General features: G+C 43.4%; 1 protein-coding gene across 1 annotated transcript; it reads left to right on the plus strand.

The window, feature by feature from the left end:
- Positions 1–35,575: 35,575 nt before the first annotated feature.
- adgrd2 (adhesion G protein-coupled receptor D2) lies at positions 35,576–104,325 on the plus strand. The gene is given in 26 exon segments (XM_061671081.1): positions 35,576–35,620; positions 35,816–35,873; positions 35,969–36,208; positions 36,303–36,926; positions 47,030–47,152; positions 48,472–48,518; positions 48,520–48,567; positions 49,174–49,461; positions 50,797–50,908; positions 54,559–54,693; positions 55,065–55,173; positions 57,113–57,218; positions 57,301–57,356; positions 57,534–57,660; positions 57,800–57,903; positions 58,257–58,359; positions 69,038–69,191; positions 80,052–80,185; positions 80,691–80,806; positions 83,530–83,650; positions 99,322–99,363; positions 99,485–99,538; positions 100,213–100,360; positions 100,845–100,903; positions 101,346–101,376; positions 104,255–104,325. Coding segments are annotated over 26 exon segments (3,192 nt in total). The 3' UTR covers positions 104,263–104,325.
- The last annotated feature ends 6,782 nt before the right edge of the window (positions 104,326–111,107 follow it).

Here is a 111,107-nt window from a genome sequence, read left to right on the forward strand (position 1 = left end):
ATTACATTAGTGATCCCGTTTGATTGGCGTACCGGTGCCCGATGCGGAACTCGAAGATGGAGTCTAAAAATAGATGCGCACACACAAAATGCATAAATAAAAGTAGTGAACGGTCCGATCATTGTAATGGAGTAAAAGTATCGATCCTTCTTCACATAAATACTCAAGTAAAAGTAAAAAGTACGGTGTATTTAAAATACCCTGACAAGTACAGGTTAGCGAAAATGTTACTTGAATAAATGTAATGGAATAAATGTCACGCGTTACTACCCACCTCTGCTCCTTAATGAGGGCGATGCCCCTCCTTACCTCGCATTCTTTGAAAAGGTGCTGAACAGGTTCACCCAAGTCATTCAACAGAGAGTTGCTTATGTATTCTCTTTAACTTTAATGTCCACCGTCGAAGTGAGAAAAGTGACTATTAATTAAAATCATACAAACACTAACCTTTCAACTATGGAGCCCACTGACAGCCAACTAAATAGATAACTCATCTAAAACGTATGAGGTCCTGGTGATCTGCTCTTACAAACATCCTCCCTTGCGTCGTATGACCTCCAACAGTTTGGTGGAATGTTTTTCCAGTTGAGCAAAGAATTTTGTCTCCAGGGGAATTGCTGTAACATGTAGGAACTCCACACTGATCTGGAAAATAAAAACATGACGAAAGGACAAAAAGAACTTTCAATAGCAATGTGACAAATGGCAACCATCTTTGTGGAATTTGTTTATATCAGATTGACTATACTGTACCCATTGAAAGCACACGTTGCTTCATATCACCCACACAACCCAACCACCTACCCACGCACACACAATAACTGGAAAGGCTCATTATTGATGACACATGACAAATGTTAACTGATTTATTGTATGTATGTTTTTTAGTTAACACACATGCACACACTTCATGCTGAGGACTTTGGTCACTGGTTCCATATCCTTTTTTATATTTCATGTGCATTTTCAAATACATTTGCAGTGCCTAAATATATATATTTTTTTTATGTGTTAACGACTTCTCTGACACAGTTATTATCCATCCATCCATCCATTTTCCTACACTTATCGGAAGTCGGGTCGTGGGGGCAGCAGCTTAAGCAGGGAAGCCCAGACTTCCCTCTTTGTCCAGGTCTTCCGGGGGATCCCGAGGTGTTCCCAGGCCAGCCGAGAGATTTAGTCTCTACAGCGTGTCTTGGGTCATCCTCGGAAGGATGTGCCCGGAACACCTCACCACGGAGGCGTCCGGGAGGCATCCTAACCAGATGCCCGAGCCGCCTCATCTGGATTCTCTCAATGCGGAGGAGCTGCGGCTAGCCAGCTGTGGCTGAGCCATTCCCGGATGAACAAGCCGATTAATACCTCTAAAAGAGAGCCCATACACCCTCTGTAAGAAACTCATTTAGGCTGCTTTTGTCCACAATCTTGTTCTTTCGGTCACGACCCACAGCCTGCGACAATAGGTGAGGTTACGAACGTAAATCGAAGGGTAAATCAAGAGCTTTGCCTTTCGGCGCAGCTCCTCTTCACCACGACCGATACAGAGGCCCCATCACTGCAGACACTGCACCGATCCGCCTGTCGATCTCCCGCTCCATTCTTCCCTCACTCGTGAACAAGACCCCGAGATACGTGAAGCCGTGCTTTGTCTGGTCCCCCACCTAGGACCTGTTAGCCATGGGTGACCGTACTAGGAGTGTAAAGCCCCAGACAACTTAGCTCCTAGGATCATTGGGACACACAAACCCATCCACCACAATAAGGTGACAGCTCAGGGAGGGGACATAGTTATTAGTTCACAGCTAAATACAGTGTTAAATAAAACTTTGGTTGTGATTAATGGTTTATGTGTTAATTTAAAAGTAAATAAACAGCGAGGTGAACAAGGGTCATTGCTATGTTACCAGTGTTAGCCAAAACGTTAGCTCTTGCTAACTTAGCCTAGTTTAGTTAGAAACACGGCAGTGAGTTTTAGTGGTCATACACATGTTTTATGCCGTCTTTTTGGTTTATCTGAGAGAAATGTTTACTGTAGTTTTAAGCGGCAGTTCCTGCTGTCCCCGATGTGAATCAGCTACCTGGCTTGCACTCTCTGGACACAGTCGGATTTGAAGGGTGGAAATTACGCCCAGTCAATGACAAATACATGTTTATAAATGTAAATGACTTAACTAACAGTAACTTTGCCAAATAACAAAGTGTATTAATTTTTCTTCCCATTGTTAATGTCTGTCAAATCCTTCCATCAAAATCCTCAATGGCTGTGAAGTGAGCGGGAATACAATCGTCGCCAGACTTGACAGAAGTTTGAACCACTGTTCATGCGCAAATCTCAATCAGGGGCCGTTAGGTACATTATTCAGGATTTTGAGGAATTTGGGTTTTTTATTTGCTATAATTATCAGAATTATATGTTTTAAATATGAAATATTTAACTCTGAATGTGTGCAGTGCATCTATGAGTTTCACTTTTTGAATAGAACTACCTAACTAAATTAAGATTTACACCATTCGTGTGTGAGCATAATCGACGTGCGAGTGAGCCTGATTGAAATGAGTATGAATGTTAATGACGTGTGCGTGTAAGTGACATGAACGTGTGAGCGCCAATGACATGTTCGTGAGCACCAGTGACATCTGTGCATTATTGTGATTGACATGCATGCGTGAGCGTTAGTGACTAGTGTTTATAAGAGCATTTGACAAGTGTTCATGAGCACATTTGAGCAGTGTTTATGAGAGCAAGACTTTCAGTCGTGCACCTGAGTGTTTGATTCATGTTTATAAGAGCATTTGACAAGTGTTCATTAGCACGTTTGACCAGTGTTTATGAGAGGTTTTCAGTAGTTTGAGTGTGTGAGAGCATTTGAATAGTCAGTGTGAGATCTAATCCTGAATAATGTCTCTAATGGCCCCTCATAAATCACACTCACTCTAAGAAAATGTCACGATACAAGTTGGATTGGACCCAAGAGCAGACTGAGGCGGAGGGAGTAGATTTTTTTTTTTAGTTTATTGTAGGATGACACAGGGTAAGGATAGCCGAGGTAGGTGGACAAGGACAAGGAGCTAGCAGGAAGCAGGAATGTGAGCAAGTGGAGTGTCTTGGTGGCACGGCTGGAGCAGGCAGCGAGTCAAAGCAGGCATGGGAGGAACACTGGAGACGGGAAAGGGTACTGGTGGACAACGGTTTAAGCAGAGACACGTGGAATGTTGGATGGGTTTTGAAGGATTGGGGGAGTTTTAACTGAACCGAGGTGGCATTAATGATTTTGGTGATAGGGAATGGACCAATGTAGCGAGCTTACGGGATTCTGTTTGGAATGGAAGGTCACGGGAGGAGAGCTAAACCATCTGACCCACTTGTATTCCGGAGTAGGAGATCGATGACGATCCATCAGCTACTTATTTTTCTCCATTGACCGAGTTAAAGCAGCCCTGATGTCCTTCCACACAGGTGAAGATGCTCCCTCACGGCGGGAACCGCCACTGTATGCTCCTTATCTTTGAACAATGTAGGTTGGAAACTATAACATCCCATAAAGGGAGTCATACGTGTGGCGGAGCTGGTGAGGGAGTTGTGGGGATATTCCACCCACGGGAGGAAGGTGCACCAGGAGGCAGGATGCCGAGCACGAATCCGCTCTCTCTCAACAAAGAGCGGATTCCAGGTTTTGATTTCCCCGCTCCGTCTGGCTGTTGGTTTGTGGATGGTAGCCGGAAGACAAACTGGCTGCTGCGCCCACCGCCTTGCAGAACTCTTTCCAGACCTGGGATGAGAACTGAGGAGCCTGGTCCGATACTATGTCAACAGGAATACCATGAAGTCTGAACACGTGGAAGACAAGAAGGTTAGCAGTCGCAAAGGCAGAGGGCAATTTGGGAAGAAGTACACAGTGAATATATTTGGAGAACCGGTCAATAATGGTGAGGATGACGGTGTTACCTTCAGATGGAGGTAGGCCGGTGACGAAGTCCAGGGAGATGTGGGACCAAGGGCTGCTCGGAATGGGTAAGGGGTGCAGCAGACCAGCTGGGGGTTGATGTGAGGCCTTACCTCGGGCACAGACGGAGCAGGCTAGGATTGGTTGGTCGACTGCTTGGATCTTTGCTGGGTCGGGCTGTAACTGTCCTTTTGCGATGCTGTATCCCAAGACGTGAACGGAGGAGAGGTGGAATTCACATTTTTCAGGTTTCACGAAAAGACGGTTCTCAAGAAGGCGTTGGAGGACTTGATGGACATACTAGCGATGTTCTTCGCGGGAGTGGGAGAAGATGAGTATATCGTCAAGATAGACGAAAATAAATCGGTTGAGCATGTCACTGAGGACGTCATTGATGAAGGTTTGAAAAACGGCAGGGGCGTTGGTTAATCAAAACGGCATGACCAGGTACTCGAAGTGTCCAAGGGGCTCTTCCATTCGTCCCTTTCTCTGATGCGGATGAGATGCTATGCGTTGCGTAAATCCAATTTTGCGAAAATCTGGGCGTCGCAGAGGGGTTCAAAAGAGGGGTTAATAAGGAGCAGTGGTGCTTTGTTTTTAACCGTGATGTCATTGAGGCCTCTGAAATCAATGCCGGGGCGGAGAGTGGTATCTTTCTTTTCCACGAAAAAGAAGGCCACCCCCAAGGGGGAAGAAGAGGGCCGGATGAGTCCAGAAGCAAGGGAGTCACGGATATAACTTTCCATCGCCTCTTTTTTGGGATGCGAGAGATTAAATAGGTGGCTGGAGGGAAGAGGGGCTCCCGGCAAGAGATCAATGGCGCAATCATAGGGGCGGTGGGGGGGAAGAGAGATGGCGAGGTCCTTCCTGAACACAGGGGATAGATCGTGGTACCCGGGAGAGATCGTGGTAGGTGCTACTGGTGGCTGAGGTGTGGTGAAGGACGGGACGTCCGAAAGGAGACAGTGGGAATGACAGAAGTGACTCCAACCACTGATAGACAGCTGGGTCAAATCTATGGCAGGGTTGTGTTCTTTGAGCCATGGGAAGCCAAAGACAAGTGGAGTCTCAGGGGAAGGGATGACAAATAATTGAATTGTTTTGCGGTGATTACCCAGAAATTAGCATGTTAAATGGTACAGTTTGGTGGGTGACAGGGGACATGAGTCGACCATCCAGGACCATACCTTCTTAGGAGAAGGGAGGGGCTCAAGGGGAAGCTGGAGCTGACACGCCAAGCCCTCATGGATGAAATTGTCATCTGTGCTGGAGTCAATTAGGGCAGAGACTGGTGTGTTGTGAACGGGACCAAGAATGCATGCAGGAACAGTCATACGGGAGGGAGAGCTTTGGGAGGTGTTGATTTGGCTCACCACGACGCTCTCAGGTCGTTGTGAGCCCCGTCTTTTGGCTTGAGAGTGCAGGTGGCAATAAAGTGACCAGGCTGTCCACAATAGATACATAATTTCTGAGTGACGCGGTGCTGTCGTTCCTGTGGGGGGTGAAGAGGAGGCGGCCTGAGGTTCGGTGTCCGGCGGAGTGGTAGGAGGCGCAGCCTCCGTGAGTGGAGCGAAACTATGTGTCCTTATTCCTCGTCCACAAGCTCTCTCTCGGAGGCAGTTGTCGAGTTGAATGGCTAGGGAACTCAAGTTCTCGAGGGAGGTGGGTTCGTCCCTGGTTGCGTTGTTCCGATAACCCTTTGAAAAAGATTTCCCCTTAGCGCAGCGTCGTCCCACCCGCATTCACTTGCAAGTATCTGGAAATTAATAGAGTAGGATGCCATGGAACTCGAACCTTGCGAGACAGCTAAGAGGCGCTGAGTGGCTTGCCGACCCTTAACAGGATGATCAAATACTTTTTGAGTTCGGCCATAAAGGAGTCTAGTGACATGAGTACAGGGGACGAATTATGCCAAAGAGCAGTGGCCCATATGGCAGCTCTTCTGCGCAGGAGGTTGACGATATATGCAACTTTGGATCTGTCGGTCGGAAAGCTCAGCGGTTGTAGGTGGCATACTAGAGTGCAGTTTAGTAGGAATTGAATACATGAGCCGAGGTTCCCCGAGTAAGGTTCGGGAGGGGGACGTAAGGCTCTTTGTACGGGAGGCGGGGTTGATCGGAGGCTGCAGGCTCAGGAAGAATACTCACAGGTGGATTGCTGGCGTGGCTCTGGGAAGGCAGGAGGGATACTTGTTGTGTGAGAGTTTTTAATGAGTCCATGATTTCGCCGAGGGCCTTGTCTTGTCTGCCGATATGGGCGCCCTGTTGGGCGATCGCTTCCCTCAGGGCTAGGGTAGTTGCTGGGTCCGTCAAGGCCTGAGTCTTCTGTCACTCTGTGAGTTGTATTGCACCCAAGAGCAGACTGAGATGGAGGGAGTATATTTTTGGTGAGTCACAGACAAGTGCTAATACTCAGGGGAAGGCTGTAGAGCTTGACAGGCTCCCAATGCAGGCAGTAATCAGTGCTGGTTGAAGAGGAGTGCGCTGCACAGGTGACGATGATTGCTCTGGAGACAGAGGGGGAGAGGCACACGGTGCCACCCAAGCTCCAAAAGAGGAACTGCAGGGCATGGATCATGATAGAAAATCCATTGGCCTATATGAAACATTTCAGTTTGATACATTTAATCATAAATCTTTGTAAATGTTTTTTTTTTCTTTAGAAAAAAACTGTTAAGTCACTCTCTCAATCGTTCAGCCCCAACAGATTTTTATCAGTTTATCTGTTCAGCATTTCACCCCTGGTTGAGCATAACTTTGACTGATCCTTGGACTTTTGGGACTCTTTGGGACTTCTGCTCTCTTTGCATTTCATTCTCCTGTTAAATTTTTTTTCTGCCTGAGTGATGACACCATCTGGCCTGGTGTTTTTAAAGCTGGACATGCTGCACTATGTCTGTCTGACTGGTACTTGAAAACAAGTTGTTGTCTTATTCCAGACACTCTACTGTCCAACATTGTTCAAGGAATACAACATATTTACAATTTTGTGGACAACCACCACAGTAGATGTGGGGTAGCGCCAGAACAAATATTTTCATATTAAAATATCATTCTGCATATGATTTGGATTTTTTTTCCCCTGTTTGTCATCTGCTTCAGAGAAGGAAAAAAAAGGAGAAAGTGGAGATGCCTGGAATTGGAGACCAACTGTGAAATAAGATGTTTCTGAATGTTTTTTTCCCTCCAAGCTCAAATGCACAATATACAGTTTTCAAACTGATAGCAATATTTGAATGTAGTCTTAATGTTGTATTTTTTGGAATGTTCAGTCAATTAAAAATATCAAATATCAACTTGGCAACTCGGTAAAGACGGTGATGATACGTACGCACTGGTTTTCCAAGCTTAGCCATGCAGCTGTCCACGTATAGGACACAGACCACCATTATATATCTTGACCATTGATTTGAAGTAGAGAGTCAATTCCTTCTTTTTAACTTTTGTTGCTAATCGGAATTAAATAAGAAACAATAAACTATAATAGTCGTCATTTACGAGAGGCTGCATATGTCCACGTAATCCTCCTTTTGCACCGTGGGTGTTTGCAAATGATTGACAGACTATTCAGTCATGCCACCTGTCATTACAGTCTTGGTTATTCTTGTCCTGCCATGCCAAGTTATAAAATAATAATTAAAATTAAATAAGAGGAATTAGATGGGGCAAGAGAAGGAGGTTTTTTTTAAAGATTATTTGAATAATATTCTACTGTCAGGTCATAGAGACAGTTTTAGATGTACTGTATAACAAGTGTTTTTTGTTGTTGTTCGTTTGTTTGTTTGTTTTTTAAATCTGCAAATTGTACTTTAAAGTAATCTCCAGTCCTGTTGACCAGGGTGATTGACCCATTAGTGCCAGGACCTCACACACAAAAAGGGTACAATGTATGCTTTGAAGAGAACCCCTAAATTCCCAGTTTTTCCAGGGCTAGACTTGACTGCCTATTGCCGCTGACTCGCTACTATGGCTCTCTGTAGAGGATTGTGCTGGTCCACCCCTCATCTATCAGTGACACGATCGGCTGACAGAGCACTTATTCACACTCACTCATGAATATTCAATTTACCCCTACTTCAAGGGTACATAAGACATACAGTATCTAAACACAGTTGATAAGAACACCATCTCTCCCACTGTGTTATACCATTTCTCTACCTCCCTCTTCTTCTTTGAAGGTTTTCATACATGAGTAACATCAACATTAGCCACAATATGCAGGCCTTAATTTCAAGCATATGTTCCAGTAGCGGTGTCGACCAGGAGACATTTTTCCCTGACATTGTGCAAGCCAACACAATCCTGCACCGTTTGCGCAAAGGAAAAATCCCATTTGTCCTTTGTCAGCGAAAACACTTTAATTTGAGGCATTTCACTCCTGAGTAAGCAGTGGATCTCCTCAGGAGCCTAGTGAGACACAGGAAATACATGCACACCTCTCCCTCATCAAAAGGGACATTTTTTTCTGCACTCTGCATCCTTATCTTTCTGGTCATAAAGGTTACAAAAAAAGTCGTTGTAGTTATATTGGTAAATTGGATATACAAGGCACACTTTAATGATTGTCAACAAATTCACAGTTAGAGCACATGAGGAGCTCAGAACAACTTTCAAAAGTGTCCTAAACCTACAACCCCAATTCCAATGAAGTTGGGACATTGTCTTAAACATAAATAAAAACAGAATACAATGATTTGCAAATCATGTTCAACCTATACTTAATTGAAAACACTACAAAGACAAGATATTTAATGTTCAAACTGATAAACTTTCTTGTTTTTAGAAAATAATCATTAATTTAGAATTTTATGGCTGGAACATGTTCCAAAAAAGCTGGGACAGGTGGCAAAAAAGACTGAGAAAGTTGAGGAATTCTCATCAAACACCTGTTTGGAACATCCCACAGGTGAACAGGCTAATTGGGAACAGGTAGGTGCCATGATTTGTTATAAAAGGAGCTTCCCTGAATAGCTCAGCCATTCACAAGCAAAGATGGGTCGAGGTTCACCTCTTTGTAAACAACTGGGTGAGAAAATTGTCCACAGTTTAAGGACAATGTTCCTCAACGTAATTTAGTGATTTCATCATCTACGGTCCATAATATCACCAAAAGGTTCAGAGAATCTGGAGAAATCCCTGCATGTAAGCGGCAAGGCCGAGAACCAACATTGAATGCCTGATACCTTCGATCCCTCAGGCGGCACATCAATGTGTAAAGGATATCACCACATGGGCTCAGGAACATTTCAGAAAACCAATGTCAGTAAATACAGTTCGGCGCTACAGCCGTAAGTGCAACTTGAAACTCTACGATGCAAACCAAAAGCCATTTATCAACAACACCCAGAAATGTCGCAGGCTTCTCTGGGCCCGAGCTCATCTAAGATGGACTGATGCAAAGTGGAAAAGTGTTCTGTGGTCCGACGACTCCACATTTCAAATTGTTTTTGGAAATTGTGGACGTCGTGTCCTCCGGGCCAAAGAGGAAAAGAACCATCCAGACTGTTATGGACACAAAGTTCAAAAGCCAGCATCTGTGATGGTATGAGGCTGTGTTAGTGCCAATGGCATGGGTAACTTACACATCTGTGAAGGCACCATTAATGCTGAAAGGTAGGTTTTGGAGAAACATATGCTCCCACGCACCTACTTATTTCGCTGTTACAACAGCGTGGCTTCATAGTAAAAGAGTGCGGGTACTAGACTGGCCTGCCTGCAGTCGAGACCTGTCTCCCATTGAAAAGGTGTGGCGCATTATGAAGCGTAAAATACGACAATGAACACCCCGGACTGTTGAACAGCTGAATCACCAAGCAAGAATGGCAAAGAATTCCACCTACAAAGCTTCAACAATTAGTGTCCTCAGTTCCCAAACGTTTATTGAATTTTGTTAAAAGAAAAGGTGATGTAACCCAGTGGTAAACATGACCCTGTCCCAGCTTTTTTGGAACGTGTTGCAGCCATAAATTTCCAAGTTAATGATTATTTGCTAAAAACAATCAAGTTCATCAGTTTGAACATTAAATATCTTGTCTTTGTAGTGTATGCAATTAAATAGATATGACTACAAAAAAAAAAACAAGATGGCTGCCGGGGTGCAGCCACACAGTTTGGCAGGTCCTGTGCGTTTGCTTAAAAAGTCATCCAAAGATCAAATAGGACCATGGATTATGCTATCAACGTATTCCTTTGCTGTTTGGATAACCCTCTATCTTCTGCTAAGTTCAACATGTCCAAGAAAAAGGGGCATTCTATCCTTGTATCCAGCCAGATGGAGTCAGCACATGCTATTCACAAGGGTACTGGACTATGGCCATGCTAGGCCACCCCCAGGTGAGCAGAAACAGGCTGTCACAGGCAAACCACTCCTGGGTGTTTTTAATCTCTTGCTGATACTTCTTTTGGCTGGTGATGTTGAACTAAACCCTGGGCCACTGCTAGCTGGGCCTCCACCTCTGCTACCTGGGCCAACATCACTGCCAACTGGGCCTTTACCTCGAGCAGCCGGGCTAACACCAATGCTAGATCAGCTAACATCATTGCTAGCTAGGCCTCCACCTCTACCGGCTGGGCCTCCACCTCTGCTTGCTGGGCCTCTACCACTGCCACCTGGGCCAACACCACTGCTAGTTGGGCCAACACCACTGCGAGTTGGGCCTCCACCACTGCGAGCTGGGCCTCCACCACTGCTAGTTGGGCCTCCACCACTGCTGGCCGGGCCTCCACCACTGCTAGCTTGGCCTCCACCACTGCTAGCTGGGCCTCCACCACTGATAGCTGGGCCTCCACCTCTGCTAGCTGGGCCTCCACTACTGCTAGCTGGGCTTCCGCCTCTGCTGGTTGGGCCTCTGCCTCTGCTAGCTGGGCCTCTACCACTGCCACCTGGGCCAACACCACTGCCAGTTGGGCCTCCATCACTGCTAGCTGGGCCTCCACCACTTCTGGCCGGGCCTCCACCACTGCTAGCTTGGCTTCCACCACTGCTAGCTGTACCTCCACCACTGCCGGCTGGGCCTCCACCACTGCCGGCTGGGCCTCCACCACTGCCGGCTGGGCCCCCACCACTGCCGGCTGATGCGGAAGCTGGCAGTGTAAAGCTATATGCAAACATTGCCAATAAAAGAAACAGGGGGCTTCCAAACCCCGCAATACTAAAGCACCGGAAATGCAGGGTGTTCCAAAAAGTTAATAACTCTAAATTAATATGGGACTCAACACGTAAACCAAAAGGCATTATTTGTGCACACTTAAATATACGAAGCATTTTAACAAAAAGTGATCAGGTCAAACACCTTCTCACTGGCTCAAATATTGACTTCCTCTGCCTATCTGAGACATGGCTCCATGAATCTTCGCCCTCAGCAATACTATCTGTACCTGGTTATAAAATGTTTAGAAACGACAGACAGGGTTCTAAGGGAGGAGGTGTTATGATTTATGCCAAGGACACTTTTAATGGTAATGAAATACATGTTACATATGAGAATGGATTCGAATTTCTTGGACTAACTGTTTCTTTGTCACAGCAAATGTCTTTTATTCTTGTAGTTATTTATAGGCCTCCCTCATCAAATGCCGCTTTTTATGAAAAGCTGGAAATTTTACTGAAACAACTCAATCTTGCAAAAGAGGTGATAATAATGGGTGACCTAAATGTTAATTGGGAAGTTAACAAAGTCAGGAAACAATTGAAAAGGGTCATGGATGATATGGATATGACTCAGGTAATTAATGGCCCTACGAGAATTACAAACTCCACCCGAACTCAGATTGATCTAGCTTTTACTAATAAGCCAGAAAGGATCTTGAAGCCATACAATATGCTCACAGGATTGTCTGATCACAATCTTATAATGGTCACAAGAAAATTAAATAAAAAGCGCTTCAAACCCTTGGCCACCACTGAATCCAATAGGATACCAAAACATGAACAACAAAATTTCCAAGATTCTATCCAAGAAGTAAACTGGGATGTATTACTTGCTGGTAAAAATTTAGATGAGGATTGTTCTAAATTTGCCAACAAAATACAAAAAAATATTATACAATTTACACGGATAATTAAACTAAAAGCTAGAAAGAATGGCCTTCCTTGGTTAAACACATTTATTCTGAAACTGATGAAAGAACGCGATCATTCCTTGAAATTGTCGGTCAAATCAGGATACAATAGACACCACTTTATTTCACTGAGAAATAGGGTAGTGAAAGAAATAAGAAAATCTAAAGCTGACTTTTTCATTACTGCTTTGAATAGTGCGAAGGGAAATTCAAAAATAACCTGGAATTATATTAAAAAACTATTGGGTAATACACAAACTAACAAAACAAAACTAATGCAAATTAAATTAAATGGAAACATCCTTACGGAACCTCAAGTGATGGCTGATGTTTTTAACAACTACTTCATTGAATCTGTGTCAAAAATCTCTTCTAAGTTTGCAGTAAAACAAAGGAAGGAATACCCTGCATTGTCTGCAACACAGTTCTTTACTATTACAAATATTACTGAGACCAAAGTTATCGATTTAATTCATTCACTCAAACCATCTAAGGCAAAGGATGTTTTTGGAATGGACACGAACATGCTCAAAGATCTAGGTTCAACTCTTGCTACTCCTATTGCCTCAATCATTAATCTTTCAATTTCATCTGGTCACTTTCCAAAGGCCTGGAAATCTGCTATTGTTACCCCTGTCTTTAAATCCGGTGACTCAAATTGTCTGAATAACTACCGACCTATAAGCATTCTTCCGGCCATTTCCAAAGTTGCAGAAAAATGGGTGTCAGAGCAGATTGTCCATTATTTAAACAGCAGCTCCCCCTCTCTCCACGCCATGCAGTTTGGTTTCAGATCCAAGCATTCCACTGAAATGGCTACATGCCTCTTCATTGAGAAAATAAAATCTTCTCTCGACAAGGGTGGAGTTGTAGGGGCGGTGTTCTTGGACCTCAGGAAAGCTTTCGATACAGTAAATCACTCTGTTCTTCTTACCAAGCTCTCAAAATGTAACTTCTCTCACAAAGCTGTGAGCTGGATTGAATCATATCTGCATGACCGAACACAATCTGTATCAGTTAACAACTACAGATCAGAGTCTCTTAGGCTAACCTCTGGAGTCCCTCAGGGATCAATATTAGGCCCCCTTTTATTTAGTCTTTATATCAACGATTTGCCCACTGTTTGTTCTGAAGCAGAGTGCGTAATGTATGCAGACGACACGGTTTTCTTTGTTCATGGTCGCTCCAAAGATACTGTTGCTGCTAAACTCACTAATACAATGTCCTGTGTCACAACTTGGTTGCATGAGTGCTGTCTACAGCTAAACGTTTCTAAAACTGTAGGCATGTATTTCACTAAAAAAATAGAGTATCACCTGACCCTGACATACTTGTTAATGGAGAAAAAATGCAAATTGTCAGCCAATACAAATATCTTGGGTTAATAATAGATTCACAGCTTTCCTTTAAAGCCCATATTGACAAATTGTGTAAAAATATCAAATTAAACCTCGCAAATTTTTGTGCAATTCGAAATGAAATGTCAACTGAAGCCGCACAAATTTACTTATATTCAATGATTCTTAGTCACTTTAACTATTGCATAACCAGTTGGTCCCAGGCTGGTCAGAATGCAAAAAAAACATTGGAAGTTTTGTACAAACAAGTAATTAAAGTGATGGATAAAAAACCAAGGCACTATCATCACTGTGCAATTTTTAAAAAATACAGTCTTTTAAACTGGGACAGTCTTCACACATTTGCCGATTTAAATTTGATTTATAAAGTACTGCATGATTTGGCTCCAGCTCCTCTGGCTGAGTTCATCAGCCAAAGAAACAGCTCTGAGCGTATCACTCGAGGCTCTGTCAGAGGTGACTGTCTCATTCCTCTGCGCAGGAGCACTTTCAGTAAGTCAGCCTGGTCAGTGAGGAGCGCTGGTGAGTGGAACTCAGTACCTGAGGAGGTTAAACTGCTTACAACATACAAGGCCTTCACAAAAAAACTTAAAATGTGGTTAGTTAACACCTATAGCTGCCAACACTAAAAGACAAGTATGTTATGATGTTTTTCTTTTTTTTTTTTTTTTTTTGTTATGATCAAATGATTTGTGGTTTTATTCTCTCTTAATATTAAGTCTTTATGTATCCTGTTTTATATTATATTGTCTTGTAGATGTATTTTACTGCTTTTTTACATCATGGCCAGGGGACTACAGATGAAAACTAGCCTTCTGGCTAATTCTGGCTTTTTTAACCATGTGTATTTCATGTGTTTTATGAAATTGCATTGTCCCCTTTCAAATAAACTGATTAACAAATATAGGTTGGACATGATTTGCAAATCATTGTATTCTGTTTTTATTTATGTTTAACACAATGTCCCAACTTCATTGGAATTGGGGTTGTTATTTTCTTAACCCAATTTAAGCAAATAAGAATCATGATGTCAAAGGAACTCCTTGAAGAGCTCAGAGACAGAATTGTGGCAAGGTACAGATCTGGCCAAGGTTACAAAAATATTTGTACTGCACTTAAGGTTCCTAAGAGCACAGCGGTCTCCATAATCCTTAAATGGAAGACGTTTGGGATGACCAGAGCCCTTCCAAGTGCTGGCCTTCCAGCCAAACTGAGCAATTGGGAGAGAAGAGCCTTGGTGAGAGAGGTAAAGAAGAACCCAAAGAGGCTGTGGCTGAGCTCCAGAGATGCAGTCGCGAGATGGGAGAAAGTTCTAGAAAGTCAATCATCACTGCAGCCCTCCACCAGTCGGGGCTTTATGGCAGAGTGGCCCGACGGAAGCCTCTCCTCAGTGCAAGACGCATGAAAGCCTGCATGGAGTTTGATAAAAAACACCTGAAGGACTACAAGATGGTGAGAAATAAGATTCTCTGGTCTGATGAGACCAAGACAGAATTTGTTGGCCTTAATTCTAAGTGGCATGTGTGGAGAAAACCAGGCACTGCTCATCACCTGTCCAATACAGTCCCAATAGTGAAGCAAGGTGGTGGCAGCATCATGCTGTGGGTATGTTTTACAGCTGCAGGGACAGGGAGACTGGTTGCAATCGAAGAAAAGATGAATGCGGCCAAGTACAGGGATATCATGAACGAAAACATTCTTCAGACTGCTCAGAACTTCTGACTGGGCCGAAGGTTCACCTTAAAAAAAGACAATGACCCGAAGCACACAGCTAAAATACTGAAGGAGTGGCTTCAGAACAACTCCATGATTGATTATGAATGGATGAGCCAGAGCCCTGACTTAAACCCAATTGAGCATCTCTGAAAAGACCTGAAAATGGCTGCCCACCAACGTTCACCACCCAACCTGACAGAACTGCAGAGGATCTGAGAGGAGGAATGGCAGAGGATCCCCAAATCCAGGTGTGAAAATTTTGTTGCATTATTCCCAAAAAGACCCATGGCTGTATTAGCTCAAAAGCGTCTTTCTACTAAATACTGAGCAAAGGGTCTGAATACTTAGGGCTGTGTGATATTTCAGTTTTCTTTTTTAATAAATCTGCAAAAATTTCAAGAATTCCGATTTATTTATGTGAATATGGGGTGCTGTGTGTACATTATCCATCCATCCATCCATCCATCCATCCATTTTCTGAGCCGCTTATCTTCACAAGGGTCGCGGAAGTGCTGGAGCCTATCCCAGCTATCAACGGGCAGGAGGCGGGGTACAACCCTGAACTGGTCGCCAGCCAATCGCAGGGCACATTTAAACAAACAACCATTCACACTCACATTCACACCTACGGGCAATTTAGAGTCTTCAATCAATCAATCATGTTTTTGGGATGTGGGAGGAAACCGGAGTGCCCGCAGAAAACCCACGCAGGCACGGGGAGAACATGCAAACTCCACACAGGCGGGGCCGGGGATTGAACCCCGGTCCTCAGAACTGCGAGGCAGACACTTTAACCAGTCTCCAGCCGTGCCACGTGTGTACATTAATGTGGGGAAAAAAATACTTAAATGATTTTAGCAAATGGCTGCAATATAAAAAGAGTGAACATTTGAAGGTGGTCTGAATATTAATACCCATATCTAGAACAATGCAACATTAGATATGAGTGTTGTATGGGGTAGTAGTGCTACACCCTGTGAGGGAAGGACAGGACAAGATAGGACAGGAGTAGCATGCAGGAGAAGGGTCATGAACCCGGCTGTACAACTGAAGTGTGGTGAGAGTGACTACGTAAATTATAAAAGTCTATAGGACGAGAATATGAGTGAGGGGATACCCAAGCAATTCGCATATTCATGAGTTTTTTGTCGCAATAAGTGAATGGCCTCACACCCAGCGAAAAAGTCCCAGGGGTGTGTGCCTGCGGACACATGGAAGTGAATTGACACCGTTTTGCATGCAAAAAGACTGACAGAAGTGTCCTGTAATTGCATATTCTTCTGTGAGGTGTTTAATTTTTTCCTCAATTTTATTTTCAAATTTTTTTTCTTGTTTTTTCTTGTACGAAGAGTATGATATGATTCGATCTCTCAATACAGCTTTCCCGGTTTCCCACAGCAGAGATGGGGATATGGTTGGGGAGTCGTTGAATTTCAAAAACTCGTCCCATTCCTTCCTCACGAAAGAATCAAAATCCGGGTCCTTCAATAAAGACAAAAACATTTCAACACATAATGTGTTGAAATGTAGTATTATAATAATCATCATCATCATCATAATCATCATCATAATAATCATAATGTCTGTATTATTTATTTATTTATTTGGGCCCTGGTGATCAGTTAAGGGTGTACGCCGCCTCTGGCCCAGTCAGCTTGTGACACTGGTGAGGAAGTGGTACGGAAAATGAATGGATGCTGGATTGATGGATGCTGATGCTAACTAACATGCACAAACACACATGGCTGAAGACAAGCGTCACTTGGGTAAAAAAGTCAAAAAAGTTAGACAAGTATTGGTGAAATGTTACATGACAAACTGTTGTTTTTTTTTTTTTTTTAAAGCATGCATGCTTAACACATGGTTATGTCAACTAATATACTTGTATTTGCGTTGTTGTTTTTTTGTCTGTATGTTGATGGTTATTACGGAAGGCAGCAGCATTGAGTGTACTAAGTACAAATCCGTGTTTCCGTAATTTCACATCTGTTACCCATTTCCTGCGCCTGTAATTTCCTCCACTTCAGGTGACTGCAGGTGAATCAAGACGGAGAAACCCGTCTGCTGTCTGATCAGTGCTGACATGCAGGGACAACTGGGGCAGATGTTTTGCAATTTCAAGCGTGTAATCACACAATAAAGTGCTGAGGGTGGTGAGCTCGCATAAGACTTGATCACCACCCAGTGGTCAGAATGAGAGTAGCAGCCAATATTGCTGAAGAGTTGATGCGAGTCAGTCATGTTTTACACCACATTTTAATTGTTTGACAGCACAAGCACAGTGACCCACTGATGAGCGCCTGACAGGTTCTGAATTTGAATCGATGCTGGACTGGGCCTTTCTGAATGGAGTTTGTATTTTCTTCTGTTCTTGTGTAGGTTGTCTCTGGGTAGTCTTTCACACATAATCCATCCATCCATTTTCCGTACCGCTTGTCCTCACTAGGGTCACGGCCGTACTGGAGCCTATCCCAGCTGACTCAGGGCGAGAGGCGGGGTACACCCTGAACTAGTCGCCAATTGCAGGGCGCATATAAGCAAACAACCATTCACACTCACACCTACGGGCAATTTAGAGTCTTCAATTAACCTACCATGCATGTCTTTGGAATGTGGGAGGAAACCAGAGCACCTGGAGACAACCCAAGCAGGTACGGGGAGAACATGAAAACTCCACACAGGTGAGGCCCAATTTGAAACCCGGGTACTCAGAACTGTCAGAACTATATATATATATATATGTGTGTGTGTGTGTGTGTGTGTGTGTGTGTGTGTGTGTGTGTGTGTGTGTGTGTGTGTGTGTGTGTGTGTGTGTGCACGGAAAGTTGACCCCGTTAAATTTGAGATGAAAGATGGTGAGAAATATGATTCTCTGATTTGATGAGACCAAGATAGAACTTTTGGGCCTAAAGTCTAAGTGGTATGTGTGGAGAAAACCAGGCACTGCTCATCACCTGTCCAATACAGTCCCAACAGTGAAGCATGGTGGTGGCAGCATCATGCTGTGGGGGTGTTTTTCAGCTGCATGGACAAGACGACTGCTTGCAATTGAAGGAAAGATGAATGTGGCCAAGCACAGGGATATCCTGAACAAAAACCTTCAGGATTCATCATTCCCAAAAAGAATCATGGCTGTGATTCAATCAATGGCAATCAAGTGTGCTTCTACAAAATACTGAGCAAAGGGTCTGAATACTTACTGCTGTGTGTTATTTCAGTTTGTCTTTTGTTAGAAATCTGCAAAAAATTTAACAATTTTGTTTTTGTCTGTCTATATGGGGTGCTGTGTGTACATTAATGAGGGGGGGGAAAAAGAACCTTCGTGATTTTAGCAAATGGCTGCAACATAACAAAGACTGAAAAAAATTAAAGGGGTCTATATATATGAATCACTATATACTATATACTATGAATGTTAATATATATATATATATATATATATATATATATATATACATTCATCCATCCATTTTCTGTACCGCTTATCCTCACTAGGGTCACGGGCGTGCTGGAGCCTATCCAGGCTACCTTCGAGCGAGAGGCAGGGTACACCCTGAACTGTGTTGCCAGCCAGTCGGAGAGCACATCTAAGAAAACAACCATGCGCACTCACATTCACACCTACGGGCAATTTAGAATCTTCAATCAACCTACCACGCATGTTTTTGGAATGTGGGAGGAAACCGGAAATACCTGGAGAAAACCCACCCAGGCACGGGGTGAACATGCAACCTCCACAAAGGCGGAGCAGGGATTTGAATCCTGGTCCTCAGTACTGTGAGGACCGGGATTCAGTACTGTACAAACAGTCGGCTACCGTGCCGCATATATAAATAGATATACACACACACACACACACACACACACTAATGGATACAAATAGTATATAGTATATAGTGATTCTGGAAAGAAGATATGCAGCAAATTAGTTACTAATCAGACTTAATGTCTTTTTATTTCATAAAAATAGCACAAAAAGTAAAGATATTTGTGTTTGGTTGTCGATTATTTATTTGTTGTAACATTGCTTCTTTACAATTTTATTGTGGTGTTTAGGGAAATACTCGTTTTGTTTTGGTGGGTTCATTTCCTGCACCATACTGCTTATCAACTGATTTCTTGCGTCAGGCTGGGCTGACCAACTTCTGGAGGGGCACTCATTCTTGCGGACCTGCAACTAATCTGTCATCAACTGAGTTGAAAGATTCTGCCTGATCTACAAGCAGGCAGAATCTTCAAGCAGGCAAGCAGGCCCCAGATTTTTCCCGCTTCCACTAGTGGTACTTTGTCCTACACGCATGTCTTCAACCACACCTGCGAGCTTCTTGGACTCCACCCGGAGTGGAATATGTTTCGTCGAGAGCCAAACTCGCTCACCCACTTTGTAGTTCGGGGCCGGAGTCCTCCGACGGTCACCAATGTCATAATTTCTCTCAGCTGGGGTCAGGTTTTTGGAGAGAGAAAGCACAAGGATGTAATTTATCATCCTTGAGAGATTTCTGGGAGAGCACTGCTCCTATTCCGGCATCAGACGCATCGACTTCTACCACAAACTGCTGTTTGAGATCTGGCAAAGTAAGGATGGGAGCGGAGGTAAAGCTCGATTAAGTTTCTGAAAAACTGCCTGACAAAGTGGGTTCCATACAAAAGGTCTGTGTGGCGAGGTAAGATCATGCAAAGGAGAGGCTATGAAACTGAAATTTCTGATGAATTTTCTGTAGAAGTTTGCGAACCCTAAGAACCTTTGTACATCTTTGCGTGACGTGGGAGTAGGCCAATTAATAATGGCATCGACTTTGCAAGGGTCCATTTTGACTTCACCTTGAGCCAGGATGAAACCCAGAAAAAAAACGGACGCCTTGTGGAACTCACATTTCTCAGCCTTGACATATAGGTGATTCTGCAGTAACCGCTGTAATACAGAGCGGAGATTAATAATGTGAGTCTCCTCATCCGTGGAGAATATCAAAATGTCGTCCAAATATACAAAAACATACACATTCAACATGTCACGCAGGAGATCATTGACAAGGTTTTGGAAAACAGCTGCAGCGTTAGTAAGTCCAAAAGGCATTACCAAATACTCATAATGTCCCTTTGGTGTGTTGAATGCTGTTTTCCATTCACCCCCCTCCCTTATCCTGACTTGATGATATGCATTTCTTAAGTCTTGTTTGGTGAAAATCTTGGCTCCCTCCAGGAACTCAAAGGCGGTGGAGATGAGAGGAAGAGGGTACCTGTTCGTTACAGTTATCTTGTTGAGACCCCGGTAATTGATACAGGGTCGCAGGGTCTTGTCCTTTTTGTCCACAAAGTAAAATCCTGCTCCCGCAGGGGATGAAGATGGGTGAATGATCCCAGCTGCCAGGGATTCTTCCACGTACTCCTTCATGGCCTTGTGTTCCGGCCCTGAAAGAGAGAACAACCTCCCTTGTGGGGGTGTGGTTCCAGGCAGCAAGTCAACAGCACAGTCATAAGGTCTGTGGGGCGGAAGGGATTGGACTTGGAAAAAACGTCTTTAATATCCTGGTAACAGGTGGGCACTTGAGATAAATCAGGATCCCCAGATGGGGTCTGTGGATTGTCATTAGAAACATAGCCTGAACATCACATGGCGGCTTAAAACAGTTCCGGGCGCAATTGCTGCCCCATGACATAACCTGCCCGGAGGACCAGTCAATGTGGGGGTTATGTAATTTCAACCATGGGTTCCCTAAAATAAGGTCATGATTCATGGCGTCAAAAACATGAAAACTAATGCGTCAATGTGAGTGTTTGGGTGCGATGAGTGATCTTGCCCATAAAACTGCCGTCTGCAGCATAGGTGTTGCGATGGTGTTTTATTTGAAAGGTTCTAAGGTGCATACGTCTAACGAGGAAGGAGTTAAGTAAGTTTGCGTCAGAACCAGAGTCCATTAATACAGGTGTATGAATTTCTTGATCAGGAGAGCATTGTGTCACTTTAGGAAGAACCTGTGTAGGGTCTTCCTTGATGAAATTCAGACTCACCTCTCCCGTGCCCTTGCTCCTGGCACCGGCAACTTTGACGTGACAGTTGCCCACAGGAATGACCCAACTGACCGCAGTAGAAGCACCGCCCTTCCCTCAGCCGGCGTTGACATTCTTCAGGGGAGAGACGGAAGGAAACAGGGGATCTGCCTTGGTTTGGCTGGTCACCGAGGCTTGTCCTCCAAGTGCGCAGTGACGCAGCCTTCCGCCGATCTCCATCCAGCTCGCGATCCAAAAGCCTCTTGTCGATTTTTACGGCGAGAGCGATGAGAGTGTCTAAGTCGGTCGGTAGGTCTAGCGGGACTAAATGATCCTTGACGGCGGGGGATAGTCCTTGAAAAAAGGCGCCCGATTATTCCACTGACTCTCAGCAGCTAGAATGCGAAACTCAATCGCGTTATCTGACACCCTGCGCTGGCCATGTTGTAAGTTGACAAGGGAGCGAGCTGCCTCACGATCTGGTGTGGAAAATTGAAACATTTGTAGTCATTACGTAGTCATAACATTTGTAGTCATTACGTAGTCATAACATTTGTAGGCTTTACGAAAAAAGCCCACGAATGACACGTGACGGAATTGCGGCTCCATTCAGCAGTAGCCCACGCATCCGCACGACCAGTCAGGTGGGAAATGACGAAAGCAATTTTTGCCTGCTCGGTGGGGAAGGCGGCTGCCTGCAGCTCAAAGTGGAGTTCGCACTGAGTGATGAACGGCTTAATGTTCCCAGAATCTCCAGAGAACCTCTCCGGTCGAGAGAGCTGTGGGCAGACAGCAGCGGAGGTGGCTGCATGGTGAATGCTTCACATGGAAATGTTGGTACCATGGCGGTATCGGATGTTGTGCCAACTGGTTCCTTCTCTTGAATCATTTTCATAAGAAGTTCAAACTGCGAGGCCACCTGTCTCATCATATTGTCCTGATGCCTTGACAGTCCCTCTAGGTGAAGTTGGAGGGCAGCAAGCTGCTCATCCAGCTTCGAGAGGCGTCGACCCTGCAGTTGAAGGGCTTTGCGCACCGGGTCTGAGTCTGCTGGGTCCATGTTATGGCCAGTTCGTTCTGTCATGAACGGAACAGTGGACAGCTCGGCGGAAAGGAACAAGCGGCTGGCTGACTGTCACCAATCCCCTGCCCCCGAGTATCAGGTCAGATGGTGTGGCTATGGTCCAAGGACCTTCCCTTGCAACCACCTCAAGAGCGTCACAGGTTCCCTCCTGGACCCCTGCAGTTTGCCTAAAGAACAAAGAGGTCTGCGGATGACGCAGTCAACATGGGACTGCACTTCATCCTAGAACACCTCGACGGTACGGGGACGTACGCGAGGATCCTGTTCATGGTCTTCAGCTCTGTGTTCAACCCATCATCCCCGAACACCTCTCTTCTCCAGCTCAGCGTCTCGCCTGCCATCTGCCAGTGGATTTACGGCTTCCTGATGGACAGGACACAACAGGTGAAGCTGGGGGACACCAGCTCATCTACATGCATACCAGCACCGGCTGCACACCAAGGCTGTGTCCTCTCGCCGCTGCTCTTCTCTCTCTACACGAACGACTGCACCTCAACGCACCCGGCTGTCAAACTCCTGAAGTTTGCAGATGACACCAGTGACATTGGCCTCATCAAAGACAGTGACGAGTTTGCGTATCGACAGGAAGTGGAGCAGCTGGAGCTGTGGTGCGGCCGATACAACCTGGAGCTGAACCCACTAACGATTTTAGAGATGATCGTGAACTTCAGGAGGCATCCTTCGCCACAGCTGCCCCTCACGCTGTCCAACTGCCCTGTGTCAACCGTCGAGACCTTCAAGTTCATGGGAATTACAGTCTCTCAGGACCTGAAGTGGGAGATCAACATCAACTCCATCCTCAAAAAGGCCCAGCAGAGGATGTGCTTCCTGCGGCTTCTGAGGACACACGGTCTGCCACAGGAGCTGTTGAGGCAGTTTGACACAGCAGTCATCGAATCAGTCCTGTGTTCTTCCATCACAATCTGGTTTTGTGGTGCTACAAAACAGGACAAAGTGCGACTGTAACGGACAATCAAAACTCCTGAAAAGATTGCCGGTACAACCCCCCGTACCCACTCTTGAGGACTTGCACGCTGCCAGAACTAAGACAAGAGCATGCAAAATACAAAAAGACCCTCCACATCCTGGTCACCGCCTCTTCCAGTGTGTGTGTGTGTGTGTGTGTGTCATGAGTGCTTTGCATGGTTGATGTATTGGAGTCTAGCAGCTGCACCTTGTCATCCTAATTATGCCTGACTGCTCAAGACGCTGTGGGACTCCAACTCGTCGCCAAACTATCAACGCTCTACGTCGAGTTTGTAGCCTCGCCACCTTGCCTATCTTTTGCTTCCCGAAGACCTTGTGAGTTTATCTCTACCTCATTCTTGTTCTTTGTCCCCAGTCTACCATCTGCCCTTGCTCCCTGCAAACCAGTGCTCACCTCTTGCGGCCCACTGACAACCCGGACTCCTACCCTGCCATACCGGCCCTCGTTGGAACCCTGCCAATCCCGGATTTAGTTCTCATAGTTCCTTTGTTCGCTTTCCAAGCTGCAATAAACCTTTGTTCACAAACTACACCTCCCTGTCCTCTCTGCATCTGGGTCCAGCTTGCAACCTGAATCCTGACAACTCTGCACTATTGGCATATCTGTTGTTGACCAATACTGGCCACACATGTGCTTGAATAGCATCTGCACCATTTGCACAATTGACATTGTCCCAGATTATTGCACTACTAGTCACTTTAAACTGCATCAGTTTCTTGAAGTCTCTGCGCCCTTTTCACAGTGGTAATTGCACCGGACTATTTTTCTATTAGTCATTTCAAACTGCTCTAATTGCTCGAGGACTGCATCATTTTGCACAATTGTAAAAAATAAATAAATAAATAAATTGTACTGGCATTACATTACTGGTAGCCTTTTATTGCTCAATGACTGTCTTTGTTATGTCTTTATGTCTCAAAAGTATTCTCTGTCAATTGGTTGTCGCACAAGAGCGGCTCCAACTTCCGGAGACACATTCCTTGTGTGTTTTTGACATACTTGGAAAATAAAGATGATTCTGATTCTGTAAACAGAGTCATGTAAACTTGCAACCCCCCCCCCCCCCCCCTCCAATCATCGACCCTTCTTCTGATTGTTTGAACCCACCGGCTTCCATGAATGTCCACCCCACCTTCCATTTTTCCCCGCTCATGCCAGTTTCCTCCAGTGTCGGGGTGGATGGTAGGAGGTGTAAGGTGTCTGTTGAGGAGGGGGTACTGTGGTGTTTAGACACGGAGTTGTTTCATTTTGGTGGATTCATTTCCTGCACCACACCGATTGTCGACAGCTTTCTTGTTTCAGACTTGGCAGGGCAGCTTCTGGAGGGACTCTAATTCTCACGCACCTACAACTAATTTGTGACTGAGTTTAAAGATCCTGCGTGATTGACAAGCAGGCGCCAGATGTTTCCCACTTCCATGAGTGGTACTTTGGCCTCCATGCCTGTGTCCAGTGTCACCACTTTTCTGAGAATTCCCTGTTTGATTCCGTGTTTCCCCACCAGTGCCTCTCAACTTCTCACCGCAGTGTCCTTCACCCAGCCTGCCTCCACGTTGTCTTCTCAATTCCCTCCTCTCCTCAACTGATCCAAGGACCCCCTCCGTACTCGCCATCAGCTTTTCTGCCTTGCCCAGCAACTGACCCACTCGCTGCTCACCCTGGGATGCTCTTGGACTCTTGGTTCACATGACCTCTTATGATACATTAAAAAAAACATCCACTCTAATCATAAGTCTCCTCTTCGCTTTTGGGTCTACATCTACAGCAATAAAGAAAGGTGAAAGCCTTTTTCTTTCCCTTTTTTTTTTTTCGTGCCACATTTGTAAGGAACATACATTTGTGGGGTGAACAGTAGAACTGAGGATGTGTATTGCGCCCATGAAAAATTTGCCAAATCTTCTCTGCCAATGCTAATATCTTGACTTTTGGCAGTGACTCTTGTTTGGTATTTGGCATATTGGATGATTGAAGTTTGAAGAAAAAAGGTATTTTAATCATTTCAAAATTAATTCATTCAACGATGAGGAGCCTCAGTAGCTTGTGGAAGACCCATCCTACTTAATTTATCAAGTACAAGATGTCCTAGTGTGGACAAATCTAACAGTACGAATCCCCCCTTGCTAAGGTGCCCTTAAGCAACTCGCACTAGGATCAAACATCTCCCCCCCCCCTAACCCCCATAAGACACACACACCCAAATGCATGTTAGGAACACAACATGACTTTGTCTCTCCTTGCTTGCAGTACTGCATTTGTATTTGGTGTAATGCATGCAACAAAGCTCACTTTTGTGGATTAAAATTGGCTATATAAATAAAACAGTAAAACAATTGTATTAAGAATACAAATTTTATTCATGGCAAGTTTGTTGAAGCTTGCAATGTTACACGGGATGGAAATGTTAGTTGACATTTGCTTAGAAGTCAGAATGTATTACTGTATGTTGCAAATGTAATAGCCTATATTACAATGGTACAGAAATGTATTTTTTATAATCTAAAAAATACCCCAAGAGAAGCAATAATGATATTTAAAGCATCTAAAAACCAAGTAGCCAGAATAACAATGATTCCAAGGTGTATCTTTCCACAGACAGAAGGGTTGACTCATTGTCTTATTCAAACTGAAGCCTAATTCTGTCTAAAGACAGCTCACACAGGACCAGTCGAATCCCATCTCCCTCTGTCACTTTTTCTTTGTGTCATGCCAAAAGCCTATATCATTTATATGGCTGCTTTTAAATACGGTTTCTGTGGTGACAACGTGACCCCTACTGCTGTCGACAGGGCCCTGAGTAGCTGGGCTGATTGATGATGCAGAGGTAGCTATAAAGACTATCTGCTGCTGCCAGATTAGGACAGGCAAACATGGCCCCTGATTGCTGACCAGCCAAGAATGTTGCTTTACAAGGCAGCATTCCGCCATTTTCTACCCATTTACAAGCATACTGTATATCCCGTGTGGATGGAAGAAACTACATATTATTTGACGTGCTGTTGGAGAAAGAATGGACAGTATTAACTGTATACAGATAAGTGTTTAGGGCACTTATACAGCCATGATTATTTACAAAAAGTATTAATACAATTCCTACATAATAAATCATAAGTGAAAAATGTCCTTGTAAATGTGTGGTATTGATGAACCCTAGTTCTGCTGGGCTGTTTGCAACGATGCAAAAAATAAAGTTGTGCATGTGTGTGTGTGTGTGTGTGTGTGTGTGTGTGCGTGTGTGAGTATGATTGTATTCTTTTTCTGGTCTCTGCTTGGCCATTCTGGGAAAAGCCTCCATTTTTGCTCCACATGTAGGTCACTGGTCTTTTGTGTGCAACAATCCAAGCCCACTAAATGTTTGACGTTTCCATACCATCCTTACAATCGCTAGGTTGCCATGGAAATACACTGGGTGGCAGCGGCAGCAGAGTTATAGTGGAGGAAAGAGAGAAGCAAGGGGAGGGAGGTCAATTAGTCTGCTTTCCTTTGTCAGCGCTGGCTCAATGCAGCTAAGTCTGTTGATTAAAAGAGCTCTGACCAAAGTTTGTTGACTTCAGGCTAAAAGCAGGACAGATTACTCAAATGACCGTGAAAAAACACACAGGAGCCTTGTTAAAAACTATTAGTCTTGCATGTGGTAAAATACATGGATTTAAAGTTGTTAGATTTATGTGACTTTACTAAGTGTTGTGAACAGTCCCCAAATGCCCAGTGAAGCCAGTTGATCTACTGGACTTAAGTGTGCCGAACGAAGTGTTAAAAATTAAGGCCTTTGAAAATGCTCCAAACTTTTGAAAACACTCCAAACTCACAGCTCATGAGCAAATAGCACAAGAACATGTGTTGATATTATATCTGGACATACAGGTATGATGGAGCACAATTATTTTATCTACATACCTGCATTAGTGGCAGACCCAGGCTACATTCTGTAATTTAGACATTTGCAACAATCTTCAGATATCTTCCAAATGCCATAAATAGTAAAGTAGGTCTGTACTGTTTCATCAAGCTGTGCTCCATGTTGCTCCTGGTTGCACAGAAAAATGCACTTCTTGCTCTACATTACTGTTTTTATAATCTGATTCACTAGACTGGTTGACTGACTCATGCACCTCCTTGGTCTCACCAGCTGTGAGGTTTGACAGTAACTTACTTGCTACCGCTCAACTACTTTGAATGTCAAAAGTCTGTTCTTTAAATCCCTACACTTTTGAGTCATGCCCATATCATGGGTGTTGTTGGAACAACACAAAAAGGCAATCACAAGTGACATCAACATCAAGAAGAAGGAACACGAGTAACTGGCAAATTAGGTTGGAACATGCTCTAGAAAAGGTGTGGAAAGTAAAGGCAATGGCGAAGTCTGTGGTAATCAGGGTTGAGTTAAGGGCTCCAGCCTATTCCATGAAAGTAAATGATAATTTCGTGATTTTTGTTTTTTTCAGTTGGTTAGTTAAGGTGTCATAAAAAAGAATGTCCCCTTCTCAAAGTCTTATTTTTTTGCATAGTTTCTCCACACTGTTTAAGATCATTAAACAAATGTAAATATCAAACAAAGATAACCCAAGTAAACAAAAAATTGAGTTTTGAATGTTTATTTTATTTATTATGGAAAAAAAAACTTAACCCACTTAAATAGAACCTGTCTGACAAAATGAAGTCAGCCAAAAGATAAAAGAAAACTGCAACAAAATGCCACAATCCAAAGAAATTCAAGAACAGATGATGGATAAAGTAATGGAAATTTCTCAGTCTGGAAAGGGTTACAAAAGCCATTTCTAAAGTTTGAGGACTTAAACAAACCACGGTGAAAGCCATTATCCGCAAATGGAAAAAAACATGGAATAATGGTGAACCTTCCCAAGAGTGGCTGGCCTACAAAAATTACCCCAAGAGCAGAGCAACAACTCAACATCCAGCAGGTCACAAAGGAACCCAGGACAACATCTAAAGAACTACAGGCCTGGCTTGGCTCACTTCAGGTAAGTGTTCATGACTCAACAATAAGGAAGAGACTGGGCAAAAATGGTATCCATGGCGAAAACCACTGCTGACCAAAAAGAACATAAAGTCTTGTCTTACTTTTGCAAAGTAAACATCTGAATGATTGGCAATACTTTTGGAAGAATATTCTATGGACTGATGAGACAAAATGTAACTTTCTGGAAGGTGTGTGTCTTGTTACATCTGGCGTAAACTGAACACAGCGTTTCAGAAAAAGATTACACAGACAAACATGGCCCTGCAAGTTTGATGGTCTGGGGTTGTTTTCTACTTCAGAACCTGGATGTTGCTGTGATTGATGGAACCGTGAATTCTGGTCTTTTCCAGAAAATCCTGAGGGAGAATATTAGGACAATGATCCAAAACACACAGGAAACACAAATTCCAAATGGCTTAAAAAAAACTAAACTAAATGAAGGTTTTGGAGTGGCCTAGTCAAAGTCTGGACTTCAATCTGATTGAAATGCTGTGGCATGACCTTTAAATGGCTGTTCATGCTCAAAAACCCTCCAGTGTTACTGAATTAAAACAATTCTGCAAGGAAGAGTAAGCACAAATACTGTATCTGTGGAAGACCCTCGCCACTCCCACTATTTGCATATCTGTTGTTGACCAATACTGGCCACTCATGAGTGGCATCTGCACCATTTGCACAATTGACATTGTCCCAGATTATCGCACCACTAGTCACTTTAAACTGCAGCAATTCCTTGACGTCTCTGCACCCTTTGCACAATGGGCACTGCACCAGACTATTGTTCTATTAGTCATTAGTCATATTAGCCCACTGCTTTCTTGTTTCAGATTGGGCAGGGCAGCTGCTTCAGAACCTGGATGTTGCTGTGATTGATGGAACCGTGAATTCTGCTCTTTTCCAGAATATCCTGAGGGAGACTATTAGGACAATGATCCCAAACACACTAGAAACTCAACTTCCAAATGGCTTTAAAAAAAAAAAGAAATAAAAATAAAAATAAAGATAAATCTGATTGATTGATTTAAAAGGCTGTTCATGCTCGAAAACCCTCCAGTGTTATTGAATTAAACAATTCTGCAAGGAAGAGTAAGCCAAACTCTGTATCTCCACAGGGATGTTAAAGACTCATTGCCAGTTATGGAAAACACTTGATTTCAGTCTGCTGAGTGTAGCCCAACCAGTTGTTAGGTTTAAAGGCATTTACTTTTTCAAACAAGGCCATGTAGCTTTGCTTTATCCTTAATAAAATCCATCCATCCATCCATTTTCTGAGAAGCTTCTCCTCACTAGGGTCGCGGGCGTGCTGGAGCCTATCCTAGCTGTCATCAGGCAGGAGGCGGGGTACACCCTGAACTGGTTGCCAGCCAATCGCAGGGCACATACAAACAAACAACCATTCGCACTCACATTCACACGTACGGGCAATTTAGAGTCTCGAATTAATGCATGTTTTTGGGATGTGGGAGGAAACCGTAGTGCCTGGAGAAAACCCACGCAGGCACGGGGAGAACATGCAAACTCCACACAGGCGGGACTGGGGATTGAGCCCGGTTCCTGAGAAATGTGAGGTTGACGCTCTAACCAGTCGGCCACCGTGCCGCCTTAATAAAATCATCATTTAAAAACTGCCTTGTATGTTTAGTTGAGTTATTCTTATCTGACATTGGCTTTTTTTTTAATGAAAATAAATTAATAAATTGAGAAGGGGACAAATACTTATTCATGGCACTGTAAATTTAAGTTGCATTAATTAATTTAAATTTGATTTTTTTATCATTGTTGAATGTAATGCTTGATTAAGCCCAGAGAGCCATCTTAAATTTTGGTTTAAAATGATGAATTCAGTTTGAAACTCCTCCCTTAAAAATAACTTTATGATGCTGGTTGCTCTCTTTAAGACAGCTGGTTGAATAAATATAATCATAAGAAATGAGCAATAAAACTGTACCATGATGACTAAGCAAATCTAAAGATCAAGCAGGCATATTTAATTTTGGGGGGATTTTATTACTCCATAAATATCACAAAAGGTAAACAAACATGATCTAATAGTTTTGAACTGTGCTTCTCGTTACCCTGATGAAATGAAAATCACCCCAAAAATAGTAAATATTTTGAGGTAGTGCAAAGACCATCCACAAGAAGTAATGTAGTGTATCAGTTTAGTTAAATTTTATTTAGTTAATAAAGGTTGTGCAGTCCCCTCCTAGAGCCGTCACCTTATCGTGGTGGAGGGGTTTGTGTGTCCTAATGATCCTCGGAGCTAAGTTGTCTGGGGCTTTATGTGTCACCCATGGCAAACAAGTCCGAGGTGAGGGACCAGACAAAGTACGGCTCAAAGACCCCTGATGATGATGAAAAATATTGGACCTCGTTTTCCCGAGCCCGGGCCTACACCCGTGGGTAACGTGGGTCCCTCTTCCCATTGGCTCACCACTTCTGGACGGGGCCATAGGGGTCGGTGCAATGTGAGCGAGGCAGTGGCCGAAGGCAGTAGCCGAAGGCAGGGACCTTGGCGATTCGATCCCCAGCTACAGAAGCTTGCTCTAGGCACGTGGAATGTCACCTCTCTGGCGGGGAAGGAGCCCGAGCTGGTGTGTGAGGTTGAGAAGTTCCGACTAGATATAGTAAGGCTTGACTCCACACATGGCTTGGGCTCTGGTACCAGTTCTCTCGAGAGGGGTTGGACTCTTCCACTCTGGAGTTGCCCATGGTGCAAGGCCCCGAGGAAGTGTGGGAATACTTATTACCCCCTGGCTCAGTGCTTGTACATTGGAGTTCACCCCGGTGGACAAGAGGGTAGCTTCCCTCCTTTGGGTGGGGGGACGGCCCCTGACTGTTGCTTGTGCGTATGCACCAAACAGCAGTTCAGAGTACCCACCCTTTTTGGAGTCATGACAGTGAGATCTGAAAGGGCGTGATTGGGAAGAACAGCTCCACCGATCAGAACCAGGGTGGTGTTCAGTTATTGGACTTCTGTGCTTATCACAGATTATCCATAACGAACACCATGTTCAAACATAAGGGTGTCCACATGTGCACTTGGCACCAGGACACCCTCGGTCGCAGTTCGATGATCGACTTTGTGGTTGTGTCATCGGACTTGCATGTATTGGACACTCGGGTGAAGAAATGGGTGGAGCTGAGAACTGATCACCACCTGGTGGTGTGTTGGCTTTGATGGTGGGCAAAGATGCCGGTCCGACCTAGCATACCCAAACATATTGTGAGGGTCTGCTGGGAACGTCTGGCAGAATACCCTGTCAAAAGGAGTTTCAACTCCCACCTGCGGCAGAACTTCACTCACGTTCCAGTGGAGGCAGGGGCCACATTGAGTCCGAGTGGACCATCTTCAGTGCCTCCATAGCCGAGTCGCCGACCGTAGCTGTGGCCGTAAGATGGTCGTTGCCTATTGTGGCGGCAACCCCCGTACCCATTGGTGGACACCGACGGTGAGGCCGTCAAGCTAACGAAAGAGTCCTCGCGGGCCTTTTTGGCCTGTGGGACTACTGAGGAAGCTGATGGGTACCCGCTGGCCAAGTGGAATGCAGCTTTTGTGGTTGCTGAGGCAAAAACACGAGCGTGGGAGGAGTTCAGTGAGGCCATGGAGAAAGACTTCCAGATGGTTTCGAGGAAATTCTGGTCTACCATCCTCCATCTCAGGAGAGGGAATCAGTGCACCCTCAACACCGTGTATAGTGGGGATGGGGTGCTGCTTGCCCAAAATCAGAAGGATTAGACTTCAACTCACCAGTGACTTAGGACAAGCGTTATAGAAAATAAATGGATGGATGGATGGGATGGGGGAATATACAGTATAAACCTTATATAAAGCTTTATTGTTATGGAATTGCCCCGTGAGATGAGTCATCTCATTTTAGAGGGGGTCCAACACACAAATACAATAAACACGTTTAACAACACAGAATGCGCATGCAAGATAGACAACATTATGAACATAATCGAGCACAGCTATATTTAATCTATTCTTACCCTACCAGACTTTGCTTTTGATCAACATACAATAATTAATGTATGTAATTGCCTTAATAGTGTAGTTAAATTGGTAGTATTGTAATTATTTTGTTGAAACACTTTTTTTCTCTGCCTTTGAGTGCAACGATAACCGCAAGAGTCAAAGCAAATCTCCTTGTCAGCAATTGAAGCCTTACTGCACATACGAGTTGTCCAAACCTCTAAAGTTATTCCTTTGTAGCACTGCACGTGCATCAGTAAGTAGCAAACAGCAACAAGCCACAACCCTTGGAAAGGAGCATCATTGCCACCCAGTGTAGTGGAGGCAGAAATATTTCAACCTAGCACATGTAAAAATGGAACTCACAGACATCGTAAAAGGCAAATTACACACTGTGCTGTATCATAATGTTATGCATTTAATACATAACAGTTTATGTGAAGTAAAAGGACATTTACTGTAGTGTAATTTGTAGTAGAATATTGCCAAACATTCTACTTTGACGGCGAAAAGAAGACAATTGTCAATGCAATTGAGAAGCATGATGTACAGGACAGTATATAATTATGTAACTTGCATCTGTCAAAAATCCTTCCTGTGGTGTGGGGTGTGTTAAGAGACATTAGTCTTACCAAGGAGCAATTGTAAATGTTAAATGTTATGTGTGTGGTCAACAGAGACGTCGGCCAATCCATGGACTGAGTGATTGTGACATGAGACGGAATGATGCAAATTAAGAAGGAACCAAACACAGGAGAAGCTTGTTGGGTTGAATGTCTGTTTTAACATGTCCCCCAAAGCTTTCACTAGGGTTGGGCATCGTTTGACTTTCAACGATTCCGGTTTAGTTTCCGGCTCCTCAACTCGATTATGGTTCCAAACGATTCCCATCCATCCATCCATCCATTTTCTACAGAAGCACATCATCTGCAAAAACCAGAGCTGCAATACTGAGGCCACCAAACCGGACCCCCTCTACGCCTTGGCTGCACCTAGAAATTCTGTCCATACAAGTTATGAACAGAATCGGTGACAAAGGGCAGCCTTGGCGGAGTCCAACCCTCACCGGAAACGAGTCCGACTTACTGCCGGATATGCGGACCAAACTCTGACTCCGGTTGTACATGGACCAAACATCCCATATCAGGGGGTTCGGTACCCCATACTCACGAAGCAGCCCCCGCAGGACCTCCCGAGGGACACGGTCGAACGCCTTCACCAAGTCCACCGGAAACAAGTCCGACTTACTGCCGGATATGCGGACAAAACTCTGACTCCGGTCGTACATGGACCAAACATCCCGTATCAGGGGGTTCGGTACCCCATACTCGCGAAGCAGCCCCCACAGGACCTCCCGAGGGACACGGTCGAACGCCTTCTCCAAGTCCACCATACACATGTAGACTGGTTGGGCGAACTCCAATGCACCCTCGAGGAACCTGCCAAGGGTGTCGAGCTGGTCCACTGTTCCACCGCCAGGACGAAAAACCACACTGCTCCTCCTGAATCTGAGATTCAACTTCCAGACGGACCCTCCTCTCCAGCACCCCTGAATAGACCTTACCATGGGGGCTGAGGAGTGTGATCCCCCTGTAGTTGGAACACACCCTCCGGTCCCCTTTCTTAAAAAGGGGGACCACCACCCCAGTCTGCCAACCCAGAGGCACTGTCCCCGATGTCCACTCGATGTTGCAGAGGCATGTCAAACAGGACAGCCCTACAACATCCAGAGCCTTGAGGAACTCCGGGCGAATCTCATCCACCCCCGGGGCCTTGCCACCGAGTTCCTGGCATTTACTTTTGTGTGTGCAAGAGACCTACTTCATCTTACGTTCCGCTTATCCTCCCGAGGGTCACGGGCGTGCTGGAGCCCATCCCAGCTATCTCCAGGCGAGAGACGGGGTACACCCTGAACTGATCGCCAGCCAATCGCAGGGCACATATAAACAAAACAAAAACAAAAAAACATTTGCACTCACATTCATACCTACGGGCAATTTAGAGTCTTCAATTAACCTATCCTGCATGTTTTTGGGATGTGGGAGGAAACCGGAGTACCCGGAGAAAACCCACGCAGGCACGGGGAGAACATGCAAACTCCACACAGGCGGGGCCGGGATTTGAACCGCGGTCCTCAGAACTGTGAGGCAGATGTACTAACCGGTCTTTCACTGTGACGCCAGAGACCTACTTAATACTGTATATACCACATAAATTGAGATCACTGCAGTCATATTGGTGGATATTTTTTGTCTATGAACTTGCTGTAAATTTTAACTAGTTCCACTCACGTTGAATCACTCTGAGTCCAAAGAAAGCAATAGAGTAAAGCGTGTGTCTGTATTGTGTGAAATTCTTGGCACCAAAGGAGAACATCTTTAATTCCAAGTGTGAGGCAGAGGGATGTGCCAGTGTTTGAATGAGCCAGAAAAGGGTTTTCGAAACCAAGGCCCTCTCTAATTTCTTGAACTTCAAGTGGATACTAGATGGAATACTAATGATTAGCTTTATTTCAATCAGTTCTTGCCTCAGTTCAAGCTATAACAATATTATAAAGATTTACTTCGGCAGTGTCACGACAGTCACTTTAAATAAAATCACTTTTTAAAAATGTTATATATTTTTGCTCTCCTTCTACATTAAAATGACATCAAAATCATACAAGTTGTACAGAAATATCCAGGGATACTGTCAAATTGAAAATACTGTTTTCTTGGGCCCTCTCATTCATGAAGTTACATTATTTTCTGAAGTAAATGTTAACCAGTCAATCACTGAAAGGTTGTTTTTCTTCTTCAAATTTCATAGTTAAGTACTAATCTTCTACCAACTATAAAGGACAGCAATAAACCAGATGTTTTGATTAACTTCGAGTCCTGTAGAAGTAATAAATAAGAGCTATGCGGTAAAAATGTCCGCTCCCCTGCTGCTCTTGATGAACTCTCTTTGCCAAATGCTTGACACTGCTTGCGTAAGAAAGGTTCTTTGAAGGAAAAAAAAAAGACTTAATTTGCATGACAAAGCTGGATGGTTTCAGGGTGCTAGAGAAGGAGGGCACTGGTGTCTGGAGGGAGGAGGAAGAAGAGAAGAGAGAAGCGGTAGAATAGATGTCTCTCTCACACAGACGCTGGGATTGCTGATTGTCTACCAGTCTGCAGACCTCTGCTGGATATGTTGGACGTAGAGGCAGTGGCACTTGATGACGAGTCTGGATGGATTTACCTTCGGCTGTCCTCCACATGTGGATTTTGTTTCCAAATTACTTAGGGAGTGACATTCAGCTTTCTTTGCTGAAAAACCTGGATTCAAATCTTACTTATACTATACCCTGATTTTTTAAAGCAACCTGTTGCTCTGTGGTTTGCTTCTGTCTTGTTAGGAAATGAACATTTCGTATAGTTGTTTCTTTTTCCATCAAGATTGGTGAACCAGGGCCAAGTTGGACAAGGTTTTGTTTTAACTGGACATTAGACTGATATAGAGATGACTGGAGCCTTGCATGCTGGATTAATACTGTTTTCTGTTGTGGTAATAGGCTTCTCATTGTACTCTACATCATATTCATGAGTTATCCAAATATTATGCTTCTCCTATAGCATTGTATAACAATGTAATCATAGTTAATTATTTTGAAGAAGTGAAAAATGTCAGTATTTTAACAATGATTAGTAATTGCAAACCATAAAGTAGAAGTATAACAGTCAACTTGACTTTTTCCTGTAGGCTATGTGTGAGAGTGAGCCAACACATGTTGGGATTGACAGAGTGGGCAATTCACATGGTAAGTCACTATTTATCAATTATTCAATCCAAACTGCAGTCTTCTAAATTATCTCGATAAAGGTGCATGTGTAAACCAGAAATCTGACCCCCCAGGACAGTCCAGATTGGTTCACTTATCCTCTCACTGGGCCTTAGTACTGGTCAATGACTCACTAGACCTTTCCAGGGCTGAGAGCTTCTGCAGAAGTCAGTTCAGCTCACTTGCCTCCTTGGACCAATTGGAGGTCCGCGAGGGGGCCTTGGAGGTACTACGTCAGGCCGGATACCAGTCACATGTCTGGATCAACAATCCCTCCAAACTGGCATCTAAGCCCTTGCCCCTGTCTGAGCAGTGTGAGTGATCTTAGTGGCACAGTACCGTCGGTGTACCTGCTGAGAATTTACAAAACCTGTAAAATTGAATATATGTTCCTGTGCCTTTTTGTAGATTTGCAGTTCTCATCTCTAAACTTCCCCAAAACATCCAGAGAAGGCTTTGCTCGCATCAAAAGGCCCTTCCCTGCTCTGTCATCAATCACCGTGTGTGTTCGTATTCAATGGGACCCAGAATGGAATGAAGTGTCCACTCTCTTCTCCTATGCTGCTCGTGTCTTTACCAATGAATTCCTCCTACGAGGTCAGGGTGACATGCAGGGACGGATCCTCCTGGCACTCATTGTCCATGGGAAACACCTTCCATATAAAGCATATTTCCCGAATGATGGTGGATGGCATCATATCTGTGTCACTTGGAGCAGCAGTCTCTGGGCTATCTATGTGGATGGGGAAAGGAAAGACATGGGATCAGGTTCAGACACTTCGAGAGATATCCATGCTGATGGGATTCTGATTCTGGGTCAGGACCAGGACTCATTTGGAGGGAATTTCACAGAGCCGTTTTTTGGAAATATCACTGACTTAAATGTTTGGAATATTTCCCTGGAAAGTCGCCACGTCCGTGCTTTGAATGGATGTTCGGCCATGAATCAGGTCAAGCTTTTCAGCTGGAACCTTGACCATCTTATCAATCACCCAGCCATTAAGGAGGTCCAGGCCCTTCTTTTTTGCCCAGGTATGGCCACATTTAGCAGTACAAGTATGGCATGGCTTAATGTGTCTATTCATGAATTAACTTTTTCCCCCCCAAAATTGTCACATATCGTGGTGTATTAGCTGTTTGAAGGCTCTGAGTTGACATCTTTGTGGGCTCAGAATTACATTTCCCATTGATGTGAAAATAAGAGGACCTGTAAATGGGTCTGTTTCTTTGTCGGTACTGTGATTGCCTGGTGGAAAGCTACCCTGACCAGTGTTATTCGGAATATGCTGATTAACACTCTGACTGCAATCGCTAAGAAGTTTTGATGATGATTGTATAAATGAATTACAATAACAACAACAAATATCATTATATGAAAAAAGATTTTTGGGGCCTTTTAACAGAACTATTTGCAAACATGTTTAAACATTTATTTATTTGTTTATTTGAAAGCACAGTGTTCAGTCTGGGTATGCATGAGTATATTACAACCAAAACAATAATGGCTGCGTTACTGAACAAAGTAAATTTAAAAATCCACACAGATACTAACGAAGGGTAATTAAAACGCACTTTTAAATTAGACTCAGGAAGTCAAGCAGTTGGTGAATATGCATCTATTCAGTTTCAGTATCCTATTTTGGTGTTCTGAGTAAATGACAATAATTTTAATATTGTTGTTGTCAGTACTGTATATGAAACGTAAAAACATGCATTGCCACAAACCTCCGGGGGGTAACGAGACAGAAAAATATGCCACAAGAGGGTTTCTTTTGGAATTACTTGAGGATTATCAAAATATGACAAATTAAGATAAACAGTCAAATGGATGTGAAAGTGAATGTTTATTGTCCCTCACTAAATGTGCCTCGAGCGAGGTCTACAGTGACCTTCCAAATATCCAAATACAGTGGATGTACTGTTAATAAATGACAAAACACTTCATTAGGCTATACATGATCAAGATTTTTGGGGCGATCACCTATCACTGAGTTTAAATAAACCGATCACCAATCAGATCACAAGATGTAGCAATACATCTATTTAAATAACTTGTTTATTTACTATCAAGACTTATGTAACGTTTAATGACTATCAACAAAAGTATTCTCAAGTGTTTTTGTAACTGTTTCACAATCTTTGTACTGCCCCAAACTAACAGAGGATGCAGTGAAATGCTAATGACCCCGAGAGGGCATTCAAACACTGGCCTGACATAAATTCAAAGTTCAGCGAGGTCACACCAAAACGAAGTGAGATAGAAATAATGCGTGCCACAGTTTACTCTAATAAAATTAATTAATTGTAATTAAATTGATTTTCAAAAACTGGCAATTGCTGCAAATGTGGGGCAGCGATACTGCCTCAAACATTCATATAACCCCATAAAATTAACATCACACTAGTGTAAATTAAAGGGTGAGGCTTACGCCTGATGACCAAATGTCTGTGAAGAAACTTATCGAACGACTGCATTCTCTGAGGTGGCTATCAAATGTGAATGCAGTGTCGCTCATATAAACTGGTATTGCACAGTTACTGTATGTATGCCCTGGGATGAGGTAGCATTGATGAAAGTATGCAAGCAAACATTGAAATGTGGGGTTCCCCACAATATTAAATGAAAAGTCAGCCAGCATGATGAACTCCGTAAGATTCCGCGTGCCAACTCTCACTTTGTCGCAATCTTAGCTATACAGACGGGTTCTGTCGTTTGTGTTGGCCTACGTTTTGTTGTTCACTTGTCTTTTTCCACGCTGCATTTCTTCAACGCGTCATACTCCTCCTTGCGAGATTTGTCATCTTGAAGCATTTTCTAGAGGCTACTCCTTAGGTACTGCAGTGTTGCGCAGATTGCAAAGACTGTAGCTTGAGTTTTATGTCTCAGACACCACAAAGAAGTCCTACATCACTGGCATTTTTTTCCCTGACAAGAAAAAAGTTAAAAATAGGGTGAGAAGCTCGGTCATCCAGGAGGATCGCAGAGTAGAGTCGCTGCTCCTCCACATCGAGAGGAGCCAGATGAGGTGGCTGGGGCATCTGATTCGAATGCCTCCCGGACTCCTCCCTGGTGAGGTGTTCCAGGCATGTCCCACCGGGAGGAGACCCCGGGGACAATTCAGGACACGCTGGAGAGACTATGTCTTTCGGCTGGCCTGGGAATGCCTTGGGATCCCCCCGGAAGAGCTGGATGAAGTGGCTGAGGGAGAGGGAAGTCTGGGCGTCCCTGCTAAAGCTACTGCCCCCGCGACCCAACCTCGGATAAGCGGTAGAAAATGGCTAGATGGATGGATGAAGGTTAAAAAAAAACAACTGAATTGGACATCACGTCGGTACTACTACTACAAAACATGCAACAGGGCTAAAAAGAAAACTAGCCTTTGGATTAAAACATACATAACGGTGGTGCGGAATGTCCCCATAGTAAATGAGATTGTGTCTGCTGTAATGTCTTAATTTGCTGATCATTGATCAGGTGACTGATCGGTGAATTACGACCTTTCAGCCGATCACAAAATTTGCATAACATTTTAAATATCTGATATAGTCGATCAGATCGATGGAAAGTCTACACGACAAAGGCAAAGTTATTAGGCTGTAATAAGTGACCTGTCTGTAACAGAATGTGTGAATTGTCCACAGAGTCAGTTGTGTGTAATATGTTGTAAGGCATTACAAATGTGTCATGTACTCGCTAATGCAATTAATGTAATGGACTAGTAATACATTCTCAGTCATCTTTAGCATCATGAATTTAACACTTTGTGCATTTTCATGTATACGAAAACACACAGGTTTAGCCAGTGCTGTTCTTCTATGCAGATACCTAGCGAGCTCACCTCATAAACATACTGCATAACCATAAATGTCTATGGCTGGGCTAAGATTTCAGCTATTTGGCCGACAAAGATTTGACAAAGTTACTGCACTTGGTGTTCTCTGTGCCAACAAAGGGATCTGTGGAAAAATCACCTAATTAGGTTTCCCACCTAGTTTCCAGGCATGACATGCCCTGCTCCAGTATTACTGGCTCCAGGACATGCGCTGCTGCACTCTGATTGGCTGCTGTATCCCAGCAGAACACGCAATATGCTCCACCGCATTGATCGCTTATGCCATGTGCTGTCCCTGGGTGTATGCATGAATTTACATCTACAAGTAAAGATAACACAATAAAACTTTAGAATTTGACTTGAAATAAATTCAGACAATGAAAAAAATCATCCAAAATTCTAATTAAAAGATAGATTGTGAACTTAGAGGCATCCTTTGAAAGAAATTGCAATCACTATGTGGGGACTTTGAATGTTGAGACTATGACAGGAAAATCTCGGGAGTTGGTTGACATGATGATTAGGAGAAAGGTTGATATATTGTGTGTCCAGGAGACCAGGTGGAAAGCCAGTATGGCTAGAAGTTTAGGTTCAGGGTTTAAATTATTTTACCATGGTGAAGATGGGAAGAGAAATGGAGTCGGGTTTATTTTAAAAGAAGAGTGGGCTAAGAATGTCTTGAAGGTGAAAAGAGTATCAGATGATGAGGCTGAAACTTGAAATTGATGGTGTTATGTATCATGCGATTAGTGGCTCTGCCCCACAGGTAGGATGTGACATAGAAGTGAAAGAGAAATTCTGGAATGAGCTAGACGAAGTAGTTCTGAGCATCCCAGACAGAGAGAGAGAGTCGTTATTGGTGCAGATTGTAATGGACATGTTAGGTGAAGGAAATAGGGGTGATGAAGAAGTGACGGGTAAGTACGGCATCCAGGAAAGGAACTTGGAGGGACAGATGGTGATAGACTTTACAAAAAGGATGCAAGTGGCTGGAGTGAACACTTTTTCCAGAAGAGGGAGGATCATATGGTGATCTACAAGAACGGAGGTAGAAGCACGCAGGTGGATTACATCTTGTGCAGACGATGTAAACTGAAGGAGGTTACCGACTGTAACGTAGTGGTAGGGGAGAGTGTGGCTAGACAGCATAGGATGGTGGTGTGCAACATGATTCTGGTGGTGGGGAGGAAGATTAGGAAGACAAAGGCAGAGCAGAGAACCATGTGGTGGAAGCTGAGACAGGACAAGTGTTGTGCAGCTTTTCGGGAAGAGCTGAAACAGGCTCTGAGACAGGAGGAGCTTCCAGAAGACTGGACCACTGCAGCCAAGGTGATCAGAGAGGCAGGCAGGAGAGTACTTGGTGTATCTTCTGGCACTAAAGGAGAGAAAGAGACTTAGTGCTGGAACCTCACAGGTCAGGAAATCATATCATATGATGGTGTTGAACGCTGAGCTGAAGTCCACGAACAGGATCCTCGCGTAGGTCCCTGCACTGTCGAGGTTTTCTAGGATGAAGTGCAGTCCCATGTTGACTGCATCATCCGCAGACCTGTTCGCTTGGTAGGCAAACTGCAGGGGTCCAGCAGGGGACCTGCACAGGTCCACCTGTGTGGACCTGTGACACTCTTGAGGTGGTCCAGCACGAGACGTTCAAAGGACTTCATGACCACATATGTCAAAGCGACAGGCCTGTAGTCATTCAGACCAGAGATTGCAGGTTTCTTGGGGACTGGAATACTGGAATAATGGTGGAGCGTTTGAAACAGTATGAAAACTTCGCACATTTCCAAATTTCCAAAGATCTGTTGAAGATCTGAGTGAAGACTGGAGCGAGCTGGTCCGCGCAGACTTTGAGGCAGGATGGGGATACATGGTCCGGTCCTGCCGCTTTGTTAATCTTCTGTTGTTTGAAGATGCGTCTCACATCCTGTTCATGGATGGTTAACGCAGAAGTCAGAGGTGCGGTTGTGGTCGCGGGTGCGGCCGGGTGGGTGTGTGGAGTGAAACTGTCCTATTCAAATCTGCAATAGAAGGTATTCAAGTCGTTGGCTAGTGTGCTATTGTTCTCAGCTTGGGGGGATCGTCCCTTGTAATTAGTCAGCGATTGGAATGCACGCCAGACTGATTTTGAGTCGTTCGCGCTAAACTGTTTTTCCAACTTTGCTGCATAGATCCACTTTGCAATGTTAATTTCTTTAGTAAGCTGGTTTCTAGCTCGATTATACAGGGCCCTGTCCCTGCTCTGATATGCATCTTCCTTAGCTTGGCGAAGCTGCTTAAGTTTAGCAGTGAACCACGGCTTGTGGTTGTTGAATGTCCGAAATGATTTTGTTGGTACACAAACCTCTTCACAGAAACTGATATAGGATGTGACAGTGTCCGTATATTCATCCAGGCTGCCAGCTGAATTTTCAAAGACACTCCAGTCTGTGCAGTCTAAACAGCTTTGAAGTTCCATCTTGGCTTCATTGGTCCACTTTTTCACTGTTTTCACTGTAGCCTTCGCACATTTAAGTTCTTGCTTGTACGTCGGTATTAAGTGAATTAAGCAGTGATCAGACGAGCCCAGGGCGGCACGAGGTATAGCACGGTATGCGTTTTTTACCGTAGTGTAGCAGTGGTCTAAAGTATTATTTTCCCTGGTAGGACAGTCGATGTGCTACTTGTATTTAGGGAGTTCGTGGTTGAGTTTAGCTTTGTTAAAGTCCCCGAGAATAATGAGGGGTGAGTCCGGGTGTTTTTTTTCAATTTCATTGACTTGTTCGGCGAGCGTTAGCAATGCGGCGTTCGTGTTAGCTTGTGGTGTAATATAGACTCCAGCCAGTATAAACGATGCAAACTCACGTGGGGAGTAGAATGGTTTACAGTTCAAAAACAGCCACTCCAAATGCGGGCTGCAGTGTGTGCTGAGCACCGTGACGTCCGTACACCATTTTTCGTTGATATGGAGGCATATCCCGCCGCCCTTCGTTTTCCCCGATGATTCCATGTCGCGGTCCGCTCGATGAATGTTGAAGCCGGGAAGCATAACGGCGCCATCGGGTACAGCGTCGCAAAGCCAGGTCTCCGTGAAGCACATGGCCGAGGAACGTCCGAAGTCTTTACTGGGCTTTAACAGAAGATGAAGCTCGTCCATTTTGTTGGGTAGGTTGCGTACATTCGCGAGGTGGATCGACGGGAACGCCAATCTGTGTCCTCTCTTGCGGCGTTTCACCTGAATGCCGGCTCGTTTTCCTCTGTGGCGCCGCTTCCGCATCCATGCGCCGAAAACCGCGAACGCCGCTCCGGTGAGTAACTCGGGGAAAAAACTGAGCGGATTTTCGAAAGTTGGTGACAGAAAGTCCGGAGTAGCCTCCTTGATGGTTAGCAGGTCTCCCCTTGTGTAAGTGAGTCGTGTAAGGTCTCCAAAGACGGATGAAAAACAAAAACAAAGACAATACTAGAGAGCGCGTTACCGAGGCGACCACACTGGTCGGCGCCATCTTGGTTTTGATCTGTACATCAACCGCCCTTTCCTGGGTGAACAGGCCACGGGCGTGAGTATATTGGTCGAAGGATGATGAGGATGGAGCTGCCAGGCAAGAAAGCTAGCGGAAGACCAAAGAGAAGGTTGATGGATGTTGTGAGGGAAGACATGAGGGCAGTTGGTGTTCAAGAGGAGGATGCAGGAGATAGGCTTACACGGAAAAGGATGACGCGCTGTGGCGACCCCTAAAGGGACAAGCCGAGAGGAAAAGAAGAAGAAAGAAGAAGTTCAGCTGTATGGCTTTGCAGAATGGTGGATCTGTATGCTTTTTGTGCTGGAACAGTTTTGCTCTGCAACATGGGAGTTTGAAATACTCCCTCTGCTTATTATTTAAGTTCTGAATTATTTCGGCGGCATGGTGGACGACTGGTTTGCACATCCGCCTCACAGTTTAGAGTACCGCCTGTGTTAAGTTTGCATGTTCTCCTCGTGCCTGTGTGGGTTTTCTCCGGATACTCTGGTTTCCTCCCACATCCCAAAAACATGCAAGGTAGGTTAATTTAAGACTCTAAATTGTCCGTAAATATGAATGTGAGTGCGAATGGTTGTTTGTTTATATGTGCCCTGCGATTGGCTGGCGACCAGTTTAGGTTGTACCCCACCTCTCGCCCAAAGATAGCTGGGATAGGCTCAAGCACGCCTGCGACCCTCTTGAGGATAAGCAGAACGGAAGATGAATGAATGAATGAATTATTCTGATGTTTATTGAAAATGCAGCCACACAGAAAAGGGTTTTAGGGGACGGACAGAGGGACAGAGTGGTCAAGGGGAATTGGGGTGCAAACCACAGCAGAACAATAGTTAGTCTAAATATATAACCTGTGTTTTTATTAGTGGTCCCAGCACAAGCAATTAAATCCTACAGCGTGTCTATCGAACTTATTAGTGAATGAACACCATTTCACATGTTAGTCAACTGGTGTACGGAGTTGCTGAGCCGGCGCATTGTGGAAGGGTGGGCGTGTCCCCCTCCATCCGCAAGGGGGGGCCAAGCCAGCGAGCCCATCCTGCAGTGGACCCAGCCAGGGGGACGCCACCCACGCTGCAGGACCCATGACGGTTCCCAGCCCAAACCGAAGCGTCCTGACAAGTCCCAAAGGAATGGGGACAGGAACCGGACCACCGCACCCCACGGCCAATCTCCCCCCATCATCCACCCAGCGTGCCCCACCGCCGGAGAGCATGGGGGCCCCAGCCACCAACAGGGTCAGGCCAGTCACCACCCAAAAACGGTCATAGCCCGACAAAAGCGAGCCCGTGTACAGCACTCGTCGTGAGCAAGGACAGGCGAGGGCACCAAGAGAGGGGAGAGGAAGGTGGGGCCCCAAGGGGGGGAGAGGAGGGCAGAGACCCCCATCTCACCGCGGCCCGACAAGGGGGCGTAGGCCACAGGAGTCAAGCCAAGAGAAATATGAATACCCACCACCCACCCTATTACTATGGTTACCAGGTCCCTGACTGGCAACCATTCACCCTTACTGTGATCGTGTCTGGTGGGGTGTCGTGCCTCGATATCGCACCTTCTTTCATTTTTATTCATAAAGAATGCGGCGCTGCTGGCCCCATCTGGATTGGCTAATGTGCATCGGCAGAACTTCGGCCGAGCAAATGCATGCTTGGAGAACTATTGTGATGTGATTATGCCAACATTACCCGTTTGTTGTCTTAATTACGGAGACGCTACAATTCAATAAATAACATACATACTGTAAATAGTATATTTTGATGAAAATGAAATGATTTCCAGACTTTTTTACCACACCAATCACAAACACTATTAGATTTGTGACTGGATGATCGAGGATGCAGTGTAACAGATTTCGGCCTATGCTGTGGTGCAGAAAACTTCCAGCTTACAGCATTGTACTATGCACGCTGTCTGTAAATGATTGCCACGCACCGCGAATAGAAGAACAACAGATCCTTCCATTTGTCCATACCAAGACCGTTCACAAACTGAAAATAATACATAATTAGAGGTCATTATTCTACAGAAACTCTGTACGTAACCCGATTTGTTCGTAAACAGTCGTACGCAACCCGAGGTTCCACTGTATTTGAATGAAAACCTGTAAATATAAAACAATCAAATGAAAAAAATTAAGTCGTACAGTATATCAGTACCATCATGAACTAAGGACACACTGTAAATATTTTACCACTGTCTGTGTCCCACCCATAATGAAATCACGACCCACTTTTGGTCCCGACCCACCAGTTGAGAATTTCTGATTTAGAGCGTGTCTGGCTGATAAATTAATGACAAATACACAAAATGTCATATCAATATGTCACCAAATCATGAATATATATCTATATAATATAATATAATATAATATAATATAATATATATATATATATTATATATATATATATTATAATATATATATATATATATATATATATTATGTATTATATAGATATATTATATATATTATATATATTATATATATAATATATATATATATATATATATATATTATATAATATATATATATATATATATATATATATATATATATATATATATATATATATATATATATATATATATAAAATTGTCAGCTGCAGATTGTTTAAATTTAGAACTATATAAGTCTTTATAGTGGCACGGTGGGCGACTGGTTAGAGCGTCAGCCTCACAGTTCTGAGGACCCGGGTTCAATCCCCGGCCCCGACTGTGTGGAGTTTGCATCTTCTCCCCGTGCCTGCGTGGGTTTTCTCCGGGCACTCCGGTTTCCTCCCACATCCCAAAAAACATGCATAAATTGGAGAAACCAATTTCTAAATTGGCTGTAGGTGTGCATGTGAGTGCGAATGGTTGTCTGTTTGTATGTGCCCTGCGATTGGCTGGCAACCAGTTAAGGGTGTACCCCGCATCCTGCCCGATGACAGCTGGGATAGGCTACAGCACGCCCGCGACCCTAGTGAGGAGAAGCGGCTCAGAGGATGGATGGATATATATATATATATATGCACACACACACACGTCGAGACACACATGCACACACACCTACGATTGAATTGAGTTTTTCAGACGAGAAAATTATTAAGAATGATTGCATGTGGCGGGAGGATGGCCGACTGGTTAGCATATCAGACTCATAGTTCTAAGAACCAGGGTTCAAATCCCGGCCTCGCCTGTGTGGAGTTTGCATGTTCTCCCCGTGACTGCGTCGGTGTTCTCCGGTTTCCTACCACATCCCAAAAACATGCATGGTAGGTTAATTGAAGACTCTAAATTGCCCGTAGGTGTGAATGTGAGTGTGAATGGTTGTTTGTTTATATGTCCCCTGCGATTGGCTGGCAACCAGTCCAGGGTGTACCCTGCCTCACACCCGAAGATAGGCTCCAGCACGCCCGCGACCCTTGTGAGGAAAAGCGGTACGGAAAATGTATGGATGTATAGATGATTGCATGTAGAATATTACACTATTCCTTAATAAATGTAAAAACCAAAATTATTGATTTATTAAGGATTGTTGTTTTGTTAACAGACTAATTGCAAGGTACTCTAATGCTTGACATTCGTACAGTCCTTAATAAGTCCTGCTCATGAGTAGTCCACTGGTTTTCAAGCTGCTGCATTATTGCAATGTAAAATTAATGTTTGGTTTTATGTTTGTTGCTGTGTGGAGATTAATTTATTTCTTCTGAACACTGACAATGTTTTTTTCCTTAGATTTGAACACATTTGTTTGGAAACGCTTTTCTTTTTTCTTTTTTTCCTTTTCTGCCTGACTGCGCTAATTGACACTTGTGTGATGTGTGAGCAGCAAAGCACCAGCAGATGGTGATGCAAGGCTGCAGAACACTGCAGATCCAGTCAGCTCAACACCCAGTAATGAATCTGTTTGACTGCTCTGAGCCACTGCCATTTATCTGCATGAGCAGCAGGGGTATGTCTTATTTTAACATGTTATTGCAATTTCAGAAGTTAATATGGATGGTAAACCATAAACCATTTTATCAACAGATAGTCCCAAATGTTTCTTTGGATTACAATGCAACCTTGGTCTCCTAGCCAAGAAGAGTGATGGTTTTGAGCGTTTAACCTTTAAGGGTTAATTTTTCACATGCCTTTTTGTGTCCTTGAGCATTCCTAATGAAACTTAAATCTAACTTTACAACCTATTGTGAATATTTATGAGCGATTAGAACTATCCATTTGCCAAAAGTAGGTAAAATGCCTACAATTAGGCTTGATCACTGAAGACTTAAATAAATAAAGATGGCAAAAAAATGTTTTAATATACATTATCCATTCAAACTCAGGCATCCACAGGCCCAAATAAATAATCGAAGACAATGGGATAATGTTTTTTTTTTTTTTTTAATAAATAAAAGAAACACAGCTTAGGTTAGCTAAGCCTTAGGTTAGCTAAGGCTACTGTACATTAACACTATGTTCCCGACACCTTGGGATTATGGCGATATTTTTCTCTGTATTCAAGTCTTGCTAAAATTGCTAAGATTTATCTATGTCTATCACAGGATACATGACGGGCCATGGGAGGACAGGTGCTGTCCCAAAGGCTCAAAGCCTTGCTACATTTTGGCCCAAGTTAACCACAGATCCCAGTAAATTAAATTTGATTGGGTGCTCTTGTTTCTAATGTTCTGTCAAGGCTCTCTGTGGATAAAACATGGACACTGGGTAGCTTTGGACGCGTTTTTTTTTTTTTTGCCCTAGGAGAGATAAATGAACCTCCCCTATCTGGCCTGGCTCCAGAGTTGGCATCAGTATGGGGAAGCGCATCCGGTTTCTAAGCCATATCGTGACTGCCATGGCAAATATTTTGAGAGTTCAAACATCATACCGGGCATCCCGTCATGTTTACCCATCTCATTCTCCCACGTTGTGCTCGACCATCCCGTTTTGACCACGGTGGTCTGCAATGGGGTTACCGTGGCGACCAGGAACAGAGTGTAAACATAACTTAAGGTTGTTGAAACACACTACTTCCACATAAAAACAAACATTTTATTTTGAAATGGGTAAAAGAATAAATTACGGCATAGCAAGCTACTGAAATACGTATTTTACGGTATTTGTATGTTATTCCTACTTTATGCTATTTAATTTTTTATTATTATTATTTTTTATTTTATTTTCTCCACTTATGTCGAAATACAAAATAAAATGCATCCTTTACACCACACACCACTGCATTGACACCATGTTGTTTTCATTGCCTTTTTTTTTTTTTTTACCCAGAACGTTACCTGAAGATGAAACAAATGAGTGAATCCCAAAGCTCTCAACCCTACTGCCTTCATGAATCATCTGATGAAACTTTCCAATAATAGCCAGGTAGACCTCATACATCATAAATTTTTACATATGCATTTCATCCTTCTCTTTTTCCTTTCCATGAGCTGATGTTTACTTACTGTTCTTAAGAGTTCCACACGAGACTACTTCAGCCTGCTGAAAAATGGCCTTTGGTTGCTGTGATATTGCTGTCACCATGATAAGGTTGAAAATTTTTAGAGTTGTGTGAACCATTATGTACCTTAAACACATAAACGCTGACATCAAACCAGTGTTGCGTAGTCAGATTATCACAAAATTATATCATTCTTGCCACTAGCAAAGTTTAGTATGTTTGCATCTATTCTATTCTAATCTTATTACATGTACAGCAATAGCACATACTAAATCCTGTACATTTGCTTCTCTTGATCTATATGCTATACCTACACTAATTACTACTCATCATAAACAAAAAATTGCTTGTGAATATTAACATCCTGCGTCAACAGAATTTGAAACTTACTTTTAGAAGTTAGTGTAAAACGAGCATACCTGGCTGATTGCAGCCTATCATGTTATCAGACAATTACCGCAGATCTTACTTTAATGTGCTGTTATTGAAATTGTTATGGAAGAATATAGCAGGCCTGTCTCTCCTCTCAGGCAGTACTAGGGCAGCAGTCATTATGGCTGAGCAGCCTGGCCGAAGCTTCCGCCCTGCTGGACATGTCTGTCCAGGCTCTGCAGGACACAAGGCAGGAGGGACTGCAGCCAACAGATATGGTTTCCCTCATCCAGTTGCTGGCTCTGGCTGCTGATGTTCCCCCACAGCTTTCTGATTCCACCAACCACACCAAGAAGCGCGTCGAGGAGCTAAGCAAGCACTTCATCAGTGTGGCCGACAGCGTCATCAGCCAGGACAATGCCTTCAAGTGGCAGGCCATCAAAGAGGTAGCATACACTGCTTTGCACCTTCTTATCTCCTCTTTGCCTTGCTGCACTTTTGGCTCTGCTTTGTCCGATTTTATGTGGTAATTCATTTCGAGCTGCTGCCACTGTCACCATGCATTGACGTGGCAAACAAAAAAAACATTAGTCGGGGGGGAAACTACACAGCCTTACAATTGGAGAATAAATAAATAAAACACCTTTTTAGTGGGCTTGGTCCAAAGAGATATTATCATGAAATAACTGCATTTGCCAAGTCATCATTTCCATATTACTATACTGTACACTCAAATATTCAAAAATTCATGAATTCAAACATTAATCATCAGCCTCATGGTCATACAAAGGTTTGGATGATGCTGTCAGAAATAAACTAAATCAATAATTAATATAAGTATTTTATTTCATGTGGAAGGTCGTACTAGCTATACAAAGTTATGGGACTTAATATTAGAAACAAGTTTGACGTACAGTATTTCAGACATTTTTTTCTCAATGCCTAATAATAGTTTGCATGCAAACTCCACACAGGCGAGGTTGGATTTGAACCTGGGTCCGAGTCGTACACCATGCTGCCCTATTATTATTATTATTATTTTATTATTATTATTATTTATTTATTGATTGATTGATTCATGTTCACAGAAGGCTGAATGACATCTTTTTTTACTCCCCTGTTCCACTCTTGCTAGTGATGTGCTTGTGGATCCATATTGAGGCAACTCATGGCAAGTGTTGTGTTTGTATTACACTCGCCTCCTTTCCCGCGGCCTCTCAACACTCCAAGGCCATCTCAGCTCAGATTCAATGGATGAGCATCTGACAAACTGTCGCCATGCTCTTCATCTAACCGCCTGCTTGCCACAGTGCCCCTGCTTGTACCCAAGGCTCACCTCTCAGGAACATTGTGTTTAGAATGAGAGGTTTCAAAACTGACAATGGAAAAGTCCACGATTACCGATGCATTATAGGTTTATCCATTGGACTCTGTAAGTGTTATTCAGCCATATTGTATTTACGCTCTGGAAACAGTAAACAGTGCTCAAAACCTTTTGGTTTGGGATGAAGTACTAGGTTAAAAATATTGCGAAACATCTTTTAATCATTGCATTAATAAATAATGGGCTCAGTCAATCAGTTCACTTTGATTATTAATTATTAAGCTTGTAGGATGTCATTCTTAGAATACTAGAAGCTTTTATAAACTGAGCCAAAACTTCACATACTGTTCCATAACAGTATGTGAAGACAATTATCTGCATGCTTTAGTGAAGCACGGTAGAGCTCAGTATAGCAGGGAGGATGGTTGGTAATGTACCACTGTTGCATGTGTTACAGGTGGTGAATGGTCCCATGGATGTGGTGAAGAGTATTGATCGGATGGTGACTAACTTGAGCCCCGGCTTGATGGCAGAGAGAGATCACCTGACATTTCATAGCCCCAACATCAGTGAGTGTCACACACTAACTTTGATTGAGTCGCCATTTTAGGACAGTGGACTTGCTTGGCTAAAATTCTCTCTCGCTCTTAATTTGGTATTCATGAGACTCGACTTGACTTAAACTTAAAACATTTGTCTTGTCAAGTCTTTTTGTTGTTTACGGTTGAAAATGGGCATTTTCAACAGTGTGTGCTATTAGGTTTTTTTTAAAAAGAAAATTATATTTTGCGCAAGCTAAAAACAACAACACAATTTCATTTTCTTTTCCAACCATCTGCCCTGTCCCACACATACAGGCTCTCCACTCTCGCTCACTCCTTCTACCTGCAGCTTTCTTATTTATTCACAGATCAGGACTCAGACTATACCATTTGACGGCTTTACAGGCCATCAGAATTTAAGGAACTCTTAACACCATTTTACATAACACATAACTATATTTAGAGTCATTAACGGTTTTAAAGATCTATTCCTAGCGTCAACAACGTAAAATGTAAAAGCTACTTGTCATAAAAAAAAGCTCATTAGCTTACACGTTCATCCATCCATCCATTTTCCGTACCGCCTTACCCTCACAAGGGTCGCGGGCATGCTGGAGCCTATCCCAGCCTATCTTCGGGCAAGAAGCGTCCACCGTGCCGCAAGCTTACACTTAATTTTTGTTATGTAATATTATGTAGCCGGCACGGTGGACGACTGGTTAGCACATCTACCTCACAGTTCTGGGGACCGGGGTTCAAATCCCGGCCCCAGCTGTGTGGAGTTTGCATGTTCTCCCCGTGCCTGGGTAGATTTTCTCCGGGTACTCCAGTTTCCTCTCACATCCCAAAAACATGCGTGGTAGGTTGATTGACGACTCTAAATTGGCCGTAGGTGTGAATGTGTGTGCAAATGGTTGTTTGTTTATGTGTCCTGCGATTGGGTGGCAACCAGTTCAGGGTGTACCCTGCCTCTCGCCCGAAGATAGCTGGATAAACACTGCATAAACATATGGCAATTATTCCAGGCTCCTTGGACATGGTGGCATGATGTTAAATATTGGTGCCCCAATAATAGCTTCCCCGCATGGTACCCTGGGAGTGCCCGATCTCGTCCGCTCTCGGAAGCTAAGCAGGGTCGGTCCTGGTTAGTACTTGGATGGGAATGGGAAACACCCTAGGAATACCAAGTGCTGGGGTTGGGCAGTGGGTACCTGCTCCTGTAAAAACCTACAGATTACAGAAACTGCAATTGCAGCCTATGTCTGCCTCATGGCACTGAGAGCTCTAACTAACTAATAATAGCTTAGTATGTTCTTTAGTTCAGAATCATAGACAAAACATTTCAGGTGTTTTTACTTTCGGTGAAGGTCAGGAGAGTTTTTGGCTTCTCAGGCAGATTGCTATCAGCAATGATTCTTCCATCCATCCATTTTCTGAGCCGCTTATCCTCACAAGGGTCGCGGGATTGCTGGAGCCTATCCCAGCTATCTTCGGGCAGGAGGCGGGGTACACCCTGAACTGGTTGCCAGCAAATCGCAGGGCACACATAAACAAACAACCATTTGCACTCACATTCACACCTACGGGCAATTTAGAGTCTTCAATCAACTTCTCATGCATGTTTTTGGGATGTGGGAGGAAACCAGAGTGCCCGGAGAAAACCCATGCAGGCACGGGGAGAACATGCAAACTCCACCAGGGCGGGGCCGGTCCTCAGAACTGTGAGGCAGACGCTCTAACCAGTCGTCCACCATGCCGCTGCAATGATTCTTGTCTTGTAAATATAGAATATTTACTTATCTTAACCCTATGAAATGAAGACAAAAATATTACATTTAGTGATGAATCAAAGCATTTTTAGCAGAGCATGTTCTCCATCTTTGTGTGTTCAGGCACGACTGCATTGTTCTGGAGTGGGTTACTCCTCGGGTTTGCATGCGGATGCATTGACATTCATGTCACATGAACATCCACAAAATTCTAACCCAATTATATGCAACTACAAATGTTTGCTGTGAGCTTTTGTTTCTGCTTAATTGCATTCTTTAACCCTTGATTTTCTTTTTTATGGAATGGCATTTACCTAGATTTCTACAAGGAAAATATCTTGTTGCATTTTTGCACCCCCACAGAAATATGCATGTTGTCATCGTAACATAATTCCTACAAAGGTTAATCAGTCTCGATTTTTACTTTCAGTGAAATCAAGTTGAATTATATTCATTTCAGATAATACTGATACCTTGATATATTATTTTTAAGATACAGTATAAATCAAGAGTTTGGACACCCTTGTCCTTGTGCAATTTAAGAGACGGTGTGTCCAAACCTTTGATGGGTACTGTTTTATTTCATTATATAACATGCTCTACATTAGTGAGGATTATCATTATCAGTACTTTTTTCCTAATGGCTAGATAAATCACATGGATCTATAGCCTTATCATGAGGTGTGCTAGACTTATTTGAGTTGGACTAAAAGGAGACATGTATTTTTTCAGAGGTGGCAAAACCACCTGTAATTTTGTATGTATAATACGCTCTCGAGCATAATAGACACCCCCAAAATCGACCCCAAAAATAAAGAAAACCCTTCTACCTATGTATAATACGCAGCAATACTGCTATCCTGGCTCAAAACATGAAATATTATCCGTATTTTATACGGTTTTAAAATTAATATTCTGCTCTATGTGCATGAACTGTGTGTTGCTTTCTCACCATGCATTTCTACTCAAGTTCTTATATTAGCAAAGAACAAAAACAGTGATCGACTGGAATGTATAACATTTCAATAGTACTGTAGCGTCTTCTAAAGATCACAGGAGAGGTTAGTCCATTAATCTCTGTCTGTTAATTATAAAACAACAAAACACGACTATTGTAGGCCGTAGCTGATGCCAGAGCAACCAAGACACGAACAGAACACGACCGGTACGGAAAATGATTGAATGAATGCTTGATAGCTTGGCACAATGAAGAAAAAAAAACTGCGCACAAAATAGTTTCCCTCTTTTATTAACTTACATAGTGCTTGTACTCATGATCACCATGTTGTTGTTTAAATGCTAAATCAGACAATGATAATTGGAAAAAAAATAAACCTTACTTGTAGATGCTTTTTTTAGATGAGGCAAACAATTTGGGAATGCCATAAGATGGTGTTTTTTAGGCTGGCACAAGACAACACGCCATAATTCATTGGTGTAGCCGACGACATTAAACAGTTCTTTTAAATAAGACCAATGATGGAGAATATCTTGTTTCTCCAAATCTGTTGCCATCGTCATCATTGCCCTCTGGTTCATGTTCCTCATGTCGCTGCTGCCCCTGTTTTTTTCACCTCATAAGATCCCAAGATCTCTATCAATCAAGATCTCCACCGTAGTTAACTTAACCTCTCTCTATTTTCATCTTTTTTTAAATTGTGTCATCTGTCTCACAGGTTGAAAAATGTAACACACCTATTTTGACAACATAAGGAGTAGAAAGTACAGATATCTGTTTTCAAATGTATGGTGTAAAAGTAAAAAGTCTTCAGAAAAAATAACACTCAACTAAAGTAGAGGTACCTGAGAAATCTACTTATGTACAAGTTTAACAAAGTATTTTTCCAAATATATCCTTTTTAAGAAATGACCCACCTTAAATGTGCTTTACTCTCTTCTTATTTACAGAAGTAGCAGTGCAGCAGCAAATGCTTCAAGAATCATCAAAGGGAACAACTTTCTGTGGGCCTGAAAATGAGAAACATTCCAACTCAGACTGTATTTCAGTCCCACATCAAAAGATCCAGGATCTCCTTAACAAAGGTAGACTGAACACTCCTAGTGCCAATAATTTTCTTACTTACTTGCTTACATTCTTAAATCAATTGCATATTCAAACTTAAAGTATTTGTCATAAACGCAGTCACGTCATTTTGTTTACGGAGGAGACACATTCAGTCATACAGGTGTATACATCGACTATGAACAGACTTGAGAATGCATAGTATGCATTTTTTTTCCTTCCAAGGTCTTGCAATAAAGGGCAGATGGAGGCACGTTGTTGGATTTTGCAACAACTATTCATCTTAAACAATAAACGATCCTGAATTAACACTTGCTCAGTATTGTTTAATTTATTGATCTGGTGAAAGCTGGGGATACCTTTTTAAACTGTTATTGTGTTTAATGTACAGGATTCTGTAAGATGACCCTGGTCAACACGTGGTATGGTTCTCTGCGGCCTCTTTTCAATCCTGAAGGAAACATCAGCATGGTCCCTACTGTCACAGATGGCAGCCAAAGGTATTGTACATGAAAACAATTGTTTTCTCTTCTTAGGCCTGGTGCACACATAAGGATTTTTATAATCTCAGAAGGTTATTTATTTGTGGCAGACTCCACACATGAAAATAAAAAATCTGCCATTTAACAATTTTGGTCGTATTGTGTGTGGTGTGCTCTGATAAGCTCCACACAAGAATATCACACACAGAAAGATTATGTTCCACCGCTGATTTTTGGTGAGTCAGGATTCTTCTTCATTGGCTACATTCCATTCCATGTCACAATTCACGGCGTCGGGACTCGGAAGAAGTGGGCTTTTCCCCACACACATGAAGACTTTTGGTCATAAATATTAGAGGCTTTCATCATGTAAGATTGTCGGCCCTGATCTGTTTCAGACCCTAAAATCATGACGAATCCACTTTTAACACATATTAGACCTAAGGACAATCTTATAGAATAACCTCAAGGATTTAAGATTGTCTGGCATTTGACGTGCTTGGTCGGGAACGGGCAAAATTGGCACAAAAGAGACCGATTGTCTTTATGTGTGTACCGGGCCTTAGTTAATCCTCTTTTGAGCCCTCAACATTGCAGTTTGACTTGCAATTTTAAGATATACTGTGTTTAAATCTGAAATCTTTTATCTCCAAATCTAGACATCACATAAAATTATGATTTACTTTTTGTTTCATATCAGGTCCAGTAACATTGCAACAGAGTTTTATGCAGAATCCTCAACACCTTTTATCGATATACTTTGTAAAGTGAAACATCTTCTTTTTTAGGGCTTACTAACAAGAGTTTAGGACCACACTACAAGGCCCATTAGATGTCCACGTGAGCAAATACTCTGACGACAGGGACTAGAAATTGCTATATGGGTCATTTTCATACAATTTGATCAATAACAGTAAAGACACTTGTAAACAATAATGAATAATCTAATTTAACAATTTGTTCATGCCGTCTTGTTTTTTTGGGGTAAATGTCTCCCATGCTGAAACAGCCACGCTCAAAGTCCTATTTTCAAAAAGTTATTAATCATTAAAAAATTTGAGGCATTCATAATAAAGGTAATCCTTAGTTACAGAGCAAAATGTGGTAGCCCATTGAAAAACCCTCCTTTTTATACAGTAACCCAAACGTGCATAACGCTAAGGATAAACAGCTTCATAAAAATCTGGTGAGCTGCACAATTTACATGTGTGGCCCTTCAAACAAGTGTGTAAATGATCCTAGCTAAGCCCATTACACTTTTATCTTTATGAAATTGTAATTACGGTAAAGACAAGCAATAGAGCCGACACTTTCATAAATTCATCCATATTCATTCAGATCTCAGAAATAACAATTCTAATTATTTTGCTGTCTGCTATTGTGTGAATGCGAAATGGCCGTTCATCCTGCCACTTCATTTCAAAGAACCCTCTGGTTTATTGCAACAACATAAAGAGGCTCTTTTGTTTGAGTGACAAAGAAGAACTGTTTGTAAAAGAAAGAAAGGAACTCTGAAGACACGAAGATGCATTTGTGTTAGTTTTCATGGAAACATTTGAAAAATCTTATACTGTATATTCAAAAATGTAATTAGCATCTTCAGAAAAGATGTTGCAAATCATGAAGCTTCATTTCGGACACCTACCGGTAAGAACATTTTGGCATTAAAACTTTTTTTTTTTATTCTTAGAAACAATTACGACCTTTTGATGTATAACAACTGCCAAGAACTCAGTAAAATGAATACACTTTCAAAAGGAAATTCAGTGGGCCATGTCTTTACCGTTATTGGTCAAATTATATGAAAAGGACGCATATCCTATATTCATTTGTATGAGTATACACAGTATATATTTTCAATGTAAATATAGTATTCGTCAGTGATTTAATTTCTTTATTTGAAGGTGTAAGCCTCGCCACCGTGTTGATTGTTGTAAAATCAATGTGTGCAATTTAGGTACCTGGGTACTATCCTGGGGTCCTCTGTCATATCCACCACAGTGCTGGGAGACAACCAGCCCGTCAGTACAGCGGTCCACTTTCAGCTCCGTCACAAAGTGCAGGTGAGAAACACAATATAGTATTCGCAATTATTCTTTCAATGCATTTATCACATTTATCATATTGGCTCTATGTATCTCATAGAATCCTGCTGGGGCTGTATATGATCCAGTGTGTGCCTTCTGGGATTTTAATCTCACGTAAGAACATTTTGGAACAAAATAATTTGGAATTTTGGATGCCTTTTGAATACCAAAGTTATCTTACTGAAAGATAAAAACAATGGCAATGCCCCCTAACAGTTTAAGATATGAAGATATTTCCATTCTTCCCATTCCTGAATGGGTTTAGATAAATAGATATCTGTGTCTATCTAGTCCAGAGGCTGGCGGGTGGTGGAATACCAAAGGGTGCGAGGTCGTTTCCAAACAATATGGCTACACTGTGTGCTACTGCAATCACACAACCAATTTTGCATTGCTACTACAGGTCTACGAAGCCCAGGTAACATTCACTCAGTGTTTATCCAGGCTTTTTGCTGTTTGCTGCTATTTACAGCTCATGGTTTTATTATGTACTGTATGCGGGGACTGGGGGGGGTTGTGTATGTATGTGTGTGTGCGCATGTGTATGTGCGTTTTAGCCAAGCCCAGAAAACAAAAAAGCTTTGCAGGTGCTGACGTTCATTGGCTGTGGAGTGTCTCTGTGTGGCCTCGTCTTCACCTTCATCCTCTTCATTGCTGTGGGGTGAGTCACAAATAATCACAGTGCACACCCTTTAAAGTGCAGAGAGTGAAAAGCATTTAAAAAAAACCTACCAGATTCACATCAGGAAAAAAACATATAGACATCGGTTTGTTGAAGAGTGTCAGAGAATTTTATTTTGAGATACTGAACATTCCCAATGGATGTTCAGTTAGAGCTTTGATGAAAACATAATATTGTACTTATATTCTCAGAATTATAAACATTAAATAGCTTTTAAATAATGCAGTTTCGTGTCATCTATTTGTTACATTTGGTCAACTTACTCTATGCATATTTCACGTGTATGATGTTTTTGTATGCACTGATATTCATTTGTGTTTGCCTTTATATAGGGTTCCTAAATCGGACCGCACAACTGTCCATAAGAACCTGATTGTTGCTCTCAGCATTGCTGAGCTACTATTAATGTGCAGTGACTGGGCGTCTGCCAATGAGGTGAGAATCCATGCTGATTCTTTCACAAAAGGCGATGCAAGTAGCACGACGTTGACACCAGCTGAAAAATAATTGGTGTTGATTGAAAAAGAAGTCAGCATACACAAAGGAAAAAAAAACACAAAGAAGATGAAAATCACAGTGGTTACAAATGAGTTTAAACAGATGAACTAAGTAGTCTCAGACTGATCGCACAAATGACACACGAATGGGTCAAATACAAGGCCGTGCGATAATCTAATTGCCAGAAGCTACCAGGTAAAACAATTGACACAGGCGAATGGAGAATAAAACTGTCGAACCCAACAGAATATTAACCTAAAACTAAATATAAAGCAGCAAAAACAAATTGTGTGATCAACATATTTGTAATAGCGTTTCCATGAATTGCAGCTACTAGATTTGGTCCGGTTCATTTTAAACGAGACATTATTACATTTGTTTTCACAATTTACGACAGTTCCCAGGTGTCTTGATAACATGTCTGTGACATTTTTTCATCAAAATATCAAATATCAATATCAAGCATCAGCTACTTTACTCGCATATTTTTAGGCCTAGCTGAAATTATCCTAATTAGAAGAGGTGGTTCTGTCTCATGGTGAGCCATTGCTCACCACACCCTCTACTGTGAGGGCAGTATCAAGTAGGGCTTCTGTTACCATGACGACAGGAGCAAGCGGTTGTGATGAGGCAAGAGGCAGAGTGTGAAGAAAAACGTAAGCACCCATAAAGGCATTGGTTGTTTTTTCACTTGCGGTAAAAGCACTTGGTCACCAATCTGGGGAATTACACTTAATTAGTTAGTGCTGCTCAGGCTGAGGCGAGGCATGCTCTGACATCGCGAGACACAACAAGATTCCCAGCGGCAATGCTGCAAAATCAGATTAGCAACCCCAAGACTTAATTTGCTCCTCATCCACCTTTTTTTCCTCGTTTTGCGGGGCTGATTATTATTGATTCATTTATTCCAATCCCTGCTGATGCAAAGATACCATTGTGAATCCACTCAAAGATTCCATCGACGGATCTTTCGAACGCTTCGTCAGGTAAGCTAGCAAATCCCATCATGACAAGCACAGCAAACTGCTGAAAAGACGGAAGGCTAATTCGTCCACTAGCAGTGAAGATCTACGAGCCAGCTCAACCAACGCCCATATTCAAGTCTTCTCCTCCATTGACAAGAAGCTATCACTTCTCGATTTATTGCACCAGGAGAATAAGGAGCTCAAGAAGAAGAAGCATGGAGGACAAGGGTCGTGAACCCGGCAGTACAACTGAAGTGCGGTGGCATTAATTATGTTAATTCTAAAAGTCTACAGGACGAGAGTATAAGTGAGGGGATACACAAGCGATTTGCATATTCACGAGTTATTTGTCGCAGAAAGTGCGTGACCCCACACCCAGTGAAAGAGTCCTAGGTGTGTGCCTGCGGATACATGCAAGTAAATTGATACCGTTTTACATGCACAAAGACTAACCATAGTGTCCTGTAATTGCTGTGGCCGCACCGCGGCAGTTGAGGACCCCACCCAATCAATCGAGGGGTGGGATCAGGCTCAGGGGTCCAACCCGAGACCAGCCCGGCGGACAGGACATGACCCACACCGAGGGACCCAGGGTGGTCCGCCGACCCCACCGAGGCGCCCCAACAACCGGTCACCCAGCGGGGGGCGCAGGGACCCAATGCCACTCCCCAGCAAACCACCCCACACCACCCACCGCCCCACAGGCACCGCCACCCCACCCCCTCCACCCCCAGGAGAGCCAGACGCCCCCCCAACCCGCACGACCCACAATACAGCCAGTCCCCGCCCAGCCCGAGGGCGGGAGAGTGTCCCTTGTTTGTTGGAAAGGAGGGTGGATAGGGGCACCCGACAAAGGGAACGATAAGGGGAGGGGGGGAACCCAAGGAGCAGCCGCGAGCTATGAGATGTCAGCCCTAACACCAAGCAATCATCCAGCCCGGGGGGCCCGGCCTCAGGAGCACCGCCATGCAAGTAAGTGAGACCCACCTCCTCCCTTGTTACTATGACTGCCAGGTCCCCGACTGGCAGTCATTGACCCTACCCCGTGTATCAATGCCCCTCCGAGTGGTGTGGTGCATTAAAATTTGGAGAGGTCAGTGAGCCGAGGGGGTGGGGGCAGGGCTGCCAGGCACGACTGCCGAACAGCCAAACACCCCCCCCCCCAATCCACGACCCACTGCCCCCCAGAAAGGTGTATGTGGTGCATTAAAACATGGGGAGTGTGTGATGCATTTAAAATCCAGGGTGGGAGGCAGGGCGGAGGGGCAGGGCACACGGACCGGGAAACAGAACAGACGTGCTGAAACCCAATTCGACACCAACACCCTCCCGATCCCATACCAGTCCCCCAGGAACCCTTTGATATGTGTATGTGCCCAGATGTGATTAGTGAGAAATGTATACAGTGAATAGTGTGAGTGTGTGCTAAGTGAGCGATTAAGAGGCATGGCTTCCGCAGGTCGGGCCCATTAGACCGGACAACCACAGACGAAGAGGGGCATCCCACCCAGACCCGCAACACGAACCCCGGCCCCCTCCCACACCTCCGCCAGCACCCACAACCCGCCCCTGAGCATGGGAGGTGGACCCCCCCCCCCCCCCCCCCCCTCCCAAACCAGGCAGGGAAAAGAACCCCATAGCAGGCCCCACAACGTAATCTTGTTCTATTGGTTAGTTGTTGCATGACCTCACCACGTGTGCCACCCCTCACCTCCCAACCACAAATAACAACACAATTTGACTGTTGTAATGTTACTTGTGGTCAAATATCTCGGCTGTCTAACTATTGTTCTGCTTTGGTTTGCACCCCGATTCCCCTTTTCCATTCTGTCTCTCTGTCTGTCCCCTAAAACCTTTCGGAAATTAAAAAATAAGCATAGGGAGTATCAAACTCCTCTCTTGAACAGCAAAACTGTTCAAAAGGCATACAGATCCACCATTCTGCATGGCCATGCAGCCGAACAGGAGAAATTAAAAACAATTTTTAAAAAAGGACATTTTTGCAATTGTCAGAAGATGCTATCGATTGGTCAAAATAAAAAATACTCCCTATAACGACTAACCCATCGAATCATGCAGGCCAAAATCCAAACTTTCCTATTCTGACAGGGAATATCAAATATCTATGCATTAATATCTCAGCAAAACTTAAAGAGTTAAATAATCTAAATCACGTACGGCTACTGGAAATAATTTGTGAAAATATAAAGCGTTGGAACAGCCTACCTATCTCACTTCTTTTTTTTTTTTTTTCCTGTTTAGCTGTTAGATCAAGCAGAATGGGCGATCTGTATCCCATTTATACCGGAACAGGGCTGCCAGGTGATATGTGATGCATTAAAATCCTGGGGTGGCAAGCAGGGCGGAGGGGCAGGGCGCCCGGACCAGGAAACAGCACTGACGAACTAACCCTAACACCAGCACTCACCCGACCCCACACCAGTCCCCCAGGAAACCCTGGATATGTGTGTGTGCCCAGATGTGACTATTAAAAAAATAGTTACAGTGAGTGGTTTGAGTGTGTGCTAGGTGAGTGATTAAGAGGCATGGCTCCTGCAGGTCCGACCCCGGGATTGCCTCCACATTCCAGCCAGCACTCCATAACCACCCCTGAATGTGGGAGGTGGACCCCCCCCCACCCCCCGCACCCTCAAACCAAACAGGGACAAAGAACCAAGAACCCACAGCGGGCCCAACACCCTGCAGGCGACCACCCGGACCCCCCACGAGAAGAGCAGTAGGCGACCGCAACAGGGAACGTAGAGAAGAGGAGGAAGCAGGCCCCAGGGGCGACAAGGGGGGGGTCCCACCAGCCCCCACCAGTAGCAAGACCAAGGCGTGTGCTAGTTGCCATCGCTCCAGCACCCGCGGAACATGGGCGAGTCCACCATCACACCATCAATGCTCTCCGGGAGGTCAATCCAGTGCCCCCCCCCTACCCCCCCAAGATCATGAAGGAGTAAAGAAAGTCCCGCCCCTACAGACGCCGGAACCGCAAACGTGTCCTTTCACCATGCCAATCAGTCTAAAGTGTGAAAAAAAAATCACAAGTACATAAGTCCATCCATTTTCTGAGCCGCTTCTCCTCACTAGGGCCGCGGGCGTGCTGGAGCCTATCCCAGCTGTCATTGGGTAGGAGGCGGGGTACACCCTGAACTGGTTGCCACCCAATCGCAGGGCACATACAAACAAACAACCATTCGCACTCACAGTCACACCTACGGGCAATTTAGAGTCTCCAATAAATGCATGTTTTTGGGATGTGGGAGGAAACCGGAGTGCCCGGAGAAAACCCACGCAGGCACGGACGGGGAGAACATGCAAACTCCACACAGGCGGGGCCGGGGATTGAACCCGGGTCCTCAGAACTGTGAGGCTGACGCTCTAACCAGTCGGCCACCGTGCCGCCACAAGTACATAAATGAAAAAGAAAAAATTAAGGGAATGAAAAATCGAATAATAATAAAACAACAACAGCAACCTCGACAACAAAGAGTAAAAAAGAGTTTACGTCACTGCTAGTGGAGCGTTACATTACATTACAAAAAGATATTATCACTGGGGAAAAGCCAAGGCTTAAAAGTACCATCCAAAGTGTTGTGTGCTACAGTCCACAGATTTGAAACCAGCTTAATGCTCGTTTTAAGACCACCCAATCTCTCTCTGTCTTCAAGAAGAAATGAAAAACCAAAACATTGTCCGTGTATTTATAATTTCAATCTTCTGATTGGGATCAACGTCCTGTTTTGTTTTGTCTCTAAAGTATTAATCAATTGTGTCTCTTACCTTATGTTGTTTTGTCTTTTGTTATTATGTGTTAAATGTCTTGAACCTGCGGCACAGTGACCAAATGGTTAGCACATCTGCCTCACAGTACTGAGGTCCCTGGTTCAAATCCATCCTCCCTGTTTGGAGTTTGCATGTTCTCCCTGTGCCTGTGTGGGTTTTCTCCAGGTACTTCAGTTTCCTCCTACATTCCAAAAACATGCATGGTGGGTTTATTGAAGGTTCTAAATTGTCCGTAGGTGTGAATGTGATTGCGAATTATTGCTTGTCTATTTGTGCTCTGCGATTGGCTGGTGACCAGTTCAGGGTATACCGTCTCCCGCCCGAAGTTGGCTGAGATAGGCGCCAGCACACCCATGACCTTAGTCAGGAAAATCGGTAAGGAAACTGGATGGATGGATGTCCTGAAGCCCCACCCATTAAGCTTTGAATAGCTTCTGTGGGTTGTCTCTTTTCACATACTCTTAGATACACCTGGTTATACCCAGATGCTGATGTGTGTGCTGCTGTACTGCTTATGGACATTTGAATACACTTATGAACTCAGCTATAACCTGTACACAACAACAGGGTACATTCCTTGAAAACTGGTTGTACGACCAGATATTATGAATGGCATTTTTGCACTGATTAATTGTTTTATTGTATTTGTCTTTGGTTCATTTTATTGTGCTTTCTGTGTAAAATATTTGGTTTATAAATAATTGCAAGTAATTTCATATTTTTTAAGAAAAATATTACATCAGGATATATATCGTTGGTATCAGAATAAAAAAATACCTCTATTCGGATATAACATTCTGTCCATATCACACAGCACTACCCCCGCCACTAGTCGTCACAGTAATGAAATCCGTACTCACCTTTGGCCAAGCAGTACAAGTGGCAGACTAACCAAGGACTCAGGGTAATTTCAACATGACAAAAACAGGGTGTATAAAGTACATTATAATTTTTCAGCATTTTTTTTTTCTTGATGAAAGTATGTCACAAAAATGTTAAGACACCTGGATACTGTTTAAAATTTTTTAAAAATTAACATGTCCTTTTAAAGTCTTTATGGGTGGAGCTAGCTAGTTTTAGTAAGGTTTTATGTACTCGACATGATCAAACAAAATAATATGTCCACCAACAATCGGGAGTCTCCTTCCCCATACCAGATGTCTGACTGGTTGCAAGTCCATCACAGAATGCACCAGCTGCACAAGAGTCAGTCAAGAGTATGTGTACCATTGCACGACCAGTGCCCCCCGCATACAGTTGTGAAGTTTGATTTACCTGTAAGTCTTTATGCTGAACTAAAAGTAAATATACTTACATTTCTTCAGACAAATACATTCAGAATATGTGACTTCATTGAATAATTTCCAATGCTGGGCTGTGGATTTGGTACCTGGCCCTTCAATGGGGACTTAACCCACTTAATTCACCTCTTAAAGCCACCACTATTGCCACCGCAATTATATAAACAATCAATACTATACTAAAACACATGCATGCCATGCACATCATCTGGGGCAGTTCAGAATCTATATTTATCTAATAGCATGCCAAAAACATAACAAAAAATAATAAAATACACCATACTCACCAGAAATGCTGATTGCTAATTTTGTTAATGTGTGTGTGAAGTATTTACTTCTGCATCTGACACACAATTTAGAGAATAGCATTAGTTGTAACTAAAAATATTTAGGCCAGCAAAAGACTTAAATTAGACTGAAATTAATAATACTACATTCACACCAGATACGAAACAAACTTTGATTGAAGGAGTATTTTAGATACTGAATGCGCATTCACTTAATTTGTGCAAAATGTTATACTCTTCCCACCCCGGTCTTCTTCAGTGGGCCATCAGCGCGCTGGCATTCAAAGATGGTGTGCTATGGCTACGGCTAAGTCACATATTGCGTCGTGACAGCCAATCGCCGTCGAGAATGGTGAGCAAAGGGCCAGCCTGTGGGACGGGATGTGTGGCCTCTCAAAGCGCTTTGTCACCGGCGGCTAGAGTCGCAGGCTGGCGGGGCTTGAATGAGAGTAATTTAAGGAAGAGAGAGAAAAAAAGAACCAGTCAGCACCTATGGAAAGCAAAGCAAATTTATTTATATAGCGCATTTCATACACAAGGTCACTCAATGTGCTTTACATGATTAAAAGCATTTAAAAACAAAGAAAAAACAGCTTCTAAATGTTTAAAACAAAGAGAAACAAAATAAAATTAAATAAAAATACAATTAAAACAGCATACAGTGCAAGAAATATCATTTAAAAGTGGAAATGCTCTAAAAAGAATTGGAAAAAAGAATAATTTTTAACCTGGACTTAAAAACATGCACACTTGTGGCTCACGCCACTTCTGTTGGCAACTTATTCCATTTATGTGTAGCATAATAGCTAAATGCTGCTTCACCATGTTTGCTTTGGACTCTGTGCTCCACTATTTGACCTGAGTCTGTCGATCTCAGAGCCCTACTGGGTTTATATTCCATTAGCATTCCATTCATGTATTCAGGACTTAAACCGTTTAGTGATTTATAGACCAGTAGCAGAACTTTAAAATCTATTCTAAAGCTGCTTGGAAGCCAGTGTAAAGACTTTAGAATTGGAGTAATATGCTCTGACTTCTTTGTTCTGGTCAGAACCTGAGCCGCAGCATTCTGAATGAGCTGCAGATGTTTAATGCTCTTTTTCGGGAGTCCAGTCAGAAGACCATTACTATAGTCAAGTCTACTTGAGATAAAAGCATGGATGAGCTTCTCCTGGTCTGCTTGACACATGCAAGCCTTCACTCTTGATATGTTCTTCAGATGGTAGAAGGCAGTTTTAGTAATTGATTTGATATGACTGTTGAACGTCAGGGACAATCAGAACACCAATGTTTCGGAATTGGTCTTTGGTTTTTAAAGAGAGTGACTCCAGGTATTTACTAGCAGCAATTCTCTTTTCTTTATTGCCAAAAACAATTATCTCCGTTTTGTTGTGGTTTAATTGAAGAAAATGTTGGCTCATCCAGATATTTATCTGTTTTAGACAGTGAGACAACACCTCAATTGAACTGTAGTCATCTTGAGACACAGCTAGATATTACTGTGTGTCATCTGAATAGCTATGATAGTCAAGATTCAAGTTATAAGAATTTGACCCAAGGGTAGCATATACAGACTGAACAGGAGGGGTCCAAGAACTGACTCTTGAGGGACCCCATAGGTCATTGCCATTCGATGAGATTCAATACTTCCAATGGTTACAAAATAACTCCTTTCCTCCAGGTAGGACCTGAACCATTTAAGGACTATTCCATTTAGTCCTGCCCAGGTTTCCAACCTGTTCAGCAGTATATTATGATCTACCGTATCAAAAGCCACATTGAGGTCCAACAGGACCAGAATTTACACCTTTCCCGAGTTAGTATTCAACCTTATATCACTGAGCACTTTGATAAGAACAGATTCTGTACTGTGATGAGTTCGGAACCCCAATTGAAACTTGTCAAAAAGTCCATTTAAGTTCAAGAAATTTCTGAGTTGATTAAAAATTACTTTCTCAACAATCTTGGCTATGAAAGGGAGATTTGAGAAGGGTCTATAGCTTGCTAACATGGAAGCGTCCAGCACTCTATTTTTTTTTTTAGCAGAGGCTTAATGGCAGCTATTTTAAGAGCTTTAGGAAACTCGCCTGACTGAAGTGAGCAATTGATTATTTGCAGCAAATCAGCTAGCACAGACTTTACAATAGCTTTGAAAAGTCTGATGGTATTGAGTCAAGACAGCTCGTTGATTGTTTCACCTGCTGAATTGTTTTCTCTACGGTTTTTTGGTCAATTGTATCAAATTCTGACATGGTAACAGAGTGATTCCGGGATGGCTTCAGATGTAGTATAATTTTATCATTTGTGCTAATATTTAACCTGATGGATTGTAATTTTTCACTAAAATAACAAGCAAATTCATTGCGTTTATCTGCTGTTAGGAGTTCTTGAGCTATCTGATTCGGGGTAGTTGTGAGCTTGTCTACCACAGCAAACAGAGTGCAAGTATTGTTGAAGTTCTTACTGATGATTTCAGAAAAGTGTTGCTGTCTAGTCCTGACTAACTCTTGGTTAAAATTACAAAGACTTTGTCTGTAGAGGTCATGGTCAATTTGGAGTTTAGTTTTTCTCCACTTACATTCTGCTTTCCTACACTTTGATTTAGAGGTCTTTACCATCATTGTGCTCCTCCACGGTGTTCTAGGTCGCCTCAAGATTGTTTTAGATTTAATAGAAGCAACAGCATTCATGACATTTGACATTTTCCAGGTGAAATTATCCAAACATTCATCAACTGTCATTCACAGTTTGTGGCACAGCAATGGTCTCCATAAACTTAGTGGCGGTGCTCTCATTTATGTACCTTTTCTTAATAGACATAGAGTTTGTCTCAACCTTTGGAAGAATCTGTAATTCAAAGAATACATAAAAATGGTCAGAAATAGCCATATCCTTAATGTCAATTGATAGAATTTCAACATCCTTAGAGATGACCAGGTCTAAGATGTGACCTTGAGTGTGTGTTGGACTCTTAATATGTTGAGAGAGATCAAATGTATCTAGTATAGCAGAGAGTTCTTTAGATTTGTTTTCCATGTTATTGTCAACATGAATGTTAAAGTCTCCCATTATGATAAAATAGTTGTAGTCAGGACAAATAACTGACAGCATTTCCGAAAAATCCTCAGTAAATTTTGTATTGTATCTTGGAGGCCTATAAATTATTAAAACAATAACCTTTGGGTCACCTTTAACTTTATTCAAAAGAGCTAAAATCACCCATTATAATTTCTTTACAAAGGAAAGAAAAACACTCATCCATAAAATCCAAATTATTGGGGCAATCGTTCTGATGTTTTCAGAGGTTGAAGTGGGCATAAGTAAAGATGTCCACATAAATTTTGGTGAAGATCGATCACACATTTCATTGGCTGTGAGAGTTGGCAGGGCTGGAAAGGGGAGTAATTTAGGAAAGAGAGAAAGGGGGGGAAAAAGGAACCAGCTGGGGTGACTTGCGTTGGCCATGACCGCTCACAGCTCACCATCTTCAGAAGTAAATGCAACGACGACCCGCTGAAGAGGACCGAGAAGGGAGGAGCATTAAATGTAGCGCAAATGAAGCAAATGCACCTTTAGCGTGTATAAAATACTCCCACAATCAAACTGGTGCCAGGGACGTGATATAAAAATTCGTTTCACGTCCCTTGTGAATTTAGCATAAGAATTTGTAACTAGTTGCTTGTAATAACTGTATTACGCATGTGACACACTGACATCACCAAACCTTTGCATTACTCTTTTGTGATGCATGCTGTAGAGGGTTTAAACCTGGAGATTGATTTGGCCAGTCTAAAACCTGTAACCATGTAACCAAAGTGGCCCAATTATTTTTTGTACACTCAACAAAAAGTGGTCTGCCCCGTAATACTTTACTGCAAGACTTTGTTTCCTGAACACACATTTCATGAAATAGAAAACACCTCTTTAATATTCAATGTCCAATTAACTTTAAGGGTAACATAGCTGAAGCAGTGATGAGGGTAATATCACCCTGTGTTCAGTAAGCCTTGCTTGATCATGACAACACCATTTTTGTGTGTGACAAACACATAGTCCAGGCTGTGCCACTAATATTATACTGTATGTCGAAAATGTATGATATGGGGTAGGGTAAAATTACTACGTTATCACTGTAAAACTGTTGCTTTAGATGTGTCGTACACAACATCCAATTGCACTGCTGCTAAACAGACATTCAACAGCTAAAACAGATTGAGAATAAAACCACCTGTTTTAACAGCATCATTATTTCTCTACACTTCGATTCTTGCAGGGTGCATGTTTTGTGGTGACAGCATTGCTTCATCTCTTCTTCATGGCCTCTTTTTCCTGGATGCTGGTGGAAGGTTTGCTATTGTGGAGTAAAGTTGTGTCTGTCAACATCAGTGAGGACCGCAGAATGAAATTGTACTACATCATTGGCTGGGGTAAGATGATATTTAATTTCTTACTATTGTCCACCAGTGCAGTTACCAACACAATTGACATTGACATGTTTTGGTCAGGCAGCAAGGTGACCTCCGATGTGAAATAATACAGGATCAGTGTTGGGAAAGTGGCGGCACAGTGGACGACTGGTTAGCACATCTGCTTCACATTTCTGAGGACCCGGGTTCAAATCCGGCCTCGCCTGTGTGGAGTTTGCATGTTCTCCCCACGCCTGTGTGGGGTTTCTCCAAGTACTCCGGTTTCCTCCCACATCCCAAAAACATGCATGGTAGGTTAATTGAAAACTCTAAATTGCCCGAATGGTTGTTTGTTTTTACTGTATGTGCCCTGCGATTGGCTGGCGACCAGTTCACGGTGTACCCCACCTCTTGCCCAGAGTCACCTGCGATAGGCTCCAGCACACCCATGACCCTAGGGAGGATAAGCGGTTCAGAAAAATGTATGAATGGATGGATGTTTTGGTCAGTCGGGGAGAGGGGTTGTGCTCATAAGTTTGATTACACAGGCAGAATTTGTACGACGGGTACAGTTCTTTAAAGAGAACATGAAGGTGAAACACATTTAATTTTATTTTAATGGGATTTAAATTAAAATGTCAAGCATTTCAGAAAAGCATTATCATTAAACAAAACATAACCATAAAGAAATAAATGATGGTTGTTGTTCAGTCATCAGTCGTATTTGAAAAAACAATATTTCACAAATTCTGCCAGGGTATGTAAACATATGAGCACGACTGTACATATATGGAGTCATATGTACCCCTGTCATATTGGAATGAAACTGTAGGCTACACATTTTTCATAACCTCTAGATGGCGGCATACATTTATAAAATGTGAAAGTGTTTTCCATTTTCCCCTATACCTATGTATAATCCTCACTATTGACTTTTGACACTTTTTTGGAGAAAAAAATGCACATTATACAAGAGAAATTACGGTATGTCCCTTGACGGCCCCTTAAACTTGTTAAACCTCACTTGTCCCGTCCACACATGTACGTCAGTAGAAGTTGGCAAAGTTAAATAGTGAAAAATCAAAGCATGTAAACATCATTAACAACATAATTTAATTATCTTTCCAACTACATTAAGGGTGCCCATCTGCGGCACAGGGCATACTCTAAAATTAACAATTGCTCAGAGTGGAGGTGGAGACAGTTTTGAGTATTGATACATGGAATGTGGGATGAATTTTTAGAGACTGGGGAAGTTTCAGCTGAACCGATGTGGGATTGATCATTTTAGTAATAGGGAAAAGACCAATGAAGTGCGGAGTGAGTTTGCGTGATTCCGTCTGGAGCGGGAGGTCATGGGAAGAAAGCTAAACCGACTGAACCACCTTGTACTTAGGTGTAGGAGAGCGATGAAGGTCCACAAGCCATTTGTTTCTTTTGGCGGACCGGGTCATCTTTCCACATGGCCTGGACCCTTTTGAGGTGATCCTTAACTGCGGGAACCGCCTGCTCCTGTTCCTTAAATAAAGGAGGCTGGAAACCGTAGCAGGCCATGACCGGGAACATACAAGTAGCGGAGCTGGTGAGGGAGTTGTGGGCGTACTCAATCCATGGGAGGAATGAGCTCCAGGAGGAGGGGTTGTGTGCAGCAACAAACGGAGGGCTGATTCCAGGGACTGATTCGCCCGCTCCGTCTAGCCGTTGGTCTACGGATGGTATCCTGAGCACAAGCTGGCTGCTGCACCCACCGCTTTACAGAATTCCTTCCAGACCAGGAATGAGAACTGAGGACCTCGTCAATAGGGATACCTTGGAGTCTAAAGACATGCTGGACAAGGAGGTTAGCAGTTTCGAACGCAGATGGTAGTTTGGGGAGGGGTACGTAATGGACATATTAGGAAAAGCGATCAACAATAGTGAGAATGATAGCGTTACCTTCAGAGGGGGGTTCAGAGCGATATGGGACCAAAGGCGGGTTGAGATAGGCAAGAGACCAGCTGGGGGCAGGTGTGAAGACTTCCCTCAGGCACAGCCGGAGAAGGCTTGGACGAACTCCTGGGTGTCTTTACCAAGGCTGGACCACCAGAAGTGCTGCCGGATTAATTGAATGGTGCGGGTGATGCAGGGATGACAAGTGAGTTTGGAGTTTTGGGACCACTGAATGACGTCAGAGCCTGCGGAATCGGGTACAAACATGCTGTTTGGAGGCCCGGTCTTGGGATCCGGGTGAGTCTTTTGAGCCTCGTTAACCACCTGTTCGATTTTCCAAGTGGCTGCTCCTACGAAGCACGAGGAAGGAAGGATAGTTTCCTGTTCTTCAGGACTGGGCGTGGGGTGGGGTGGGGGGGGGGGGGGGGTTTGCTATTTCGGGAACCAGGACTGAAGGAGAGACTGAAATTAAACCTGCTCAAGAAGAGGGCACAGCGAGTTTGTCGGGGATTAAGGCGTTTGGCGGAACTGAGGTAAGCGAGATTCTTGTGGTCAGTCCAAATGATAAATGGCAGTTCAGTCCCCACCAGCCAGTGCCTCCACTCTTCCAAGGCCCATATAATGGCCAGCAGCTCTCAGTTGCTGACGTCATAGTTCCTCTCGGCAGGGGACAGGCGACCATGAACTGGAGGGAGGGGTCGGAGTGGCGAAGAATGTGAGCACTGGTGAACAGGGTCTAGAGTTGACTGAATGCTTGGGATGCTGCCGGGGTCCACTGAAAGGAGGAGCGGGTGGATGTGAGGCTGGTGAGGGGAATAGCGGCCTTGTTGTAAGTAGGGATGAATCGACGGTAGAAGTTGGCGAATCCAAGGAAAGGTAGTTCTTTGCGGTTGGTGGGAGTGGGCCAGTTAACGACTGCTTGGATCTTGGCAGTGTCCGGTTGTAGTTGTCCTTTGGAGATGATGTAGCCTGTGTATGGAGGAGAGGTGGAATTCACACTTTTCGGGTTTGACATACAGGCGATTTTCAAGGAGGCGCTCGAGGACTTGGCACAACTCATCGTCTGCGATGTTCTTCAGGGGAGCGGGTAAAAATGAGAATGTCATCCAAATTAACAAAAACAAACCGGTTCAACATATCACAAAGATCGTCATTAATGAAGGTTTGGAAGACAGCAGGGGCGTTGGTTAATCCAATCGGCATGACTTGGTGTTCAAAGTGGGGTATTGAAAGCAGTTTTCCATTCATCCCCCTCTCGGATACGGATGAGGTGGTAGGCGTTTCGTAGGTCCAATTTGGTGAATATCTGGGCGTGACAGAGGGGTTCAAACGAGGGATCGATGAGGGGAAGCGGAGAGTTATTTGTCACGGTGATGTCATTGAGTCCACGATATTCGATACATGGGCGGAGAGTGGTGTCTTTCTTTTCAACAAAAAAGTCACTGCTGGAGATGAGGAAGGTCGAATGAGTCCGGAAACCAGAAAGTCGTGGATATAGTCCTCCATTGCCTTTTTCTCAGGTCGGGAAAGGTTGAAGAGACGGCTGGAGGGAAGAGGGGCCCCCAGCAGCAGATTAATTGAGCGGTGGGGGGGTAGAGAAATGGCCAGGTCTTTACAAACACCGGCGAGAGATCATGATATTTCTCAGGGACTTGGGAGAGGTCAACAGGTGTGGAAGAGCGTGGTGTTTTACCACAGGGTGGTACAGCTGACAGCAGGCATTGCGAGTGGCAGTGAGGGCTCCATCCGGTGATTGCCAAGTGCGTCCAGTCTATGGTGGAGTTGTGTTTTTTGGCTAGGTAATTCTGAGGACTAATGGGGTGCCAGGGGAAGGGATAACAAAAAGAGAGATGTTCTCGCTGTGATTTCCGTAAATGAGCAAGGTGAATGGCACTGTTTGGTGGGTGACAGGGGAGATGATTCGGCCATTCAGGGCTGTGACTTTCTTGGGAGACGTGAGCGGTTGGAGAGTGAGTTGGAGCTGATGTATTATACCTTCATGAATGAAACTATCGTCTGAACCGGAATCAATTAGAGCAACTTTGGGTGTGTTGTGAGCTGAACCTAGAATGCAAGCAGGGACGGCCCAAGCTTTCTTTCCAATCGCAGTGCACATATAAACAAACAACCATTCACACTCACATTCACACCTATGGGCAAATTAGAGTTTTCAATCAACATACCATGCATTTTTTTTTTCCATGCATGATTTTTTTGGGGATGTGGGAGGAAACCGATGTACCAGAAGAAAACCAATGCAAGGCACGGGGGGAACATGCAAACTCCACACAGGTGTGGCCGCATTTGAACCCGGGTCCTCAGAATTGTGAGGCAGATGTGCTAACCAGTCATCACCGTGCAGTACATGTTGAAATTACATAAATTCAAAGGACTGTTTTTTCAGTGTAGTGAGTTCCACTAACATGCTGTTGTCCACTCGCTGGCAGTTGTTAAAGCTTTTCATACTCACCAGTGACACTGATAAAGACATGATGAGATAATGGCATTACGAAAATGTTTTTCATATACATGTAGTTATGTATTATTATTATATATTTATTATGAAAGACCAAAATTATTCAGTATTAGCTGTCACACTTACGATTCAAATGCTCTCATACTGTCAGGAGTGTACAAGCTGTGTGTGAATGATCCCAAGAATTAATATAGTGTTTTACTAAACAAGAGATGCACGATAAACATGGTAACAAATAATATGAAAGTACAACCAAAAAGCAACAACAAAAAAGGTATTTAAACCAACAATAATCAAAGGGCATGCTGGTGGGCAGAGCCTCAGCGGAAATAAGTAGTCAAATGAACAGTAAATCCTACACAAAGATATAAGGCAAACTACAACGGCAAAATTGTACTCAAGTTAAAATACAATAGGAGTACGGACATACCACTGAACCATGGACAGGGGCCTCAAAACTCGGAATACTAGAAATATGAAAGACCAGTGGTAGTAAGCAGAAGGAATAATCTGATAACTCCTTTCCGCCACTGCTGGGCTTTAAACTCCATAGAATGAAATAGTTTGCAGGTGCATCTACGCCGACTTCGCCCACAAACGCTCACTGAGGGAATTGAAAGACAATCAAACCAAATGACAACTTGGAACATAACACCAACTACGAACATAACACATACTGTACACTCTACTGAAAAACACTCATACACAATACTGAAATTCTTCGCTCACAAACACTTGTCAAATGCTCTCATAAATACTAGTCAAATGCTCTCGTAAGAACAACTGAATGTCTTGCTCTCATAAACAACTCAAACACACTCACGAACGCATGACACTGACGCTAACACACATGTGAGTCATGCTCATGCGCTCAAGTCCCTGGCACTCATGCGGGCATGTCAATTACGCTCATGCGCGCATGTCGATCGCGTTCGAGCACACGTCACGCCCAGACTTCCCTCTCCCCAGCCACTTCATCAAGCTCTTCCGGGGGGGATCCCGAGGCGTTCCCAGGCCAGCTGAAAGACGTAGTCTCTCCAGCGTGTCCTGGGTCGTCCCCGGGGTCTCCTCCCGGTGGTACATGCCTGGAACACCTCACCGGGGAGGCGTCCAGGGGGCATCCGAATCAGATGCCTCAGCCACCTCATCTGGCTCCTCTCGATGTGGAGGAGCAGTGGCTCTACTCTGAGATCCTCCCGGATGACCCAGTTTCTCTCCCTATCTCTAAGGGAGAGCCCGGACACCCTGTGGAGGAAACTCATTTTGGCCACTTGTATCTGGGATCTTGTTCTTTCGGTCACAACCCACAGCTCGTGACCATAGGTGAGGGTAGGAACGTAGATCGACCGGTAAATTGAGAGCTTCGTCTTTTGGCTTAGCTCCTTCTTTACTACAACAGACCGATTCAAAGTCCACATCACTGCAGATGCTGCACCGATCCACCTGTTGATCTCCCGTTCCATTCTTCCCTCACTCGTGAACAAGACCCCAAGATACTTGAACTCCTCCACTTGGAGCAGGATCTCATCCCCGACCTGGAGAGGGTATGCCACTCTTTTTCGACTGAGGACCATGGTCTCAGATTTGGAGGTGCTGAGTCTCATCCCAGCTGCTTCACACTCGGCTGCGAACTGCTCCAGTGAGAGATGGAGATCATGGCTTGATGAAGCCAACAAAACAACATCATCTTCAAAAAGCAGAGATGCAATACTGAGGCCACCAAACCGGAGCCCCTCTCTGCCTCGGCTGTGCCTTGAAACTTGAAATTCTGTCCATAAAAGTTCAACAGAATCGATGACAAATGGCAGCTTTGGTGGAGTCCAACCCTCACTGGAAACGAGTCCGACGTACTGCCGGATATGCGGACCAAACTCTGACTGCGGTCGTACAGGGACCGAACAGCCCGCATCAAGGGGTTCGGTACCCCATACTCCCGAAGCACCCCCCACAGGACTCCCCGAGGGACACCATCGAACGCCTTCTCCAAGTCCACAAAACACATGTAGTCTGGTTGGGCGAACTCCCATGCACCCTCGAGGACCCTGCTGAGGGTGTAGAGCTGGCCCACTGTTCCACGGCCAGGACGAAAACCACACTGCTCCTCCTGAATCTGAGATACGACTTCCCGATGGACCATCCTCTCCAGCACCACTGAATAGACCTTACCAGGGAGGCGGAGGAGTGTGATTCCTCTTTAAAAAGGGAGACCACCACCCCAGTCTGTCAATCCAGTCTGCCAATCCAGAGGCACTGTCCCCGATGTCCACGCGATGTTGCAGAGGCGTGTCAACCAGGACAGCCCCACAACATCCAGAGCCTTTAGGAACTCTGGGCGAATCCCATCCACCCCCAAGGCCTTGCCTCTGAGGAGCTTTTTAACCACCTCGCTGACCTCAAACCCAGAGATAGGAGAGCCCACCTCAGAGAACCCAGACTCTGCTTCCTCATGGGAAGGCGTGTCGGTGGAATTGAGGAGGGCTACGAAGTATTCTCCCCACCGGCTCACAACGTCCCGAGTCGAGGTAAGCAGCACCCCATCCCCACTATACACAGTGTTGGTGGTGCACTGCTTCCCCGCCGCCGGATGGTGGACCAGAAATTTCTCGAAGTCGTCTGGAAGTCTTTCTCCATGGCCACACCGAATTGCTCCCATACCCGAGTTTTTGCTTCAGCGACACCAAAGCTGCATTCCGCTTGCCCAGCTGGTACCCATCAGCTGCCTTAGGAGTCCCACAGGCCAAAAAGGCCCGATAGGACTCCTTCTTCAGCTTGACGGTATCCCTCACCGTCGGTTTCCACCAACGGGTTCGGGGATTGCCGCCACGACAGGCACCGACAACCTTACGGCGGCAGCTCCAGTCGGCCGCCTCAGGAATGGAAGCGCGGCACAATACGTTTGTGCCTGCCACGTCGGACCGGCATCTTCCCCCACCATCGAAGCCAACTGACCACCAGGTGGTGATCATGTCCACGCGATGTTGCAGAGGCCACCAGGTGGTGATCAGTTGACAGCTCCGCCCCTCTCTTCACCCGAGTGTCCAAGACATGCGGCCGCAAGTCCGATGACACGACCACAAAGTCGATCATTGAACTGCAACCTACGGTGTCTGCTGTCAAGTGCACGTGTGGACACCCTTAGGCTTGAACATGGTGTTCATTATGGACAATACGTGATGAGCACAGAAGTCCAATAACAGAACACAGCTCGGGTTCTGAACGGGGGGGGGGGCGTTCCTCCCAATCACGCCCTTCCAGGTCTCACTGTCATTGCCCACGTGAGCATTGAAGTCCCCCAGCAGAACGATGGAGTCCCCAGCGGGAATGCTCTCCAGCACCCCCTCCAAGGACTCCAAAAAGGGTGGGTACTCTGAACTGCTAGGCATAGGCACAAACAACAGTCAGGACCCGTACCCCCACCCGTAGGCGGAGGGAGGCTACCCTCTCATCCACCGGGGTGAACCCCAACGTACAGGCGCCGAACCGGGGGGCAATAAGTATACCCACACCTGCTCTCACCGTGGGCATCTCCAGAGTGGAAGAGAGTCCAATCCCTCTCGAAAGGACTGGTACCAGAGCCCAAGCTGTGTGTGGAGGCGAGTCCGAATATATCTAGTTTGAACATCTCGACCTCACACACCAGCTCGGGCTCCTTCCGTGCCAGAGAGGTGACATTCCATGTCCCTAGAGCCAGCTTCTGTAGCCAGGGATTGGATCGCCACGGTCCCTGCCTTCGGCCACCGCCCAGCTCGCACTGGACCTGACCCCTGTGGCCCTTCCCATAGGTGGTGAGCCCATGGGATGGGGGACCCATCTTACCCTTTCGGGCTGTGCCCGGCCGGGCCCGTGGGTGCAGGCCCAGCCACCAGGCACTCGCCTTCGAGCCCCACCTCCAGGCCTGGCTCCAGAGGGGGGGCCCCGGTGACACGCATCCAGGCAAGGGAAACCTCAATCCATTTATTTTTCATCATAGGAGTCTTTTAGCCTTGCTTTGTCTGGTCCCTCACCTAGGACCTGTTTGCCATGGATGACCCTACCAGGGGCGTGAAGCCCCAGACAACTTAGCTACGAGGATCATTGGGACACACAAACCCATCCACCACAATAAGGTGACGGCTTCCAGGAGGGATACGCTCATGCACACATGTCAATCACGCTCACACGCGCATGTCAATCACGCTCATGCCTACATGTCAATCATGCTCACGCGTCCATGTCAGTCAGAATTACGCACGCATGTTGATTATGGTCACGTGAATAGTTTCAATATTAATTTAGGTATGGCCACTTCCTCATTCATTACCTGACCCATTGCGTGGGTTCAGTTCCCACTCAGTGATGGTGTGAAAGTGAGTCTGAATGGTTGTCCGTCTCGTCAGTATATGTGCCCATTTACTGGCTGGCGACCACTTCAAGGTATAATCCACCATTTGCCCAAAGTTAGCTGGGATAGGCTCCAGCACCCCGTGACATGGAAAATGATAAGCTATTTAGAGAATGGATGGATGGATTAATACTATCAGTATAGCATGCAACAATGTGAAAAAAAAGAAATCTTCCCTGAAGTGTAATGTGTTTTGTCCTTTTCCTTTCGGGCCTCCTTGATATATATATATATATATATATATATATATATATATATATATATATTTGCTGTATCCCTTATCCTCACTAGGGTCGCGGGCGTGCTGGAGCCTATCCCAGTTGACTTTGGGCGAGAGGCGGGGTACACCCTGAACTGGTCGCCAGCCAATCGCAGGGCACATAGAAACAAACTTCCGTTCTGACTCACATTCACACCTATGGGGAATTTAGAGTCTTTAATCAACTATCATGCATGTTTTTGGGATGTGGGAGGAAACCAGAGTAACCGGAGAAAACCCACACAGGCATGGGGAAAACATGTAAACACCACACAGCCGAGGCCGGATTTGAACCCGTGTCCTCAGAACTGTGAGGCGGATGTGCTAACCAGTCTCACACCATTCCATATGCAGTATATATGTGCTGGGAAGCGAGATCGCATGTCGATGTTCAAGCTACTCACTATTATTACTACTTACAGCCTAGACTTTGGAAGTTGAGAGGGGTTTGATTTCACTCTGCACATACTTGCCACCAAAGAGAGGTAACAGTGAGTTGTGGGTTATTAATGCTCCCTTGTCACAAGTTGGTGCCATTACCGGTGAACGTGAGGATTTGTTCCCCATGCCTTCAGGGTCAGGAACTGGATCTGACGTTTACATGGCAAACAGCAATTCATAGTAGCTATACTGTATGTCTTTAGAGTCCCTTGGTAAAGCACTGGAAGGTGGTGGAGGAAGGTGGAAGGAGGTCTTGTTCTACTGGGAGACTTTCACATTTACAGTATGTTGGCACTGACAGTGTGACCTTTTATTCTGTTCTACATAAATCTGGCCAAGTACTGTACCCTTGCCATGATACTGGAAGCTGCATGGGAGCCGACCAGTTCACATGTACTGTACATTGTGGATTTGGAAGGCATTCGACAAGGGGCACCCCTTGTAGTGTTCTGTTGAGGTGCTCCAGGAGGATGGGACCCAGGGGCTCTCTCTATAAGCCATTCGCTCACTGTATAACCTGAGCTTAGGCTTGGACTCTTCCAGAAGTATTGGAAATATTTTTTGTTTCTGCAGCATGTTGAGGCTCGACCATCAAGATAATGCAAGGACCTTGATCATTCAGGATGCAGTCTGAAGAGAGCCACTACTCTTCCACATTGAGAGGAGGCATTTGAGCATGCCTAGGCATTTATTTCAGAAACCTCCTGAACCCTTACTGGGTGAGATGTTCGGGCATGTCGAACCTGGATGAGAACGTAGGGCAAAACTGGGAAATGGTGGACAGACTCATGTCTCACATCTGGTTTGGGAACATCTCGTAGTCCTCCCAGTCCGATTGGAGGAGGTGGTGAGAGACAGAAAAGTCTCCTTTAGAGTACTCGTACATCATAATTTGCCAGAGCACTAAAATAATAATAATAATAATCATAATAATAGTAAATAAGTGGTTGTAGCTTTGATCGTGCTTACACAAACCTACAAAATCTACTTAGAAATGTATAGTGCAAAGTGAGTATTAACATGCATAATGTGAAAAGACATGCTTTTTTGAAATTGTTGTTTTATGGCAACCTTAACCCAGTCTGCAGCCTTTGTAAAACATCCTGCAGCTGTCCATGTTCATGTCCCTAATTGTGTCACTATGTGTTATATCGCATGAGGAAAAGAGAACAGAATGTGAATAAGCACAACAAGATTGAGATGTTTCCTGTAGCTCTCCATGCAGATGTGCTGAGTGTTAGACAAAATAGGCTTGGCGATGAAGAACAGACTAAATAGTCCAATCATGAGATCCCAAGGCAGTCACTGTTCTGTAAATATGTCTTTAAACATGTTGCATATTTTATTCTAACACCACAGCCATGCTTAATGTGCTTTTATTGAATTGTTTTGCAGGACTACCTGTTCTAATAGTTGTTGTGACACTGTCAGCTACAGTGAATGAGTACAAGGCCGATGGACACTGCTGGCTCAATCTAAAGACTGGCACAATTTGGTCTTTTGTGGGACCTGTGATATTTGTTTTGGCGGTATGTGGTTCCATTTAATCCCCAAGAATTTATACATCTTTGTGTGTGCACCTGTGTGTGCGTGTGCGTGCGTGCGTGTGCATGCGTGTCTGTTTCATTCTGTGCATGGGTATGTGATATCAGTAATTATTTTGGAAATTGTGTGATTATATTTGCTATAGGCTAGATTTCCTTTGTATTGCATGAAAAAGAGGTGAGAGAGTGAAAGATGCCTGCAATAGATATGTATTTGTGGGTGTTCTATGTACTGCTCTAAGGCTCTATGATAATTCTCTGCCTTTGACCCCGAATGCAAAATCTTTTTAGACTGAGTTTCAGAAATTATTAAAGATTAATATAAAAAAAAGTGATCACTGCAGAAGGCACAAAAGATTGTGCACCTGTTGGAGTATTCGTAAGAAGGCAAGCCTTCTCGTGTCTCTCAATGTTTGCTTGAGGCCAAGTGGAGCTATGTAATCAGTTTTCTTTTTTTTGAGACGATGCTAATGCTGTCATCCACTTGCAGGTCAATTCAGTTGTGTTGTGTCGGGTTGTCATGGTGACTGTTTCCAGCGCCCGTCGTCGTGCTAAGATGCTCAGTCCAAGCGCAGCATCAAAAATGCAGACCTTTGACCTCACCTGGTAAGCTACAATAGAAATGCAATTTATCCCTGACATTATTTTTCTTGTCCCACTTGTGTGTGCACTATGTGTATGTCTTCCTTCCAGGGAAGAACAAACCCTTAGACACACAAAGATGATGTTTCCTTGTTATTCCCTCAAACTATGTTCAATAGAGACAGTGGAGAGATTAAGAGCTGTGGGAGTTGTTCAACCTTATCAGCTTAACACCTGGTCCCAGTACAACATACTCTTCATGTATAACACTTAACGCTAACTGTGTTATTTATGTTAGGGCCAACCAGAAACACACAAACAGTGCCTTAACTCTAAGTTATGAGGTAAAGAGTGAATAGAAAGGTCAAGTTATTGTCAGAATTTAGTGAATGGTCGTTTTTGAAGAAAGTAGCTTTTTGTTAAATTACAATGAAACACTTCTGGATTTAGACACACAAAAGATGTCTTGTGAAATCAAGAAACCTATTGCACCTATGTTTTAGGCTGCAGGCTATAGAAGCTAAGCAGCAGTTTCATTATGGTTACATGATGACAGTACTATTTGGGGATTTTCACAATATTGTCACACCTTTGCCACAAAGTTTTAGGGGGCTACCTGTGATCCAGTTCTGGCAAGCAAACATACAGGTTAAATACAATTTTCATGGCCATTCTTAATCCATCCATCCATTCTGAGCCGCTTATCCTCACAAGGGGGAGCGCTGGAGCCTATCCCAGCTATCATCGGACAGGAGGCGGGGAACACCCTGAACTGATTGCTAGCCAATCGCAGGGCACATATAAACAAACAAGTCACTAGTAACTATAGCAGAACACAGTATACTATAAATATGCAGTATACACAAAACTCAGGAAATATATGTAAAATAAAATAATTTCACACATCCTAGACCTCTGAATAATCCCTGCTTCGTTTAGATTATTTATTTATTTATTTATTCATTCATTCATTTGGTGTGAGTTGTGGTGCGGTGATTTATAAAATGACCCGACTTGCACTTAACACAAATGAGCCTGTTCGCTTTCTTAAAACATAGTAGTATTTGGGGTTTAGGTAGGGGGGTGATCCTATAAAAACCTTTGGATTTGTATAATATTTGTGGGAACAGTTTGGAATGGCAAGGTCCATAAAGTCATGCGTAGAGGAGTTTGGTGTGGAACATCTTATCTACCCTACCGGGAGCCCTGAACACAGCCCCAACATTTATTTATTGATTTATTTAGCAATTAGCATACAACTCAGGACATATTGCTGAGTCTAATGGCTGTGGAGACGCTATATTCTGTTCTACCATTCAGCCAAATGTCCTTCAGCACAACATGGAACATACCACGACGCCATCCCCACTGTAATTGTGTGTTTTCATTCCTTCACAAACAGGCTAAAAGTCTGTGCCAGCATAAGAGTGTTATGTGCACTCTGGAGATAGAAACGAATTTTGAACATAATAGAGAGTAAAGTGAGTTCTGGCTTTGTCCTTGGAGATACAGCACTATCTAAAAACTCAATCTCCTCCCCAGGTGCAGCAATGTGACAACAATAGTGGTCTGAACAAAAGAAACAGTTTTTTGCCACATCCATTAAAATGGTTAGGCGATGTGTTCATCCATCCATTTTCTACCGCTTATCTGAGGTCGGGTGGAGGGGGCAGTAGCTATAGCAGGGATGCCCAGACTTCCCTCTCCCCAGCCACTTCATCCAGCTCTTCTGAAGGGATCCCGAGGCGTTCCCAGGCCAGCCAAAAGACATAGTCTCTCCAGCGTGTCCTGGGTCTCCTCCCAGTGGGAGCTGTCCGGAACACCTCACCGGGGAGGCGTCCGGGAGGCATCCGAATCAGATGCCCCAGCCACCTCATTTGGCTCCTCTCGATATGGAGGAGCATCGGATGACCGAGCTTCTCACCCTATCTCTAAGGGAGAGCCCGGACACCCTGCGGAGGAAACTCATTTCGGCCGGGATCTTTCCTTCTTTCATCTTGTTCTTGACCCACAGCTCGTGCCCATAGGTGAGTGTAGGAATGTAGATTGACCGGTAAATTGAGAGTTTCACCTTTTGGCTGAGCTCCTTCTTTACCACAGCGGACTGATACAAAGTCTGCATCACTGCGGACACTGCACCGATCCGCCTGTCGTTCTCCCGTTCCATTCTTCCCTCACTCGTGAACAAGACCCCAAGATACTTGAACTCCTCCACTTGGAGCAGGATCGTCCAGGAAAGAGCACTCCACCCTTTTCCGACTGAGGACCATGGTCTCAGATTTGGAGGTGCTAATTCTCATCCAAGCCGCTTCACACTCGGCTGCGAACCGCTCCAGTGAGAGTTGGAGATCACGGCTTGATGAAGCCAACAGAGCCACATCATCTGCAAAAAGCAGAGATTCAATAACGAGGGGATGTATACGCTCCACAATTATTGAAAAACTGATTGCAAAAAAAATAAAAAATGTTCAGGGCATGAACATGGGTAACTATTCAGAGAAGATATCGATGATTTAAATATGTATTTTACAAGAAAACTTCCAAATACATCAGAAACATTTGTCGTTTTTTCTACAGTATAATAGGAAGTGTGTAAAATGGAAAAAAACAGAAATCATCATTATTATTACTACTGAGGCATCAAATGTTGCCATAACAAAGAATATTTGGGCCATTTTGAAAGGCTTTAAATAATATTAGACCTGCTTTTAGTTTATTAATTAGTGCACTTTCTACCTTGCTTCCAGGGCTGTGACTCGACCAGTTCTCATTCTCCTGCCTGTTCTGGGCCTAACCTGGCTCTGTGGAGTACTGGTCCACCTGTCTGTTGTAATTGCCTATATCTTCAGCGCTCTCAATGCCTTCCAAGTAAGCAAAGTTTCATTTTTTTGGTATGTTTTGTTCAACAATCTGCAAATTGATGACCTGTGCTTTCCCATTAAATTGCAAAAATACCTAGTTTGCAATATGCATGTTTTGAGATTGGCAGGGAAGATTTAAAGTTCTAGATTTAAGCAAAAAAATCAAATGAAAGTACAAGGACATTGGCCTGTATATTGCCGATTTGCACCATGTAAAAATAGCTACTAATTTGAATATTAGCAATTTTATTCCCTTATGACTCAATGATACTTAGTGTAGAAGCTCAAACCCTACGTTGAGGAGCCAGCCGTTACAAGCTGATCAGCTGGTAACTTCCACCACTTACAAGCGATCCAGACCATTCTCTGCATAATCTTGAGAGGTTTTCCCACCCTGCTTTCTCTGGCATTATATACACAAGAAACCCCGCCTGCCTGGAAGACAGACACTGAAATCTTCAATCAGACTGTTTTTTGCTGAGAAACTGGCAAAGCCTGGACAATATGGCCCATGAAGAAAACAAGTTTGACACTCTTAGCTGATCAGCTGTCTCCAGTTTTCATGTAGCTCTTCAATAGTTCTCTAGAACTGTGTGCAGTCCCATTCTACTTCAAACACTGCACCATCATCCCAGTCCCCAAGAAACTTGAAATTACAATATTCTAGCCTATCCCAGCTATTAAAATTGCAATACTGAATGACTAAAGGCCTGTCACTCTGTCATCTGTGGGTGGTCATGAAGTCCTTTGAACGCCTTGGTGTTATATCACCTGAAGAACGTCACAGGGCACGTGCTGGACACCCTGCAGTTTGTCTTTCGAGCAAATAGGATATGAATGTGAGGGACAGTCGTGGCATAGGATTCCCTGAAGTCCACGATCATCGCTACGGTCTTGAATGTGTTCAGCTCCAGGTCATGCCAATATAGTGCTGCACCATGGAGCTGCACTTCATGCTGGAACACCTCAACAGAGCAGGGACCTACACGAGGATCTTTTTCATGTCCCTCAGGTCTGCATTCAACACCATCGTCCTTGAACTCCTCAGCTCAGCATTTCTCCTGCAATCTGCTAGTGGAGTCACAGCTTTCTGAGGAAGAACAGAGCAGATGAGGCTAGTGGAAACCACCTCATCAACAGGTACCATCAGTATAGGGGCCTACCAATGATTGGTCCTTTCTCCACTGCTCTTTCCTCTTTACATGAAAGACTGCACTTCAATGCATCCCGCTGTCAAACTCCTGAAGTTGGCAAATGACACCACAGTCATCGGCCTCATCAACAACAGCGATGAGAAGACATCATAGCGTTAGAATGACATTTACAATAAAACATTCTGACAGGCTTGAAAAATATGTAATCGCTCTTGATCAACAAAACCTGTGGCAACAGGCCAAAATCAAACAATCACATCATTCTTAACAAGTTCCACATTTCTTACAAAGTCCTCCTCCTCACCTACAAATCCCTCCATGCTCCACTCCCCCAATAACTTTAAGAGCTTCTTTACCTGCACACGTCATTCATGAACCTCAGTCTCCTTTCTGTCCTTTGCACTAGGCTGTGGACATTCTGGAACAGAGCGTTTAGTGTAGCAGTTCCCACCCTCTGGATTCTCTTCCTTCTGATATACGCAATCCCCCAACCCTAAAAAACACATCTTTTCATCAAGACTTTCCCCCAATACAATGTTTCAAAATAAATGTAAATATCAGACAAAGGTGACCCAAGAAATCTTAAAATGCAGTTTTTAAATGGTGATTTTATTGATTAAAGAAAAACAATATTCAAATCCACCTGGGCTTTTGTAAAAAAAAAAAAAAAAAAAAAAAAGAAAATGCCCTCTAAACCTCATAGCTGGGTTGGGCCATCCTCAGCAGCAACAACCGAAATCAAGCCTTTTTTATAACTGGCAATGAGTCTTTTACATCTCTTTGGAGATGTTTTGGCCCACTCTTCCTTGCAGAATCATTATAATTCAGCAACACTGGAGGGTTTTCGAAAATGAACACACAGAATTATAATTAGATTCAAGTCCGGACTTCAATGAAGCCACTCCAAAACCTTTTTTTTTTTTTTTTTTTTTTTTTAAAAAAAAGCCATTCAGAAAATGACTTTTGGTTGGTGTGTTTCGGATTGGTGTCCTGCTGCAGATCCCAAGTGCACTTCAACTTGAGGTCATGAACTAATGATCAAACATTCTACTTCAGGATTTTCTGTTAAACAGCAGAATTCCTCAATCACAGCAAGTCGTCCAGGTCCTGAAATAACAAATCAGACCAAGACCATCACACTTCCACCACCATGTTTGACTGCTGGTATGATGTTATTCTTCTGAAATGCTGTGTTCAATTTAAGGAGACACACACTTTCCATTCATCCATCCATTTTCTGAACTGCTTATCCTCACGCGGGTTACGGGCAGGAGGCGGGTTACACCCTGAACTGGGCACATATAAACAAACAACCATTCGCACTCATGTTCACACTTACGTGCAATCTAAAGTCTTCAATTAACCTATCATGCATGTTTGTAGGATGTGGGAAGAAACCAGAGTACCCGGATAAAACCCACACAGGCACGGGAAGAACATGAAAACTCCACACAGGCGAGGCAAGATTTGAACCCAGGTCCTAAGAAGTCCGAAGTCGTCCACCGTGGCACCTCACATCTGCCAAAAAGTTTAATTTTCGTCTCGTCAATCCACTCAATATTCTCCCAAAAGTCTTAGCAATCATTCAGATGGTTAGTCTGCAAAAGTAAGACGAGCCTTTATGTTCCTTTCTGTCAGCTGTGGTTTACGCCTTGGAACTCTGCCATGGGTGCCATTTTTGCCCAGTCAATTCCTTACTGTTGAGTCATGAACACTAAACTTAACTGAGCCAAGGGAGGACTACAGTTCTTTAGATGTTGCCCTGGGTTCTGTCGGTGGACGACTGGTTAGAGCGTCAGCCTCACAGTTCTGAGGACCCGGGTTCAATCCCCGGCCCCGCCTGTGTGGAGTTTGCATGTTCTCCCCGTGCCTGCGTGGCTTTTCTCCGGGCACTCCGGTTTCCTCCCACATCCCAAAAACATGCATTAATTGGAGACTCTAAATTGCCCGTAGGCATGACTGTAAGTGAGAATGGTTGTTTGTTTCTATGTGCCCTGCGATTGGCTGGCAACCAGTTCAGGGTGTACCCCGCCTCCTGCCCGATGACAGCTGGGATAGGCTCCAGCACGCCCGCGACCCTAGTGAGGAGAAGCGGCTCAGACAATGGATGGATGGATGGATGGATGGATGGTGACCAACTGGTCAGCACATCTTCCTCACAGTTCTGAGGACCAGGGTTCAAATCCGCCCTCCCATGTATAGAGTCTGCATGTTCTCCCTGTGCTTGTGGGTTTTCTCCGGGTACTCCAGTTTCCTCAACCCATCGCAAAAACGTGCGTGGTAGGTTAATTGAAGACTCTAAAATGCCCGTAGGTGTGAATGTGATTGCCAATGTTTCTTTCTATATGTGGCTTGCGAATGGCTGGCAACCATTTCAGGGTATACCCCGGCTCTCGCTCAGAGTCAGCTGGGATAGGATCCAGCACGCCCACGACCCTAGATGAGGATAAGCGGTAAGGAAAATGGATGGATGGATGTTCACAAATAACTTCACCTAGTTCTACCAGTATAGTGTGGAATTAGCCATGAAACTGTGCCCACAACTTGAGTGAAGTGTAATGTGCTTTCTGTTATTTGGGCGACACGTCTTGCCGTCTGGCACCCATGCACGTTGTGTTGCCAGGCAGCAACACAAAAGGGACACGATCCACCGCCCCGTGGCCCACTGCCAGCAGTTAGAGAAGCCGCTGGAGGTCTAGCACAACAACATAGTGCCATTAGCCTCACAGCCTCCTTCCCTCGCTGGGCGAGGAGGAGGACGGGACAATTCATCGAGGTGGACCGGAGAGCATCGCGTGGCTTTGGCCGCTTATGTAGAACTATTCTGCGACCACAGAAGCGCTTTGTTTGCTGAATTTCAAAGGAGGGAAAATTGTCCTGGCGGCCACGGCTTATTGTCATTATGCCGGCTCAGAGGCTGCTTTTCTGCAGCCCGTGAAAGCATGTGATAGCTGGAAAGTAGCCGTGGGAGAAGGAAGGTGGTACGTTTGATTGAGAGGCGAGGCAGGATTTTCAGAGCTCTCAGCAACACGCCCACAGTATCTGCAAGCTAAAAGAAGGGCTCAATTCTTGACTATTTTGAAGCCTGATTTCACGTACTTTGCATTTTGTTAATTCATTCATTCATTCATTGTAAGGCTTGTTGACAAGACTCTCAAATTTACAAGATGTATTTTTTCCTCCTCCTTGGTTGCACTTTAACAGAACTTGCTGGCACTCACTTTTGGATTGGATGCATGGGCTAGGTCCATGAGATGAGTTTTATTTAACCCTCCCTCACCTTACATCCTGGTTGAGGTAGCTTAAATAATTTCCCTAAAAACAGCAATTTTAGAAAATGTTATATTGTCAGTAGGAAAGCAAGTGTACAAAAAAAGAAAGAGAGAATTTTCGAACGTGATAACATCCGCTGAGGATCAAGCATATAACTGCAAGTACTGTATGTGGATAATGCATACGTGTGAGAGACTCCAGTCAGCTCATATCATATCTACCTTAATAGCTTTCCTCCCCAGATTACGTAGCAGCCACTTCCTTTCTCTTCTCACTCTGAGTTTTTTTTTTCTTCAGGACCTGTTTTGATTTTATTTTCCACAGTCTCTCTCTGTCTTTGCTCATTTTTTTCCCCTCAACCACCTGTCCACCCTCCTCTGATCTTTAATTAATCAAAAGCTAGCCCCTGCGTGACCCCCAGAGAGCGGCTTGTTAATTTAGATTTACGGCATGTGTCCAGCTGAGGGCAAGTAACAAGACAGTAGGAGTTCTTCCTCATGTCAGAAGGAGGAGGATACTAAGCCAGTCTGTATTTACCTTGGACCAAAACACTTTCAGAGTCACAGACCAAGAAAATAGTGAATTAGGTCACGACTGAATACTGAATAGTATTCATGACAATATCATCCAAAAAGAGGTTTAAACTTAACAAGTTTAAACAAAAAACTTAACAAGTTTAAACAAAAATAGCGAGCACAGAAGTTATAGTGGGACACAGAAGTTATTGGACTTCTGTGCTCACCATGGATTGTCCATAACGAACACCATGTTCAAGCATAAGGGTGTCATGCACCTGGCACCAGGACACCCTAGGTCACAGTTCGATGATCAACTTTGTGGTAGTGTCATCAGACTATCTGGTGGTGTGTAGGCGCTGATGGTGGGGGAAAATGCCGGTCCGACCTGGCAGGCCCAAACGTATTGTGAGGATCTGCTGGGAACATCTGGCAGAATCCCATGTTAGGAGGAGTTTCAATTCCCACCTCCAGCAGAATTTATCCCACGTCTCAGGGTAGGCGGGGGACATTGAGTCCGAGTGGACCATGTTCCCCGCCTCCATTGCCGAGGCAGCCGACCGGAGCTGTGGCCGTAAGGTGGTCGGTGCCTGTCGTGGCAGCAATCCCCGAACCCGTTGGTGGACACCAGTAGTGAGGGATGCCGTCAAGCTGAAGAAGGAGTCCTATCAGGCCTTTTTGGCCTGTGGGACTCCTGAGGCAGCTGATGGGTACCGGCTGACCAAGCGGAATGCAGCTTTGGTGGTCGCTGAGGCAAAAACTTGGACATGGGAGGAGTTTGGCGAGGTCATGCAGAACGAATTCCGGATGGCTTCGAGGAAATTTTGGTCTACCATCCGGAGCCTCAGGAGGGGGAAGCAGTGCACCATCAACACTGTGTCTAGTGTGGATGGGGTGCTGCTGACCTCGACTTGGGACATTGTGAGTTGGTAGGGAGAATACTTCGAAGACCTCCACAATTCCACCGGCATGCCTTCCCATGAGGAAGCAGTCTGGGGTTTCTGAGGCGGGCTCTCCTATCTCTGGGGCTGAGGTTACCGAGGTGGTTAAAAAGCTCCTTGGTGGCAAGGCCCCAGGGGTAGATGAGATTCGCCCGGAGTTCCTAAAGGCTCTGGATGTTGAAGGGCTGTCCCGGTTGACACGCCTCTGCAACATTGCGTGGACATCAGGGACAGTGCCTCTGGATTGACAGACTGGGGTGGTGGTCCCCCAAGGGGGACCGGAGGTTGTGTTCCAACAACAGGGGGATCACACTCCTCAGCCTCCCTGGTAAGGTCTATTCAGGACTGCTGGAGAGAAGGGTCAGTCTGGAAGTTGAATCTCAGATTCAGGAGGAGCAATGTGGTTTTCATCCTAGCCGTGGAACAGTGGACCAGCTCTTCACCCTCGGCAGGGTCCTCGAGTGTGCATGGGAGTTCGCCCAACCAGTCTACATGTGTTTTGTGGACCCTCGGGAAGTCCTGTGGGGGGTGCTTCGGGAGTATGGGGTACCGAACCCCCTGATACGGACTGTTCAGTCCCTGTACGACCAGTGTCAGAGTTTGGTCTGTATTGCTGGCAGTAAGTCGGACTCGTTTCCGGTGAGGGTTGGACTCCGCCAAGGCTGCCCTTTGTCACCAATTCTGTTCAGAACTTTTATGGACAGAATTTCTAGGCGCAGTCGAGGCATAGTGGGGTTCCGGCTTGGTGGCATCAGTATTGCATCTTTTTGCAGATGATGTGGTTCTGTTGGCTTTATCAAGCCGTGATCTCCAACTCTCACTGGAGCGGTTCGCAGCCGAGTGTGAAGCGGCTGGGATGAGAATCAGCACCTCCAAATCTGAGACCATGATCCTCAGTTTGAAAAGGGTGGTGTGCCCTCTCCAGGTAGAGGATGAGATCCTGCCCCAAGTGGCTAATTTCAAGTATCTTGGGGTCTTGTTCACGAGTGAGGGAAGAATGGAACGGGAGATTGACAGGCGGGTCGGTGCAGCGTCTGCAGTGATGCGGACTTTGTATCGGTCCGTTGTGGTGAAGAAGGCGCTAAGCCGAAAGGCGAAGCTCTCAATTTACTGGTCGATCTACGTTTCTAACCTCACCTATGATCACGAGCTGTGGGTCGTGACTGAAAGAACAAGATCCCGGATACAAGTGGCCAAAATGGGTTTCCTCCGCAGGGTGTCTGGTCTCTCCCTTAGAGATAGGGTGAGAAGCTGGGTCATCCGGGAGGGTCTCAGAGTAGAGCCGCTGCTCCTCCACATTGAGAGAAGCCACATGAGGTGGCTCGGGCCTCTGATTAGCATACCTCCTGGACGCCTCCATTGGTGAGGTGTTCCAGACACGTCCCACCGGGATGAGACCCCGGGGACGACCCTTGGACACGCTGGAGAGACTACGTCTCTTGGCTGGCCTGGGAATGCCTCGTGATCCTCTCGAAAGAGCTGGAGGAAGTGGCTTGGGAGAGGGAAGTCTGGGCTTCCCCGCTAAAGCTACTGCCCCTGCGACTCGACCTCGGATAAGCGGAACAAAATAGTGGATAGATGGATAGGCTCTGGCTCCATCTCCCTGTGACCCTGAACAGAATAAGCAGTGGAGAGAATGGTTGGATCTGACAGTGTACGATAAAACTACTGTGGCTATGCCTTTGTCTGCACATTACACTGCGTTCCAAATTATAATACTATAGGATTTAAGTTTAGTAAATATTTGAGTTTTTACGAATCTCAGACAGGCTTGATTATTTGGTCCGTAGCTACAATAAGACTTATTGAAGGAAACTTACTGAATGTTCCACATTATTAAGCAAGAAACATATTCATGCATATTTGGGGAAAAGAAGGCTCTCCCTGATGAGTGCAATGCCTTGTGAAAAAGAAACTCATCGTACTGTTTATTTTTTTATTTACAGTATTTGCACAACCAACATTGTCCCAGATGATCGCACTACTCGTCACTTTAAACCGCATACACTCCGTGAAGTCTCAGCGCCCTTTGCACAATGGTCATTGCACCGGACTATTGCAATATTAGTCATTCGAACTGCTCTAAGTGCTAGAGGACTCTGCATCTTTTTGCACAATTGTTTTTTGTCAATGTCTTTATGTCCCCATAGTGTTCTGTAAACTGTTGTACTAGAGCGGCTCCAACTACCGGAGACAAATTCCTTGTGTGTTTTGGACATACTTGGCAAATAAAGATGATTCTGATTCTGATTCTGATTTATCCAGGTAAGGCTCTTGAGAATAGATTCCCACTTGCAACGCTGACCTGGCAGACGATAGATAGGTACAAAGCCAAATAAAAGCAAATACAAACAAAGACATACAACAAATTGTTCAATGTCATGTACACAAACTGTAAACAAAACAAAACATAAAACATACACACATAAAATGATCATACACCATAGCTCCCGCCACCCAAACCTAAACTGTTAGATGAGAGAGACGAAAGAGTCTCCTTTGACAAGTAGGGCACTGGGATCATAGACATCACGATTACAGCGTGGATGACGTCCCTCACTGAGTTTGAAAAGTAACTGCAGTCCTTCAACGGCCGTGTATGTTGACAGCCAAAACACATACAGAAAGATTGGTTGGCAGGGGGGCAAAGCTCCTCGTGGTCCCACTCCTGGCTCGCTCCTGTCTTGATTGCTTCGGCCTGGTTGTACCGGAAGTGACGTTTAAAGGCGCGAGCACGAAAGATTGAGAAATAGACTCAAAGTTGAATTTGCAACTCAATGTGCAACTCACTTTGCAACTGAATCTTGAATTTGCAACTGAAAACATTGAATATTTGACACTGAATGTTGAATTTGCAAGTGAATACATTCCATTGAAAGCATCAAATATTGTGTTTAACTTCAGTACTAAACTATTGCATATTCATAATGTCTAATGTGCCTGTGGATGAAAACCGAAGCGTGTGACCAGAATGTAGGCGAACATATGTTTCAAATGAAGGAAATTTCCACACTCCCGCTTTTATTCTCTCCACTACCCTCCCTCTTTAGCAACCTGCTTCTTCCTTAACTATTAATCTATCTTTTTATGGTTTAAGAAATCTGATAAAGTACAATATACTGAATACACAGCATCGAATGTTATACAGGCTCGCTGTTCGGGGCGTCCCGAGCGGGACGGCCACAGATACGTATAGGAAGATACGACATGCCCATTTTGAGCTTCGTGCCCACAGGGACGTTAAGCGAGAGAGGTCAAAGTCGACACGTTTTTTTTCCACCTGTGGATGGCAAGAAAACCAAAAGACCAAGGATGCCGGTTCATTGTGCTGTATTCGGCTGCGTAAAAAATCGTACCATTACGACAAAGGAATTGGGAGTAACTTTAACATGTAAATATATACGTTTTTGCTTTTTTGTAAAATGTTGTGAATTTATAGCGTACAATTTAGGGTTGATTAAACAGTAATCCTTATGAAAATCGGTTGAGAAATGAGCACTTTACGACTTAATTTCAGTGTCAATGCATTGCCCTCTATGGGAACGACGACCTTCCCAACATGGCCGCCACGTAGGCACGTCGGTTAACCGGGCTAGTAACGTGCGCTGCCCTTATCTAGCGTTCATGCTGTGTCTCTGGGGTCCACAAATCTCTTCTCAAGCATGGGGAACTTCAATGAGCGGTTTAAATTAACAGTGTGCAGAACGAACATTTGAAGCAGAACCTGGAAGACACGAATAAAGATGTTTTTGAATCATTACAATAACGTTATAGTTGACAATGAAAATGGGACACAAAAAGACAAGCGTATTTTGTCAGACTCACATCTGTCTACATTTGCCTGAAACTATCATAATTCTCTATGTAACCATGTCATAGCTGGAGCAAGGGGACGGCCGCGGGCACCCCAGAAAAAGAGGTGGCAAACCCACTGTTTACATCTTGCACCCTCCACCCCAATCTTCCCCTCCGCGGTTGAAGATCAGTATTAAAGTCTCGAAAACCACGATCAGCACCCCCCTCCCCCGGCCACAATTTATTTGCGAGTAATTCTTAACATTAGCTAATGCAACATTCAAAGCTGGTTATGGCATGAGCCTGGAGAAGTCTTCACATTGTCAGTCTTGAGCCAAGCAGAACAAAGAAGCAAAACAGACCTTTGATGAGATGTTCAATGAAGTTGGGAAACACGCTTTTCACCTGATGCTTGTCAGCTGTATAGCAACTGCTGGCCGACGTGCCTTCCTAAGGCCGATGTAGGTGTGACGCATGTTGGCTGACTGGGATCAGATTAAATTACATGAAATAACTGGGGATTTTCTATTATCTTGTTTCCATTTGCTCATAATATTATAATTTTTTAGAGAACGCTCAATAAAATTAATTAAATATGAATACAAAATAAAATAAATCCCAAACATCCAGTGGGCAAATAAATACCATTCAAAATATCTGGTAGTACAACCACTTTTCAAGTAAAACATCCATCCATCCATCCATCCATTTTCTGAGCCGCTTCTCCTCACTAGGGTCGCGGGTGTGCTGAAGCCTATCCCAGCTGTCATCGGGCAGGAGGCGGGGTACACCCTGAACTGGTTGCCAGCCAATCGCAGGGCACATCCAACAAACAACCATTCTCACTCACAGTCATGCCTATGGGCAATTTAGAGTCTCCAATTAATGCATGTTTTTGGGATGTGGGAGGAAACCGGAGTGCCCGGAGAAACCCCACGCAGGCACGGGGAGAACATGCAAACTCCACACAGGCGGGGCCGGGGATTGAACCCGGGTCCTCAGAACTGTGAGGCTGACGCTCTCACCAGTCGGCCACCATTCCGCCTCTCAAGTAAAACAGCAAAGTGCAAATCATTCCAATAAATACAGCTGTAGGCGTTATTTATGGGGAGTACAGGGGAGACATGTAGTGTACCCAGCACTTTTTCAGAAGGCAGTTTTGGTCCCCTGCAGGTTTTTACCTTCCAAAAACATGATATAACACAATAATAAATGGAGACCTGACAAAAACTAGGGGGAAAAAAAGAGCCAATTGCAGCAGTGCATTGGTCAACGCTGTATAAGCTGGCCAAATCACATCACGTTAGATTATCAATTTTCCCCACCAGCCAAGAGCAAAACACGTGTGTGTGTGTGTGTGTGTGTGTGTGTGTGTGAGCACAATGCTGCATCCTCCTAAAACAGGCAAGTTTCCAGATCCCTGTAGAAAAATCTCTGACATGTGCGTGAAACAGCCGCCACCACCTCGTAAGATTCCCCGCAGTCCTGAGTCCGCTGTGACTGAGAAACAGTTGGATAGGCAGCAAAGAGGGTGAGGAAGAGTCTGCAAGTGGAAGGTGAAGAAATTGTTAGTGGGGCACAGAAAAATATTTTTCCCCCCTACCTTTCAACACAGTGTTTCAGGTAACAATCAAGTACTCGAACCATTTAACCAGAGTTTTAGGAACACGAGTTTGTCATCTTGTCTAAAGGCCCTGTTTTACCGGACTGTGTTGCGAGCCTGATACATTCCAACTCTCAGTGGAAATTGCACGTACCATCACCACACAGCGTCTCACTCACTCCCCACACTGTAAAACATGAAGTATTTGCTCAATTTAAAACAAAGTAACAATTTACACTGTTATTTGTAACTTTATCTCTACTTAGCTAGATACGTTTTGCACCATGTACTCAACATTAGCTGAATTGAAATACCTTCAAAATATTCATGGAAATAGCTACATATTTTCCTTTTTTTTTTTTAAACTAAGCCAACACCTAATTCTTTACAGCATGCAGCAAGTGAACAAAAACAATTAATGTCTTTCAAAAATAGAAAGGGTTTTTATGCTTTATGCACTATAGGGAATTCCTAATAATATAATTTTTTTTTGTTTTTATTTATTTATTTTTTATTTTCAAATGTGAATTGCATGAACACTTTACATAATTACTTTTATTTATGTAAATAGATACATAAAACACATTTTTACATAAAAATTTATGTCAAAGTTTTGGTGGGTGATTAGCAGAGGTGGGTCGGAACGCATTACATTTACTGCGTTACATTTACTACGCAGTAAACATTTACTCAAAAAACATTTTGGAAAAAAATAACTTGTCAGAGTAGTTTTAATGAAGGATACATTTTACGTTTACTTGCATATTTCTGTTAAGAAGAAACAGTACTTTTACACCGTTACAATAATCTACATGCCGTTCATTAATTCCATTTATCAATAGTTGCATGCGCAATCTATTTTTAGACTTTCCTTTTCGATTTCCACATCTGGCGCCATTGCTCCAGTCCACCGTGATTAGCACAGTGACTCAAGTTCACCAATCAAAGAACTCAAAAAAGTCACATGTCCGCACACAAAGTCTGTTGGGCTTCACGGGCCAATCAAAGTGAGTCGTGACAGCCGCGCGCGACTCGTTTACCTTACAGACACTACCAAAAAAACTAGACGATTAATTAATTATCCAAATAGTAATTTGGATAATTTGATAATAGATTATATGTTGATTAATTGATTGTTGAACGTCCTGATATAACAACTTAAACACTGTTACTGAGAACAGTCAAAGGACAGCTTCTCAATTTCATCAATCCTGCAAGGATATCAGCTCTCTTTTAATCCACCATATACGTATATATATATATATATATATATATATATATATATATATATATATATATATATATATATATATATATATATTTTTATTTTATTTTTTTTATTTTTTTTTCCCCCTCCAGGTGACATGTTGGCCGACTGGTTAGAGCGTCAGCCTCACAGTTCTGAGGACCCGGGTCAATCCCCGGCCCCGCCTGTGTGGAATTTGCATGTTCTCCCCGTGCCTGCGTGGATTTTCTGGTTTTCTGGTTTCTGCGTGGGTTTTCCGGCACTCCGGTTTCCTCCCACATCCCAAAAACATGCATTAATTGGAGACTCTACATTGCCCGTAGGTGTGAATGTGAGTGCGAATGGTTGTTTGTTTGTGTGTGCCCTGCGATTGGCTGGCAACCAGTTCAGGGTGTACCCCGCCTCCTGCCCGATGACTGCTGGGATTGGCTTCAGCACGCCCGCGACCCTAGTGAGGAGAAGCGGCTCAGAAAATGGAAGAAAATGGATGGATGGATGGATGGATGTTTTACTTGAAAAGCGACCCTAGTGAGGAGAAGCGGCTCAGAAAATAGATGGATGGATATATATTCCATTGTATAAATTTCCCAATATATGGCACTTTGGCTACTAACATTTAGGAATATTTACAGTATGTTTTTTGCATTGAACTTACTCCAAAACTAATTCAGACATAAAACAAAAAAATTGTTCTGTAAAAAAAAAAAAAAAAAAAAAAAACATTTGACATGGTTTTGCAAGATGCCCACCACACAATAATTAAAACCCACTTTTTAGAAACCGCCACCCCCACAAAGATTCAAAGTAGCTCAGTTAGTGATTGTTAGTGTGGGCTTGGCAGCGGCAAGCCTCCCTTTCTCCCCATGATGGCTGTTTCTCAACACTGACATTTTTTAAATCTTCATTACCCTTCCGTCATTCTCGCCTTGATGTGAGCCCAATCACGGCCAAGTATGAGGCACTTCAAACCCCCTCACCAGGAGCCTAACCTCAGTCAATTAAAGCGCTGGTTCTTTTTTTTTTGTTTGTTTTTTTTGTCTAAGATGAATCAATAAGCAGAATCGTCTGGGAAGCAAACAAATGATTTCTAGAAATTGAATTAATAGAAAACGGTTCTCAAAAACAATTGGTTTTCAATTCCCATACCTAGTCACCATGGTGATTTTGTTGAATAAAATCCCCATTATTATAGTGGGTAATATGCCTCCAAAGCCGTTGGTGAGTAATATCATTGTTAATGATAAAAAAACAAATCATTCATGGTAACTCGCATTGACTATTTAGAAAAATAAACAAAAAAAGCACACAATGTATAATGCTCTATAATGTTCAAATCTACCATCAAAATGATGTCAGACTAGATGCATATATAATATCTTGGTAATCGACATAGCTCTATAGACCAGTGATCCTCAACCAGTGTGCCTGGGCACATTAGTGAGCCATGAGCTCACTAATGTATAAATAATGAAATGTTACATAATTGCTCCAAAAAATTATTTATTTACAAGAAATAATGTATCTTTTTTCATCTTTTTATGCCAGTGAGGCATAGTGATTGGATGGCAGGAAGTACATACAGTAATTAATGTATCCACCTTTTGTGACATTTTTGTTTGTTGGTGTGCCTTGAGAGTTTTCAATTGTAAAATAAATATAAAATATATATACATCCGGGATGCCTCCCTGGTGAGATGTTCCAGGCATGTCCCACCGGAAGTAGCCTCGAGGGATGACTCAATAGACGCTGGAGATACTGTCTCTTGGTTAGCCAGGGATCTGCGACCCAACCGGCGAAATAAAATGGACGGATAGATGTTTTCTTTTCCGATAAATGAATAAAAGTTCAACAGAAAAGGGAATTCAGAGAATGCGCTCAATGTATTGGACAACGCAAACTAGAACTAGCAGACATTCCAACAGCTTCTTCCCTCTTGCAATCAACTTCTTCCATTGCAACATGCTGGCAATTTTTTTGTCTTGAGTTTGTTGTCATATTTCTGTCGGGCCAATTATATATTACTCGTCCACTCACTAGTATTCTCGCCATGCTGCACTATTTGCATATCTATTTGCATATCTGTTGTTGACCAATACTGGCCACTCATGCCATAGTAGCATTTGCTCCATTTGCACACTGATTGAGGAGTATCTGCAACATTTGCACAATCAACATTGTCCCAGATTATTGCACTACTCGCTTGAAGTCTCTGCGCCCTTTGCACAATGGTCTTTGCACCGGAGTATTGCAATATTAGTCATTTGAACTGCTCTCAGTGGTAGAGAACTCTGCATCTTTTTGCACAATTGTGAATTTTTTTTTTTTTTTTTACCAGCATTACCAGATAACTAGCAACCATTTATCACTCAGTGACTGTTTTTTTTTTTGTCAGTGTCTTTATATCTCAAAAGTGTTCTCTGTCAATGAACTGTCTGTTGTCGTACTAGAGCGACTCCAATTATTGGATAAAAAATCCTTGTGTCTTTTTTGAACATATTTGGCAAATAAATATGATTCTGATTCTGATTGTGAACCTCTCTACTTTCACCAAGGGAAGTCAATGTGCATATATAAATGGAAAGATGAAAAAAAAGATTCATTAAAGTCCAGAGAAAATGATAAAACACAAAAGCTCATCTCATTACTGATTTGATCTAAACATTGACACAGTGCATATACTCGGCTGAATTTGCTACTGTACATGAGCGAGTCAAATTCTTCCTTGTATATCTGGATGAAAAAGGTCCAATAACTAATTTGGGATCTTTTACTTCACAGTAACGCTATCAGACTGGTTAACTTTAATGGTAAGAAAATAACAAGCCCAGCAAGGATGTCTAAATTGCACACACTAACGCTTGAGCCAGAAGCTTCTTGCTGTGAACCAACAGCCATGGTGCTACCATAATAATGGGCTGACTAGCCAAGCTAAACCACTATAAATAAAATAACTTAAACTAAACATCTTCACTTTTAAACCAGCAATTAATATATTGGCCACCATCCCTAAGTATCGTACTCATATGGTATATTACATTATATATACACAATATGGGCTGCTGCAAGCTGACACTCCGAAGTAGTCTCTGAAAGATGTGATCTTTTTTTCCTCACAATTGTTTCCTAAATTATGTATTTGCTTTTCCACAGGGCCTGTATATTTTCTTAGTTTATGCTGTTTACAACAGTGAGGTAGGTTGACATTCAATTCACTTTACCGTCACTGTCAGCCAGTGCAGCAGTTTATCAGGTGGAATTGCTTTGAGTTATGAAGGTTTGTCAACTTGTGATTTAAACAGCGTTTCTCATTCAGGTGAGGAATGCCATAAAGAGGATCAAGGAAAAGAGAAAAGCCTTATCTTTCACAGTAAGTGCCTAAAACGTAGCATGTAGTAGTGATCATGTCAGAATTACATACGCCAGTCCACCATTTATATACTTTCAGACATCCATTAATTTAAAGTCTTCTAATTGTGGTATCATGTTATACATGTGGACAAAATTGTTGGTACTCTTCTGTTAAAGAAATCAAAAGATCATAATAATAATTGAAATAACTGGCAAGTCCCATTAGTGCTATGTTTACAGATGCAAAAAAAGAACCATACAGTTAAACTGTACCTACTGTGAAACATGGAGGAGGTTGGGTTATGGATTGCCTGCATCCAGCATAGTGCGTCTTGATTCTGTGCATGGTACACTGAAATCTTAAGACTATCCAGGCATCCTGGAGAAAAATGTGTTGCCCACTGCCCAGTGTCCAAAAACTTGCTATTAGCCACAGGTCTAGTCAGGATAATGAACCAAAACACATGACTAAAAAAACAGAATGGCTAAGAAGAAAATGCTGGACTATTCTGAAGAACCCTGATCTGAATCCTATTGAATATCTGTGGAAGGAGCTGAAGTATGTAATCTGTATTTTTTTTGTGTGTGTTAATTCTGTCACACCACACGCACAAACATATGACCTCATTTTTATTCATTTCATCATTTTGAATGCATTATTTTGTCAGTTTAAAGTTATTTGCACTCTTACAGAATTGTTCCCAGCCAACCACCTTCATACCTTCTCAGAGAGCTCCCATCAGGTCTTGGGATCGCAGTCCACCGACACCATCCACCCCTGAGACCAGTGAAACCTCTGGACCCCCCAGTTCTAGCTCCACTTCACTAGTTATCAAGAATGGTAGGTTCTCTGTAATGCATGTTGTTGGGTCAGCTGTCAAACCTTTATATTTTAACAAAAACTGTAATATGTATTGTGATTACTGAATGATGACTAACCTGTTTATAACACATTACTTGCTCATCCATAAGGACCTGGGCTTTGGAAATGGGGTCCCTGTTCGAGTCCCGCTGCAGACATAGATTGCAGCTAGTTGTAGGAGAGATGCAAGTAGTCCCCCAAGCAATGTACCACCCCACCCCCAGATCCCCTCTCAGCCCAGGGCTGCGGCACACTCTGACCACCCCATCGCCTAACATCTCTCCTTGCATGCTTCCATGTGTGTGGTTTGCGCCTCTGTGTGATGTGCAACAAAAATACTCTATAAAACAGAGTGTAAATTTAACTGGGTGATTCAAATTCTTATTAAATGTATTATTCAAAACTGATTTAGTTGCAAAATGAAGTTTTTGGTCAAATTGACAGCTGAGTTGTTGTCTTTCAGAAAGTTTCAGAAAAGAAAGTTTTGTGAGCTTCTCATTGAAACCAGCACCAGCAAACCAAGTAAGTAATTCTAAGTGGCATTTGTTGAGACATGTTATTTGACTAAATGGTAATCTGATTGCGACACAGTGGACGACCGGTTAGCAGATCTGCCTCACAGTTCTGAGGACCGGTTTTCAAATCCCGTCCCTGCCTGTGTGAAGTTTGCATGTTCTCCCCGTGCCTGCGTGGGTTTTCTCCGGCTACTCCGGTTTACTCCCACATCCCAGAAACATGCATGGTAGGTTGATTGAAGACTCTAAATTGCCCGTAGGGGTGAATGTGAGTGTGAATGGTTGTTTGTTTATACGTGCCCTGCGATTGGCTGGCAACCAGTTCAGAGTGTACTCGCCCGAAGATAACTGGGATAGGCTCCAGCACACCCGCGACCCGAGTGAGGATAAGCGGTATAGAAAATGGATGGATGGATGGGTAATCTGATTCTGTTCTTTTGAATTTACAGGTGGTGCAACTCACATCATTCAAACCATCAGGTACAATGTTTATTCACCATCGTTGAGCAGAAAACATAAACAGTATTATCAAATGTAATGTTATGGTGTCCTAGAAACAAGGAACATATTCTAAATCTGTGGATTTCAATGCCTAGCACCTCTTGACATTTTTTGAATATGTTTTTACACACCCTACAAAATTTTAAATAAAACAAGTCCATTATTAGGTTTACATCTATGTCCTTACTTTGACACGTCACATTTTAGTGTTTCAACGTATACATTTCAAAAGATTAAGAGATTATGTTTGGGGGTGGGGGGGGCTATGTTGGTGTCAGAATTATGATGAGGGGGTCCTTGGAAACATGTCTCTACTGTACGGAATCCCTAGCTGAACCTAAAGTTTCAGAATCCCTGTTCTAAACAGTCAAATGCTAATGGCTAGAAACAAAGCACTGTGAGGTTTCCAGAAGGAAAAGCTTTTAGGAATAGTGTTAATAAAACATACACGGCTAAATAAGTAAACAAACCTGCTCTTTGTAGCACAACATGAGGCATGGAAACAGCATCCAGTTGTTGACATTGTCGCGCGTTCTCCTCTTTTGACCGACAAAACTGCCCCTCGTACTCCTTCTATTCTTTCAAAAGCTGACTAGTTTTGACCGAAACTGGTAAAAAATTAGCAAATTATTATTTTTTACAGTTTTGTTTTGGGAGTGGACAAATTTGTTGGAAATATTATATGTTAAGGCTCAAACGTGACATAATTTACTGCTAGCGAACCAACGAAAACAATTGAAATCAATATGTTTTCTTCCGGAAGGCTAATTTAAGCATACATCCAATGTGGATTGTTGGTAAATACATTGATACATCAATGTAATGAATAAATCAAAACACCCAGAGTAATTACATTAGTAAGTGCCCTTTTGGTACGCTGGGATTTTGTTTATAAACTTTGAAGTAGGCGGCATGGTGACCGACTGGTTAGCACATCTGCCTCACAGTTATGAGGACCGGGATTCAAATCGCCTGTGTAGAGTTTGCATGTTCTCCCCATGCCTACGTGGGTTTTCTCCGGGTACTCCAGTTTGCTCCCACATCCCAAAAACATGCGTGGTAGGACTGAAGACTCTAAATTGGTGGTAGGACGTGACTCTAAATTGCCCGTCGGTGTGAATGTGAGTGGGAATGGTTGTTTGTTTATATGGGCCCTGTGATTGGCTGGTGACCAGTTCAGGGTGTACCTCGCCTCTCGCCCGAAGATAGCAGGGATAGGCTCCAGCACGCCTGCGACCCTAGTGAGGAGAAGCGTTAAGGAAAATTAATGGATGGATGGAACAAAAGTATGAAATTTTGTGTCCACACACTACACAATTTCCAAATACATATATCCCATATACAATCCCAAAAGTTGTATCAATCTTCCCCCCTCATAATTCTACACACAACATCTTAGAATGACAACAACAACAAATATTTTCCGGAGTTCATGAGAATTACATGCATAAATACATAAGTAAGCCGTTCGGTGTCTCGCTTGCTTAAACCCCAGAAATGTATTTTTAGTGCGCGTAAAGGTTTCTGTGCATTTTGATTGGCTGTAAACTGCAACATTGCGACAGTGTGCGCTGGCGATTCAAATTATGAGTCACTGCCAAACCAGTGGCAGACTGATCAGCCACTCATGAAAACTGTGGCCAAACAACACATGCACACTGCACAACAGTTCAGTCGGGTTCACCCGCGTCGCTCGGTGTGTGGCAGCCTTTCCAGTATATACATGAGATTTCCTAGTTTTTTTCAATTGCTAAAGCTATTACATTCTACTATTTTTTATATATATCCAAAGTGTGTTTGTGTGTGTTTGTATATATAAATATATATATATACATATATATACAATCACACACACACAGTTTTTTTTTCCAAAATGGAAAGTTTATGTATAGCATACATATATATGTACAGTATAAACTTCAGACTACAATATTAACTTCTAATTAATTAGTAAAATCTAACGCACGACCACAATTTGGAAATGGCTGATTTAGGTTGTTGTTTGAAGTGGTGTAAATAAACTTCACTGCATCGCTGAAAGAGTTTGTATGTTGGTCGCTTTGATAGTTGATCTTAGATTGAATCCTATTAGATTGCACAGGTCTTCCTAATCCTGTGGCATGTGAGTGTAAATTGAAAATCTTGGGATTTCAAATAAGATACCCAAGCAATCCATTCATCAGCAATTTTTGCTACTGAAAGAAATATGTGCTTCTGTCATTTAATTACTATAGTTGATTATTTATATATGGGATAAAAATGATCACTTTATGATTGTGCATGTATCTTGTGGTGTGAGGCAGAATTTTTTAATGCAAAAATTAAAACATTATACAATTCTAAAGGCTGGCTCCAAGGCCAAAGAAGACCAAATGTAGTCTTGCGTCTCCATTGACCTGTCCTGTGCACATCATTAGGCCTATGTTAAAACTCAGTGTGTATTTTTGAGTTCTGAATTAGAAGACACACACAACAGATGGTGCAGAGGGTTAAGTCACTTTGAATAGCACCAATTTGCCCATCAGTGGCAAGAACCAAGTTTGAAATTGATTCATTAAATGTTTTAGCGTCTGTGAAGAACGCCTGCTGGATGCTGGAGTGCTCCTGGCTGTTCATTGTTGACTGATGAGACAAAGAAGAAGTTCATTCCACAAATCAGCAATGGCCATCTCTGGCTATTCACAGCATTAGCCATTAACCACTCCAACACCTGCTCTCTCTCTCTCACTCAGCTTTTCAATTGGTCTCCCTTCTTATTTTGTCTTTTGTATGCAAACACACTTGCACGCAATACCAAAACATCATATTCTAATATAATCATACTCTAGCTGATGCTGTTCTCTGTATTTCACCACAGGTTGTTGAACTGAAAATGGAGACCCATCCTGATACTCAATACATTGTAACCTTGGATCACACTGAAAGAGGGTAGAACTGGACACACAATTGGAAGTGCACGGCGACTATACACAAATACACACATCTTGCTGGTGTAGCTGAAACTCACAATAAAGGATGAAGATCTCCACCTTTGTTTATACACTGCAGATGTTTGGTTCTCAGATCAGATCAATGCATAAACCCACATCTTCACAGAGCCCTGTCCTGATATTACATACATTAATAACATAAAATGCTCATTTTAATTTTTAGACCATGGTCTGTTTGTGTAATTTCATCAGTAGAGAAATGTACGAGATTTAGGTGCTTTAACAGTCTGGCGGTCATATTTAAAGGAGCCGGTAAAAAGTACCAATTGTTCAGAATTTCAAAATGTGATGAGGAATTAACAATATTATCATAGAAATCTTTATGATGAGAAAGTATTGTTGTCATTAATAAATTTAACACACTATTTGAGAAGTCTGCTCAAAACCTTATGAAAATGGACGGCTCAATGAATGAATGATAGATGGATATTTCTTACGATAACTGGACACAAACATTTAAACCTCTGTTTAAGGAAAATGTCATCTTAAAATCTTCATTTATATTCAGACCTAGTGAACATGTTGCATAATGACTAATATCAAGTCTCATAAATGGTTGGAAGCTGTGGACAGTCTTGCATGTTGATCGCATCCTAACAGAGTGTAAAAGTTAGAAAGACGTGTAAAATGTGACATTTTTGTGATGTAGAAAGTTTATATCATGCATTTCACAAGTAATTACTGAACATTTGAACCTCAAATTGATTTTTGAAAAAAAAAAGTTTAACGTTGAAATGTTATAATTGGGGGTAAATTGCGTATATGAGCAGTAGTCAATGAATAAATCAATCCCCTGTTACATTGGAATTAATGCCTGACTGAATAATTCCTGATGAAGTTCAGCAAAACTTGTAATATTTACTTATTTTGCAACAATTTACATCAAATGGAGAAAGTCAGAAATGATTTCTTCCGCATTAGATACACTATGTTGTATTTTAAAGAAGGTCATGAAGAAGTAAAATAAATGGTAGCAGCATTACCAAGAAATGGACATGCTTTCGCAATTAAATAAAAGCACCAACATTTGATATTGATACTGCTGCTGTCTGTTAATAATATAGTTTGATAATATTGGAACTGTAGTTACGTGCATCATTACGAGTTTGCAATTCTTCTACATATCACGGCAATACTGCATATCTAAACAATTTTTGTTTTCATGATGTCATGTTTTTAACAAATGGATGCTTCTGCAATGCCTTTCGTGGAAGAGAGCCAGAATACCACATCCAATAGTCATTACTTTCTTTTAATAAACCAAATGCTGCTAACCTTGGATTATGATCGTAATGTTTTGAGTTGATGATTGACAAAAATAGTCTTGCCATCAAACCTTGAATTATGCTTACTTGAAATAAAAAAATCAAAAAAAATAAATAAATCAAGACATTACTATCGGAATATAAGTTTTGCAGTTTTATTTTGCCATTGCTGTAAGTACTAATGATAACATTGAATATAGGTATGTATTGAACATCATATAATAGATATATAAACTCAGAATCGTATTGTAATTGCAATTCCCATCTCGAATATATGAGGGGCAGTCAAAAAGTAATGAGTCCAAATTAGTTTAACCTACTAATAATTGAATTTTTTGTCAGAATTTTACACGGTTTGTAGTTTAAGTATTTCTTTGTAGAGCTGCATGATATTGGAAAAATGTGACCGGAGCTGTTGAGGTAGTTCTACACAGCGGTCATCGAATCAGTCCTGTGTTCTTCCATCACAGTCTGGTTTGGTGCTGCTACAAAAAAGGACCAATTCCGGCTGCAACGGACAATCAAAACTGCTGAAAGGATTGTCGGTACCCCCCTACCCACCCTTGAGGACTTGCACGCTGCCAGAACTAAGACAAGAGCGTGTAAAATCCTCTCGGACCATTCGCATCCCGGTCACCAGCTCTTCCAGCGCCGTCCCTCAGGTAGGCACTACCGATCAATGCCAACTAGAACTAGCAGACATTCCAACAGCTTCTTCCCTCTTGTAATCAACTTCTTAAACAGCTAAACTACAATTCCATTGCAACATGCTGGCAATTGCATGTTGAAATGTTGTCACATTTCTGTGGGGCCAATTATACATTACTTGTGCACTCACTGTAGTTGTCTCGCCACGCTGCACTATATGCATATCTGTTGTTTACCAAGACTGTAGCATCTGCTTCATTTGCACACTGATTGAGGAGTATCTGCAACATTTGCACAACCAACATTGTCCCAGATGATCGCACTACTCGTCACTTTAAACCGCATACACTCCTTGAAGTCTCAGCGCCCTTTGCACAATGGTCATTGCACCGGACTATTGCAATATTAGTCATTCGAACTGCTCTAAGTGCAAGAGGACTCTGCATCTTTTTGCACAATTGTCAAAAAAAAAAATGTACCGGCATTACCAGATAACTAGCAACCCTTTACTGCTCAGTGACTGTTTTTTTTTTTTTTTGTCAATGTCTTTATGTCTCAAAAGTGTTCTCTGTCAATTGACTGTCTATTGTCGTACTAGAAGCGGCTCCAACTACCGGAAACAAATTCCTTGTGTGTTTTTTGGACATACTTGGCAAATAAAGATGATTCTGATTCTGAATACCATATACTGTACGTATTAATTTATTGCACGCCTTTGCAATACACATATTGCACATGCCATTATCGCGCTGACAGTATTTTCTTCTCTATATTGTACAGCACTAATTGCTTGGTTTATTTAAAAATAGAGTTTTGTGCAAGCCTGTCCTCTTCTTGTCAGGTACGTGTTTTGGAAATTACATTATTGTTGGACATCCATCAGAAGACGAGAGCTGTGTTTGTTATTCTTGCTTTGGACAGGGAACCACCACTAAACATTTTCAAAAGGTTGCAAAATGTGTCTGGGTTTAGGGTTACATCTTCAACGATGGCATATGATGGTGATGTCATCAAAGGTGACCACAATCTTCTCTGATCATTGCCTCGACCCTAGCAATATTCCCAGGATGAACCGCTGAAGATGGTCTGCCGCTCCTTTGCTTGTCTTGGAGGTCACTCAAAGTTATTTGCCTTTGATCTTGGACACCCACATTTTCACTGTGCTGTACTCTGTTGCAGCTTCCCCATAAACATTTTGCAACCTTTTGAAATTTTTTAGAGGTGGTTCTCTTTCCACAGTCACAGCTCTCTGCTTCTGATGGGCATCCAACAATTAAGCCTACCCTCAGGGTAGGCTTAAACAAAACTTATTTTAAATAAAGCTTCAAACAAGTATTCTGATTACAAAGAGTGAACATTGTGATTTAAAACAAAAAATTATCAGTATGTTAAATTAAATTGACTGCTTGATTGATTTTTGACTGCTCCCCGTATATCTGGTTAGGCGATGTGGTGAGAAGACCTTTTCTTCCAAATGAAACATCCATGCCAGGATGACTTTTGCAAAAATACATAAAATAATGTAGCACAGTGACCAAGTGGTTAGCACATCCGCCCCAGAGTTCTGAGGTTGGGGTTTTAAATCTGGGCTCCGGCCTCCCTGTGCATAGTTTGCCCTTGCTTGAGTGAGATTTCTCCTGGTACTCCGGCTTCTTCACACATTCCAAAAACATGCATGTTAGGTTCATTGAAGACTAAATGGTCCTTAATTCTCACCTAAGGACAACTGAGTCTTGAATGACACCGTGTGCAGAATTATTAGGCAAGTATTATATTTTGACATCATCATGACTTTTAGGCATATTTCCTAGCTCCCAGCTGGATAAACCGGAATGCTGAAAGGATTTAAGAATAGCAAGTGCAGTGTATTTGTGTAATGAGTGTGAGTCAGCACCCTACTATATAAATGTGTGCATAATTATTAGGCAGCTCCTTTTCTTTAGGTAAAAGGGGCCATAAAAGAGATTTAATTGACTCTGAAAGGTCAAAAATTATCAAAAGTCTCTCTGAGGGATGCAGCACTGTTGAAATTTCTAATATTTTGGGGCGTGATCACAGAACCATCAAACGTTTTGTTGCAAATAGTCAACATGGTCCCAAGAAATGTGTTGAGAGAAAAAGATGCAAATAACTGCCAAGTATTTGAGAAGAATCAAGCGTGAAGCTACCAGGAACCCATTATCTTCAAGTTTGGTAATATTTCAGAGCTGCAACCTATCTGGAATACCTCGAAGTACAAGATGTTCAGTGTTCAGAGACATAGCCAAGGTAAGAAAAGCTGAAAAAGACCACCACTGAACAAGACACATAAGCTGAAGCGTCTAGACTGGGCTAAGAAATATCTGCTGACAGATTTCTTAAAGGGTTTATGGAATGATGAAATAAGAGTGAGTCTTGACGTACCAGATGGAGGTGCCCGTGGCTGGATCGCTCACGGGTACAGAACTCCACTTGGACTCAAAAAACGCCAGCAAAGTGGAGATATAATACTGCTATGGGTTGGTATTATTAAAGATGAGAAGGTTGGACCTTTTCAGCTTGAAGATGAGCTCAAAATTAGCTCCCAAACATACTGTCAGATTTTAGAAGACACTTTCTTCAGGCAGTGGTACAAGAAGAAGTCTGCATCTTTCAAAAAGACGGATTTTTTATACAGGACAATGCCCCTTCACATGCATCCAAGTAGTCCTCTGCGTGGCTGGCCAGTAAAGGCTTGAAAGATGAAAAACTGATAACATGGCCCCCTTCCTCACCAGACATGAACCCAATTAAGAACTTGGGGCAGTTCTTGAACTGGAGATATACAGTGAAGGAAAACAATACACCTTTCGGAACAATATCTGGTAGGCTGTGGTTTCTGCTGCACAAAAAGTTGATTGACTACAAATCAAGACACTGACAGAATCCATGGATGGAGTATCAGTTATTGAAAAGAGGGGTGGCTTTTTTGTTCACTTTTTTTATTTTTATCAGTCTCTATCAATTTCTATTGGAAAGTTTTGAGTTATTGAGTTCAGATGTAGTAAATACACAGCCCACCACGGCGTTTTTTTTCTGAACGGGAATCCTGATCGGCTCGAAACAGCTATAGTCCATCGATCTCAAAGACCCGACTCAGTATTCATGTTGTTGTTCAGCCACATTTCTGTGAGGCGGAGCATGGAACAATTCCTCATCTTGCTGGGACTACCGATCTTTAGGCGAAGTAAGTCAATTTTATTGTCCAGTGATCGAACGTTGGCAATGAAGAGTGATGGTATTGGCGGTTTGTTAGCCTTTAGCTGAGCTAATCAGGTGGCTTATTTGCCCCGCTTCTGATTCCGTGGGCATCGTTTCTTCTTGTCAGCGTCTCTGCGTCTTGTATAGCATGTCACTTTTGTTCCTACGAGTTGCAGTCTGCTGAGAGTACTTTTCAACGTAGAAAACATACAGTAGTTGTTCTTGAACTCTCACCAATTTGGTATAGTTCTATTATATTATTATTATATTATAGTTTGTATTGGAAAGTTTTTAGTTGTGTGTATATAATTATCAAAGGAAAATAAAAAAGTGAGACAGGAATATGTGTTTTTCATTTAGTTGCGTGATAATTCTACACACCAATGGTTGCCTAATAATTGTCCACATACATCAGTATTCTCCTAAGAAAGCCTAAGCCACTTTTACTTTCTTAAACATAATTATTTGAGGTTTATTAACATTTTGGATCAACCATGGTGATCAATAAAAATTATCTAAAAAATGACACTAGCCTAATAATTCTGCACATGGTGGAATGGTTCTTTATCCACAGTACATGTGCCCTGCAATTGGCTGGCAACCAGTGCAGGGTATACCCTGCCTCTTGCCCAAAGTCAGCTGGGGTAGCCTCCAGCTCACCTGTGACCCTAATGAGGTTAAGCGGGACAGAAAATGGGTGTATGGATATATAAAAGAAATCTAAGTCTTGCAAACTCATGAGTGGGAAAAAAATGACACCTTTCTGTCCATGTCTCAAAATTGATGTTTAAAACACCATTGCACCTCACCATGGGAACAGTGCACCTTCAGTGAAGCATGGCAGTGTGGCGACAAGAGAGAAGAGAGATCACTCTTCACCTGGAACTGGGACTTCAGTTGGAATTATGAACAGTTCCAATATCGGAAAGCTGCCACATTTCTCGAAAAAAAACTGAAAAGGAATTTCACCTTTCAGCATGACAATGACCCAGAGCAAATGTGCCAAAAATGGCTTCACGAAGGAAGTGGTTGGAATTGCCTAGTCATAACTCAAACCTAAATATAATTGAAAATCTGTGGGGTGACCACACATCGGCTGTGAATCATGGATGCCCTTGCAATGTGACAAATATTTTTTCTTTAAGCTTTTGCAGAGGAAATCACTCCAAATGTCTTACACATATAGACTGTTACCTATTGTAAAAACCTAAACAGTATTGTACTAAAATTAAATCTACTGGCATGGCTACCCCAATACAGGATTTTAATGTGTCATTCTACCAAATTCTGTACATTTTTTTTTTTTTTTTTACATTACCAAAACCTAGTATTTTACAGGGTGTGTTGTTGATTTGATTCAAATATTTCAGTCAGAAATATGTTCATCATGCAGGGATGAATAGGTATTGGGGAGACTGATGTCGGGTCTACAGAGCACTGTTTGAGTTTAATAGACTACCAGCTTCCTCAACCTGGTGATCCTACATCAGATGCTCCGTAGCCTCTTCCCCAAGGGAGTGGATGCTAGAGAGGGTGTACGGGATGGGTTGAGTCTTTGAAGATGCAGAGAGCCCTCTTTCTGCACCTG

This window comes from Phycodurus eques, chromosome 3, assembly GCF_024500275.1.
Source record: "Phycodurus eques isolate BA_2022a chromosome 3, UOR_Pequ_1.1, whole genome shotgun sequence".
In the NCBI taxonomy this organism is placed as follows: Eukaryota; Metazoa; Chordata; class Actinopteri; order Syngnathiformes; family Syngnathidae; genus Phycodurus; species Phycodurus eques.